Source organism: Eleutherodactylus coqui, chromosome 5, assembly GCF_035609145.1.
Source record: "Eleutherodactylus coqui strain aEleCoq1 chromosome 5, aEleCoq1.hap1, whole genome shotgun sequence".
NCBI lineage: Eukaryota > Metazoa > Chordata > Amphibia > Anura > Eleutherodactylidae > Eleutherodactylus > Eleutherodactylus coqui.
Window position 1 is genome coordinate 259,894,595 of NC_089841.1, and position 144,179 is coordinate 260,038,773.

General features: G+C 45.3%; 1 protein-coding gene across 1 annotated transcript; it reads right to left on the bottom strand.

Moving 5' to 3' along the window:
* Positions 1-19,052: 19,052 nt before the first annotated feature.
* TMEM59L (transmembrane protein 59 like) lies at positions 19,053-96,743 on the bottom strand. The gene is made up of 8 exons (XM_066604601.1): positions 96,523-96,743; positions 61,236-61,341; positions 56,623-56,717; positions 47,698-47,847; positions 47,501-47,609; positions 25,472-25,583; positions 23,126-23,243; positions 19,053-20,524 (listed from the first exon to the last, which is right to left on the bottom strand). The coding sequence occupies exons 1-8, from the start codon at positions 96,685-96,687 to the stop codon at positions 20,363-20,365; spliced, it is 1,017 nt and encodes a 338-aa protein (XP_066460698.1). The 5' UTR covers positions 96,688-96,743; the 3' UTR covers positions 19,053-20,362.
* Between the last annotated feature and the right edge of the window lie 47,436 nt (positions 96,744-144,179).

Sequence of the window (144,179 nt, forward strand, 5' to 3'; positions counted from 1 at the left end):
ATCAGGAAACTGTCAGAGAGTGTGGTGTCTGCCACAGACAACTTGAGGGAGATAGCACTGGAGGAGGTAGGGAACATCGCCGGCCATGACCAGCAGCCATAACACTAATGGATTTAATTTTCTGTTGTGACAGGTGGTGCTAAATTAGAACTTCATAAGGCTGGAATCACATATGCAGATTTTGTGGCAAATTATGGAACTTTGCAGAGGAGCAGATCTAAAAGCAGTGCAAGCATGCAGATTGGTTTCAATAAAAGTATTCTTTATTACTCTATGGTTTAAAAATTTCAAGTTTGTACCACATCGAGAAGTTACATTACAAAAGGGTGCCCCTATTTTTGCGATTAGCATTGAATGATCGAGTTGTAACACCTTTACTTTTCTTATTTAGTACCTAAAGAATGGTCGTGCCAAATGTCAAGTTTGTACGACATTGGGAAGCTAAATTACATAGGGGTGCACTTACTTCTGCACTTAGCATAGAATAATCAAGATATGACTGCTATTTTCCTACCTAGGTCCTAAAGACTGGTCGTGCCAAATTTCACGTTTGTACAACACCTGGAACTTAGAGAATTAGATTTGGTACATCAGACAGGTGTGCACTTACTTTTCATATGTAGGACCTAAAAAATTGTGCCAAATTTCATGTTTGTACAGCACCAGAAAGTTAGACAATTAGATTAGGTACTTTTACATAGGAGTGCCAATACTTTTGTAATTAGCATTGAATAATAGATTTGTGACCCCCTTTACTTTTCCTATTTAGGACCTAAGGAATGATCGTACCAAATTTCTACTTTATACGACACCAGAAAGTCAGAAAATTAGTTTAGGTACATTACATAGGGGTGCACTTTCTTTTGTAACCCCTTTACTTTTACTATTTAGGAACTAAGAAATGGTCGTGCCAAATTTCAAGTTTGTACGACATTGGGAAGTTACATTTCATAGGGGTGCACTTTCTTCTGCACTTAACATTGAATAATCAAGTTGTGACTCCTTTACTTCTCCTATATAGGACCTAAAGAAAGATTGTGCTAAATTTCAAGTTAGAGACTTAGTTTAGGTAAATCACGTAGGGTTGCACTTTCTTTTGTACTTAGCATTTAATAATCAAGTTGTGACCCCTTTATTTTCCTATTTAGGACCTACAGAATTGTGGTGCCTAATTTCACATTTTCACGACATCGGGAAGTTAGAGCATTAGATTAGGTACATTACATAGAGGTGTACTTATTTTCGCAATTAGCATCGAATAATCAAGTTCAGACCCCTTTCCTATTACAACTTAGGAACTAAAGAATAGTTTGCCAAATTTCACGTTCCTACGACACTGGCAAGTTAGAAAATTAAATTAGGTACATTACACGGGTGCACTTACGTTTGCAATTAGCATTAAATAATATGGTTGCCTCCCCTTTACTTTTCCTATTTAGGACCTAAAGAATGGTCGTGCCAAATTTCACGTTTGTACAACACTGAAAAATTAGAGAATTAGATTAGGTACATAACATAGGGGTGCACTTGCTTTTGCACTTAGCTAATGCTAATCAAGTTGTAACCACTTTACTTTTCCTACTTAGGACCTAAATAATGCTCCTGCCAAATTTCAAGTTTGTACGACACTGGGAAGTTACATTACAAAAGGGTGCATTTACTTTTGCACTTAGCATTTAAATAATTGAGTTGTGAACCCATTAATTTTCCTATTTATGAGCTAAAGAATGGTCATGCCAAATTTCAAGTTTGTACGACATTGGGAAGTTACATTATATAGGGGTGTACGTACTTCTGCATTCAGCATTGAATAATCAAGTGATGACCCCTTTTACGTTTGTATGACAGCAGGAAGTTAGAGAATTAGATAAGGTGCCTTACATAGGGGTACACTTACTTTTGCATTTAGTATTGAATAATCAAGTTGTGACTGCTTTGCTATACCTATTTAGGACCTAAGGGAATGGTCTTGCCAAATTTCAAGTTTGTTCGACACCGGGAAGTTAGAGAATTCAATTAGGTACATGGCTCAGGAGTGCACTTACTTTTGTATGTATCGTTGAATAATCAAGTTGTGACAATGCGACGCGTTTCGGCCTCAACAGAGAAGCTGAGAAATGCTTGAGAAAGGCTTCTCTGTTGTGGCCGAAACGCGTCGCACTGAGACAAATAAACTGTTATATCGATCTTTTGCCACATCCGCAATACTATCTGCTGTCTGGGATTCAGGGGTGCCGAGGACAGGGCACCCCTGTGAAGTAAGTTATTTGCCACTATCACCTACACCCTTAATTGCACCGGAGCGCTGGTATTTTTGACCATTTATCTTTATCCATTTACATTCCTTGTATACTGTTTACACCTGGAATTACACCATGACGCTCTTCTGATGGGATGCCTTAACTGACCGGTGTAATGGAATCTGATCACCTAGAGCGATTTGGGGATGTATTAAGGCTTTATGCGATTCTGGATTTGGGTCGTACCGGTACCTCCTAGGGGATACCTGGTCATGATGGGTGAGTCATTTCTTATTCTACCTATAATATATTCACTGTTTCTGGAGCGCTACCTATCATTTATTACATAGGGGTGCACGTACTTCTGTACTCAGCATTGAATAATCAAGTGAAGACCTCTTTAGATTTCCTACTTAAGTCCTAAAGACTGGATGTGCAAAATTTCATGTTTGTACGACATCGGGAAGCTAGAGAATTGGATTAGGCACAATACATAGGTGTGCACTTACTTTGCAATTAATAATCGAGTTGTGACCCGTTTACTTTCCTTACAGAAACTAAAAAATGGTCATGCCAAATTTCAAGATTGTATGACACCAGGAAGTTACAAAACATAGGGGTGCACTTACATTTGCACTTAGCATTGATTAATCAAGTTATGATCCCCTTAGTTTTCTTACTTATGTCCTAAAGACTGGACGTGCCAAATTTCATGTTTGTATGACACCAGGAAGTTACATAACATAGGGGTACACTTACTATTGCACTTAACATTGAATAATTGAAATGTGATCTCTTCACTTTTCCTATTTAGGAACTAAGAAATGGTCATGCCAGTTTTCAAGTTTGTACAACAATGGGAATTTACATTACAAAAGAGTGCACTTACTTTTGCACTCAGCATTAAATAATTAAAGGCCCATTTACAATGGATGATTGTCGCTAAAAAAAATCACTAATCGACAATCGTTTTAGCGATAATCGGTGTGTGTAAATGTGCACCCATCCTCTGCTTTTCGGCTGATCGTTAAAATTAGTCCAACATAAATATCCTCACTCATTTTTATCAGTAGTTCTCCATGGGGAGTGCTGATAGCATTGTTTCCCAGTGGAGAACAAAGGATCTGAGCAGATAATAGCCTCAGGCTATTAGCTAAGTTCCTGGAAGGCTTCATTTGCATACTTAATTGCTATTTAAGTAGCTGAGTAGCTACTTAAATACCAATTAATTTTTATGCAAAATGATCGCTCAAAGCTGTCACTCAAACTGTCATTTGAGCAATTATCTGCTCGTGTAAATGGGCCTTAAAGTTCTGACCCCTTTACTTTTCCTATTTAGAACCTTAAAAAAAAGTTGTGTCAAATTTCAAATTTGTATGACATCGGGAAGTTACATTACAAAAGGGTGCACTTACTTTTTCACTTGACATTGAATTATCAAGTTGTAACACCTTTACTTTTCCTACTTGGGACCTAAAGAATGGTCGTGCCAAATTTCACGTTTCTACGACACTGGGAAGTTAGAGAATTAGATTAGGTACAATACATAGGGGTGCTCTTACTTTTACATATAGCATTGAATAATCAAGTTCATGATCCCTTTACTTTTCCTATTTAGGACCTAAGGAATGGTCGTGACAAATTTCAAGTTTGTATGACACCGGCAAGTTACATTACTTACTTTTGCACTTTACATTAAATAATCAAGTTGTGACCCCTTTACTTTTCTTATTTTAGGACCTAAGAAATAGTCATGCCAAATTTCAATTTTGTAGGACATCAGGAACTTACATTATAAAAGGGTGCACTTACTTTTGCACTTAGCATTGAATAATCAAGTTGTGACCTCTTTACTTTTCCTTTTTAGGACCTACAGAATGGTCGTGACACATTTCAAGTTTGTACGACACCGGCAAGTTACATAACAAAGGGGTGCATTTACTTTTGCTCTTAGCATTGAATAATCAAGTTGTGACTAGAGATGAGCAAGCGTACTTGTCCGAGCTTGATGCTCGTTCGAGTATTAGAGTACTCGAGATGCTCATTACTCGAGGCGAGCACCACGCGATGTTCAAGTCAATTCCATTTCCTTCCCTGAAAGTTTTGCGCCATTTTCTGGCCAATAGAAACACAGGGAAGGCATTACGACTTCCTCCTGTGACGTTCCAGCCCTATCCCACCCCCCTCCAGTGAGTGTCTGGCGAGATTAAGTGACCCCCGAGTATTTAAAGTGGGGCCGCCCGCGGCTTTCCACAGTCACACACTGGGAGAGATCAGGGACAGTGCTGGTGCTGCTATAGGGAAAGTGTTAGTGTAGGATCCTGTGTACAAGAACCCCAACGGTCCTTCTTAGGCCCACATCTGACCATGTGCATTATAGTTGTGGCTGCTGGTAGCTGATTTGCAATTTTATTTATTTTTTTGTATATCGGGCGTGCAGCCCCATTACAGCTATAGCGTTCTCAGGCTGCAGTCTGTACTACATAGCATAGGGGCAGTATTGGTCAGGCAGGGACAGTGGGTAGTGTGGAATTCTGTCTACAAGAACCCCAATGGTCCTTCTTAGGGCTACCTGTGACCGTGTGCATTTTACAGGTTGTCTGATGGGACTTGTAGTCCATCACTATTGCACTTAGGCCTGTTTGCGGCCTTCCTGACTATTTTTTTCTGCCTGGAGTTTGCCTTACTATACTGCTCTCAGCGACAAAGTCTACGCACATAATTCCCAGATTATTTACACCGGCCTGTGTCTGCAGTGAATTAGATACGCACAGCATACGGCCACAGCGACTGATAGAGGGAAAGTGATATACACAGTATATAGCCTGCATTCTTTGACCAAAGAAAACAAAAAGCTCCTTCTTAGGGCTACCACTGACCGTTTAAATTTCACTGGGTGTCTGATGGGAGTTGTAGTCCATCACTATTGCACTTAGGCCTGTTTGAGGCCTTCCTGACTATTTTTTTCTGCCTGGAGTTTGCCTTACTATACCGCTCTCAGCGACAAAGTCTACGCACATAATTCCAAGATTATTTACACCGGCCTGTGTTTGCAGTGAATTAGATACGCACAGCATACGGCCACAGCGACTGATAGAGGGAAAGTGATATACACAGTATATAGCCTGTATTCTTTGACCAAAAAAAACTAAAAGCTCCTCAGTTGGGCTACCTTTGACTGTTTAAATTTCACTGGGTGTCTGATGGGAGTTGTAGTCCATCACTATTGCACATAGGCCTGTTTGCAGTCTTCCTAACTATTTTTTTCTGCCTGGAGTTTGCCTTACTAGACTGCTCTCAGCGACAAAGTCTACGCACATAATTCCAAGATTATTTACACCGGCCTGTGTCTGCAGTGAATTTGACGCTCAGTGTACGGCCAACACAGGTACTTATAGCGGGAAAGTGATATACACAGTATATAGCCTGTCTTCTTTTTCAAAAAAACCTCAAAAAGCTTCTTTGTTGGGCTACCTCTGACCGTCTGCATTTTACTGGGTGCCTGGTGGTAGTTTTGGTGCATCACTATTGCATTGCTAGGCCTGTTTGCAGCCTTTCTTCCATTTTTTTCTGCCTGGAGTTAGCGTTACGATTCCGCTCTCTGCGTGAAAGTGTACGCATATAATTGCATAATTATTTACAGCAGTCTGTGTCTGCTCTATCCGTAATCCACCATGCTGAGGGGTAGGGGTCGAGGATGTGGACGCGGGGGAGGACGCGGAGTTCCAAGTGGGGGTGTGGGCACAGGCCGAGTTCCTGGTCCAGGTGTATCCCAGCCGGCTGCTGCGGGATTAGGAGAGAGGCAAGTTTCTGGGGTCCCCAGCTTCATATCACAATTTATGGGTCCACGTGGTAGACCTTTATTGCAAACAGAGTAGTGTGAGCAGGTCCTGTCGTGGATGGCAGAAAATGCATCCAGCAATATATCGGGCACCCAGTCTTATACGCAGTCCACTGCTGAAACTCTGAATCCTCTGGCTGCTGCTCCTCCTTCCTCACAGGTGTTTGCTGGGACCGAGCCTGGCCAAGGGCCCGCTCACATCCTTTCAACACAGGCTACAGCGGGTCCTGGTCATGGTTTCTTGGCCTTGTAAGGCCACCTCCTCCTCCTGCTTGGGGTAAGGTGATCAGCAATGCTTATCATGCATTTTCTCTCATGGTACCACAGTTATCTGAGAAACTTGTTTGGGCCACAGGAGAGGAGAGTAACTGCATTAGGGTGCCTACCCACTTGTGATTTTTTTTCCTGTTATGTTTTGCGTTTTTTCTCAAGAGCAATTAGTATAGAATGTGTTCTTGTCCATCTGGGTTTTTTTTTCCGTTTCGTGGGGTTTTTTCACATAGGAACTGTCAGTTGCATATGTCTCCTTAATTTTCTCTTAATGCACCCATGATTGTCAATGGAGGGCTGCAAAAAACGCGCAAAAAACGCTGCGGAAAACGCCGAGTTTTTCACGCGCGAAAATCGGCAACGCAAGTGGGTAGGCGCCCTAAATGTTACAAGGGTCTGCCTATACTTCAGCTGCAGAAATGTTACAGGTGTCTGCCTATACATCAGCTGCAGAAATGTTACCGGGGGCTGCCTATACTTCAGCTGCAGAAATGTTACAGGGGTCTGTCTATACTGCTGCTACACAAATGTTACAGGGGTCTGCCTATACTGCTGCTACACAAATGTTACAGGGGTCTGCCTATACTGCTGCTACACAAATGTTACTGGGGTCTGCCTATACTGTTACTACAAAGGCAAAAACGTTGTCAGCAGCACAATGTGAGTACCATATGGTTTGAACAGGTATCCTGCACGCCCACTGGGTTTGGGATCCAAGCCAAGCCGCTCTTTAGTACAAATGTTGATGAAGTAGTGGAAACAGCAGATCAAGGTGCAAAGCAATGAAGTTTCTTTATTTCTTTCCTCCCAGACAGAAAAACACGACGTTTCGACTACAAGAGTCTTTGTCAAGTATGGACAACAAGTGAACAGCATACAAATATATAGTGTGTCTAGTATCACATTAAACCAATCACAGTAGATCACATGATAAAATTCACCTGCATTCATTGATGTCATTATGGCACACACATGCTGCGGAGTTTGTAGCTATGGTGGAGCGTTGTAGCAACCTTTCACTTCCTCTTGTGGCTATGTCGCCATGGAGATGTGTTATGCAAGGCTCCTACTGGCTGGAATTTGTATGAGTCTCCTCCCGTCCACCGTGACATCATCACATCACGTCTGTATAGCATGGTCACATGACTGGAGCGTGCAGCGTCATTGGGCACATATCCTGTTCACGCCCTGCTCCATAGAGCTACTACTAGACATAAATGTCAGTGATTCTTAGTAATCAACATGACGCAATCAAGCCGCGCCAGTGAGACGTGGTCACGTGTCTGAGATGAGCCGCATCATCGGGCGCGTCATAGACGCGCAGCCAAGTCCCACTATGTGATCCTACATAGATAAATCAACATCTATAGTGGACACAAAGACAAGTATATGAGGCATTGCTGCGTGCATAACGCACAAAAAGGAATATGTGTATTATGAATATCATTACTGGCCTATTAACATGACTGTATATGCACGATATGCTATATCTGATTTTTTTACCTGATTATCTCATGCCAATTCATGATGCCCTCCAAATATCTATTCTTTTTTCTGGATATTGATATTTAAAAGTTAAAGAATATGCAATGGTATTTTTCACGTGGAGGCCACACCCCTTGGGGAGGAGCCCACAACTGCGGCTATGACACTGCAACTATACAATATATTCTGATGTATATATGCGGTAGTCTTTTCTGTGCGTTAAAAGTTAAAGAATATGCTATGGTATTTTTCACGTGGAGGCCACACCCTTTGGGGAGGAGCCCACAACTGCGGCTATGACACTGCAACTATACAATATATTCTGATGTATATATGCGGTAGTCTTTTCTGTGCGTTAAAAGTTAAAGAATATGCTATGGTATTTTTCACGTGGAGGCCACACCCCTTGGGGAGGAGCCCACAACTGCAGCTATGACACTGCAACTATACAATATATTCTGATGTATATATGCGGTAGTTTTTTATGTGCGTTAAAAGTTAAAGAATATGCAATGGTATTTTTCATGTGGAGGCCACACCCCTCGGGGAGGAGCCCACACGTGCGGCTATGACACTGCAACTATACAATATATTCTGATGTACAGATATGCGGTATTCTTTTCTGTGCGTTAAAAGTTTAAAAGTTAAAGAATATGCTATGGTATTTTTCATGTGGAGGCCACACCCTTTGGGGAGGAGCCCACACGTGCGGCTATGACACTGCAAGCCGAAGCCCACCTGTATTTTATTTGACGTTAGCTCTTCTGTCCGGGGCACTGCAATGGGATTTATTAATGTACCATCGGTGGCTTCCTGGGACCCACCCCTGCTGTGGGTCCACTCCACACAGACTTCCCATAGGGGAGTTGTACCTGCCTGTGACTATTAATTAAAAAAACCGAGTCTGACTGGGGCATGCAGTGTGGGCCAAAGCCCACCTGTATTTTATCTGACGTTAGCTCAGCTATCCGGGGCACTGCAATGGGATTTATTTATGTACCGTTGGTGGCTTCTTGGGACCCACCCATGCTTTGGGTCCACACAGACTTCCCAGAGCGGAGTTGTACCTGCCTATGACTATGAAAAAAGGCCAGACTGACTAGGGCATGGAGTGTGGGCCGAAGCCAACCTGTACTTTATCTCACGTTAGCTCAGCTATCCGGGGCACAAACTAGAGTAGCAATACAGCGCTAATGAGACGTTCACAGCTATGCTAGCATTGGAGTCCGCAGTATGCCTGCGATTGCTGAGGGTCTGTGCAGAGGCCTATGTCCTGGGTGCAGTGAAAGTCTGCTTCCTGCCTACGATTGCTGAAGCTGTGGGCCAAAGCCTATGTCGTCGGCGCGGTGCAAGTCTGCCATGTTTGGCCGCTCTGATTTATTTATTGCTCATGTCTTGGGTTGCCTAGGACCCACCTATGCTGTTGGTGCACACTTAGTTCTCATCGCGGTGTTTGACCTGTCTGGCACAAAGACACTGACTGACTTGCTTTCCCCTTGCAGTGTCGATTGAGCTATGCGACACCTAGGCAAAATGAATACTGTGTGGGCACATGGATTCCCCATTGCTATGTAACTCATGCCCACGTTTGCAGCTCCTGACGGAGGTGGCACAGGATTGAAATGAAGATCGAACGCCAATTTCTCATCGATTCTCTACAGCATTGTGGGCCATCGCCCCGCCCCTTTTAAAGAGGGTCGCTACCTGGCCCTGCCAACCCTGCAGTGTGTGCCTCCGGTTCCTCCTCATGGCAGACGCACTTATAAATAGACATGAGGGTGGTGTGGCTATGAGGCCAGCGTGTGGCATGAGGGCAGCTGAAGGCTGTGCAGGGACACTTTTATGTGTGCTGCGGACGCAGGGTCGTGCGCGCGCGGGGGGGGGGGGCAGTTGGGCAGCATGTAACTCAGGAGAAGAGGCAGCGGTGTGTCCCGCAGGCAGTGCTTGTGCTTGGTTGGAGGTAGTGTGGTGCTTAGCTAAGGTGTGCCTTGCTAATGAGGGTTTGTCCGAAGTAAAAATTGTTAGGGGGGGGCTCACTCTTGCCGCTATTATGGCTTAATAGTGGGACCTGGGAACCTGAGATGCAGCCCAGCATGTTGCCCCTCACCTGCCCTATCTATATCTGTGTCGTTTCCATCACTTTCGTAGGTTTTGAAGATTTTCACAAATGAAAACCTTAGAGAGCATTGGCGATATACAAAAATGCTTGAGTCGCCCATTGACTTCAATGGGGTTCGTTACTCGAAACGAACCCTCGAGCATCGCGGAAAGCTCGACTCGAGCAACGAGCACCCGAGCATTTTGGTGCTCCCTCATCTCTAGTTGTGACCTAAAGAACTGTTGTGCCTAATGTCTCGTTTGTATGACAGTGGGAATTTAGAGAATTTGATTACGTACATTACATAGGGGTTCACATACTTTTGCAATTAGCATTGAATAATCAAGTTGAGACTCCTTAACTTTTCCTATTTAGCATCTAAAAAATGATCATGCCGAATGTTACGTTTGTGCGTCACCGGGAAGTTAGAGAATTAGATTAGGTGCATTACAACGAGGTGCCAGATCATTTAGCCACTGTATATAAATACAAAGAATCCAAGCTACCTGTTTCAGCAGACTTTCTGTAATTACATAAATGCATTGCCTCCTTTGTTGAAATGGTGATCAGTATTGTTCTCAGTGGGGAAGAGATTAAATAGAGGAGATGAAAGTTTTATTGAACAACTGTAAAATGGTATTATAGTGCCCCCTCTGTACTACAAGGGCAGCTTGCACCTACCCCATAGCCGCCATACTTCTATTCTTATCCATGGAAGTTTTGTTTATTTCCATACCTGCTTGATAAGGAGCAGTATTCTCGCTATATTTTACTTCCGACATGTGTTACACTACCTGATGTTTATGTCCGTCTTCATGACTGGCAATAAATCTATCGGACATACACACCTGTGGACGTGGTTCTGTCATCGTTAAGTGTGCTGATGAGCCTACATGGATTATAGGAGGCTGTGGAGAACCCGATCGTTCAGAACCACCTAGTGAAGGAAGTTGATACAGGCTTTTATTATCACTTCAGTCTACTGTGTTGATTGAGAGATTGTCCCTGACTATCCTGTATTTTCCCCTGTTCACCACCATGCCTCATGGTGACCATTTTTGTGAGACTGGCGTATTCTAAGCTGGATGGGGCCTTCTCCTGCCATAATGATGTCGGCATTATTTTGTGGAAGGTGAATACAGCTTGTAAGTGGGATGACCTGCCCTAAAGTTACATTCACATGGCTGAGAATCTCAAGCGACTTTTGTGAGTTGCAAGACGCTCAAAACACGCATGAATATGAACTCCATTCTTTTGAGCGACCTTTTCCTGCACAGCACTGCAAGGAAATAAAAAAATTGCAGCACGTTTTGTCTTTGGGCGCTTCCTAAAGGCCCATTTAGACCGAACGATTCTCGCTCAAAATTCGCTCCAAGCCGTCTTTTGAGCGAGAATCGTTGGGTCTAAGTGTACGGACATTGTGCAGTTTTCGTTCACGAATCGTTCCTCGCTCAATTCTATTTTTTTTTACTTGAGCGATGAACTCTTATCAGCGGTGCAGGCTGTTATCCTGAAACAGATGCCTGAAAATCGCAATTTCAGCAAAGCAATATGAGGCGTTTTTGAATGAAAAGCGTGCTGGCACGCACTCATCCATGTGAATGCAGCCTAAGCTTTGAGGCAGTGTTACCACATCAGATGAGTCTGGTGCAATTTGTATTCCTTGTCTAGGTTAAAGGGGTTGTCCCGCGCCAAAACGGTTTTTTTTTTTTCAACCCTCCCCCCCCCCCCGTTCGGCGCGAGACAACCCCGATGCAGGGACTTAAAAAAAAAAACGCACAGCGCTTACCTGAATCCCTGCGCTCCGGTGACTTCTTACTTACCGGTTGAAGATGGCCGCCGGGATCTTCTCCCTCGGTGGACCGCAGGGCTTCTGTGCGGTCCATTGCCGATTCCAGCCTCCTGATTGGCTGGAATCGGCACGTGACGGGGCGGAGCTACACGGAGCCAGCATCCTGCACGAGCGGCCCCATTGAGAAAAGAAGAAGACCCGGACTGCGCAAGCGTGTCTAATTTGGCCATTAGACGCCGAAAATTAGGCGGCTCCATGGAAACGAGGACGCTAGCAACGGAGCAGGTAAGTGAAAAACTTCTTATAACTTCTGTATGGCTCATAATTAATGCACAATGTACATTACAAAGTGCATTAATATGGCCATACAGAAGTGTATAGACCCACTTGCTGCCGCGGGACAACCCCTTTAATTTTGGAGCGCTGTTCTGTCTTTGGAGCGTGCTAGATTTATACACATTAGATAATTATTATCAGAGGCCACTGTGAATTATTTTGTGAAAAAATTAAAAAAAGTAGTGAGTGACCTGGCAAACCAGTATCATTTAAAAACTTTTATTGTTTTCTTGACAACATTTGCATAATATATTTAAAACCCGGCAATGCATCCTTTACATACAGCAGTCTTTTAGGATTTACAAGATTATGGCTCTCTAAAGCTTTGGCCCAAAGTTTAAACAAACTCCTTACAGATGAAGAGCAGATAAATGATTGTAGCTGGTTAAAACATGTATCATTACTAAGCAGTTGTACAATATATGCATATAATGTGAATACCACAGAATTACATCAACAACATCCAATTCACTAGGGCAAGAGTTACAAAAGAAAACAATGAAATAAACCTACACAAATAAGATGCCCTTGGATCCTTGATCAATTAAAAATGTACAGTAAGATAAGATTAGACTGTATAGTAGTCTATAAAACTACACACCAAATAAAAGCCAATAGAGGTCAGCCAGAAATGCGATAGGAAGACAGCTGAGCACAAAACAATCACTAATCTGCATAGTGCTGTAATTCAATAGAAAATTAAGTAGCAGAGCAAAGAGTGGAAGTAAAGAAAACCTAAAACTGGACTGCCATAAAAATAACCGCACCGAACCCACCAATCATTTCAGATGTAAAAAATAAGTCTTGTTTTTACCAAAACATGTAAAAACTAACAAGAATTCTGCACATTTGATATTCATACATTCTGCATTTGCAGCTCGGCGTTTAAAAATTTGCTTAGAGGTTTTCTACAAATGTCATTTTTCTTGGTTATCTGATCGGTGAGAGGGAATATCTTGGCTAGTGTTCAGTGACCGGCTGCTCCAGGGAGTGTCCAGAAGGTCATTTGCGAGCCTGTCATTATGCAATAAACTCAAAACAGAAGTCATTAAAAAAAAAGTTCCCTTCCAAATGACAATTCCTGAGAAGATCTGAAATCTTCCCCAAGCCACGTCTTTCCCCAGCAAAAATGTACATCAGATAGGGAATTAAAGGTGTAAAACCTCGATAGTGTTGTATGGAACACAAACAGTATCCACTTTGGGTCTACTTTGCACACATGATACCCAAGAAAATCTTCTAAAAGGGCACTAACCTTTTAAAGGTAATCTGTCACCAAGTTCATGCTGCCCGAACCATGAATATCATGAACCCGGGACACACTATGCCCATGTATGCTTTATCCTGAAACACTTGGAAGGGTGTTCTGACTCATGTGGGCCACTTTTGCCATGGGTTATTTCTGGAGTACAAACTGCCTCAACTAAACCTGCCTCAACCAAACTTGCCTCAACTAAAAATGATACTTTTCTGCATGCCCTCTCTGCACCCTTTGTGCCTCTCCTTGTATCCCATCCATCTCTGTTATATGGGCAGGACTGAAGTCTTAGCCCATACGTGACCTCATTGTAGCAAACAGGGGCTAACAATCCAGCCCTGCTATCACGTTCGCGTACATTCCCGATGCTGGTATTCATTCTGAATATTACCATTAGAATAAATAAAAAGCATAAAATACAGTTCCAAATGCGCCTGCCATCTTTCTTAGGGCAACTCTGCAGCAGGCAGTCAAGCCAAACTCAGAATCTCCCTTACTTCAGAGTCTCACATCTTCCATAGACCACCAGTGGAGCAACAGATCTACTGGAGGTTGTCAGCAATTTCCTCACTTAGTATATATAGATTATGGTGCTCAGGTTTATGGACTTTTCTCAGCAGGTGACCCACGCGTACAGTCAGAAACATGGAAGAGAGGTGTGGTGGAGCTTAGCAGCTATATTGATGGCCCCAGTAATGGCTCAACTAAACTTGAATCTACATTCTGAGTACAACCGAATAGGACCGCTGTAAGGCTACTGAGCATGTCATGGATGTGTCCTATTCAGTGGCATACAATTGGATAGGTGACCAAGCAGGGGGCTACTGTGCATGCAATGTGTACTCCTGAGAAATCATCCAAAATCATAATAAAATCTACGGGAGGATTCCTGGACCTGGGCAGTGGCCGAGACCATGGGAGTCTGCTAATACTAAGGTAGAGACATGGGATCGACATGATAGAAAATGCAAATCAACTAAGAAAACATTGAGTCTTCTCTTAAAATCCTAAAGCAATTAAATAAATCAAAAATTGGTGATAAAAAGTCTAATAGGCATTATAAGTAGAAATGAGTGAACTTACTCGTTTAGGACGTTTTTGCACTTGAGCACCGCTTTTTCCGAGTAACCGACTACTCGGGCGAAAAGATTCGAGGGGCGCCGGGGGTGAGCGGGGTTGCAGAGGGGAGTGGGGGGGGGGGGGAGAGAGAGAGAGCTCCCCCCTGTTCCCCACTGCTACCCCCCACTTCACCACGCCGCCCCCCAAATCTTATCGTCCGAGTAGTCAGTTACTCAGAAAAAGCGGTGCTCAAGTGCAAAAACGCCCTAAACGAGTAAGTTCGCTCATCTCTAATTATAAGGATATCCGTCATAAGTGTTAGTAATGCATAATATACAATGCAGTCACACACCTGTGCATGATTCCTGCATAAAGCAAAGTCTAAACTGGAATTTAGATGCCCATTAAAGACCACCAGGAACAACTTTTCATTCCCCCTTCGCACTTATGGGATAACACCCTGCTTTTGATTCTCAGACAACATAGATATGGCACTGTGTCAGCAGCAAATCAGTTTAGACCTAATACTCCCAATCCTCAAGTTGCCAGAGAAAGCAAAACCATATTGTGTTTCGTCTTTGTCTGCCGCAATCATCTTAAAAATCGAAATGAAAACAACTTAATCAGTGCAGTTAAATAAGAGCTTTCTGATCATTTATCTGCAGTCTGCCATCTGTACAGGACTGATCAGTAATGCATTAAAATAGGTTTCTTTGAGATGCCACAAATTGCTTTGTATGGTTATTACTGAACTAAGCATGAATGTACATTTGACAGGAAAACAGGAGTCAATACATTGCCAGTAAATAGGAAAATATGTGGCGTTGGAAACTGTATAGAAAAAACAGTGTGTGAAATGAACCGATTGGATGGCCCTCTTTACATAGCAGGAGGTAAGAAAAGGTGAGAGTCACAATACACACCTCGTGCGTAAAGGGGTTCTGACATGACAAAAAATTTTTTTTACTTGCCTTGCCTGGCCAGGACCGATCGCCAGGCATGTCCCCTCCATCTGGCATCTTCTTCTTTTGCTTCTTGAAGCAGAGCTGGAGCAGTCAAAATGACCGCTTCCTGCTCTGCTCCGTCCGTCAGCCACTTCCGAGATGAACGGACAGGGCGCCACGTCACAAGCAGTCCTTGCTGAGGGCAGCCCGCCCGTCCTGGCTGAACTCGGAGTTCTGTCCATGCGCAGTGGAGAGGCAGCCCGTCCTGACTCCTGCCAGAGGGCACCTCTCTTCTGCGCATGCGCGCAATCCCTTAGGGGGGCGGCCCATCCTGGCTCGTCTGCGGAAGAAAAAGTCTGCTGGGAGACGACCCCCGCTGCACAACCACAACACAACAAAAAGGTAAGTATTAGGTTTTTATGTTTTAGCAAGCCATAAATCGTGGGTTCCCTGTGTCCATTAGGCAGACCAGGGAACAATGGCATTAAAACATTAAAACCTTTTTCATGCCAGAACCCCTTTATGGCCCCCTGTCCACGGGCGTGGCAATATCTCTCGACAGATCTCTGCCACGGGAGCCACCGCCCGGGGGCAGGAGCCGGCAGACGGATCTTCGCCAGTCAGCCTATCTGACAGATAGGCTGAACGTGGAAAATCGCAGTATTTTGCAGCATGTTGTGAATTGCCGGCCACGAGCGGAGAATCACAATGATTCTCTGCTCGTGGACACGGGGCCCGTGCTTTCCATAGCAATGCTATGGAAAGCTTCAGATGGCGTGATTCGCCGGCGAAATCACGTGCGTGGACAGGGGGGGCCTAAGATAAGGCTGTAAGAAAATGGCCTGTCTTAGCTCAGCCAGAAGAACTCACTGCTTTGTATAATATCTTACTTCTACCCACAAGTTTAATGTTAGTTTGGGGTCTGTTGGTTGCCCTAATGTAAATGGCCTGTTCTTGTGAAACCATCATAAGAGTAGTAATAAACGTTGTCCTACATGTAGATTAAAATACCTTCTGTAAAGTGATAAATGCAGAACAGGCTTTAATTAGTAACTTCCAATTGCAATTCATGTAATTTACAAAGCAGACATGAAAAGCAGACAGATGGTCCAAAGTGATTCATCCTTGGAATTTTAATTGACAAAATTTAACAATGTCACCAGCAGCAATAAGATTGGAACATAAACAGATCCAAAACCACTGTGGCTTTATCCCTAAAAAGTATACTTGGAAATGAGGTAAAGATATTTTTGTGGAAAAGAAAACCCTTCCCCGTCTACAGCAGGAAATCACTGTGATATGAGGTACCCGATACATGGAGAGACCAGGATTATGGGGAGATATTATGACATGGAAATGGTGTGTTTGTAGGGCCAAAATTGGCCAGTCTGGAAATTTTTGTGACTCTATATAGATCTGAAAACCTGGTGATAGGGAAACAATGATCCCTTCTAGGGCGGATTCAGACAAGCATGGTTTTGTCCTCTTATGTGGCCATATCAATCACAGCCATATAACAGGACAAAACGAAACCACTAATTTCAATAGGATTTCAGTGGTTTCATTTTCACTATTGTGATTCTCAACTGTTAATTGTATGGGCGAAAAAAGATCGGACCTACCCTGTGGTAAATACATTGTGCGGGAAAGAACGGGCGGCATTAATCTTCCCGCAGTTATTTTCAAACTCCTGTGTTCGAGTTCAGAGTTTGAAAAGTTGGCTGAGCACTAACTGCCAAAACACTTTGATCATCGGGCATTGCCACCAAATATGGAAGAGCGTCCCCTTCTGGGAGCCACATCTCCAGCAAATGTCCGACTTCCCAGGTTCTACTTTTGCCATAGAGACTGACGTTCTATACCATCTAGTGATGTTTTTGTATGAATTTTCCTTGACGCTCACAAATTTAGAGAAACCATAGGAATTTCTTAGAATTTTGGCAGCCTCTTTGTTAAAGGCTTATCCAAAGAGGATTGTAAAAGCAAGCCCCTGTATAAATGTGAAAACATTAATAAGATAAGTGGAACACCTAAGAACCTCACACCTGAGGAGGTCCTATTATGGAAACCCTCTAAACAATTTAGGCCATCAAATAAATCATTCACTACCACTCTATTATCAGCCGCAATACTACTCATCCCTCTTCACTGGAAGATGAAAAAGATCCCCACAGTAGCACAGTGGAAAGAAAAAGTCTCTTAGTTTCTGCGCTTTGAGGAAATTGAAATGTGGGAAACAGGCTCAATGGACAAGTTCATGTCTTTGGGAACGCCATGGGTTGGTTATAGTCAAGACAAAACAAAGAGCCAAAAAACCACGGCACTCACTAAAACCCCCACGGAGAGAGATTCTTATAGGGAGGGAGACCAGGAAAAGTAGGACATTAAGTGGTCCAAATAAATGCAGAGCCAACTTTGGGGCTATGGACAAATGCCCCTTCAAATTTGTAGAAAAGATAGCTAAGAAGTGGCAGTATAAGATGATGCAGCAAAAAGCTTCTTTACTTAAAGGAACATTTTTATTGTTTCATAGTTAAAAAGGCAACATGGATATCACATCTTGTTTCTTCTGTTATTTGGCTTGAAAAAGACCTTGAGGAGGTCGAAACGTTGCCTTTTTAACTATGAAACAATAAAAAAGTTCCTTTAAGTAAAGAAGCTTTTTGCTACATCATCTTATGCTGCCACTTCTTAGTAAATACAAAACAAACGCAAATGTGATTTACAGTAACTAATAAGTACAAGTACAACTCATGCCTCTCTTGACAATGTGCATTTCAGCATTGCTTAAATGGTAATGGACCTCTTGCAGTTTTCCCCTCACTAACCTTCCCCTGTATCTTTTCCCCATCTGGATTATGAGGCTCTCCATAATTAGAATTGCTTGACGCTACCTAGACATCACCACTGCCACCACCATCTTACATGGATTTTGCTGTCTGAAGGTCATAACATATAGCACAATATATTTGCTTCTTGCTTAGTTTTCAATTAATGTGTAAGAAAAGTATGAGCCCAGGATGAGTAAGCAAAGACCCTTCCGATGCCTTCGAGAGCAACAGTGGTACAACGGAGCTTTTATCAACCATTTCCTCATTTATAGAAGCAACGAAGAAAGAATTCATAACAGAAGAGGTTCTGAGAAGAAGATAGAAATACGTGCCCAGGGTGTCTCCAGCGGATCGTTACTCTGATATTATTCTCTTGTAATATATTGCAGTGAACAAAACAAAATGAATTGCGCTAATAACTGAAGACCAAACCTGTTAAGAAAGTTAGTTCCTTTCTGTCAAACTGAGAAATATTTATCTTTAATGAAGCCTTTCACTATAGTACCAGTTCAGCTATCTTGCAGTATTCTCTATGATATGATTAGAGATGAGCGAGCACGCTCGGTAAGGTCAGTTACCGAGTAACTGCCTTCTCCTCCGAGCGTGCTCGGGGGGGGGGGGGGCAGCCGGGGAGAGTGGAGGGGAGCGGGGGAGAGAGTGAGATCTCTCTCCCCCCCCCGCTACCCCACTCCGACCCCCGCTCGAGTGACTGACCTTACTAAGCGTGCTCGCTCATCTCTAGATATGATATGTTTCCTCCATGCAAGTGAATAGTGGATCTTAATATAAAAGTTTACACTTGAGTCATGTAACTCTTAAGTGAATAATAGCGAGAACAGCATTACTCTTACATACATAGTGCCATGTTACGAATACTAGGACATGCATGTTGCTATCACATGACCATCCTATCAATTTTCGAAGGACAATTATCAGGCAAGATGAGAAGTAGAATTAGGAGTTTCCAGAAATGGTCTGTATGGCATCTTCTTGTGACTGCATCAGTTTTCTGATATGAACTATTCAATACTCCCTCAGATCCAACATGTTACATGCAGGATCCAGCCATGTTTGGTTGGCTGAAGAATAACATTTGTTGTTTACAATTTGGATGGAAATTTGGAGTCTACTTTTCAAGAATCTCTTTCCATGCCCTGTTAAGGCCTATGTAAGTGATAGAGGGGGACGCTACAGAATCGCACTGGAGGCCCCTATAAACTCATTAATTGCAAAGACAAATGCGTAATGCCTACTCTGCAAATGATCAGTTACTAAAATGACAATATCCTATTGCCAGAGGTTTTACTAGTAAGTCCTCTTGCAACCATCTGTGCTGCTGGGAAACTTTTTGCACAAAGGAAATAGAAAAAGGCAATCCACTGAAATTCTTACTGCAATCTAAACAAGCGAGATGCCGATCAATGGAGAATGGACTGTTATATGCAACAAATTCCCAGAATTCTAAGTGTAATAAAATGCTAGAAGCTGCAAAACATCTCATGTTTCAAAGAACAGTGGGAACCATAGCTGTAACCGTAATTTATCAACTTACCTGTATTTTAAGAAAATGTAGGGGCCCCTATATAAAACACATATGCTTTGAACTGCACTGCACTGTAGATTTACCTTCATTAAAAAAAAAAGAAAAGCGTAGCTATAAATAATGATCACTAGATTCATGCAGCGCCATCAGTGTCTTCATAGAGATCCAGAGACACAGGCCAATACACAGGGTCATGAAAGTTGCTAAATATGAAGATGATAGTGTTTGCACGCCAATCTGAGCGGGTCTCTTAGCTGTAACTGACATCTTGATTAATCTATAATTACATCGTCTAACGAACATCTCTAAAGATCTTACATAAGCAGAGCTCTGTAGTCGAGTTGTCCTCATTCATCAGAAGACAAAACCAAGATGTTTTCATAGCATAGTGGTCAAATCAGATCGGTGAAAACCTCTGAAGCTGTTAAAGGAATACGACTGTTACCAAAACCAACAACGCCACCTTTCACTCTCCACAGTAAACACCACAAGATTCGGACCATTTGTGGTGGGTTCTATATCTGTAGATCAGTCATCCTAGATGCTTTGCAACAAAGGGAAGCAAAAGAGTACATTTCATGAAACCAGTATAACGAGACAATTATCCCCTTAATGCTTTGTGGTATACGATCTCCTCAAGCACTAAAGGTGTATAAAAGACCGTTTTAGATCATGGTTTTATCTAGGTCCACTTTAACTGGTAGGGGTCCAGCTTCCTCACTCTCTTCAGTAGGGCAGATGGTAACAGCCACAACGGGAGGCAATGGAAAGGCGTCTGGCTTCTCAATGTCTTCCAGATACTCCTTGTCACCATTTATGCTCAGGGACTATCAGGGAGGAAAGAAATTTTTTCATCAGAAATTATAGATTTACTATAAAATAGTACCATTACAGCAGTAAAAGTCTATTGTACATGTCCACCAGGCTGACCCAGTACCCAATACCCTAAGGGTCCGTTCACACGGGTGTATTTTCTGCCTACATTAAAGGGGTTGTCTCACGCTGAAACGGGGTTTTTTTTTTTTCAATAGGCCCCCCGTTCGGCGCGAGACAAGCCCAATGCATGTGTTAAAAAAAAAAAAAGTTTAGTACTTACCCGAATCCCCGCGCTGCGGCGACTTCTTCCTTACCTTACTAAGATGGCCACCGGGATCTTCACCCACGATGCACCGCGGGTCTTCTCCCATGGTGCACCGTGGGCTCTGTGCGGTCCATTGGCGATTCCAGCCTTCTGATTGGCTGGAATCGGCACACGTGACGGGGCGGAGCTACGAGGACCAGCTCTCCGGCACGAGCGGCCCCATTCAACGCATAGCGCAAGCGCGTCTAAAATCGCCAGAAGACGGCGATTTTAGACGGATCCATGGCGACGGGGACGCTAGCAACGGAACAGGTAAGTGAATAACTTCTGTATGGCTCATAATTAACGCACGATGTATATTACAAAGTGCATTAATATGGCCATACAGAAGTGTATAGACCCACTTGCTTTCATGAGACAACCCCTTTAAGGGTGCCCACCCACTAGCGTTTTTTTACTGCGAAATTCGCAGCGGTTTTTTTTTTCTGCAGGGGTCTTTGGGCTATGGGACATGCAAAGCTAAAATCGCGATCGCGCAAAATCGCGATATCGCGGTAAATCGCGATTTTGCGCGATCGCGATTTTTACATTACAAGTCCCATAGACCCCCTGCAGAAAAAAAAAAACCTGCGAATTTCGCAGTGAAAAACAACGCCAGAGGGTGGGCGCCCTAAGTCAGTATTTTTTACTGACTGAATACAGACAGCACGCGGATCCAGTGAATTAAAATGCTGTATTCAGACGTGCGTTTATTACACAGACTGATGTAGCACATTAAAAAAAAATTGCAGCATGTCCTATTTTGGACTGTATTCACAGACTTAAATCATCTATTAACACTTTCCAATCCACTGTCTGACGTCTGACGACATTTTGATTGAAGGCTGTACAGCTCCGATGTCGGAAGACGTCCGGCAGGGTATTCTTACTGTATATTACTGGTCGCTCTGTGGTTGGGGGCCTCTCCAGCATGTTCCATACCACAGTATGGGCTCTATCCAGCAGATGGCGCTATTGTATAATGGCAGAAAGAGAAAGCCCCCTAGGAAACCCTGAATCAAAAATGGGATTGAAAAGGGTTAAAGTCTATGGGTGCATAAAAAATGCAGTGCATATGCATTAGCATCCTTGTTCACTGTGTTTTTTTGTGCACCCTGTTTTCTGTAGGTCGTGACAAAGCTGACAGAACTTGGGCCTCCTTACATGAAAAACAAGTAATGCACAGATATAACGCACACGTGAAAACTGCAGGTAGCGCGCACACACACATGCAGTAAAAATGCTGCATTTTTTGCAAAATTACATGTGCTTGTGTGAATGAGCCCTTGCAGTCTATCGCCAAAAATTGCCTATGGTTTAATAGAGTTTTCTTGTTAATCATAATGTTAAACTTTTTGGGGGTGTTTCCTTTACAATTTTCAATGTGACAATATTACAGAGATAAACCCTAAAGTTTTGTTGCTCTCTACGAGCTACTGAGGTCACTTCTCAGCACTCATCAGAGGGCAGAAATACAATAAAAAAGGTAACACAGCTGGACATGGGATCCCACCACTGAGACTAGGTGGTGGAAGCAGCTCATGTCCTCTGTGACTGTCCTACTGAGCATGCCCACAACTCTCCTACAAAAGTCAACGGATGAGTCGTTTTCTCACTGAGGTTTTATTATGTTTGTGGCTGCTGTAAAGCAAATCCCTGGAGTGGCTGTTCTCTACTGCACAGAAAACCATAGTTGGCGGCAACTACAGTCTCTGGTGCCATCACAAGGACCAGAGTGGGTCAGCTCCCAATAAGAGCTTCCAGGTTGGAGGCTGTTAATTGGCATCAGACTCGGACACCTCATGCTGCCAGGATGTTGCAGTCGTAGCGTCATAGGATGTCCAGCTGGCATATGCACAGTATAAAGAACGGTTTCATATTTTAGATTGCTAAAAGTGTAAGGCCCCCTGTCCACGGGCGAGGCGGATTATAACACTAGCGATATTCCGCCGCCGGGGAGCAGTGGAGAGAACTGACCGTTCTCTGTGGTGAGCCTATCTGACAGATAGGCTCACCATGGAGAATTGCGGCAAATCGCGGCATGCCACGATTTGAGTTCCCCAAGCGGAGAATCACTATGATTCTCTGTTCGTGGGGGGGGGGGGGGGGGGGCTGTGCTTTCCTTAGCAATGCTATAAAAAGTGTGCACTGCGTTACTTGTGGCCGGATTATTGACAAGATCATCCGTGGACAGGAGCCCTTAAACAGATGAAGGCCTCATTCATAGTTGCATATTGCACCCCTGTTTAGCTGCGTCTAACAGTGTGGCATTTACTAAGCAGTGAAGGTAAAGAGTTCGGTAAAATACCTGAGCCTTTATGTGTTGATCAGGGGCGGTCACCAAGCTGGCACAGCTAAGCCAGAGCATCACCATGATGGACAGGAACAAGCACGCAGCCAGAATCCAACGAGGTAATCCTGAGCGCCTGTAGACAGAGCGTAAGTGTTGTCTAGATTTAGAAGACCACTTCCCTATCAGTCGGGGTGGTGAGACTGAGACACCCATATTATTGGTGCAGAAAGGTGCCTGTAATACTCTAGTCTGACATCAGACCAAGGGCTCCTTCACACGGACATATGTTTCATGACATTGTTTGACATTATTTTGTGAGCCAAAACCAGGAGACAGTCCAAAATTCTAAAAAAAATGCAAATCTTTCCATCATACTTTCTCTCTGTCGGCTCCACTTCTTGTTTTGGCTCACAAAATACTGATGAAAAATACTCCCATGTGAAGGATCCTTAACAGCAGGTTCGCACAAGCATAATTTCATTGCATAATACGCGGTGAATGGTGTCAATGACAGTACATTAATGTTCATTAATCCATTCACACTTGCGTATATTCATTGCGCATAAAACAGAATGCAGTATGTTCTATTCTACTGTGTATTACAGACAATAGAGTCCTATAGTTTTCTATGGACACGTAATAAATGCTATACATATACAATTACATTTCATATGTGCACGTAATAAATGCTATACATATACAATTACATTTCATATGTGCACTGTTTAAATGCAATGGCGCTAAAGACAGATCGGTAAATAAAAAAAAAAAGACGAGTCAGACTGTACATAACAGCGGGTGTGAGATACGTTGTCATGTGCAGTGCAAAATCGCTGCCATACGCAGTAATAGCCTGCTCAACACCGGTTCACACAGCAATAAAACCCTGCGTAATGCATGAAGCCACTGGCATACCATCAGAGGTTTCCAGGATCGCATTGGAGACGGAGCCCCTGCGCTGAGGGGGCTGAGAGGCCGCCCTCCACCATACCCAAATGCACATTCAGTGCATTAACGACTGGTCGCACTGACGGCCACACCGCTCCAATCACGAGGGGGCCAGCAGTGTGTCCAGCCGGAGAGCAAGCTAAAACAGAGCGGAGCAAGATGATGATGTCATCAATGATGACTTATCATCCTGCTGATCCTGCCGCCTGCTGTGCAGCAGCCGTGTCTGCATGCCCTGCTGCTCTCCTCACCCAGAGAAGTTGTCCGAGCCCCAGCGTATGTATGTATCTGTCAGTCTGTCTATTTATCTATCTATTATCCACCTGTCCAGCTCATATCTATCTCTCTATCTATCTCGCTCATATCTCTCTCTCTCATATTGAATGCATGGTACAGTGCTGAGGAGGTGGGTTAAACATGAAAACGCAAAAATAGAACAGGCAGAATGTTTTAGGTATGGGTACAGAGGGTGGGGGGCGGAAACTGAACTCTTGCACTCGGGCCCCTGAGCCTTTAGTTACGCCCCTGCATGCAGCCTCTTACGAATACTCTCGTGAGAGCCCGACATTAAAGAGGATCTTTCAGCTCTCTTGTCTATTTTCATAAACAGTTCTTTTCCATTCTGTTCTCTTATGTAACATTGTTGTTCCTCTGTTATTCCCCATAGATGTTTATCAATATATCTAAAACAAGTTGTTGCCATTAAACTTGTCAAAGGCATGTGTACCTACAAAGTCCAACGCCACCAGCGCTGACAGGGCTATGTAGGGGCGCACCCAACTAGTAACATCCAGTTATCAATGTATTCATCAACTTCTAAGAGGAATAGCACAGGAACAAGCACAGGAAAAGATGCTCCAGTACAGTACATGCTGAACCGGCAGGTCAGGAGGGATGAGATATGTAGTTCCATATGGTTTTATTTCCGATCCTATCTAAGGTTTTTTCAGAATTCAGGTATTTTCCTGTTACTGGACCAAGAGCTCAGATGACAGTTACAGAGAGCTAAATTATTAGATATGTCTGACAAAGCCGTGCAGATAAACTGACTGTTTCCAACAGCAATAAAAGTAGTAAGAGAGCAAAAGTATTTACAAGGTTCTGCAACTTTTTATGCAGATTTAAACTGAAATATTGTTGCTGCCAGAATATCATTTTTATAAATGACTACAAAACAGGAAGTAATTTGTAAGAACAGGGAGTGGTCATACTGGGGCGCTCAATACCCTATGACCCTATCCCTTAAATATCTAGAGGACTATGAGAGAGAGAAATACAGAGAAAGGACATTGATGAAGGGAGGAAGAAAATAGGAAATGGAGGCTGAAAATGGAAGTAAGATAGAAAGGGTGGAAAAAAGAGGGCAGGAAGAAGTGAAAGCCAAGTGATTGCGTGCATTATGTTTCCACTTACTTGGACATGCAGCCCAGAAAATCATGCTCTGACTGTGGGGTCTCCATGTGGGGTAACTTATGTTTTACTTTAGACTCCTTAACAGAACCCTTCTCAATTTTGTCACGCACACCTGTAGAAAGGTAAAAGATTCAGGAAACAAAAGAAATGTAGCAAAGATGCAGCAACTACATCAGAAGAGCACACAACAGTTACATCAGAACACACACACACATATATATATATATAATTTACAGATTAGGGAAAAATCGCCACCTGTAAACTATCCAAAAATCTGAAATATGCCAAAAATGGGAAGGAAAGACTTATTATTATTGTGGATAAAAACATGTAGAAAATAGTGTTGAAATGCTAATAGCTAAAAAACAGCTCTTATCTGTGTATTGAATGTTATCCACTAAGTACCTCTTGTTCCCAAAAGACTAAAATTGATAAAGCTCCCGCAGATGAATGTCTAATTGCTATCCTGTTTGATACCAAGGGAAACTCTACGCAATTTCCCAATGTAATTGATGAGAAAGAAACTTATAAAAACACGTGGATACTTGGCAGTCACAGTTTTTTCCAGGGCAATCATATGGTCTGTTAATACAGCCTTATCATACTCATTATTGACCCTGCTGCTTATAACAGACTACACCCTTACAGTAGATCTGTATGTAGCATCCATTCAGTAACATTATCCTACATGCACCTATTCTGAGGGTAGAGAACTGTCACCAAAGTCCTGATTCACTCCATCAGTATATCCCACTAAGAAGGGCAGAGCAATGGTGGACTATGTGAATCCTAGAATTGTAGAGTTTGAAGGGACCTCCAGGGCCATCGGGTCCAACGCCCTGCTCAATGCAGGATAACTAAGTCATTACCGACAGATGACTATCCAGCCTCTGAAGACTTTCATTAACTCCTTAAAGGGGTTGTCCCGAGGCAGCAAGTGGGTCTATACACTTCTGCATGGCCATAATAATGCACTTTGTAATGTACATTGTGCATTAATTATGAGCCATACAGAAGTTATAAAAAGTTTTATACTTACCTGCTCCGTTGCTGGCGTCCTCGTCTCCATGGTGCCGACTAATTTTCGCCCTCCGATGGCCAAATTAGCCGCGCTTGCGCAGTCCGGGTCTTCTCCTCTTCTCTATGGGGCTCCGTGTAGCTCCGTGTAGCTCCGCCCCGTCACGTGCCGATTCCAGCCAATCAGGAGGCTGGAATCGGCAATGGACCGCACAGAAGCCCTGCGGTCCATGAAGACAGAGGATCCCGGCGGCCATCTTCAGCAGGTGAGTATGAAGACGCCGGACCGCCGGGATTCAGGTAAGCGCTGTGCGGGTGGTTTTTTTAACCCCTGCATCGGGGTTGTCTCGCGCCGAACGGGGGGGGGGGGGGGGGGGTTTAAAAAAAAAAACCCGTTTCGGCGCGGGACATCTCCTTTAAGGACACGGCCTATTTTTGGCTTAAGGATGCAACGATTTTTGGCGGATTTTCTTTTCCATTTTTCAAAAGTCATAACTTTTTTATTTTTCCGTCGATGCAGCCGTATAAGGGCTTATTTTTTGCGTGGCGAACTGTAGTTTTTATCGGCGCCATTTTTGGGTACATAGACTATTATTGTAAAACTTTTATTATTTTTTTTATAGCAGGGAGAGAAAACGCATCAATTCTGCCATAGATTTTTTTTTGCAGCGTTACTCATGCAGCATAAATGACACAATACATTTTTTCTGCAGGTCGGTACGGTTACAACAAACCAAAATTCTTACATTTTTTTTAGGTTTTTCCACTTTTCTGCAATAAAAAACCCTTTTTTTAGAATTTTTTTTTTCTAAATCGCTGCATTCAAAGTCCTGTAACTTTTTTATTTTTCTATGTATGGAGCTCTATGAGGGCTTATTTTTTGCACGACGAGCTGTAGTTTTTATTCAAACCATTTTGGGGTACATACTTTTTTTATCACTTCTTTGCATTTTTAGGGAGGCAAAATTGTAAAAATTAGCATTATGCCTCAGTTTTTTAGTGTTTTTTAAAATGCTTTTTCCCTGCACAGTCAAAAGCATGTGCAGCTTATTGTACGCATTGTTACGGATGCAACAATACCAAATATGTGGGGTTTTAATTTTTTTTTAACCTTTTTTATGCTAATATGAGAAAAAGCATAAAAAAGGGTTTTTTTTTCTTTTTACATTTTTCTTTTCTTTCTTTTGCACAAATTGTGCCCCTCTGGGGCACTTACAGTATAGCACTGATGATCCCTGCGATAAGGCCCACCCCAATGCCCCGCTGCTGGCGGTAAAGAAGAAACACCACATATGGAGGTCTGGTATAGTTCCTCACACGGGGAAATAACTGCGCACTTTATTACAGATTACATGGGGCTTTATACCCTTTGGTCACGTCATATTAAGTTTTTCTCATTTTAGCATTGACTAGAACTTGCATACAGGTATAAAAGCATAAAAAAAACATATGGCAATATATACAGCGAGAAGGGGTTAAAGGAGAACTCACCACCTCCTGTGGCAACCTGTTCCACTCATTGATCACCCTGTCTGACTGTGGCTCAGCAATTACCTCTGCAGCTTCCTTCAGTATGAGACTTGAATTTATATACGTTAGATAAGTGTTCCCTCACCATCTCTCTGCTTATAGATAGCCTGCATTCTTTTATTCCCCCAATAGCACAGGGAAGATCAGCTAATGTTACATTTACTTTCTGAGAGAAAACAGATACGAAATAGGAATTTAAAAGTTAGGCCTTCGAAACATCATTTTTAAGTAATGTGGTCTAATCTTAGGCATCTCATTACACAACAAATACAGTATTAAAATGTAGATCTAAACTAGAGATGAGCGAACGTACTCGTCCGAGCTTGATACTCGTTCGAGTATTAGCGTGTTCGAGATGCTTGTTACTAGAGGCGAGCACCACGCGATGTTCGAGTTACTTTCACTTTCATCTCTGAGACGTTAGCGCGCTTTTTTGGCCAATAGAAAGACAGGGAAGGCATTACAACTTCCCCCTGCGACGTTCAAGCCCTATACCACCCCCCTGCAGTGAGTGGCTGGCGAGATCAGGTGTCACCCGAGTATATAAATCGGCCCCTCCCGCGGCTCGCCACAGATGCATTCTGACAGAGATCAGGGAAAGTTCTGCTGATGCCGGAGCTGCTATAGGGAGAGTGTTAGGATTGATTTTAGGCTTCAAGAACCCCAACGGTCCTTCTTAGGGCCACATCTGACCGTGTGCAGTACTGTTGAGGCTGCTTTTTGCAGTGTTGCACATTTTTTTTTGTATATCGGCCATGCAGAGCATTGCGTCCAGAGCATTGCGTCCTGCAGTAATTTTACATAGTCCAGGGCCAGTAGTGGTGGTGAGGCAGGGACAGTGAAAGACATATCCAGTCTATATAGGCAGTGGGCTTTTCCAAAAAATTTGGGGAAAAAAATCTATTTGGGCTGCCTGTGACCGCCCTGACTGTACTGCGTCTCTGCTGGGGGTAGTTGTCCTAATTCATACGCAGCCAGCTAAGTGTTACAGCAGGCTTGCACAAAATTCTTTCCTGGCTCTGCGTTGCCTCTTACATCACCGCTGTCATCCTGTCCAGAGTGAAACAGTCTGCAGTAATTTTACATAGTCCAGGGCCAGTAGTGGTGGTGAGGCAGGGACAGTGAAAGACATATCCAGTCTATATAGGCAGTGGGCTTTTCCAAAAAAATTTGGGAAAAAAAATCTATTTGGGCTGCCTGTGACCGTCCTGACTGTACTGCGTCTCTGCTGGGGGTAGTTGTCCTAATTCATACTGTGAGGGGTTAATTCAGGTTTATGCCTTTAAATAGAGAATGATAAGTGTATTTCACAGAATACTTATGTGTTTATAATTTGCGTCTTCTTCTGCTAAACGTTTAAGCTTATACGTGTAAGGGCTGACGCTTTAAAAATAGACTACAGAGACTCCATTTTGTCTCTTTGCTTGTCTGCTTAAATACATATATATATCTGTATTAATTTCAACTTTCACTTGAGAAAAATGTTAGATTTCAATTATAATGACCCACCTGGAAATATTAATTGGATAAACACTGGGTTCCTGTCCTGTTCTCATCTCTAAACAATTTTAGTAGAAACTTGCAACAAGCTTACATGAATGTACCTCCCGATTACACCTACACAGAGGAAGACATACTGATAAGAGGCCGAGATGTTTTAAATCAATATATGTGCTTATTAATTTTAATTGTATCTGGCATAAAGCCACTTGCTTCGAAGGACTGTATAAAGATTGAATACATTGTGGATTAAACAGGCATTTCTTTGGTTAACACATACGGTGTGGAGTCCATAGAATTCCTCCAAGTATACTTGCATGATTTAAGACTAATTCGGAAGCAGACAGCATCAGCTGAACGGTCTGGTTTTGACCCCCAACAATACTTGGCGCTCCAACGAGGGGCAGAAGTTAACTCCTTACCTGCAACCGATACCTGACGACCCTGCCTGCCGACCAGCCGGACTAGAGGCCACAGGACCCCAGATCTACAAAACACCAGTGTAAGGTAAGCCCTTGACTTACCACTCTAGCTCTGGGTTCCCCGGACTTCAGTCACGTGTCGACAGACAGTTAGTTGCTGCATGTTTATAGGACACTTCTGCCTGTTATTTACGGTGTTCTTAGTAACCGTGCTAGACGGAAGAACCCTTGTGTGTATATTGCCATGCTGTCTGCTGTGTGCTGTAGAAATTATTGTTTTTTTTTGCCGGACTCATAATGTTAGCTGTAATTTGTAATAAGATTACTAAAAGCCGCCCAGCAAGGCAAGCCGTGGTCCTTCCTCTATCCCCGTAAGTATAGTAGTAATATATTCGTAATATAGATTGTGAATATCCTGCTCGTTGCGGACGTGGCAGAAGGAACTGAAAAGTCCAAAAGTATTTCTGCCAGTTGCGGACTCGCAGAAGATAATAAATATCCTGCCCGTTGCGGACGTGGCAGAAGGGACATTTAAGTCCAAAAGTATTTCTGCCAGTTGCGGACTTGCAGAAGAAGAAATATCCTGCCAATACTTGCTTGGCAGGAGGGCCCTCAAATATCCTGCCCCGTTGCGGACGTAGGCAGAAGGGACTTAAAAGTCCATAGTATCCTGCCAGTTGCGGACTTGGCAGTAGGGACAATAGTGGTAAATCGAGAGGTAAGTCCATAGTTAGAATGGGGTCTCAGACTTTCCTGACACCCATTGAGATAATAAGATTGGGGGAAGGGAAGGACATCTGTAGGCAAGCCTATAAAATGTATAAACAGATAGGTAAAACGGCGGGAACCTTTAACTATGAGGTCTGGCAACAGTATGAGGAAAAGCACATGCAGGAGATCAGAGATGCCGGTCTAGAAAAAGGGAAACCTTACTGGGATTGTCCCAGGTACGGACAACAAAACCCTTTACGAAGACAAATGGCTTTAACTATGTGTAGACGGGAAAAGAATGAAACCATTGAATGTTATTTTGGTAGGCTGGAAACGAAGGCTAGGGACGTGTTCATGCAAGGCATTGGCAGATAAAATAAAAGCATGTACCCCCGACTGGCGACAAGCCGAGCCCAGGGACTTGTATAAAAAGGCAGTAGGGTTTGCTATGGATGAGAAGCACCCTGCAGTGGCGGTTAAATACTATAGCAACCAGGAGGGGAAGGTACAGCTCCAGGACAGACCCAACAGAGGAACACGCAAGTGTTATAATTGCGGCAAGGTAGGCCACCTGGCCAAGAATTGCCCTTATCCCACAGGATCCCGTGACCAGGAGAACGGATCAGGGCGCCACTCCCAGCGACAATGCCGCGTCGCCTGAATCCGTCCCAATGAAGTCCCGGCAATCCCGCCCCAGTATCCCTACCGTGGAAGCAAAGGACAGAGGCACTCAGACCTTTGAGCCTGCTTCCATATGAGGTGAGGAAGTGCCCTTCCTTATAGACACTGGGGCTACAAAACCTGTCTCAAAATTCAAGGGAAATATGAGATCTTAATATCTATGTTTCCACAAATAACCAATATTGTTTGTCTCGTATGTCTTGATGTCATGTAATCTAATCTTTGTTATACGTCTTAGTCTTCTTTGTCCTTTTTTTTATGTGTTTAACTATTCCCCTGCCGTCTGTGTTTGATAGTCTGTGCAGAGAAATATACCTCTTATAATTACTGAGGGTTAATGTTGTTAGAGTCTGAATGTTCTGGCTGCTTTTTAAAAATCTGTTTCATAGAGAGGTAAAATTCAAAGTCATAGAAGAAAGACAGATGTTGAATGAATTACGTGAATTATATGGTTTTAAAAATATATATAGGGATTTTAAGGTATATTTTTGCTTTTTATGTAAATGTCAGTTCTGTGATTGGTTGGACGTGTGCATGATTGCAAAATGTGTGTTCCTTTTTTTTTTTTTTTTTGGACAAACAGAAAAAGTTTGACTGATTCCAGGGGCAGGTGGGAGTGATTGAATGCATTTGTGTGCAAGATGAGGACAGTTGCATCATACGCGTTACGTCCTGTGTGAACTCTTACTAACATTTGAATGAGACTTGACCGCATGAACGGATGAGAGTTAATGACCCGTGTTCAGACTGTAATGAATGTAAAATGTGTGATGTAGGCGCTGTGTGCTGATAATTTGGAAGCCTGCCAACAAACCACAATTATACTGTCTCTGAGAGAATGTTCTGTAGAAGAAACGCGCAAATGGCCATACCTGTACTTACACCTGCTGCCAAACTCCGCACCTTTCTGGGCTTTGTTTCATACTGCCGCCTATGGATCCACTCTGTTTCCTCTCTTATGCAACTACTCATTTCTCACCCTTTTACACTTTATTATTTATTCTTTTCTGTACTGAATTTTCTGGCCATATGACGACAGTCTTGACACAAAAGCACGGAGGACAACCACGGCCACTTGGATTCTACTCCATGAGGCTGGATCCAGTGGCTCGAGGAGCTCCCTCATGTGTTTGTGCGGTGGCAACAGTACAGGCAATTGTTGACAAATCTTCGGAGTTGGTATTGAACTACCCCGAGTGGTCCTCACCCCTCATGACATCCGGAGCATATACACGCAAGTCCAACCCAAGCACTTATTTCTGGCCCGTCAAATCCAGCTACAATGTGCTCTTGTCATTTTTTTTTTAATGTTGCTACTACTTTGAACCCGGCTACTCTTCCAATTAAGTATCCTAGTTCAAAGGGGGGGGGGGGGGGGGGGAGGAGAAGACATAGGTGATCTAGGTATTGCAGGTCAGCTATTTTAAAATTTTTTTTTCTTTCTCTCTTTTTGCAACAAGGTTCTGATCTTTTTGAAATAGAATACCAGCCTGATTGTCTAGCGGTAATCGGTGCAAGGGGTTTCAGGAGTGCCAATTCAGCTGACAGAAACTGAACCGCTTGAGGTAATGTTTAAAGGGTCGCGATGCCTCACGCGCTTCCTTGTGCTGGAAGGTCCTGAAAGCAGATTGGGAACTGACGTGATGGGACCCTTGGGATGTTGTATCAAACTTCACCCGTCCGGTGAGGCTCGTATACACCCCGGGTCTGAAAGTCACCCGACCTTCTGTCGGATGGCAGCAGACCAAGCGACACCTCTCCCTGTCCTCACTCTTACGCACACAGAGGAACAAGCTCTTAGCCTCCTTGGTCCGTCAGTACCCCCTGGCACATGTCCAGGAAGATGCAATTGCAGACACTGTCTCTTCTTTATGTTAACTTAAAGCCCTTAAGGAATGTGTCTTCCCAGCCAATACCCCTTTTGTTCCCCGTTAAAGAGAAAGAGTTTAAAGGGCCAGCCAGACTGTCAGTATTTGTTTGCATTTATTTTCAGAGGAAAGCAGTACTGTTGGACAGTGCTGCCATAAGGGGCACAGAATAGCCCACAACCAGTTTACCAGATGCATGAAGCTGGTATTAGACGCCTGGCCAATTCCCGAGGGCACCGCCCTCTTGTAATATGTTGATGATTTACTTTTTTTTAATGTACTCCTGACCCAAATAGTTACCTCAATGCATCACTAAGCCTTTTGTGTTTCCTCCATCAAGAATAGAAAAGCTGTAAGTTTACTAATGGAAGCCATCATGTTGCCAGAACAGGTGGCCATAATAAAGGTTACTGAAGCCCCTTGTTAACAATGCATATTTTGAGTTGTTTTTTATAGATGGTACCAGGGGTGATTGACGACTCCACACTGGATATGCAGTGGTCACACAACAAGATGTCCTAAAAGCAGAAGCTCTGCCTCCGCATGTCTCAGGACAAGAAGCGGAGCTGAAGGCCCTCACTGAGGCGTGTAGAGTGGTAGAAGGTAAGACGGCAAACATTTACACTGACTCCCGGTATGCATTTGGCATAGCTCATGATTACGGCCCAACATGGAAGGCCAGACAGCTTGTTACCTCAGTAGGACAGCCAATTAAGAATGGTGCAGCGGTGCAGAGTCTCACGGAGGCCCTACTTACTTCTACCTGACAAAGTGGAAAGCTCACACCAATTCCTACACCAGAAAAACAAGAGGCAATGCCATCACAGACCACACAGCAAAGGCAGCGGCCCTCAAGCCATGGAAGAAAAGAAGAATTTAACAATAACTTTGGACTTTGACTAAACTTTGGACTTTGATAAAAAACTATGGACTTTGATATGAACTTGGACTATGATATGCTAAAGACTTTACAGTTATAAGCCAGCAAGGAAGAAAAAGACAAATGGACTAAATATGGGAGAGCAGAAATGGGACGGCGTATGGCGAACAGTCAGCAGAATAGCCTACAGAGGTCCCTGTCCCCCATGATGGCCCAGCTGATGCACGGAAATACACACCTTTCAAAAACAGCAATGATGTCGACACTGAACAAGAATGGGTGACACCTGGGTTCTCTGTAGCTGCTGCATCATTTGTCCAAATTTTGCATGATCTTTGCCGTAAGCAACAGGGCAGAAGTAAATTCGCCACATAACACTTGCCTAGACCACTCTACCCATTTCAGGGATTGCAAATTGACTACATTCAGCTCCCACTTGTTGGGAAGTATGAATATGTGCTTGTTGTTGTTCATTTCTTTTCAGGTCGGAGACCTACCCTGTTACCAAAGTAAATAAGCAGGTAATCACACAGGAGCTCATGAATGAGGTAATCTGCAGAGATGTAGAGCACCTGTGTGACCAACTAACAATAACCCAGAATCTAGTCTTTTTCTCCCATTCCAGACCCAGACAACTTAAAGGGATCTCACTCCCTACAACCTGTAGACTGGGTGGTCGTAAAGAGGCGTGTCCGGAAGTCCCTAGGGCCCAGATTCAAGGGGCCCTATCAAGTCCTGCTGACCACACCTACTTCGGTAAAAGTTGAAGGAACTGTTGCTTGTCTTGGGACTAATGGGACTTTTCACGCCCTACTTTGCCCCCCCCCCCATGAGAAGGACATTTTGTTTATTGATGGACTTTTTGGACTCCTCACTAAGGACATTTTGTTTATTGTTGGACTTTTGGACTTCTCACTCCATGCTTCGCCCTTATGAGAGGGTGCAAAATGACAATACCCAGAACCACTTTGTTAGACACCACCAAATACTGGTAGATGGACTGAACACCTCACAGGTGAAAGACTGTTGGACTTGTACACACACCTGGTGCCACTAGTTTTCCTTTCTTGGCTGTTCCTGTTCCGTCAAAAAAACTGCTTGCATGGACAAATGAAAACTCAGAAACCAGAGATAGCTGGTGGGGTAACACATTTAGTTCTTTGAACCCTGCCAATTGGTTCTCTGGTTTAGGAGGGTGGTTCACGGGAATATTACAAAGTATGCTTCAAGTAGTGATGATTTTGCTCGTCATATATATGTATTGCTTTAAAGTTAATCATGTCTTGTACCACACGTTGTAGTGAAAAGGCTTTTGCTAAACTTTAAACCAAATGGACTTTGGGACCACCACATGACTCTAGGGAATCTGGCAGGAGCCGGCAACACTCGGGTGGAGTACCTAGCATGATGGTGGACCCTATGTCCAAAATGGGGGAATGTGAGGGGCTAATTCAGGTTTATGCCTTTAAATAGAGAATGATAAGTGTATTTCACAGAATACTTATGTGTTTATAATTTGCGTCTTCTTCTGCTAAACGTTTAAGCTTATACGTGTAAGGGCTGACGCTTTAAAAATAGACTACAGAGACTCCATTTTGTCTCTTTGCTTGTCTGCTTAAATACATATATATATATCTGTATTAATTTCAACTTTCACTTGAGAAAAATGTTAGATTTCAATTATAATGACCCACCTGGAAATATTAATTGGATAAACACTGGGTTCCTGTCCTGTTCTCATCTCTAAACAATTTTAGTAGAAACTTGCAACAAGCTTACATGAATGTACCTCCCGATTACACCTACACAGAGGAAGACATACTGATAAGAGGCCGAGATGTTTTAAATCAATATATGTGCTTATTAATTTTAATTGTATCTGGCATAAAGCCACTTGCTTCGAAGGACTGTATAAAGATTGAATACATTGTGGATTAAACAGGCATTTCTTTGGTTAACACATACGGTGTGGAGTCCATAGAATTCCTCCAAGTATACTTGCATGATTTAAGACTAATTCGGAAGCAGACAGCATCAGTTGAACGGTCTCGTTTTGACCCCCAACAATACGCAGCCAGCTAAGTGTTACAGCAGGCTTGCGCAAAATTCTTTCCTGGCTCTGCGTTTCCTCTTATACAGCATGCTGAGGGGTAAGGGTAGGCTTAGAGGACGTGGACGCGGGTGAGGACGCGGAGGCCCAAGTCAGGGTGTGAGCACAGGCCGAGCTCCTGATCCAGGTGTATCGCAGCCGACTGCTGCGGGATTAGGAGAGAGGCACGTTTCTGGCGTCCCCACATTCATCTCACAATTAATGGGTCCATGCGGTAGACCTTTATTAGAAAATGAGCAGTGTGAGCAGGTCCTGTCGTGGATGGCAGAAAGTGCATCCAACAATCTATCGACCACCCAGAGTTCTGCGCCGTCCACTGCTGCAGCTCTGAATCCTCTGGCTGCTGCTCCTCCTTCCTCCCAGCCTCCTCACTCCATTACAATGACACATTCTGAGGAGCAGGCAGACTCCCAGGAACTGTTCTCGGGCCCCTGCCGAGAATGGGCAGCAATGGTTCCGAATCCTCTCCCACTGTAGGAGTTTGTCGTGACCGATGCCCAACCTTTGGAAAGTTCCCGGGGTCCGGGGGATGAGGCTGGGGACTTCCGGCAACTGTCTCAAGAGCTTTCAGTGGGTGAGGAGGACGATGACGAGGAGCGTACAGAGGATTCGGAGGAAGAGCAGCAGGACGATGAGGTGACTGACCCCACCTGGTTTGCTATGCCTACTGAGGACAGGTCTTCAGAGGGGGAGGCAAGGGCAGCAGCAGGGCAGGTTGCAAGAGGCAGTGCGGTGTCCAGGGGTAGAGGCAGGGCCAGACCGAATAATCCACCAACTGTTTCCCAAAGCGCCCCCTAGCGCCATGCCACCCTGCAGAGGCCGAGGTGCTCAAAGATCTGGCAGTTTTTCACTGAGAGTGCAGACGACCGACGAACAGTGGTGTGCAACCTGTGTCGCGCCAAGATCAGCCGGGGAGCCACCACCACCAGCCTCACCACCACCAGCATGCGCAGACATATGATGGCCAAGCACCCCACAAGGTGGGACGAAGGTTGTTCACCGCCTCCGGTTTGCACCACTGCCTCTCCCCCTGTGCCCCAACCTGCCACTGAGATCCAACCCCCCTCTCAGGACACAGGCACTACCGTCTCCTGGCCTGCACCCGCACCCTCACCTCCGCTGTCCTCGGCCCCATCCAGCAATGTCTGTCAGCGCACTGTCCAGCCATCGCTAGCGCAAGTGTTGGAGTGCAAGCGCAAGTACGCCACCATGCACCCGCACGCTCAAGCGTTAAACGTGCACATAGCCAAAATTTATCAGCCTGGAGATGCTGCCGTATAGGGTTGTGGAAACGGAGGCTTTCAAAAGCATGATGGCGGCGGCGGCCCCGCGCTACTCAGTTCCCAGTCGCCACTACTTTTCCCGATGTGCCATCCCAGCCCTGCACGACCACGTCTCCTGCAACATTGTACGCGCCCTCACCAACGCGGTTACTGCCAAGGTCCATTTAACAACGGACACGTGGACAAGCACAGGCGGGCAGGGCCACTATATCTCCCTGACGGCACATTGGGTGAATTTAGTGGAGGCTGGGACAGAGTCAGAGCCTGGGACCGCTCACGTCCTACCCACCCCAAGAATTGCGGGCCCCAGCTCGGTGGTGGTATTTGCGGCGGTGTATGCTTCCTCCACTAAACCACCCTCCTCCTCCTCCTCCGCAACCTCTGTCTCGCAATCAAGATGTGTCAGCAGCAGCACGTCGGCAGCAGTCGGTGTCGCGCGGCGTGGCAGCACAGCGGTGGGCAAGCGTTAGCAGGCCGTGCTGAAACTACTCAGCTTAGGAGATAAGAGGCACAAGGCCCACGAACTGCTGCAGGGTCTGACAGAGCAGACCGACCGCTGGCTTGAGCTGCTGAGCCTCCAACCGGGCATGGTCGTGTGCGACAACGGCCGTAACCTGGTGGCGGCTCTGCAGCTCGGCAGCCTCACGCACGTGCCATGCCTGGCCCACGTCTTTAATTTGGTGGTTCAGCGCTTTCTGGAAAGCTACCCACGCTTGTCAGACCTGCTCGGAAAGGTGCGCCGGCTCTGCGCACATTTCCGCAAGTCCCACACGGACGCTGCCACCCTGCGCACCCTGCAACATCGGTTTCATCTGCCAGTGCACCGACTGCTGTGCGACGTGCCCACACGGTGGAACTCTACGCTCCACATGTTGGCCAGGCTCTATGAGCAGCGTAGAGCTATAGTGGAATACCAACTCCAACATGAGCGGCGCAGTGGGAGTCAGCCTCCTCAATTCTTTACAGAAGAGTGGGCCTGGTTGGCAGACATCTGCCAGGTCCTTGGAAACTTTGAGGAGTCTACCCAGATGGTGAGCGGCGATGCTGCAATCATTAGCGTCACCATTCCTCTGCTATGCCTCTTGAGAAGCTCCCTGCAAAGCATGAAGGCAGACGCTTTGCGCTCGGAAACAGAGGCGGGGGAAGACAGTATGTCGCTGGATAGTCAGAGCACCCTCCTGTCTATATCTCAGCGCGTTGAGGAGGAGGAGCATGAGGAGGATGAGGAGGAAGGGGAACAGACAGCTTGGCCCACTGCTGAGGGTACCTATGCTGCTTGCCTGTCATCCTTTCAGCGTGTATGGCCTGAGGAGGAGGAGGATCCTGAAAGTGATCTTCCTAGTGAGGACAGCCATGTGTTGCGTACAGGTACTCTGGCACACATGGCGGACTTCATGTTAGGATGCCCTTCTCGTGACCCTCGCGTTACACGCATTCTGGCCACAACAGATTACTGGGTGTACACACTGCTCGACCCACGGTATAAGGAGAACTTTTCCACTCTGATACCCGAAGAGGAAAGGGGTTCGAGAGTGATGCTATACCACAGGACCCTGGTGGACAAGTTGATGGTAAAATTCCCATCCGACAGCGCTAGTGGCCGAAGGCGCAGTTCCGAGGGCCAGGTAGCAGGGGAGGCGCGGAGATCAGGCAGCATGTACAGCACAGGCAGGGGAACACTCTCTAAGGCCTTTGACAGCTTTCTGGCTCCCCAGCAAGACTGTGTCACCACTCCCCAGTCAAGGCTGAGTCGGCGGGAGCACTGTAAAAGGATGGTGAGGGAGTACGTAGCCGATCGCACGACCGTCCTCCGTGACCTCTGCCCCCTACAACTACTGGGAGTCGAAACTGGACACGTGGCCTGAACTAGCGCTGTATGCCCTGGAGGTGCTTGCTTGTCCTGCGGCTAGCGTCTTGTCAGAGAGGGTGTTTAGTGCGGCTGGGGGAATCATCACGGATAAGCGTACCCACCTGTCTACCGACAGTGCCGACAGGCTAACACTCATCAAGATGAACAAAGCCTGGATTTCCCCAGACATCTCTTCTCCACCAGCGGACAGCAGCGATACCTAAGCAATACGTAGGCTGCACCCGCGGATGGAAGCATCGTTCTCTATCACCATCAAAAACGGGGACATTTTTGCTTCATCAATCTGTGTATAATATTCCTCCTCCTCCTCCTGCTCCTCCTCCTGAAACCTCACGTAATCACGCCGAACGGGCAATTTTTCTTAGGCCCACAAGGCTCAGTCATATAATTTTTCTAAACAATTTTTATACGTTTCAATGCTCATTAAAGCGTTGAAACTTGCACCTGAACCAATTTTTATTTTAACTGGGCTGCCTCCAGTCCTAGTTACCAATTAAGCCACATTAACCAAAGCGATTAATGGGTTTCACCTGCCATCTTGGTTGGGCATAGGCAATTTTTCTGAGGTACATTAGTACTGTTGGTACACCAATTTTTTGGTGCCCTCGCCTACAGTGTAATCCAATTAATTTTTTGCCCACCTGCATTACAGCTGACGTTACATCAGCTGTGCTGGGCACTGCAATGGGATATATTTATGTACCGCCGGTGGGTTCCAGGGAGCCACCCATGCTGTCGGTCCACACGGAGTTGTAACTAAATGTGTCCACTTCTAAAGAACCCCAGTCTGACTGGGGCATGCAGTGTGGGCCGAAGCCCACCTGCATTAAACATGACATTACCTCAGCTGTGATGGGCAATGCTATGGGATATATTTATGTGCCGCCGGTGGCTTCCTGGCACCCACCCATGCTGTCGGTCCACAGGGACTTCACAATAGGGAGTTGTACCTGCCTGTGTCTATGAATTAAAAAGCCCGGTCAGGTTGGGGCATGCAGTGTGGGCCGAAGCCCACCTGCATTTAATCTGACGTTAGCTCTGCTGTCCAGGGCACTGCAATGGGATACATTTATGTACAGCCGGTGGGTTCCAGGGAGCCACCCATGCTGTGGGTGCACACGGAATTCCCATTGCGGAGTTGCGGATACCCAGTTGTACCTGCCTGTGACTATTTATAAAAAAACGCGGTCTGACTGGGGCATGCAGACACCTTGACAGAATGAATAGTGTGTGGCACATAGGTTCCCCATTGCTATGCCCACGTGTGCAGCTCCTGATGGCGGTGGCACAGCATTATATTTCTCATTGCTTCTGTACAGCATTGTGGGCTATCGCCCCGCCCCTTTTAAAGAGGGTCGCTGCCTAGCCATGCCAACCCTCTGCAGTGTGTGCCTGCGGTTCCTCCTCATGGCAGACGCACTTATAATTAGACATGAGGGTGGTGTGGCATGAGTGCAGCTGAAGGCTGCGCAGGGACACTTTGGTGTGCGCTGTGGACACTGGGTCATGCGGGGGGGGGTTGGGCAGCATGTAACCCAGGAGAAGTGGCAGCGGAGTGTCATGCAGGCAGTGATTGTGCTTTGTTGGAGGTAGTGTGGTGCTTAGCTAAGGTATGCATTGCTAAGGAGGGCTTTTCAGAAGTAAAAATTGTTGGGAGGGGGGGGCCCACTCTTGCCGCTATTGTGGCTTAATAGTGGGACCTGGGAACTTGAGATGCAGCCCAACATGTAGCCCCTCGCCTGCCCTATGCGTTGTCGTGTCGTTCCCATCACTTTCTTGAATTGCCCAGATTTTCACAAATGGAAACCTTAGCGAGCATCGGCGATATACAAAAATGCTCCGGTCGCCCATTGACTTCAATGGGGTTCATTATTCGAAACGAACCCTCGAGCATCGCGAAATTTTCGTCCAGAGTAACGAGCACCCGAGCATTTTGGTGCTCGCTCATCTCTAATCAGTATTTATCAACAGCATGCAGTACAATTTTGAATGCTGGTAGAGACTGGGGTGTCGGTGTGGTTCACCTGTGGGGTGCGGGGAAACCTGCTGGATATGGCATCACTAATAGATTGCAAGCCTGCATGGTGCACTACATGTATCATGTAGTCTGACACCCTGTATGTACTCTTTTGTGCAGGAATAAACACTAAGCAACCTCCTCCTCAATATAAGGAGGTTTTGTGAGTGGCTGTTTCATCAGTGTCCTTAACATGTGTTTTTTGCTCCTCCATTTAGCATTCTGGCTGTCTACATGTTGAAAGGATATACTTTTGTTTGGACAAAAGTATTTGGACACCGTAGAAAATCAGCAAATATGCAAATAATAAGTTTGCCGTACGGTATGCTGGGAAGGGCATAAGTAAAATAAAAAGCTGCTCATTTTGGAATAACTATTCATTTATTGGATTCAGCACTTGTGGGGCCAAATGGATTGACAGGTACGACACGGCCACCCACGCCCATCTTCACAACAATCTCATCTCACAGTCTTGGACGACGAATGGCGAGCTATTCCTGCCCAGACTCACAGAGAACTTGGGGATTGTTTGGCTCGAGGTTGTAATACAAGCAAAAAGAGGGCCGACACGTTACTAAATAAAATAAAGCACTTTTTCTTAAAAACATGCAGTGTCCAAATACTTTTCTCCATAAAGTGAATACTTGTCCTCCTGTATCAGTATATCAGTATATATGGCTGCTTTCTGTGATTTTTCTGATCACAGTAGACATGCGTTACGTATTTGAGATGTGAGTGGTTGTATCACCAAGATGTCAGGTCTGACCTGACCATAATTCACACCACGCCCAGGACGAATGCAAATAAGAGCTGGAAGGAAAGGATTGGGACAGGGGAACGTGTATACATGCTGAACACTTAAAAAAGTGAACTGAAAAAAGGATTTGCGAGTAGACATTCAACAACGACTGACAAACACCAAAACTCTTCCCTAGAATAACTTAGAATTCCATACTAAGGTATTTGAAGGAAGGTTTTCCAATTACACATTTTCATCCATTTTTTAATTATATCATCTTTACAGAAAAGCCCTGATATTATACTTGTCTCCCAATGCATAAACATCACTGAGAACTGTATTGATAAAGTTAACCCCTTAGTGACCAGCCATATGTGTTTTTACGTCCTGGCTGGCTGGGCTTTAATTAATAGGGCCGTAAAGGGGTCAGAAACGCTCTTTTCTCCTTAGGGAGAGCAACTATATACTATAAACTAAGTGAGGAGACTCAAATGGCCACGCACGCTCCTCTGGGTAATATGCAAATAAGGGAGATGGAATAAATCCTCCACAGTGCCACCTATTGAAAGGCAGCATTCCTTCGAGTCAAAGTGGGACTTTTTATACAAGTCTTGTTACAATGACTGGGAATCAAAAGCAAAGCCAGACTCCATGTACATACAGCTGTTTCCGGGTTATTGCCCATACTGTACACTGATGATGGGCAATAACCCGGAAACAGCTGTATGTACATGGAGTCTGGCTTTGCTTTTGATTCCCAGTCATTGTAACAAGACTTGTATAAAAAGTCCCACTTTGACTCGAAGGAATGCTGCCTTTCAATAGGTGGCACTGTGGAGGATTTATTCCATCTCCCTTATTTGCATATTACCCAGAGGAGCGTGCGTGGCCATTTGAGTCTCCTCACTTAGTTTATAGTATATAGTTGCTCTCCCTAAGGAGAAAAGAGCGTTTCTGACCCCTGTCCCAGGCCTCTCACTAGCAAAAGCCAGACTCCTACTGTACACTGATGATGGGCAATAACCCGGAAACAGCTGTATGTACATGGAGTCTGGCTTTGCTTTTGATTCCCAGTCATTGTAACAAGACTTGTATAAAAAGTCCCACTTTGACTCGAAGGAATGCTGCCTTTCAATAGGTGGCACTGTGGAGGATTTATTCCATCTCCCTTATTAGGGCCGTAAAAACACGCTCTCCCTGTGGATTAAATCCGCAGGGGATGTAAGCGTGACAGCTCCCTGCTGTCAGAGGTAGCCGACAGCCTGGAGCTGTCATGAGGGGCCGCGATATACGACCCCTGATCACACGATCGTCATTATCCAATGGATAACAGTGATCGCATAAAAGTAAATAAAATGTCGAAAAAAAGTTAAAGTTTCAACTCCCTTCATGGATTGGATCCATGAGGGGAGCTGAAACTACTCACCTCTGTTCTCCCCGATGTCACACAGTGTTCTAGTTCTTCTAGGACCTGGCGCCGTCTTCTGTGCATGCACGCCAGACGTACAATGTTGGGCGCACACGCAGATGGCTAGGGAGCATGGAATCTCCCTGCTCCCAGCTAGCATGAGCAGCCAAGAGCATGGAGATGTCACCAGGAGCCGCTGTATGTGGTTCCCGGTCACACGATCGCCGTTATCCAATGGATAACGGTGAACATATAAAGTAAATAAAAGTAGAAAAAAAAGTTTAGGTCCCATCTCCCTTCAGGATCATATTCGTGAGGGGAGATGAAATTACATAACTAAGGTCTCCGGATTTATCCGCGAAGCTTACCCCAGCCTCGTTGAGCAGTCCTAGGTCACGTGATAAAAAGGGAGCGATCTACCTTAGGCCGGTCTCACACGGCCGAATAGAAATTGCGGATTCCGCATGCGTTTGATCTGTAGTAATACGTGGATCAATCAAGTGCATTGGATTACACAATTCTGCTCACATTAACGAGTCGGAATCACGTAATCCACTCACAGAAAACAGAATGCAGCATGTTCTATTTTACCGTGGATATCCACAACATAGTGTAGTGACCCAGTACTTAATCCTGGTTCCCTCTATAAATGTCATACATGTATGTCTTATGTTGATGCACTGTGCAAAGCTGTCTTGTCATTTCCAATATGTGTGTTGCACAGCTGTAGCGCTTTAGAGGTTAATGTCTGCAAAAATTCAGAGCCTGCATGTAAATGTATCAGTTATGTCATGTCACGGGGAATGGAAGAAGGTATAAATGTGAGTGGTTGAAAGCGGGAAAGGGTCTTCCATCTACAGAGCCACATGGAGGCACCTTCAGCCTTCCTGTGGTGAAGATGAAAGAGAAGGAGAGATTTCCCATGCTGCTTGTGAGCTGGATGTAAATAGAGTGAGCCCCCCAAGGCCAGTGCAGAGGTACTATCCAATCTTCTAATTTTCCTACGCGACCACCTGAAATCTGGATCACCGTGTAGAGGTACACCCTTTAATTATCACACCCACATGTCTCCAAAGCTGGGTGGAGATACTACAAAAAAAAAAATCACTGTTCACATATGTGTGTCTTTGAGCCTGTAAGAGCCATGTAGAGGTACTAAGTTTCTGGGTCTATTCATTTGCCTGCACTGTGAAGTCTTCAATTGAACTGCCTTGTACTATCTGTTTTCAAGTTTTAAGTAAAGGTTATGCTGGGCTCTAACTGTTCCTAGAGACCCCTGTACTAAGAACTGTCTTTGGCTAAATTTTTTATCCGCCGAGAGTCATATCAGTGTGTGTAGGAACGGTGGCGTCACGCGTGACAACTAATCCCCTTTGGTGGGCATTCCCTATCCTAGCGGTGTCCTAGGTGGCCTGCAGTGATACTCTGGCCTTGGCTGTGTGTGTCTCTCAGGGAAGGAGCCTGGAGAGTGCCGTCGTTACAAGCCAACACTTTACCCTCCCAGCTCCCCACGTTTGTCAGGTGTCTGGGGTTTCCCTATGGGATGCTGCAATAAAGCTCATTGTGCTCTGTGGTCACAGATATACCCACAGCCCATACACAACTACATTGTGTATGGGCTGCGGGTACCCATGTCATTGCTAAGCGACGGCGTAGGAAATACAAACAAAAAAATGCCTCTGATTGGCTCAGCGCAGGGACCAATCTGATTGGTCCCGCTGAGCCAATGAGAGGCAGCAGTCACTCACCCATTCATAAATTCATGAATGGGTGTGTGAGTGAGATCTGCCTCTGATTGGTCAGGCTGTGACCAATAAGAGGCAGCTCATTCAGCAGGCAGGGATTTTAAATCCCCGGTTGCTGAATACTACTCACAGCTGTTCAGAGCAGTTCAGGAGGACTGCCGCTGGCCGCGCTGAACTCCGTCTGCCGGGACCAAGTGAGTATATATTTTTTTCCTATTTTTACACATTTCTGGATGAATTGCAGGGAAGGGCTTATATATTTAAGCCCTTCCCGACAATTCATCCTGCGATCGCTGGCAGCCCATTGCTTTCAATGGAGCCGGCTGTATTGCCGGCTCCATTGAATTCAATGGGCTAACATCGTTCTGCCGGGACAAGGTGAGTATATATTTTTTTTATTTTTACACATTTCTGGATGAATTGCAGGGAAGGGCTTATATATTTAAGCCCTTCCCGACAATTCATCCCGCGATCGCCAGCAGCCCATTGCTTTCAATGGAGCCAGCTGTATTGCCGGCTCCATTGAATTCAATGGGCTAACATCGTTCTTCTCTGCCACAGCTGTTACAGCTGTGGCAGAGGAGAACGATCTTTATGCTGACAGTGTGTGTGGGGGGGGTGTCTCACTCTTGCCACTATTGTGGCTTAATAGTGGGACCTGGGAACTTCAGATGCAGCCCAACATGTAGCCCCTCGCCTGCCCTATCCGTTTCTGTGTCGTTCCCATCACTTTCTTGAATTTTCCAGGTTTTCACAAATGAAAACCTTAGCGAGCATCGGCGATATACAAAAATGCTCGAGTTGCCCATTGACTTCAATGGGGTTCATTACTCGAAACGAACTCTCGAGCATCACTGAAAGTTCGACTCGAGTAACGAGCACTCGAGCATTTTGGTGCTCGCTCATCTCTCATTAAGATGTGCATGTTTTAACTGGGGTCATTTGTTTGGTATCTATCATTCTGATACCTATGAGCCTTTGCAGTCTTGGCTTCGTATAGGAAATCGAAGTGTTCCTCAAAATGTTAATTATCAATGTTAAATTCGTAGGTCTCCTAAATGGTTAAAAAAAAACTAAACTTTTTCCAATGTGCATCCAGAATAAAGTAAACAGATAGAAAAATATATCTCTCAACAAACATTGTACAGTATGTTTGCATATATCAATTTTGGAGTTTTTAATAAATATACACAAATTCTATCAGTCTATTTTTACCACCTAAATGAAGTACAATATGTGTCAAAAACACAATGCCAGAATTACTTGGATATGCAAAACGTTTACAGAGTTATTCTATGCTTAAGTGACACATGTCGGATTTCCAAAACTTGACCTGGTCATTAAGGCGCAAACCGGCTTGGTCACTAATAGGTTAATATCATGGGAAGACTGATGCAATTATTGGAAATTTTAAGAAACATTTGTAAGAAGGTTTCTGTAAATCAATGTTCATATTAACTGTGCATGGAGAAACCTTGGACAAAACTGACTTCAAGAGTCTAGGCTCAAAATTTATTAAAAGTGTGATGAAATATTGGCCTCAGTGCCCCCAAGTTCAGTAGACGTTCACCTGACTACAGTAACTACGTTACACACAGAATGAATAATTGCTCAAAATGAAGAGCGATAAAGCAGTGAATAGCACATTTTATTATTATGAAGCAATACAGCGGATTTTCAGCACACTTGCTCAAAGCAACCATCTGGCTTTGGAAGAAAATTCAATCCCAGGACAGGGATATATTACCTGCAGTTGTTCTTTTCTGCCACCTCACCGATCCACCAGTTTTGGGCCCCGTTTTCGGCCATTCAAGATGACTGCAGCAATTTTCTAAATACCTAATGCACACTGTTGTCTGATTGGCCAGTGCTGATCACGTGAGTAACTCTGGCAGACAGAGAGCAGATACAATGAGTGCATTGGTAGTCTAACACTACTAATGCACTGAGGGGGATTAAGTAGTCTGAAGAATGCACCGGCCTTCCTGGGTGGCCAAAAACAAGACCTGGAACTGGTGGATCGAGGAATGGCAGAGAACAACTGCAGGCAATATTCTCCCCTTCCAGTTCTGCAACAGATTTTTACCAGTAGGTCACTTTAAAGCATAGAGTATAATGTAATTCAGCTTTTATAGCGAACTGATATGTAATTTTATAATAGCATTATTTAAGTATTTAAGTTTACCTAAATATTTGTGAACTATTGAAACATCAACATAAAGTCTAAATAGTCTATTATATCCTTCACCTGTGTGAGGTTTCAGGGTGTTGAATCTTGAGGAAAGCCAAGTCTTATCAGTAACCTCGGACCTTGGAGCTTGAAGTTCCAGGACTGGGTATTCTACTTCTGGCTGTGACTGAAAGACAAGAAAATAGTTAAAGTATCACTTGACAAGCATCATAACAACACATAAACAGGTGTTTGTAGTTGAAGCAGAAGTTTACCTGGAAAACCACAACTTTTCCATCATCAGACTGCAGATAGAAAGTCCAGGTGGATGAGATGAAGCTCTGAGCTGAACTCACAATGTCACTGCAGAAGCCAGAGATCAGGTCAAACATGGAAAATGAAGCCGGGAGTCTGAGATCCAGCATCTACGATTTATGGCAAAATGAAAAACAAACATTAAATAAGAGTCAGTTTGATGGTCTAAAGTTGGCACAACACCAGTGGGAGCATTCACAGCGGAGATATGCTGCTTGTGTCCTGTAGGAAGTAACTCAAGTGTGGACAGGTTGGAGGTGGAGAAGTAGTCCATCCCAAGAGGACTGGAATCCACAGGGAACATAACTGAGTTCAGGGCGGAAAGGAATGACCACAATAAATGTATGATTTATCTAAGAGGTGAGGTACAGAAGACGAGTTACTGCCCCATGTATGCTACCTCATCAAATCTTGTTTTCACCTAAAAGAGGAAAGCCATTTTTTGGATTATTGTTAGTTTCTGTTGAGCTTATTTAACAGTAGAATTGTAGAATGGTGGAGTTGGAAGGGACTTCCAGGGTTATCGGGTCTAACCCCCTGCGCAGTGCAGGATTTACTAAATCATCCCAGACAGATATTTGTCCAGCCTCTGAATACTTCAATTGAAGGAAAACTCCCCATCTCCCGTGGCAGCCTGTTTTACTCATTGATCCCTCTCATTGTCTTATATCTTATCTGTGCCCCCACCCCACCCCTTTCAGTTTCATCCTATTGCTTCTGGTCTTTCCTTGTACAGATGAGAATAAGGCTGATCCCTCTGGACTGTGACAGCCCTTCACAGAGGCGTATCTTGAAGCTTATGGGCCCTGATGCAAAATCTGTAAAAGGGCCCCAAACTATAATGCTTTTTTCATAGTACTGGGCTCCCAATATGGAGAAAAGAGGCCATAGAGTTGCACCCTAAGGCTCCTGGGCCCGGGTGCAACTGCATCCCCTGCATACCCTATAGTTACGGCCCTGGCCCTTCAGATATTTGTAGCCAGCTATTAAGTCTCCTCTCAGCCTTCTCTTCTGCAAGCTAAACATTCCCAGATACTATAACCCACCTCCGTGCAGTCCAAGAAAGTTATTTGATGCTACATCCCCCAATGCACAACTAAAAGACAAGCAATACTAAGTAGTAAAAATGAAAAGGAAAACAATAGAGAAAAAAATTAGTGAAAGAAAACAAACAATTTTTTTTTTAGCTCCAATATTTCAAATTAACAAAAAATGCAATTGTCCAATAAAGGTTCTAGAGTTGCTTTCAGCAAACCAGTAAACAGATTTGAGATGCATGCTACTTTAGACAAATATAGAAGTAAGCCCATAAGTGTATTTGTGCTGTGTATCACAGTACTAGGCCTCGTTTACACAAGCCCGTTTTTTTGCGGCTGAGCCCTGGCAACTGCCGAGAGGTGAGTATAGATTTTTTTTTTTTTACACATTATTGGATTGATTTTCAGGGAAGGGCTTATATTTTAAACCCTTCCCCAAAAATCACTGCAGCGCTTGCCGGCAGCCCATTGATTTTAATGGAGCCAGCTGTATTGCCGGCTCCTTTGAATTCAATAGGAGAACATCGTTCTCCTCTGCCACAGCTGTCACAGCTATGGCAGAGGATCGCAATTGTTACCATACAGTGCGGCGCGGCGCTCCGGCGTCGGCTCCGGCGGCCTGGAGCACTGTGTCGAGGTTGTCCCAGCAGCTGTGGGCGGCGGCATGGGCGTGTCCGCCCGTAGGGTGCCGCCCGCCCTCCTCCGTTCTTCTTATACAGCAGTGGGCGGAGTTGCCTCCTCCCACTCTCCGCCCCTGGGCGGAACCTTGTGGTTAAAAGACGGGCAGTGAGGTGAGCTCACTGCCAGTTATTGGTTCTGCATGCACCTAGCCAGTCTGTTTGCGGTTCTCCTCAGCCAGTCCCTAGTTGTCGGTCAGCTCCCTCTGGTCCCCTATTACTCAGTCTGTTTTTGTTGGTTCTGTTTGCCTCTAATCTAGTCTGGCCCAGTCAGCACTAGTTGCTATCCAGCACCCTGCCAGTTTGCCTGTGAGTCCCATCTCCAGCCTTGTAAGTTTTGTTGGTCTGATTCATCTGCCTCCTCTGTCGGCACTCTGTCCCCCCATTAGGTAGGTTCCTGCTTGTCAGTCGCCAGGTCCCTAGCCAGGGCAGGGACCGCCGTCCAGTTGTCCGCCTGGGGTTAGCCAGGGCCGAGGCAAGTAGGCAGGGATAGTGGGGGTGCGGGAGATCAGGGCACCCCAACTGGCGCTCGGGGGGCAGAGTGCCGTAACATAATAACTGGCCCTTAAAATACTGTTTTTCTTTTCATGGCCGCGATCAGCGCCCTCGCAAACCAGCTGCAAGACCTGGTGCCGGTGATCCGGGATTTGTCAGCTCGCATGGTGGCCCAGGAGCAGTGGGCATTGTCGCAGGAGCAGAATGCCGTTACCAGTCCCGAACCCAAGTGCCCTCTTCCCGAGGTGTTCTCTGGGGAGAGGAACAAGTTTTTTGTTTTTCAACAGGCGTGTCGCCTGTTTTTTTCGGATGCGTCCCCGCTCTTCCGGCTCGGAGGTCCAGAGGGTCGGGCTCATAATGTCCCTGCTGCGGGGCTCTGCCCAGACTTGGGCCTTTTCCATTCCCGAGGGTTCCCCCTCCCTGCATTCGGTGGACTCCTTTTTTCAGGAACTTGGGGGCATCTTCGATGAACCGGACAGAGTGGGGTTGGCGGTTTCTCGGTTGCTGGTGCTGCATCAGGGGTCGCTTTGTGTGGAGGATTATTGCTCCAATTTCAGACGCTATGCGGGTGATACTGCATGGAACGATAGTGCCCTGAAAGACGTTTTTATGCAAGGTCTCTCAGACGCGGTCAAAGAACTGTTGATCTCCCATCCCGTTCCCGGGTCCTTAAAGGAGGCTATGGAGTTAGCAGTGAAGGCAGATAGGAGGCTCAGGGCTGGGAAGCAAGATAGACCGACCCATAGAGTCAGGGAAGTCATTTGTCCTGTTCCCTCCCCGTCCGTACCAGTCTCTGTTCCCGAACCTATGGAACTGGACCTGCTGGACCCCGAGGAGCGACGCCGGATTCGGTTATTACATCATCTCTGTCTCTACTGCGGGAAAGCTGGACATCGGGTGATAACCTGCCCCCGGAGGCCTCAGCGTCCACAGTCTGAATCGGCAGAAAGACTTCCAGTCCTAGGCGATTGCAGGGAGGGTCGCCTAGGACCTCAGGTACGTCCTAGACTTCTGATACCCTGCCAGGTTAGATTCCGGAACTTCTCCCGCCTAGGGCAGGCGTTTATTGATTCCGGAGCAGCTGCTAACCTGATAAGCATGCGTCTCGTTGAGCCCCTGAGGGCTGAATTTGTGGCGCTAAAGACGCCAATTCATTTTGCTAGCATTGATGCTACTCCTCTTGCTTCGGGCTTGGTACGATGGAGGACCCCAGTGTTACAACTCACGGTGGGGGGTCGCCATTCGGAAGGTCTATCGTTCCTGGTAATGGAGAAAATGTCGGTAGACATGATACTAGGGATGCCGTGGCTGGCGTTGCACAACCCCCAATTCGATTGGGCCACTGGGGAGCTAACCCAGTGGGGGCCGTCCTGCCATAGCCATTGCGTTCCCCCTCCTCCCTGCTCAGTCGATACCGCACTCAGTCCCCGAGGTATCACTTACCCTCACACCCCGTCCGCCCGTCCTGCTGCTGATGTCGCCGCCGGTGCGCTGCAGGGGGGACGGAAGAAAGGGGTGGGGTCTCGTATGCAGTTGCATTGTGAGGAGAGTCGGTCGGTATTTGAGCCGTACAGGGTGGGACAGAAGGGGTACCGGTCCTCTGGAAATCGCGAAAGGAGGGGTCGCACGGGGTGCCATAAGTCTTTGTCGAAACCTGTTGTCTCTTCGGTGATGCCCACCTCCGGTCCCCCGCCGCCCACCCTGGTCTGTGATGAAGTTGAACACAAGGCCCAGGAGGTCCTGGATTCTTGCCGGGGTCCAGGAACCGTACAATATTTGGGGGCCCGGAAGAGTTTTTTGGAGTATGATAGCTCAGATGACAGTGATTTTAAAATTGGAGTTGCCGCATATTTTGAAGGCAGCGTCATTGGGAGCGAGGATGGGACAAGAGATAGTGGTGAACCTTCGGGCATTGACTCGGAAGACGACCTGAAACACGACGATATGTCAACGGTTGGTCCCGAAGAAGATGTAGAAAGGAGAGCCCCTGAAGGAAATGGGGCAGCCACAGGCTACCAAAGTCATGGACCTGAGGATCAGTCCATGGTGACCGCTCGGGAGGGTCACATTCTCGGGTTGGTACAGCGTTTTCATAGCCGTTTTTTGGATAAGCCTGGTCGAGTTTCCGGGGGCCCGGAGGTCCCCCGTCAGAGGGGGGGTAATGTTACCATACAGCGCGGCGCGGCGCTCCGGCGTCGGCTCCGGCGGCCTGGAGCACTGTGTCGAGGTTGTCCCAGCAGCTGTGGGCGGCGGCATGGGCGTGTCCGCCCGTAGGGTGCCGCCCGCCCTCCTCCGTTCTTCTTATACAGCAGTGGGCGGAGTTGCCTCCTCCCACTCTCCGCCCCTGGGCGGAACCTTGTGGTTAAAAGACGGGCAGTGAGGTGAGCTCACTGCCAGTTATTGGTTCTACATGCACCTAGCCAGTCTGTCTGCAGTTCTCCTCAGCCAGTCCCTAGTTGTCGGTCAGCTCCCTCTGGTCCCCTATTACTCAGTCTGTTTTTGTTGGTTCTGTTTGCCTCTAATCTAGTCTGGCCCAGTCAGCACTAGTTGCTATCCAGCACCCTGCCAGTTTGCCTGTGAGTCCCATCTCCAGCCTTGTAAGTTTTGTTGGTCTGATTCATCTGCCTCCTCTGTCGGCACTCTGTCCCCCCCATTAGGTAGGTTCCTGCTTGTCAGTCGCCAGGTCCCTAGCCAGGGCAGGGACCGCCGTCCAGTTGTCCGCCTGGGGTTAGCCAGGGCCGAGGCAAGTAGGCAGGGACAGTGGGGGTGCGGGAGATCAGGGCACCCCAACTGGCGCTCGGGGGGCAGAGTGCCGTAACAGCAATCTTCAGTATATGTTCTCAATGGGGTCAGCGCTGCTGCCGCTGGACCCATTGACCACAGGTGAAACCCCTGGATGTCACAGCATCCAGGGGTTTCCCATCCAAGGAATCTACTGCTGCAGCTGTTACAGGGGATAGTGGGCAGGATGGGTAGAAGGTGTCCTCAAACCACTAGTGAGAAATACAACCAGCTACTTGCAAGACACCACGGACCTACTGAACAAACTCTCAACCGTAGATCCCCTCCCCGATGACACCATCCTGACCACCATGGATCTGGAATCCTTATACTCCAATATCCCACACGAACATGGACTGACCGCCTGCCTGGCACACCTTGAGGCCAATGGGGTTGTGGAGGTGTGGATGAGATTTAACCACACAAATAAAGAGAGAAACCAGAATTACCTATGGCGGAACACTTTTCTAGTCAGGGACACAACATAGAACATATGAAAGTTATTATACTTTAAGGCAAATTCTCAAAAATAGAATGAACCTTGGAGGGGGCTTTTTGCATAAGTTGAGAATATGAGAAATCTAGAGCAGAGATAACACGCTGGCCTGGTGACCCCCTAACAGCAATTTAGAGACCATAAAACTTGTACATCCCTTATCAGTGGAGTAATTAAGCATTTACTCGTCTACTCATCTTGTTCTGGTATTTTTTTAAAGTATAAATTAAAGGGGTTGTCCCGCGCCGAAACGGGTTTTTTTTTTCAACCCCCCCCCCGTTCGGCGCGAGACAACCCCGATGCAGGGACGTAAAGAAAGCTTACCGGAGCGCTTACCTTAATCCCCGCGCTCCGGTGACTTCTATACTTACCGGTGAAGATGGCCGCCGGGATCCTCTTCCTCCGTGGACCGCAGCTCTTCTGTGCGGTCCATTGCCGATTCCAGCCTCCTGACGGGGTGGAGCTACACGGAGCCGGCATCCTGCACGAGAGGCTCCATAGAAGAAAGCAGAAGACCCGGACAGCGCAAGCGCGGCTAATTTGGCCATCAGAGGCCGAAAATTAGTCAGCACCATGGAGACGAGGACGCCAGCAACGGAGCAGGTAAGTATAAAACTTTTTATAACTTCTGTATGGCTCATAATTAATGCACAATGTATATTACAAAGTGCATTAATATGGCCATACAGAAGTGTATAGACCCACTTGCTGCCGCGGGACAACCCCTTTAATTAAACCATGTCTGACTTTTTAAATGTATTTACTCCTCTACTCATCCTGTTCTGGTATATTCTTAAGTGCAAATCACACCATGTCTGTGCCTTCTTATATATGTGTGTATATATATATATATATATATATATATATATATATATATATATATATATATATATATATATATATATATATATATATATATATATATACATATACACACACACATACATATATACATACATACACCTCTTCAGATCTATTTCATTTAGCCTGAGAAACGACCCTGAGTAGGCTGGAATGCTCGTTATAAGATCATATATTTTTGTTAGTCATTAAAAGGTATCATATCTACAAGATTATTTGGTTTCTCTTACTGAGAACAGACACATTTTGCTCTCCTGTCTAACACGGTGCTAAATGTTTTCCGTTTTCTCACTACTTTATACTGCGAATATCTTCTCTTCGTCCCTGTCTGATTTTGTTGAATATATTAATATGCACAAATTTTTTTGCATTCACAGTGAGATGTCAGCAAACTGATTTAATATAATTGTATCATCAGCATTTGAAGCTTCCACCACAGAATATTCCAACGCAGTTATCTACAAGCTCCATTAGTATTCGCTGCCTACACAAAGCTGTGATACAGAGTCATTGTTCACAGGGAATGTCAAAGTCTGCATTGTGATTTGTCACTCCTGCTGATAGATGGAGGACTCTCATCCTCCAGTAGTTCTCAATGGTAATCTGCCAACAGAAACCTTTGCCTTCCTATTGCCAGTTGTTAATCATATTGTTTTTGTCTCCTGGTCAATGGCGGCTGCACTCTAAATACAGAATCAGCAGAGTAAGAACAGTGATAGAAATGCCCAGTAAGGTTTAAAAAGGTAAGCTGTCAAGCTGCTCGCTTTCCTTTTTTATGAACGTTCTACTTAGATAATGGGATTTTAAAATTAACCAAAAGTAGCAAAATGAGCAGAAGTAATTACCGGAAACTTACATAACAGCACTGTGCACCCTGTCAGACAATTGTATCCACTTTCATCTGTAGCATTCCAGGTAAACCTTCTATGCTGCTCCAGACATATATATTTTGTACAATGTTCCAACCAACTTACTAAATGCAGAGGTGAGAAGAACATTGTCTACTATAGTCAGTACTACATGTAAATAAGAAAATGCGTCAGCTAGTCACATCATAATGAAGCTTAATGTTTGCAAACAGGTAGAATGCTGATCTATATTTTACAGGCGTTAAAGGGGTCTTCCCACCAAAATGATTTATCACCTTTCCACAGGAATCATTACTATGTGGGCTGTAAAGGGGTATTATTACTGTGTAGGGGCATAAGAGAGGGCGCTATTACTGTAGGCACAAAGGTGCCATTATTTCTTGTGGTGTGGACTATAGTGAAATTATTTGTAGGGCACAAAAGGGGCACTAGTCCTATGGAGAGCCACTGAGAGGGGCCTTGTGGGATAGCGACAGGATGGGGAGAGTATACGGAAAGGAATTGTTGCTGAAAGACGTCTTCATGGCGGTCTAAGGCCAGACAGAGAAAAAAAGGGAAAGTGGATGTCAGTGGCTGATCAGCGGGGGTAACTGCACTGTGTAAAACAGAAATCTGATTCCAGAATATGTTGACTGCATTATTTAGAAGTGTACTCTAGGACTGTTCCACTGTATCGAAGGCCATCCTGTTATATAGGTTATCTTATAGATATGTTGTCTATGATGTATATTTATACATAGAGCAGGCAAAACATATGTCTTGGGACTTGTGCTTCTCAACTTTTAAGACCCTAGCAACACCCTTGGCTTCTAGTGTTGCATCAACGGGCCATTTAACGCTTTAAGGACCAGGCTGTTTTGTACCTTAAGGCCACCTACAAACGGGTGGTTCGGATCCGGCTGCGAGGATTCTCTCTGCAGGACCCGACCCGAGCGCCTGCAGAGAGCAGCGCGTACTCACCTGCGCCCGCGGCTCCGGCTGTTTGATGTGCCGGCTTGCCCAGACCGGAGCCGGCGGCCGGGCAGTGACGTTTCTGTGCGGGGCTAACGCAATCCTATGGCAGCTTCCAAGGGCGAAAATTCCGCGGAAAATCCCGCCACGGAATTTCCGCCTGTCTGCAGGCGGCCTAAGGACTAGATACTTCTTAGGGATTTTACCCATGTGGTAGTTTTACTGCCCTATTTTTTTTCCTTTAGCTACCAAAATTATTTTTGCTGCATTTTTTTTCTGTGACATATAGGGCAATTTTTAAAATATCTTTTTCACTGACTTTTCCCCCCGTTTTTTAGAAGGCTTAACTCCTCGCCATAATTTTACTATCGGCGGGGCTTTAAGCCTAGGACCAAGCGCCATATATTTACCGCGCTAGGTCCTTAATGGGTTAAGAGACCCAGCAATACAGCTGTACGTTCCAAGCAGACCATTTCCAGGAGCTGCGAAGAGTAGTTTCCGGAGAAGGTTGGGGCTTGAACTGAACGTTTGCACAAGGGACCATCAGCCTTTTGCTGTGCCTCTGTACGTCAGTTAGCCCAATTTTCAAATTACTGCCTTCTTTTGCGAATGTTTTTATGAAGATACCACCAGAAACCCCCACACACCCATAATAGACACATTTAGGATATGTGCTGGTCAGAAATTCTATTTTATATTGAGCCATTATTTCTGTTACCTTTTCTTTCTGGCTTTCAACTTCATTGAACTGCTTTCTGCAGCCTGTTGTACAGCCATGTTGTTCATCTGCTTTGGAATAAGCTTCAGCACATGCTACAACAGAAGAATGGATGAGTTATATGAATGCAGGGAGGTTCTTCTGTATACAATCCAAATATTTTAAGGCTACGTATCCTTATATAGACTGATTGATCCTGAACAAGTTGGACCATATAAACAGTTTGTTAGTTATATATTTGTAATAAAGTCAAACAATTGCAGCCTTTTAAATTCATTTACTACATTTCCACATCTTTCAGGCACTACAATATATTTAGATTAATGAAATGATCATTGTTAAATTTTAGACAAATGCATCTCCCACAACTTAAAGTGCCACACCAGCAAAACCCTAACTGACCGATATATATAGGGGAAATAGCCACACAATGAACAAAAACAATTTGACTGGAGTGGCTTTAAAGGGTCACTCTAGTGATTTTTCCCCCATTCATTATGCTGCTATCCCCCCAGTATATATAAGTGGGCTGAAATTCCTGACCTTTTTCTCCTCAGATGATCATGTGATCCCAGTTCTGACCAGCTGAAATTTACTTTGGTATATGCATTCTCAAATTAGTCAGTTTTTGAGATAGCATTACCCATGTGTGATAGACCGTACCACACATGTTCTTCAGGGGGGAGCACAGACACTCCTATCACAGTTACTGATAATGATTAGAGGCTCATGTCACACAGTTATAGTAGAGGAATTACAGTTCTGCCTTCTGGCTGTATATTTATGTGCTGTAGCTTATTTAGAAGAATGTAGACTGATCATCATAGTTCCCTCCCTGTAGGCAGAGATGGTACAGGTTGTAGTTGCTTATGTGACGTTGTGCTGATGAATCATGGCACAAAATAGTGAAAGAGAAAGGAAAATCAAATCTCTGCATCAAGATAGTGCCTGATCGTATCAGACAGGAGGCTGCACTGCATAAAAGTGACCGCAACAAACAGAAGATGTCCAGAGTTTGACAGGCAATCAGGTCACAGTAGGGATGGTTTTAAAAGATTTGCATTCCCCTATCATCTTCTATGATTTCTCCTGCATTATTTGTTAAAGGGCCAGTGCTCTCAGTGCAAATCCTTTTACCATTTATGTAAATGAAAAATAGTTTAGGGTCATTTTTGCTCTCTTTGGCGATCAGTCTCTCTGCCTCCTCCTTTGCAGTTTTTATCTTTCCTTACAAAATTTGTTTTTTTTTTAGAGAGAGAGAAGTATCTCATTTTCCTTGAGGTACTTCAGGATAACATCTCTTAAAAACCTTTCAAACATTTTACCCACAATAGAAGTATGACTTATCGGCCTGTAGTCTTCAGGATCACTTTTTGACCCCATTTTGATTCCATTGACGCTCGATCCAATTACAGCGCTTACTTACACAGCGCTGACGGCGGGGGAATTCAAAGCTGAACAAGGAGATGACAGCGGGAAGAATTCTTAAGCAGCTTGCCGCAACGCCCGAGTGACCATTGCTCCGGGGACACAGATGCCGATTGGGAGGTGAGTATTGCGTTTTGGTTATTTTTACCTCACTTGAGTATAAGCTGAGGGGGGCTTTTTCCCCATAAAAAATGTGCTGAAAAACTCGGCTTATACTTGAGTATATATGGTAATTTATTTTTTACCTTATAGGTTTCTAGGACTTCTTTGCTGCCTTCGTGTTTTAGTATCGTAGTTTAAACACTTTCTTCTTGCGGTTTATTCTCCCCTTTTTATCTTTATTAAGCCCCATTGTTTTTCTCCTATAACTAAGTCTTTTATTGCTGTAAGGCATGGACCGCTCACAGTATGTAATTAGGATGTTTTATACATTTCCCATTTATTGTTTGTACTCTTATTTTTAAGGACATTATCCCAGTTAATAAGGTTAAGAGCATCTCTGAGCTGATGGAACTTGGCCTTCCTAAAGTTTAGTATATTTGTAGCTCCTTTATAAAACTCTCTCTTGAAAAAGGCAAGTTGAAATGTATTATATTATGGTCACTATTTCCCAGGTGCACCCCAGTTATTCTGTCAGGTTTGTTGGTTAAGTCCACAATGGCCGTCCCTCGAGTCAGGTCATGTACAAGGTTTTGGCTTCCCAGTACATATATGGATAGTTAAATCCCCCTTAATAATTACCTCATTGTGATTTGCTGCTTCATGTATTTGCTTCAGTAATAGATATTCGGTGGCTTCTGTTATATTTGGTGTCTATAGAAAACCCCTATAAGGATTTTATTGGTGTTTTTTCCTCCATGTATTCATACCCATAGAGACTCCACATTTTTATCTTCCTCCCATATATCTTCCCGTAATGTTAGCTTTAAACAAGATTTTACATAAAGACAAGCCCCTTACCCTTACTCATTAGAGTGGCCCTTGAATATACAGAATTTATCCACAGAATTTTTATTTGAGCCTTTTACCACCAATGAAGATGCAAACATAATTTCTTCACAGTAAATTAATGTAATTCCTTTTTTCTGACCTGCTCTCATGTCTCTGCCTGTTTTAGGGTGTATGCTTTATTTTATATTTTCTTGGATCAACAGAAATAACTTGAATGGGACACAGCTTTAGTACTGGGTGCGACCACAATATGTACTCCCCAGTGGAGCCGCAACACAGTTATTCTGAAAATTGGAGGCACCACAGTAGTTGGCCCCCGACTCACTAATCAAGTACTCATGGCTTATCCTAAAAACAGACCATTAGTATTACAATTTAAGGAAAATCCTTGACGTCATCTTCAAATACGTTAATTGTCATTAACATCACTTACCTAGGAGTTGTCAAATGGGATGAAACTTTCTCTGTGTGATTGTAACGTTGATATAAGTAAGTGATTCGGAAAAACTAACCCCTTAAAGGGAGGCCTCTAGCTCGGATACAAGATGTGATATGGGCGGACATCGAGGCTCTAAGACCCTATTTTACCGCCTCTAGCTTGGATATAAAATGTGATACGAGCAGGCATGGAGGCTCTAGTATCCTGTTGTACAACCTCTAGCTTGAAAACAAGATGTGATACGGTTGAGCATGGAGGCTCTAGCACCCTGTTGTACCGCCTCTAGCTTGGCTACAAGATGTGATATGGGTAGGCAAAGAGGCACTATTACCCTGTTGTACCGCCTCTAGCTTGGCTACAATATGTGAAAATGGGCAGGAATGGAGGCTCTAGTATCCTGTTGTACTGCCTCTAGCTTGAACACAAGATATGATATGGGTTGTCATGGAGGCTCTAGTACCCTGCTGTGCCACCTCTAGCTTGGATACAAGATGTGATACAGGCAGGTATTGTGGCTCTAGTACCCTGTTGTACTGCCTCTAGCTTGGATACAAGATGTGATACGTATGGGCATGGAGGCACTAGTACTCTGTTGTACCGCCTCTAGCTTGGATACAATATGTGATATGGGGGGAATGGAGGCTCTAGCACCCTGTTGTACCGCCTCTAGCTTGGATACAAGATGTGATATAGATGGAAATGGAGGCTCTAGCACCCTGTTGTATCATCTCTAGCTTGGATACAAAATGTGATATGGACGGCATGAAGGCTGTAGTACCCTGTTGCACTGCCTCTAGCTTGGATACAAGATATGAATCAGGTGAACATGAAGGCTCTGGTACCCTGTTGTACCACCTCTAGTTTGGATAGAAGATGTGATACAAGTGGGCATGAAGGCTACAGTACCCTGTTGTATCTTCTCTAGCTTGAATACAAGATGTGATACGGGTGGGCATGATGCTCTAATACCCTGTTGTACTGTCTCTAGCTTGGATACAAAATGTGATACAAGCAGGCATTCAGGCTCTAGTACTCGGGTATACCACGTCTGCAAATACAAGCAACGGTGGGTGGGCTGTCCAAGGCAGTACATGCAATGGGCACCTTGAGACCCAATGTCCTTTAGCCAAGTACTTGTAAATGGTTTTGACAGACACAGGGGCCTGTAACGATGGCACCACCTGTCCCAAAATGGCGGACAACAAAACATTTGGAACGGCTCATGCTTTTTGGGCACACCTCTCTACTGGTGGCCTATCGAGGATGTTCTGAGCCCTGTCACCTTGTGTGCCCCTATCCACTGGTCACAACACCTAACAGTCTAGTCAGAACAGCCCAGGTAGGGGACAATCCATCGATACGACCCTCCAGACTTCTCACATCACAATAATGTGCCCCCTCTCAGACTCTGGTAACGGGTGAAATCTCTTCTCTGCGTCGTGGAGGCATCTAGTGGTCAACAAGCTCTACACAAGCGGAAGAAGAGGTCACTACACACAAGGAGCCTCCGAGAGTCTTTTATAGGCCAAGGGTGGAACCACTTTTAGGGTCTTGGGTGACAACATCGTTCATCTAATAACACCGCAACTCTCGTCATTTCCATATCTGCCTGAGATGGAACTGCATGCCGAATTTTGCAGCAAATCGACAACTTCTGGGGGCCGGAGTGTTTTTTTTTTTTTTACAAAGAGCACTGGTGGCTCATTAGACTCAATTGCATATTGATGACAGTATTTTAGCACAATTTTTTGACAAATCCAAACACACTACATTGCTTAATATATTTTATCGTTACCTGACTCGCATTCAGCTCTAGTGGTATTGAGGTCAGCAGTGACATCCACAAAGTGGCAGATTGAAAAAAGTCTGCATCCTCTGTAGCAGGCGCCAAGGACATCATCCTGCCGGAAGACAAAGGCAAACAAACACTTGTTTTCACTTAAGTTTATGTGGCCTGATACAATAAAACAAAACAATGTGATCATATTGTACTTTAACAGGATACTTATAGGTGATATTCACAAAAAAATCTGCTCCAGCCAGAAATAATATGGTGCTAAAAGATGACAGTAAAGAATACGGTAATACACAACCCTTTGCACAGCTGTATTGAGATCAGCATAGGACAGAATCCATTATCTCCTTTCCATTTTGCATTGGAACTTTATATGGGATGTCCTATTAAATCCCTTCATTAACAGCATAGAACTTGGCATATTGAGTTCCAATGAGATGGTATCAGTGCCAGACTTGGTTACCCAGAGCCCACTAGTAAAGTTCATTCCGGCGACCCCCTGTTCAGCTAAATGCAAATGTTATCTGATCCCCATTCACAAATTCCTCACAGTTGCATTCTCCATGCACTTCGCATGTGGTCCTGTTGCAATTTAAAGGGGTTGTCTGAGTTGTAGGTTTTTTAGCAAAAAGCCTTTCACATGCTACAAAATAAGTAACAAACATATACTCCCCACTCCCGCTGTGTCCCATGCCACTGCTCTGAGTCTCACCTCTGACGTCACATTTACAAGTTCCCCCAACCAGTTTACAGGACGTCACAGGCACTGCAGCCAATATCCCCTTTAAGTGTATTAAGAATGCAATGGGCAGGAATTGTTAGGCTCTCATTTAACCAGATCCTGTGCTTGGCTTGTGCAGGGCATCAGGACTGTGAGCCAACCTGGCTCAGGGCCTACCATGTGGATTCACCTGTTCCCCTATGGGTCAGATGGCACTGTATTTGTTTCTTGCCGTGTATAGATTTATGGACAATTTGTGTAATCAATGGTTCACGCATCAAACCTCAGTTCATAGAATACTTATTTTGAGGTATAGCGAGCTCTTTGAACCCAGGAGCTTTCTGTCCTGAATGAAGCAGATAATTTTATTGAGCACGGACCACAGAATAAGAGTGGAGCGTGGTTCGGAAAACCAGCAAATAAAGAGGCTTAGGGTTCAGAGTCACTTTTATTATGGGTACAACTACTAGTATAAGGCTTTATCTGTTGGTATGACTGACCTACTGTAACTGCTGTACATTCCAGTGACTTTATGACCACCAAGACTGAAGAATAGATGGCATTTCTTAGGATAAAAGCATATGTACTGTTGTGTAGTTTTGCAGTTGTCCAGCATTGTTTTTCTACTCCTATTAACCCGTTTAGGACCAAGCACTGTAAATTTACAGCGCCTGGTCCCGGGCTTACAGCACCGCCGATAGTAAAATTACGGCGGCGCTTTAAGCCTCCTGGCTCTGCAATCAATCAGAGACAGGAACAGGTTATCAGCTGTTAGTGACAGCTGATAACCCGGAGCAGAAGGCAGGAGGGGTATTTAACCCTTTCTGCCTTCTGCTTCCCCGAGTACACAGCGCTCAATGAGCACTCTATACTAGAAAATGAAAGTACAGTGTTACTTTCACTCCAGGAGCCAGGGGGTCATGTGACCGCCGGAGTTCCCTGCTACAGCAGAGCTGGGGGGTCATACTAGACCCTAGGCAGCTCTGTCAGTGACTAATGTCACTGCAGGGGTTGTTTTCCCCGTAACTGGGGCTCCTATGGATGCCCCAGCTACAGTGGAAAAGTGTCAAATAAAAAAATTTAAAAAAACATGAGAATGTCCCCCAGAGGTCTTACATGACGTCATCGGGGACATATAGTAAAAAACATAATTACATACATCAGTAAGACGAAATTCCAGCATAAAACAACAATACATACATAAGAAAGAAAACAACTCAAAACCGACGCCAACCTAAAATGTCACTATAAGCGCCCTGTAATCCAAAACCATACATATTATATCTCAAAACGTCCAAACCAAAATGAGGAACCCATTCCCATACTTTATTTTAGTGTAAATATACTAATTAAAAAAAATAACTAGAAATGTTTAAAAAATCATTTTTTACCCCCAATAAAACTAAAAAACGGGAAAAAAAAGTCAGTAAAAAAAATATTAATAAAATAGCCCTATATGTCATGGAAAAAAAACATAGCAAAAATAATTTTGATAGCTAAAGGAAAAAAATAGGGCAGTAAAACCGCCACATGGGTAAAATCCCTAAAAAGTGTCTGGTTCTTAAGGTACAAAACAGCCTGGTCCTTAAGGGGTTAAAGCGACCCTCAGATCCTGGAGAAACAAAGATAGCCAAACCGCTTGTCTAACTACCTCATGCACACTGTGTGTTAAGGTATATTCATCATTACACTCTTGGATTACTTTCAGAGTAATCTGTGACATCATAGTGTGAATCGTGATCTGCTGCAGTGCAGAGTGCTCATGCTTCAGGAGATGCAATGATGAACAAATACAGCAGCAGCAACCCAATCGTACATCATGTGACCAGAAGTGTGAAGCAGATGTAACATGTCATTGTGAATTATTTCTCCATTAATAGTTATTTTTTTATATAGTTTTGGCCCCCATGCCTAAAACTATATAGTAATATAGTGTTAAGGTTGTGCATCTAAAACCTGTGGTTCTACAGGCTTCCTTGTGCACACCTTCACAGGTAGGGGTTAATTGAGCTGGTTGGGTGTGGTATTCACCAGCAGCCAATCCCCCTGGTCTGCAGCAGATATATACCAGCAAACACTTAGGAGAGATTGCTGGTCATTTTAGTGCTTTATGTATCACTATTTATCCCACCCTGAGCTGGTGGTTGCATGCTAGTTTGAAATGTCGCTCTCCTCCCCTGAAAACAATCTGGGCATCCGCTGTCCATCCCTCCTTTCTGGGGTGCGTGCATTGTGTAGTGTGTGGTACAGTGACCACACAGAAGCAGGCAATCTGCAGGTTTCTCCCTACCCCTGGGCAGGTGCGGCCCTCAGACGTCTGATGTCTTGTGTGTGTTTCAGATGTTTGACGCATGGTGGCTGACTCTCTATTCCCCTGGAGTGAGGACACTTGGACTGGCTATCGTTACCAGTGGTATGCATGTAAGCTCTGGGTGGAGTCTGTGTTGTATGCACAATCTGTTGTATGTTGGTGTGAACAGGGACTTGTGTTGTATGTCTGTGCAAGTGGCCAGACATGTGGTGCGAGCAGTCCTGTTCTATGTGGTATGTGCTACACTGTATGTTGGTTTGAACAGCAACATATGTTAGGTCTTTGCAAGATGCCAGACATGTGCTTTGTGTGTGTGTGTGTGTGTACAGTGTCTTGTCCTCTGTGTGTAGTGCCTCTGTCCAGCTCCTTGATCAGGGATAGCTAGGTCCTAGAAGAAGACCGTGGGGCCGACCTTATTAGGACGATGTCCCCGCTTTTAGGCAGGGGTTCCCCACTTTCCCTGGTTAGTAAGGGATAGGGGTCTTTCCATCTTAGCCTGGAGAAGTGCAATTGGTTCGTGCAAGTACTCTGTGTTTGCAGGTTTAAATGGACACGTTTGCTTCCATTCTGAGGTGTGGCACTGTTGTGTGCCAAGCGGACCTAACATATAGTATGTTAGGCTGAAAGAAGACAATGTACATCCAGTTCAGCCTGTTTCCACCCCCCACTCCCCCTTGTTGATCCAGAGGAAGGCCAAAAACTCAATGGGCCAGAACCCAATTTAGCCTATTTAGGGGAACAAAATCCTTCCTGACTCCTTAATGGCAGTCAGAATATTCCCTGGATGAACTTTGAAAGTTCCTACCTAACTCCAAGACCCGGATCAACAACCCCGCTCGTTACTTAATGTCTATATCCTATAATAGCATAGAACTCTAGAAAGACATCTAGTCCCCTCTTAAACTCCTCTATCGATTTTGCCATCACCACGTCCTCAGGCAGAGAGTTCCACGGTCTCACTGCTCTTACAGTAAAGAACCCCCTTCTGTGTTGGTGATGAAACCTCCTTTACTCTAGACGTAGAGGATGCGCTCGTTACCTCTTGTCACGGTCCTGGGTATATAGCAAAGATATATCCGGCAGCAAATTGGGTGCAAATTCAGCCCCCAAATGGGTCCACTTTATTTCCTCTACAGACCAGCAGCAACCTTTCAACCCCAATTGCTTGCGAATACACAATATGCAGGCTTTATATAGAATCCCAAACCACTCAATGATACTTCAACCGATAATATTAACCCTTTCCAGTCCAATTTGTATCCTGGTTTTCCTAGGGGGCTTACTCTTTTTCTGCCATTATACAACGGCGCTATATACTGGCTAAAGCCAGTACTGCAAGAGGTGACACATTGGATGGGCTCTGACAACAGAGAGGCTGGCAATATACAGTAAGAGAAGCCCGATGGATATCTACCAACATCTGAGTTGTACAGCCTTAAATCATAATGTCTTCACAGGTCAGACAGTGGATTGGAAAGGGTTAATAACTTTGGACAGAATACATACCACCTACAGGTATGACATAATAAGGTATCTAATTGCCACCATCCCGCTCCACTCCCACGCCTGGTCACCAGCATCTACATGGATCAATTGTGCATGTCCGAGTATGCCAAGATCTCGCTCGAGTAGGATAGCTACTTAATTACATAGCACTGCGCATGCACAAGACACACGCAATTCCCGCGAGTGATATGACATCACACAAGCACTATGGTAACACCGGATGCCCGTCGTTGTATGTGTGTAACACCTAACAGGGCACGATATATATATATACACTACCGTTCAAAAGTTTGGGGTCACATTGAAATGTCCTTATTTTTGAAAGAAAAGCACTGTACTTTTCAATGAAGATAACTTTAAACTAGTCCTAACTTTAAACAAATGCACTCTATACATTGCTAATGTGGTAAATGACTATTCTAGCTGCAAATGCCTGGTTTTTTGTGCAAAATCTACAAAGGTGAATAGAGGCCCATTTCCAGCAACTATCACTCCAGTGTTCTAATGGTACAATGTGTTTGCTCATTGGCTCAGAAGGCTAATTGATGATTAGAAAACCCTTGTGCAATCATGTTCACACATCTGAAAACAGTCTAGCTCGTTACAGAAGCTACAAAACTGACCTTCCTGTGAGCAGATTGAGTTTCTGGAGCATCACATTTGTGGGGTCAATTAAACGCTCAAAATGGCCAGAAAAAGAGAACTTTCATCTGAAACTCGACAGTCTATTCTTGTTCTTAGAAATGAAGGCTATTCCATGCGAGAAATTGCTAAGAAATTGAAGATTTCCTACAACGGTGTGTACTACTCCCTTCAGAGGACAGCACAAACAGGCTCTAACCAGAGTAGAAAAAGAAGTGGGAGGCCGCGTTGCACAACTAAGCAAGAAGATAAGCACATTAGAGTCTCTAGTTTGAGAAACAGACGCCTCACAGGTACCCAACTGGCATCTTCATTAAATAGTACCCGCAAAACACCAGTGTCAACATCTACAGTGAAGAGGCGGCTGCGGGATTTTGGGCTTCAGGGCAGAGTGGCAAAGAAAAAGCCATATCTGAGACTGGCCAATAAAAGAAAAAGATTAAGATGGGCAAAAGAACACAGACATTGGACAGAGGAAGACTGGAAAAAAGTGTTGTGGACGGATGAATCCAAGTTTGAGGTGTTTGGATCACAAAGAAGAACGTTTGTGAGACGCAGAACAAATGAAAAGATGCTGGAAGAATGCCTGACGCCATCTGTTAAGCATGGTGGAGGTAATGTGATGGTCTGGGGTTGCTTTGGTGCTGGTAAGGTGGGAGATTTGTACAGGGTAAAAGGGATTCTGAATAAGGAAGGCTATCACTCCATTTTGCAACGCCATGCCATACCCAGTGGACAGCGCTTGATTGGAACCAATTTCATCCTACAACAGGACAATGACCCTAAACACACCTCCAAATTGTGCAAGAACTATTTACAGCAGAAGCAGGCAGCTGCTATTCTATCGGTAATGGAGTGGCCAGCGCAGTCACCAGATCTGAACCCCATTGAGCTGTTGTGGGAGCAGCTTGACCGTATGGTACGCCAGAAGTGCCCATCCAACCAATCCAACTTGTGGGAGATGCTTCTAGAAGCGTGGGGTGCAATTTCACAAGCTTACCTCAACAAATTAACAGCTAGAATGTCAAAGGTGTGCAATGCTGTAATTGCTGCAAAAGGAGGATTCTTTGACGAAAGCAAAGTTTGATGTAAAAACAATGTTATTTCAAATACAAATCATTATTTCTAACCTTGTCAATGTCTTGACTCTATTTTCTATTCATTTCACAACGCATGGTGGTGAGTAAGTGTGACTTTTCATGGAAAACACAAAATTGTTTGGGTGACCCCAAACTTTTGAACGGTAGTGTATATATATATATATATATATATATATATATGTGTGTGTGTGTATGGCTCCCAACGGCTGTCACCAGTCTACCAGTATTAATCCCCAAGAGGTGATGCATCTTCAAAGAGGCAATATTACCACATAACAATGAGGGCAAATATGTATTGTTGTGGTCACTAACGGTGAAATCCAAGATCAAAGAATCCCAACGAATAAGTTAGCTATACTAGATGGGTGCTCACATTGACCCCTCATATGTTATATGGGTCTGGTATAATCAAAAAGACCACTGTTATAACTATTTAAAGGAGTGATGAATAACCTGCACTATGAGTATATATGTATCATAGAGAAATTATATGTTGGAGCCGCAAAACAGGGTACCCAAATATCTTGATGTATAGAGTTAAAAGAATTCCATCTTTATTGAAGCCACACCAGGGCTTGATGCCGCATATTACTATATAAGAATTTCCATATGTCACGCAATGTACATTATCCTCGCATAACAGATGTCTATCAACCAAAGGTACTTGCTCAAGCAACTGGGTGCAAACAATATAGCTTATTAACATACTCAGCATATTTTGAGAATTATTGAAGATTGAGTGGAACTGATATACTATGCCTAACGATCCGAGAGCAGCTAACTGCTGCTAACATCAGGTTACATCACCTCCACACAAAAATATAAATCAAAGTTTTATTCTTTCTTTTCCAGGCAGATTAGGAATAGTGCCGGACCCCTAAGGCAATTGTCACCATAGCAACTGTCCAATCATTCAAAATCTGTGATAAAAAACATTATAGTTAATAATCAATACACAAAAAAGATAAAAACTGAAAAATAGCAAGACAACTCATTACAAGAATGGAGATCTATTATACTCCAAATTAAGACCATTGGGGGAAAGTATATCCAGATCCAAAATCCACTGGAGTTCTTTTCTTTTAAGAATTCTTCCCTTATCTACCCCTCTGATATTTTTGGGAACATGGTTGATTACCCTAAATTTCAACTGACTAATAGAATGGCCCATGGGTAGAAAGTGTTGTGGAATAGGGAGCTCCTTCTTCTTAGTACGGATGGTACTCTTATGACTAATAGTACGTGACCTTATCTCCATAGTTGTCTCACCCACCTAAAAGAGACCACATGGACAAAAGATCACATAATCAACAAATGATAATCTGCAGGTGTAGCAGTCCCTTAGGTGAAACACCTCTCATATATGTGGATGAGAGAACCTATCGCTCCTTGCTAAGTTATTGCAGCATGAACAGCTCATGCAAAGGAAATTCCCATTCTTCATCCATGTCTGAAATGGCTGTCCACACTGTCTAGGTGGTCTAGAGCAGGATTTCCCAAAGTGTGCTCCACGGAAACCATGGGGCTCCACAAGTGATTGTCAGGAGCTCTGATGGAGGGCCTAGGTCCCGGCCCTACTCACTGCTGTAGCGGTGTCCGGACAACCTGTACTGAGGAAATGAGCATACAGGACCTGTGGTCGGCATAGCAATGCGGATCACATGAGCTGGCCCAAGTCATGTGATCTGTGTTGCTATGCCAACCAGAGGTCCTGCACACTTATTTCCTCAGTACAGACTGTCTGGATAATGCTACAGGGATGAGTAGAGTGGGTACCAATGGCGGATTATAATAGGGGTGATTGGGGTGACCGCCTTGGGCGTGAGACTCCAAAGGAGCCCACGGCCGTCCCAATTACCCCTCTTGTAATCTGCACTGCTAAATCTCTCACTGCATCTGAAGAGCATAGTGGCAATGGGTGACCCTATTACTACTGGGACAGCAATAAGGGACCCTATTACTACTAGGGCCAATATAGGGGATGCTATTACTACTGGGGAAGGCAATGGCAAACCACACCGCAAAAACAGTCTGCTAAGAAAATGTCACAATGTGAGAACACCCTAGGAGTCAGTCATGACTCAGTGCTTGAACCAAGGGACTTTACCTTTTTTTTATTACTACTGGGGCCATGATGGGGGTCACTATTACTACTGGGGCCAACATAAGGTACGCTATTACTACTGGGGCCAATGTAAGGGATGCTATTGCTACTGGGGCCAATGTAAGCAACGCTATTACTACTGGGGCCAATATAGGGGACACTATTACTACTGGGGCCAATATAGGGGACGCTATTACTACTAGGGCCAACAATAAAGGGGTCACTATTACTAGTAGGACTGATATAAGAGACACTATTACTACTTGGGCCACCAATATAGGGGGTCACTATTACTACACAAGGTGGACTTGCTGCGGAATTCACAGTAGTTGTAGCAACAAAGTGGATGAGATTTTGAATATCTCATCCACATGCTGGGAAAAAAATCTGCAAAAAACCAATGCAGATATCGATATGTGGTGAAGGATTTAATTCCGCAGCCTGTTAATTTTAAATATAATGTATATCTAAAGCCCATCCAGTGCTCCAGTGTTCCTCCATGTCTTTTTTACAATGACTGAGGTAAACGTCATATGTCATTATAAGCCACACCCCTAACCCCTCCCTTGACCACACCTTCCATGAGAGTCCATGAGAAATTATTGCTTCAAGAAGGGCTCCACAGCTGAAAAAGTTTGGGATCAACTGGTCTAGAGTATGCTCAAACCAGTCTATCCTTCAAGTTCGGGTTACATCTATACGCCATAAGCGGTGTTGCCCTAAATTCATCAACCTAAAGACAATTCTTGGCCAAAATAGGCCAATATCTCCTCAGGATACCTGCCACTCACCCACTGATAGGCCCATATATAGATACAAAAGGTATCTGCGCCATCTTTGTCATCTTGTAATTTGGTTCAAGTAGGTCAGTACGGGCTGTCAGACGTGCCCTATCCCAAGCTTGGATGGATAGGCTCGTGTCAGAAATCTTTGACACAGCTCTCTTAATCTCAAAACAATAGGTTCATCATTAACAATTCAGTGTACCCTCAAGAGTTGGCTCCAAGGGAGAGACCAAAGCATACTCTGTGCGTGGCAACTGTTAAACAGGGGTATGTTATTTCTATCAGTAAGTTTCCGAAAGATGTCTGTATCAAGGGAAGTCACATTTTTGATGACAAGAATATCCAGGAATTGTATTCTATTATCAGAATGATTCATAGGAAATTTCAACTCTGGGAGGATGTTATTCAATTCCTGATGGAACAAAGACAAATCATCATGCGTACTATTCCGAAGTCGGAACACATCATCAATGTACCTCTACCACGCCAGGACGTTGATCAAGTATGTGAAGGTATGTCCTCTTAATGAAGCCCATGAAGACATTTGCATACTTAAAAAATGCAGGCTATCTCTAAGCCGAGAGCTGGTGAGGGAACACTTAGCTAACTTAAATGAATTAAAGTCCCAAGGTCCAGATGAACTACATCGTAGATACCAAAGGAAGTAGCAGAGGTAATTGCTGAGCAACTCGCCATAATCTTTGAAAATTCCTGGAGAACATGAGAAGTCCTAGAAGATTGGAAAAGGGCAAATGTTCCTATCTTCAAAAAAGGGAAGATCCAGGAAACTACAGGCCTGTGAGCCTGACTTTTATACCAGGAAAGATCTTTAAACAAATTATTAAACAGTATGTTTGCAAGTACTTGGATAAAAATGAAGTAATTAACCAGAGCCAGTATGGGTTTGTAACAAACATGTTATGCCAGACAAATCTAATTTCCTTCTATGACCGAATCACCGACTGGGTTGATCAGGAAAATGCTGTGAATATAGTACATCTTGACTTTAGTAAAGCATTTGACAAACTATCTCATAACTTTCTGATTGAAAAAAATGACCAAATATGGGATGAACAAGGCAATTGTTAGGTAGATTCACAACTGGCTGAGTGATCGTACTCAAAGAGTGGCCACAAATGGTTGCACATCCAAGTGGAAGAATGTATCAAGTGGGGGTACCACAAGGCTCTGTCCTAGGCCCAGTGTTGTTCAACATTTTTATAAATGATTTGGAGGAGGTAATTGATGAGAAACTGATCAAATTTGCAGACGACACAAAGCTAGGAGGGATAGCTAACACTAGGGAACAGAGAAAGTCTTCAAAAACATCTAGAAAAGTTTGAACAGTGGGCGACGACTAACAGAATGGCATTTACCAAGGAGAAATGCAAAGTCCTACATCTGGGCAAGAAAGATGAAGAAAGCACATACAGAATGGGAGGAATAGGGCTAAGCAGCAGCACATATGAAAAAGACTTGGGTATACTAATAGATCATAGACTGAACATGAGTCAACAATGTGATGCAGCAGCCAAAAAGGCAAACACAATTCTGGGATGTATTAAGAGAAGCATAGAGTCTAGATCACGTGAGGTAATTATCCCCCTCTACTCTTAGTATTCCAGATGAGGTCTGACTAACGGTGTCCAGGTCTGAGCACCCCACTTTAAAAAAAGACATAGACAAACTGGAGCAAGTTCAGAGAAGAGTTACCTAGATGATGAGTGGTCTGCAAATCATGTCCTATGAGGAACGGTAAAAGGAAATGGGAATGTTTCGTGTCAGGATGGGCAGGTATCGGGGTCGCCGTGCCCGCACTGCTGACACTGTCGCTCCTGCGGTGGGTGTGCGGCGCAGGGGGACTCTGGCGCTGGTCACCACTCCTGCTCGCGCGGCTCCTATACGCCGCAGGAGTGCTAGGAACGTGGCAGCTGCTGCCCAGTGCCGCGTTCCTGTTGCTATGTCAGCCTGCTGCATCTCCTCTGACCTAGTTTGGTCTGCCAGTGCTGAGGGGGGTTCTCCCAGCACTCTCTGATTATCCTGCTGCTGTCAGGTGCTCCACCCCAATCAGCTGCTGGGGCAGGAGCTCTGATAGCATTTAAACCCCTCAGTTACTTCCTGACACTGCCAGTGTTTGAATAGGCTTCCTGTAACTCACCAGCGTTACCCTGTATTCCGGATTGATAGTTATTTGACCTCGGCTTTTCCCCTGACCTGACTCCGTCTCCTCCTGCCTGTACTGCGTTTTCCGGATTGACTTTTAGTGCTTGACCCTTGGCTTGCTCCTGGACTGGTTTGCTGGTTTCCCTTCTGCTTCGCTCTGGTTGTTTGTTTGTCTGTCTATTCATTCTCTGTTTACAGTGATTGTGGTTTTCCCCATCATTTTCCCTAGCCAGTGTAGGGACCGTCGCGCAATTGCCGCCCTGGGGCTTAGCTCAGTGGGACTAGTAGGCAGGGACAGGGGTTGTGGGCTACGTTGCAGGGAACCCCGACTTCTGCTTTCCCTGATATCCTGACATTTAGCTTGCAAAAAAGAAGGCTGAGAGGCGACTTAATAGCTGTCTACAAATATCAGAAGGGCTGTCACAGTGCAGAGAGATTAGCCCTATTCTCATTTGCAAAAGGAAAGACCAGAAGCAATGGGATGAAACTAAAAGGGAGGAGACACAAATTAGATATTAGAAAAAAACTTTCTGACTGTGAGGGTGATCAATGAGTGGAACAGGTTACCACGGGAGGTGGTGAGTTCTCCTTCAATGGAGGTGTTCAAACAAAGGCTGGACAAATATCTGTCTGGGATGATTTAGTGATCCTGCACTGAGCAGGGGGTTGGACCTGATGACCCTGGAGGCCCCTTCCAACTCTACCATTCTATGATTCTATGTAGGGGCCACATTGGACCCCATTGCAGTCCCCTGGCGTTGTTGGTAAAAAAAACATCACTAAAGACAAAAAAGTTCTTACATAAGATGAACTCAAGCAGTGTCATAATGAACTGGATACACCCATTAGACTATTGTGTAGATATTAGGCGGTTATAAATTGCCTCAAGGCTCCTTGTAGGCAAAATATTTGTATACGGGAAAACTATATCCAATGTAACTAACAAAGTATTTTCAGAGAACGTTATATCCTTCAATTTCATTAGGAAATCACTAGTATCTCTTACATATGATTGTGCTTCCATAGCAAATCTCCTCAACATGCGATCTAAAAAGCAGGAAGGGTTATTAAACAGAGAGCCCCTACCCAAGATGATCGGTCTTCCCGGAGGGTTCTCCAAACTCTTGTGGATCATATGTATGGGGTAACCGGAGAAGTTATGAGAAGGAAATCTGCCAATGCCTGGTTGATTATTCCATTTACCGTAGCATCATCAATGAGCACCGGTATCCAGAACTGCACACAGTATTCCATGGGAGGCCTGACAAGTGCCTTATATAGTGGGAGGATAATGTTCTAGTCCCTCGCCCCTATGCCTCTTTTAATACACACCAAGACTTTATAAGACTTTTTGCAGCAGCTAACTGGCATTGATTGTTCCAGTTAAGTCTACAGTCCACTAGTATTCCGATGTCCTTCTCCATATCACTTTTCCCTAGCAGTGCCCCATTTAGTGTATATTGGTGACATCGGTTTCTCCTGCCCATGTGCATAACCTTACATTTATCAATAATGAACTTCATTTGCTGTTTTCCTAGGTCCTTTTGCAGTTGGATATTGCCCTCCATTGTATTAATTATCTTATATAATTTTGTACCGTCTGTAAATATCGATATTTTACGGTGCAGTTACATAAATAATATGCTCACCCTACCGAATGACCGTCGCTTTGGCACTGCGGCATTTGACAGGCAACATCACCCTAGCTAGAAGGCCTTGTGATGTCCTGTAAACCTGTCACATGGGCTTTGAATATAGAAGCCCTGAGGCACGTTTACAGGACATCATGATAATATTACTTTCTGACCTTCTATTGTCTATAGCAGTCATGTGGATAAACAATGCAGCTGCGATGAAGCAGCGCCCAGCAGGCAATGATTGTTTTTTTTTTTTAACTTTGCTACATCCCGCCACTGCAAAAAAATGATTTTTATTGTAAAAACCACTTTAAAAAATCTGGACTGAACCAAAAAAATGCAGTCTAAATACCTTCTAACGTCAGTCTGTACTCATATCATCAGTCTATACACCTTCTATCACCAGTCTTTACACTCTTCTATCTTCAGTCTATACATGCATCTAAACAATCCTCAGATAGAGAATTGGCCTCCGTGTGGTACATCTGTGCTGCTTCTGCATTCATTTTAATGCTGCACAACTGTCTATGCAGGATAAATGGGATCATGACTGTTGCATGGAGCGTCATCATTATTATGTTCTGCTTTCAACGCAGCTTTTGGATGGAGCACAGCTAGCACACTCCGAGTATGCTCTGTGGAGTGTGCTGCAGTAATGGTGAACAGTCAGAGCACATGATCCAGAGATGATCCTGGCAATGATGAACAGACAGAGTATCTTTTCATTTAGGACTCGTTCACACGGGCGTATGTGTACAACGCTCTGCCGGCAGTGACCATGTACGTGCTGCGATTGGCACTGCACATGCCTGGGAATCTGACGTCACATGAGCAGTGTAATTTTTTTCTTCAAATTCTCCACCCTGTTCAGAGCGGGGAGGCGTATGGACAGGGTTTCATATGTAGCCCATTGAAGGGTTGCCTATTATAGGCGGAGAAATAGAGCATGCAGCGATTTATTTCTCCTGTGTATCGATACGCTGTAAACACATACCGGTGTGAATGGAAGAATGAAAGTCCATTGACTTTCATTGCCTCCATTCACTGCGTGTTACACACGGGAAATACATATGTGTAATAAGCGGTGACAGTACGCCCGTGTGAATGAGCCCTTAGTCAGAGATGTGATTTGGCCATCTTTGTTTCTCCGGGACTGGATGATTACTTTATCCTCCATCAGAATCTATATTGTCGATGCCTTGTGATCAATTAGCTCTACACCTCATGACTATGGAGGCCCATGCAGCACCTTTCATCATCAAATAGCCATTTGAACACACTTGGACATTTTCTCTCTTCTGAGACTATAATACTCTGTTTGCTTGCAAATATTCTTTATTTTGTATGTAAATTTTAAAAAATCTTTAATAAAAATTGATTTGGAAAAAAAAAAGTGATCATCATGTGGCACTACATAGTTACAGTATCAGAACCAAGCTTACTGCGTAGATATGGGGAGCAGAACTAAGCTTACTACAGGGACATAGTATTAAACAAAAGTTTACTACACAGATACCATGATTACTACATACGTATGGTAACAAAGCCAAGCTTACTACATAGATAATGTACCAGAATCAAGGTTATTAGAGAGATATTGTACCAGAACTGAGCTTTCTACTTAGATACAAGACCCATGGCGGCGAACCGAAGGCAGAGCCCTCTCTGCTGACATATGTGCTATCGGATGTTCACCACAATAGTGATTATCTGCCAGGGTGCCGCAGCTCCCTGGCCGGTAATCACGCAGCAGCGCTGATCCCGGTGCACACTCTGATGTCAGTGTGTGCATCGGGGATCCTCTTCCCCTGAGTCCTCTCCTCCTTAGTTCTGCAGGAGAGGAGAAGGGAGGAAACATTCCAGGCTCACACACTGACGTCAGTGTGCAATGGGGATCAGTGCCGAGAAGAGAAGGAGCAGCGCTGACTACAAGGAGGAGGTAAGTACATGGGTTAATATTATTACTGGGACTACTGTGGGATTAATATTACTACTAGGGCTACTATTAGGTTAATATTACTGAAAGGGTTAATATTATTACTGGGGCTACTGTGGGGTTAATATTACTGAAGGATTAATATTATTACTGGTGCTACTGTGCGATTAATATTGCTACAAAGGGGGTTAATACTACTGGGGCACTTGGGGTTAATATTACTAAGGGGCTGCTGTGGGGTTAATATTATTACTGGGGCCACTGTGGGGTTAATATTACTTGGGCCACTGTGGGGTTAATATTACTATTGGGGCTACTGTGGGGGTCACTATTAGTGAGGCCACTGTGGGGGTCACTATTACTACTGGTGTCACTATTACTACTGGGGCCACTGTGGGGGGGCACTATTACTACTGAGACTACTGTGGGGGACACTATTACTACTGGAGTTGATATAGGGAACACTATTACTATTGAGGCCACTTTGGGGGTCACTATTACTGTTAGGGACATTTTGGGGGTCACTATTTCTACTGAGGCCACTCTAGGGAACACTATTACTACTGAGGCCACCGTGGGGAAGACTATCACTACTGAGGCCACTGCAGGGAACACTACTACTACTGAGGCCACTGTAGGGAACACTATTACTACTGAGGCCACTGTAGGGAACACTATTACTACTGAGGCCACTGTAGGGAACACTATTACTACTGAGGCCACTGTGGGGGGGAGCACTATTTCTAGTGAGGCCACTGTGGGGGGACACTACTACTAGTGAGGCCACTGTGGGGGTCACTATTACTAGTGAGGCCAATGTGGAGGGTCACTATGACTACTGGGGCCACTGTGGGGGGGGGGTCACTATTACTACTGAGACTACTGTGGGGGACACTATTACTACTGGAGCTGATATAGGGAACACTATTACTATTGAGGCCACTTTGGGGGTCACTATTACTGTTAGGGACATTTTGGGGGTCACCGTTACTACTAAGGCCACTCTAGGGAACACTATTACTACTGAGGCCACCGTGGGGAAGACTATCACTACCTCCCTGTCTATTTAGCTGCATTCTTCTTCCTGAAGGCTAATGTGTGCTACATCACTAGTGACGTAGCATTCACTGCCTAGTAGGAAGCGCCGGTTGCTATGTTAGGCCAATACCAAGACTGCGCATGAGTGCTTGTCTCGCCGTGAGAGTTCCTATACTAACACCGCGAGACAGCACGCATGCACAGTCTTGGCAATAGCCCGGCATATCATTGGGTGCTTCCGGCTAGACACTGACCTGACGGAAGAAGTAAGAGTTGAGGTGACCCGAGGATTGCAGGAGGCAGGAGAAGATTGGTGAGTAGAAGATGCGGTAAGTAGGCTGCCTGAAGAGGAATAGGTAAGTATTGATTTTTTTTTTTTAAACAACAAGACCCTTTAAACTGCATTTCTGGTCCAATTTGTTGCCGTCCACCTACATATCACAGAAACAAGGGAACCAGTGCACGTCAGGAAATTCGCTCTCAGAAAAGTATAGGAAGGAGATGTAGAAAGCCTTCAGCAGGGCCAACAGGAAGAACAACGAGAAGGTTTACAGTGGCTTTACACATGATTATTGGGAGCATAAGTCTCATGACTATCGCTCCTGTGCATTCATGAATGGAGGCAGAGCGGGCAGGAGATATCTTCCAGCTGCCTCCATTCACTGTGAACAGGCAGTCACTCCAAGATAAGTTACTGCCTGTTTGCACTGAGCAAGTAATTGTTCACTAGGTGCTGACGGAGTGATTTCTTGCTCAGCACACTGCTGGGTCTTGTGTTTCTACCAGGCAGCTATTGATGAAAATATCTCTTCTCTTTTGAGCGATTTTCAGCCCATAGTTAGCCTTGTTAAGCTTCCCTCACAGAGCACTAAGTGGATGCCCAGGTAACAGCTGATGATACAGTATGTATAGCCAATGCCTAATGAATGAAATACATAGACTTCTGTTACATTTTCTGCAAATCCTTATGCTCTATTTATGCAAAAGTGTTTGTGTGATAAACTCTTGAAATGCACCATTATGTTGGTGAATGAATGTTAGTGGGTAAAATACGGTAGCACCAATGAATGGCCCCAGGAACGCCGATTGAAGAGTAATAAATTTGCAACAAAGAAATCCTTCCCATTGACTGCAAGCAGCAGAAGCAATTAGTAAATCTGCATGAGAAGTGGGGCAGCTACTGTCCGAGCGCTCGTGGTTTTGGCAGCGCTTTGTTAATCTTGCACTTGCCGCAAACTGGATTGGAAAATGATGTTCAATTCCCAATCTAAGGGAAAAGCAAAGCCACCACTAAAGGGGCTGCATGCATGTATTGCTGCAAGGAACAGGACTTAAATTCAGATTACACTTTGATGAGAGTAAGGCACTATGGAAGGTTTACCAATAAGAATTTATTCAAGTTAAGCGAATCAAGCATATTGATGAATAATTGTCCTTTTGTATATTATTTTATTTATCTACAAAGGCTAATATCTATATACATAAAGATTGCAAGTTACATAACATCATTAGCTGCACATTATTAGCTAAGAGTTTTATTTGCTTACATGTTACCAGGAACTTCACCGAGAAGTCTACTCATCTGAACCAGCAACGGGGGAAGCCAAAACCGTGCTTGACAACAGGCATGACAGATCCCCATCCCGTCACCAAAGGTTCCCCTCATTTCTAGGGGTTCAACAGATGTGACATCCTCATTCTGTCTCTGAAGCTTCTATACTATCAGAGTTTCCAATTTGACCCAAGAAAATCGGACCTTTTTATTCTAATACAGATGACCGGATGTCCCCATTGCAGTCTTCTAAACAGAAAGGTGCTAGCACATCTCTGTTTGAAGTGGAGATCAAACATATGTTGTATGCATTGTAAACGCACTTAACATAGCCGGACAATTGCTCTGTATAGGCCCTTTTACATGGCTGACAGTCGCTTGGACGACTGCAAAAGCACTGATGTCACCGCTATCTTGTGCAGAGCTTTCAAACTGAAAGTCCTGCCGGCGACTCGTGGGCTTCTTGTCCGCCTATCGCCCAGTGCTTCTCCGTCCTATGGGAAGCGCTGAGCTTGAAGCATTCATAACGGAACGACAAGCCAGCGAGCCAATGAATGCTAACATGGTTTAAGCTGACTGAAGGGTCAACTTAAACAGACGCGAATGACAAGTGAGCAATTTTTTCGCTTCACACTGAACGATAATCATTCGCTTCCATTCGTTTGAACGAATTTTGAGCGATAATCGTTACGTGTAAATGTTGACTCATAAAGGTTGACTCCTCTTTGCCTGTATGCAAACTTATTTACATCTCTTTGTAGACCCAGATATAATCTTAAAAGACCATCATGTTGACTGCACCTTTGTGTCCAAGTAAATCGAATCTGCACATCAAAAGAGGTGACTTCTCTTTTGATAAGCACATACGACTGGTTGGTCATGATTCCGGCACGGGACTTGAGTCTCTCGTACTACTGGAGGGTAGCATTATCAAGGAATAGTGAAGGTCTTGGACACAAGATGGCGGTGGAGTACAGGGGGTTTGAGCAGAATCGTAGTCAGGAGATAGCTGAGGTCTGGTAATACAGGAAGACAATCTAATTTGTAGAGAGGCAGGTATGCTGGGAGGCAGCTTGGTTACAAGCACAATAAACACAGGGATGGGAGGTGCTAGGCCAGTTTATATAGGGTTTGCAATCGGGGAAACAGGGACTGGATAAGAGCTAGGAACAAGGGACAAGAACAAGGGTTAGCAGGGGAGCTTGTCAGAGGGCTGGATAGCTTAGCAGGAAAGGCTTGCTGCTTGTGGCACAATAGGTCCCAGGTTTGAGTTCCGACAGGTTTAGACACAAACTTATTTACTTGGCTCTTAGAACAATGATAATTCAGAAGTCATGTCTGAAGTATTACATACTCAGTATATTCTTGACTGAAGGAACTAAAATGAAATTGAATCTAAATAATCAAAGATTCAGGATTTTCTTGACAATGCATTAGATGTATATCAGCCTACACCATGAAAGAAAGTATCTTATGTTCACTCATATAACCTCTCTTATCCTTGCAGTAAAATCTCCCTCCGTCGGGGGCCGGCTTCATCCAGCGGGCAGTAATCAGCTTTGGGTCCTGATACAATGCTCTCTGAAGTCCCAAAAGACTATGCCCACCAAGCCCATCAACAATATCCAATATACCAGTTCTGGGACTAATTTGCACATTTGCACACCAATAGTCCCCATAGAATTCAGTTGGGGTTGCACAAATGTAGACAAAATACGCTAGGAGATGCGTGAAGCACAGGGAAAAGAACACATCTGGAACTCATTAGACTAATTAGCTATTTTAATTGGTGCATATTTTTTGGCGCACTCAAAAGGAACATGCAAATACAGTAAAGTACGCTGATGCGCAAGCAAAAAAGCATTGTCCGTTCTGCAAAAACACTGCCCTCAGGCACGTGCAAATCCACATGCACTTGTGTGATGGCGGCCTAAGGATAGAGTTTCTGAATAGTTCCAGACAGTGGAATTGCCGGGTGTAGAGGAGAAGATTCTGAGAAGACGCAATACACAGTTTAATGTCTTTGCATACACTGTTGATTTGGGGAAAAAATGCAAATGACAGGTAAATAGAGATGAGCGAGCATGCTCGTTTAAGGCTGCTGCTCGAGCGAGTAGCAGTCTTTTTGAGAACTGTGTACTCGCCCGAGCACCATGTGGGAGGGTGGCGGGAGGGAATGGGGGGGGGGGGGGGGGGGAAGTGAGAGAGATTTTAATAGAGGGAACCAAGGTCTTTTGCGCCAACAGGGAGCAACTAATAGTAGTTCTTTATCCCTGTACCTTTCTCAGAACGAGTGGTATCAGGGGCGGGGGGGGGGGGAGCATAAGCTAGATCCCAGTCCCATGCGAGTGAGAGGGCGTCTGTGCCTACTATCTGAGCCTTAGTGCTCCGAGGGAAGAATATCCAACACTTTTTATTTCTGCTGGAGGCAAACATATCTATTTGTGGTGTTCCCCACTTTGTGGCGAGAGATCTTAACACCTCTGGTTGCAATTCCCATTCTCCAGAGTCCACTTCCTTACTGCTGAGGTAATCTGCAGTCGTGTTTTTGGCTCCTCTTATGGGAAAGGCCGACAGAGATCGGGTTGTTTATTCCACCCAGCATAAGATCTTCCCTGCCAACTGCTGGAGAAGAGAATTTCTGGTGGCGAATGAGTGATACTGCAGTCATATTGGACAATCCCTATATGGTTAGGGACCGATTCCGGACAAAAATAATAAATATTAAAAATTGGAGAAAATAGACAATAATGGGGATAGTAGTCCTTGTACTCCTGCAGTGACATGTGGTGCCTCAGTGCAGATGGTGCAGTTGTGTAAAACACTCCAGGAAGCAGACTTAGATAAAGAAAACAATTTAAAGGTGAACACCCACTTGTGTTTTTCTTGCACATTTTTTTTGCACACGATATCGCTGCGGTTCTGTAACACGATTGTCAACAGGACTTTCCAATGTTAAAAACGCATTGCACAAAAATTGCAAAGCACCAACTTATTATGTGTTTGTAACATTAGAAAGTCCCAGTGACAATCTCGTTAAAAAAACGCAGTGATATCGCAGCATTAAAAAAACGCAAGAGAGAGAGAGAGAGAGAGGGACAGACACTCTATCTCTGTTTCCTCTGAACTAGACTCTCTTAGACGATTTTGTAAAGCTGTTTGCCTCGTTTCTCCCCGGTCTCTTTCTCTGGACTGTCTTCTCTCAGCTATCTCCAGGACTAGACTGGTTAACTCTGCCTACTCTCTACCTTTTATACTCTAAGTCCCCATCAATCCTGAGCTAAGGAAAATCTACATATCCAATCCCTGATCTACCTAGGGGTGACTGACTAGTGAGTGAGCAGCTTAGAGTGTATTCTGCAAACTCATGCAGGGTTAGGTAGCATAGAGACATCTAATAACACAATTAAAGAGATATACACACATTTTACACCTTTAAAGTTATATACACACACAATTACAGCAAGTGGCTATAACAATGCTGTAGGACCCCAACTCTAGGGCACTACAGTTCCGCTCACCTAAAACTTTTCAGCCAGTTCCTGGTCATTTCTCTTGTAATTTGGATAGATTCAGACAAGCATGGTTTTCTACCCGGTGATAACCACAGCTGTATAACGGGACAAAACAAAACCACTGATCTCTATGGGATTTCTGTGGTTTCGTTTTCACCTCCTCTTTTCCCACCACCTAGTTTAACTACATGCGGGAATCATCGGGCAGCACCTGTCTTCCTGCTGTTATTTTCAAACTCCTGCACTCTGGTGCAGACGAGAAGGGATTCCCCTCGTTCAGGCGCAACTGCACTCTATGCCGCCAAGCGTACTTGCGCCTACGGCCATTTGAAAAAGCAGTCTCATGGAATCCATATGAAATTACCTGCATGAGCATCTGCACAAAACTGGAGGCACACAGAGATGCATTATTTACCTGCAGGATTCTGTAGATGTTATATTACTGATGTGATGAGCCCCAAGGCATGCAGAACTGAGGCCTAAGAAAATGCTTGGGGCTGAAGACTTACTGTAAGATACTTTATTCATTATAGAGGCTGAACTACACAATCTATGATATTAGGAAACTAATAAAAAAATTTCAATCTCTGAAACAATAAAATAGCACAAAAAGAAACCGCAAACATGAAAAACTGAGCTGGCAAATAATAGATAGGCAGTTGGAAACTGATACCTGCTGATGCTGTGAAGCCTTAACAAGCACAACATCCCCTGCAATTAAACCATTAATGGAAGTAATGCAATGTAGCATGTTATTCCGAGTGCTTATAATGCATTACCTTTCTTGTTATCTTTTACACTTCTATCTCAGCAGGCTTAAAGCCTAAAGAACAGAATTCAAACAGCATCTCCTGCTGTTCATCCTCATTACTCTACTTGACCACCCAGCGGGAATCTGTTCTTCATCTTCATGTTGAGAGAGAAGGTTCCCAGAGGTCATTAAATAAAAAAAAATTAAAGCATTAAATTAATTAAAGCGTATGTCCTAGTTTCTCTAAATATTTTCCCACTCTCAGACATGCTACAAAGAAAAGGTTGTGAAAAGTGAATCCAACCTAGTTTCGACAAGAAACATCCTCTAGGCTCAACACACTTTTTTTTACACAAAGCGAGTAAATACATGACAATTCATTAAGTTATACATTTTCCTTCATTTAGTACAAAAGGGTCAAACTTCAGTGTACCACAGCCCATCTCAGCCAAAATGATTGTCATTTGCCATTTTGATTGGACTATTGCTCTTCAGGCCTAAACAATTTGGAAAGTCCTGCAAAGTCTGTGTTAGGACTCTTTCACACATAGTTCTTTTGTAGTATTTTTGTAGCATAAAAAGTGACAGTTTAAAAAGTTCTTAAGGCTTTTTTAAAATATGATTTATAGTGGAATTTTTATTTTGTGACATCTTATACAGTTTTTTTTCTGATGTTTTTTGAAGTTCTATAGCAAAAAAGTCCATGCTCAGAGTATGCTGCCTTATGATAAAAACAATGAAAAAAAAGATTTTGTACGGTGTTAGCCAGTACAGCGAAATTTGCAAGCAAGGGAAACCATGTAATTTTGTAGATATGATACCTTTTAATGGTTAACAAAAATACATGATGTTAATGTGAGCTTCCGAACGAATGCAGGGTTCTTCTTCAGGCTTAAATGAAATAGATCCGAAGAGGCATGCATATTTATACACACATACTTCTGACAAGGAACAGAGGCACATGGATGTGATTGGTTTGCTCTTAAAGGAATACTGCAACAGAAACACAAACATTTTTAACTAGACATTGATAAGGGAGTAAAAGTGTTATGGTCCCTAAATTACTGTTGGGGGTGGGGGGATGGGGGGGCGAGGGTTGGGTCAGATGGTCATCCTTGTGTAGAGTATGGTGGAGTTTCTTTGCGGTTTTGCTTAGTACCTCTAGCTGCGGATTGTAGGTCATGTTAGTGAAATGGATATGACTCCATGTTCTATCGTATGCATAGCTATTTTGTAAGCCTGTAGCCATCTTCTGTGTCTCTTTTTACTGTATTCATTTGTTCTTTTTTAAAGGATTTATGGATATTAAATGGTTCTTTAATAAACCTTGAGTAAATCAAGATAGCTACTGTGGCCTTTAGAATGGCCGGCTGGTCAAACTGACATGTTCACATATGTTCATAAACATTCTATGTTTATCTTATTGTTTACATATACTGTTCCAAGAAGTTAATCATGTATAGTCAACTCTGCACGTGCTTGTGTTTGGCTGGCATTTTAGATGTTAAATCCTTTATCTTGTATATATTGTTTATGTTCTTTGACCAATGGTAACAAATGAATTATAATAGATTGGAATTACTGTAATTGAACATGTGACCCTATAAAAGGGTTGCTTGTCACTCAAATAAACAGATTAATCACATCTTCTGCTGTGTGATTTGAGCAGGAGAATAACCTCACCTTACCTCTAAACAATTTAATTTGGACCCCAAATTGCATATCGTATAGCAAATATTGGTTTGCACTAACAGTCACTACTAGAGATACACAATTGTTTCTTTCCTTCTCTGTGTATCGGAGTAGTTGATTCCTGGGTATCCTGGTAGCTCTGGTGATTTGGTCATCAATTGAGGTAGGATGGTAGCCATGATTTTAAAAATGTCCTTTTAAGATGGTATAGATGTTCCTCTCTATCTGTTGGGTTGGAGCAGAACCGATTGTATCTGATGGCCTGGCTGTAAACGGTGGGCTTTGTGATGTGTTTAGGGTGGAAGCTGTCCCATCTGAGGTATGTGGGCCGATCCATCGGTTTTCGGTATAGGGATGTCTGCATTGAGTTGTCTGAAATTTTTATGGTGGTGTCCAAAAAGTTGATTTCGGTATATGAGTAGCCTAATGTTAGGTTTATGGTGGGGTGGAATGCATTGAATCTCTCATGGAATTTTATTAGTTAGTGTTCGGTGTTTGTCCAGATGATTATGATGTCATTAATGTAGCGGAAGTAGGCCAGTGGTTTACTGGAGCAGGAAGGCAGAAAGTCACTCTCCAGTTTTGCCATGAAAAGGTTGGCATATTGCAGTGCCATTTTGCTGCCCATGGTGGTTCCAGTGCGTTGCAGGAATATCTATCTGCCAAAGGAGAAATAATTGTGTTTGAAGATGAATCTTGTGAGTTGTAACACGGATTCAGAGACAACCCCATTGGTCTCAAGATGTGCCTGGAAGGCAGTCAGTCCATCTTCACGTGTGATGTTGGAATGCAAGGATTCCACATCCATGGTGGCGCCATCGGGGAGGTGACCTATGGTTGATAGTTTGTTCAGTAGGTCTGTGGTGTCTTGCAAGAAGCTGGTTGTATTTCTCACCATTGGTTTGAGGACACCTTCTACCCATCCAGAGATTCCTTCAATGATATAATTGGCCTTCCTGGGTTGCCAGCTTTGTGTAGTTTTGGAAGCATGTAGAATGTTACAACCCTGGGGTTCTCCGGTATCAAGTCCAGAAGTTTTGTGGAGCCCACAGACAGGCTTCTGATGACCCTTCTCAATTCCCTCAAATATTTTTGAGTCGGGTCTTGATCCAGTTTGGTCTAGTATCTGGTGTCTGTCTGCTTCTTTCTTGTAGTCTGATGTGTTCATGACGACTATAGCACCAACCTTATCTGCAGGCTTAATGGTAATCTCCTTGTTGCTCTTAAGTGCATAGATAGGCCCTTTGCTGCATATTGATATTGAATGCTTCCCTTTCCTGCTTGTCCAATATAGTAGATTGCACCTCATGTCTAAAGGAGTATATATTTGTCCAAAGTGGGGTTGTGGCCAGAAGGGGGTGTCCAATCAGAGGTCCTCTTGCGTTTGTGTGCTTGAAAGTCCTGTTTCTCTCTTTGTCATGGAAGAACTGTAAAAATAATCCCCCCACAAAAAAAATGGTGTGATTCTGTTATTTTCCAGTTCAACCCACTTAAACATTTGTAAACCTTTTTTTAATATACAATATAATTTTGCATACATGCACTTTTTGAGCATATATTTAATTCTATAATTTTGATATGTTGTATGCCCTCCTTCCGCCTGTCTGCTACACATTGGAGACTCATCTTTATTGTACTGTAACATCTTTTTAATTGTAATGAATAAAATATAGAAAAGTTTTTTTTATGGAAGCTTTGTGTGCTGACCTATTATTTTTGGATTGATTGTGCAGCAGAGCATGTGCTGCTGGTTGTGAGATGCAGCTGTTATTTATTACATTACAACAATACTCGTAAGTTGATAAGTAGAGTTTTTTGGTGTCTGTCTTTGTGACGTGATGTTTTTTCTTTTCTTTTTCTGCATGTGAGGTCTGTGCTAGAGCCAAATTGCCTCGGCATCTCCCTGTCGGGAAGTTGCTGCCTCTACTAGTACCGGAGAGATCCTGGACAGACCTGTCATTGGATTTCATCACTGACTTACCATTTTTTGAGGAAAACATGGTTATCTGATCGCTTCAGCAAGATGTGCCATTTTGTTGCTTTGCCTGGTCTACCTAATGCTAAGAAATTAGCTAAGTGTTGCAGCCGTTCTGAGGTTTCCACCTTGCTTTCAGGCTAGACCAGGGTTTAGCAGCATTCCTACCTCTCCTGGAGCTGAGAGGTGTGGTGGTTGCAAGATTAATGTCAGTCAGCACCTGGTGCTAAGTAGCTCTGCTCCTATTTAAGCAATAATAACTGTTACTCCTGTGCTGGTCAATGATTCACTTCAGTCCTATGTTGGACAGCGTCGGAGTAACACAGAGTGGTGGAAGCTTTTCATTTGAAGCTAAGTTCTTTGCTGTTTGGTTTGGTTTTGCTTCTCCTTTTGTTCTGTGCTAGGGCCCCCAGTGAGGGACTGGTCAGTGGCCCAGGTTCGAGTGCAGGCTCCCACTTATCAGCGCGGTCGGTCTGCCGAGCAGGCAGGGCCCCCTCCCGGGTTAGGGGACGATAGGGAGAGCATTCCCCTTTAGTTTTTGTTTCCTTTTGCACAGTTGTGCCTTTGATTTATGTTATTGAGGTTGCACGTCCAGAGGATGCAACAGATTGACCAGCCCTTACCTACTCAGGGAGATTCTGTGCTGTTACTATGAATCCCCTTGAGATTTTGTCACACCAGCTTGGCACGCTGGCTGCTGAGCTCGCTGAGATAAAACAGTGACAAACTGCGCTGCAGGTTCTCAGCAAGGAACCAAAAATTGAGCTACCTGACTGTTTTTCTGGTGATAGGCAGAAATTCGGATCCTTTCGGGATGCCTGTAAGCTCTACTTTAGACTGCGTCCAGTGTCTTCAGGGGACGACGCCCAGAAGGTGAGCATTGTCATGTCCAGACTGCAGGGGGCGCCACAGGCACGGGCTTTTTCATTACCCCCAACATCTGAGGCCTTGGAGTCTGTGGATGACTTTTTTGCTGCATTGGGTCTAATCTATGACGACCCAGACAAGATATTGGTGGCTGAAGGGAATATCAGACGTTTACGACAGGGAGATTCCTCTGTCGAAGATTATTGTGCTGGGTTTCGACGTTGGGCAGCAGAAACCCAGGGGAATGACCCTGCTTTAAAGAGCCAGTTCCGTTGGGGTCTATCCAATAAAATCAAGAATATACTGGTAGGTTATCCAGTACCCCGCAGTCTTGATGAGGCCATGTCTCTGGCTATCAAAGCTGGGAGACAGATCAGGGAGAAACATCAGGAACTCTCCATAGATTCTGGCTTCTTATCAGCAGATGTGGAGGAGCCCATGCAGTTGGGGTCTCTGGCTGCCAGGGCTAGGAATGGGAACAAAGTACAGTGTAAAGGTCGATGCTTTTCCTGTAACCGCATTGGTCGCATGGCTCAGTGTTGTCCCCGTCATCATTGCCAGTCAGGACTTGATGACCGGGAGATTACTGAGGGGGCCCCTCTAGGCCATCAAATTGCCTGGATATCACCCTCCAGACTGGTGCTTCCTGCTGAGATCCTATCTGATAGTGTGGGCAGCCCCATAAGAGTCCTTCTGGATTGTGGAGCTCGTATTAATTTAATACATCGGGAGACGGTCAGACGTTTAGGCTTAGAGATGAAGGCTCTGGAGTTTCCCATTCCCGTATCCGCCATTGATGCTGCTCCACTATCGCAGCGAAGTCTGAGGTTTTGTGTGCCTAACGTCCGTTTAAAAATTGGGCTGTTCCACAGGGAGATTATAACATTATATGTCATAGAATCCCTCCCTTCGCAAGTAGTCTTGGGGCTGCCTTGGCTACGTCTACACAACCCGGTAGTAGACTGGGAGAAGGGGGACATTGTTGAATGGAGCCCTGGTTGTCTGTCCGGTTGTGTTTCTGTTGATATAGCTTCTACTCAGACAGAAGAGCTGCCAGAGGTCATCGCCGACCTCTCTGAGGGGCTTCCCCCAGTGGGGGCAGACAAATTTCCACCACACAGACAGGGAGATTGTGCTATTAAACTTCTCCCTAACTACGAGTTCCCCAGGAGCCGCATACCCCCTCCTGAGAGACTGACGCTCAAAGCTTATACCCAAGAGGGTTTTAAGATGGATCCTGAGAGGGTTCAGAAATTGAAGAAGTGTGTTGCTACGGCTCCGGCACTGGGGCAGCCGGATTCGTCTGGGCCTATTATGGCCGAGGTCCAGAGAGAGTTACGGCGAGCAGTTCAGCGGAGAAAGCGAGTTGCTAACAGTCACCGCCCAGAGGGGGCGGAATTCCGTGTTGGAGACTTGGTTTGGTTGTCTACCAGAAATATAAAACTCAAACTACCATCTGCTAAATTGGCCCGCGGTTTATCAGTCCATTTAAAATAATTGAGAAGATTAACGCGGTGGCCTTCCGGTTAGAAATTCCCAGGGCGATGAAAATTAACAATGTTTTCCCCAAATCTCTGCTCAAAAGATTCATCAATCCTGGGAATGACCCTCCACCCCCGGCTCCTGTGCTAGCAGATGGGGAGGAGCAGCTGGTAATAAGTCACATTTTGGACTCCCGTCGAGTCAAAAAATTTCACAGATCAAACCCTGGTCGTCCTGATCTTAAGGGTCCTGGGGCCCGTCCTAGAAGGGGAGGTACTGTTGTAGCCGTTCTGAGGTTTCCACCTTGCTTTCAGGCCAGACCAGGGTTTAGCAGCATTCCTACCTCTCCTGGAGCTGAGAGGTGTGGTGGTTGCAAGATTAATGTCAGTCAGCACCTGGTGCTAAGTAGCTCTGCTCCTATTTAAGCAGTGCTGTTACTCCTGTGCTGGTCAATGATTCAGTTCAGTCCTATGTTGGACAGCGTCAGAGCAACACAGAGTGGTGGAAGCTCTTCATTTGAAGCTAAGTTCTTTACTGTTTGGTTTGGTTTTGTTTCTCCTTTTGTTCTGTGCTAGGGCCCCCAGTAAGGGACTGGTCAGTGGCCCAGGTTCGAGTGCAGGCTTGCACTTATCAGCGCAGTCGGTCTGCAGAGCAGGTAGGGCCCCTCCCGGGTTAGGGGACGATAGGGAGAGCATTCCCTTTTAGTTTTTGTTTCCTTTTGCACAGTTGTGCCTTTGATTTATGTTATTGAGGTTGCACGTCCAGAGGACGCAACACTAAGTTGTTCATAGCTCATGTTGTTAGGTTACACGGGGTACCGTCTAATATTCTCTCTGATTGAAGGGTTCAGTTTGTATCTGGGTTCTGTCATTTTGTGCATTGCCAGTTATGTATACTAGTGGGGTGCCACAAGGTTCAGTATTGGGCCCCATTCTGTTCAATATATTTATCAACAACCTGATAGAGGGACTGCACAGCAAAATTTCAATATTTGCAGATGACACAAAATTATACAAAATAATTAATGCAATGGAGGACAATGTGCGGCTACAAACAGACCTAAATAAGCTAGGGGCTTGGGCAGAAAAATGGCAAATGAAGTTCAATTTTGATAAATGTAAGGTTATGCACATGGGCAGCAAGATTGGTTGTTACCAATATTCACTTAATGGGGTACCGCTAGTGAAAAGTGATATGGAAAAAGACCTGGGGGTACTAGTGGACTATAGACTAAACTGGAGTAACCAATGCCAATCAGCTGCTGCAAAGGCAAATAAAGTTTTGGGATGCATTAAAAGAGGTATAGGGGCGAAGGACGAGAACATTATCCTTCCACTATATAAGGCACTTGTCAGGCCTCACATGGAATACTGCGTACAGTTCTGGTCACCGGTGCTCAGGAAAGATGTTATGGTATTGGAGGGGGTTCAAAGAAGGGCAACTAAACTAATACATGGAATGACGGGACTGGAATACCCAGAGAGGCTATCCAAATTGGGACTATTTACTTTAGAAAAAAGAAGGTTAAGAGGTGACCAAATAACCATGTATAATTATAAGTAGGGTCAATACAAGGATCTCTCCCAGGATCTGTTTATACCCAGGACTGCAACGGTAACAAGAGGGCATCCGCTACGTTTAGAGGAAAGCAGGTTTCATCACCAACATAGAAAGGGATTCTTTACTGTTAGAGCAGCTAGACTGTGGAACTCTCTGCCTGAGGACGTAGTGATGGCAAAATCCTTAGAGGAGTTTGAAAGAGGACTAGATGTCTTTCTGGAGAGGAAGGATATTTTAAGCTATAAATCTAAGACTATTCGTTAATCCGGGTATATAGGCAGGTAGGAACTATTAGGGGTTGATCCAGGGAACAGTCTGATTGCCATTAGGGAGTCGGGAAGGAATTTTTTTCCCCAAAAGGGCTATTGGCTTCTGCTCTTGGGGTTTTTTGCCTTCCTCTGGATCAACAAAACAGGAGGCTAGACAGGCTGGACTAGATGGACATTGTCTTCATTCAGCCTTACGAACTATGTTACTATGTTACTATGTATACAGCTGTCTTCTCTCAGGATGGTAAGCGGCCGAAAAAATGGTCAGATGGAGAGGTGTAACCAGAGTCTCAAAAAGAACCTGCGATGCTTTGTTTAGAAGAATCAAGAATGCTGGGCGGGGTATTTACCCCTAGCAGTATTTGCACTGAACAGATCTTCAGAGTGTACAGGCACATCTCTTTTTTTGCAATTATAAGTTCCATACATGTTTTGGTTCATTTGCTAAATTCATGTCGGAGGTGCCTCAAGAGAATGAATTCTCAGCCAGTTTTGAGGCAGTTGTGGAGAAAGTGCAGAGAAATCTTAATAGATCGGTGAGACGCTATAACAAAATGGTGAACAGTCAGTCAGTCAGAGGGCGTTAGTTTTCAGGTGGGTCATTTGGTCTGGTAGTCTACAAGGAACATCAAGCTTAAACAACCATCTTTTAAGCTGAGTCCATGTTTTATTGGTCCTTTTAAGATCACTGAGAGCATTAACCAGGTTTCCTTTAGATTGGAGATTCCTAGATTACTAAAGATCACCGATGTGTTCTACAAGTCTTTACCGAAAAAGATGGTGAATCCCGGACTTTGGTCATCAACTCCTTCGCCAGTGTTTGGGATCTGCAATACGAGGAACTCGCTGCAGTATCTGGTGCATTGGCAAGGGTACGGTCCTGAGGAAAGGATGTGAGTTGCAGCGGTTGAGGTCAACGCACACCACTTAGTTAAAAGATTTCTTAAAAGGAATCCTGGTAAACCAGGCCCTAAGGGTTCAGAGGCACCTCCTCAGAGGGGAGATACTGTCGAGTGTGGTGCTGCACAAGAGCGTGGGGCTCTTGTGCTGCACGGACGTGACAATATGTCATTTAAAAGAAAGGATTTTTTTCTGTAATGCACATGATAATGAGGATTTGCACCCAAAATGGATCCCCCTGTTTTGACCCATGTTCAGAAACATACCCATTGTGGCCCTAATCTTGTCTCTCTATGCACGATGGGGCCCAAACTAAAAGGAGCAGCTGGTGGCTTTGAGAACAGAGATTTTGCTTGAAGGTGTTTTAGGCCCCATAGCACACTTGTAGAGCCCTTGAGCAGCCAAAATGACGGAGGACCCCCACAAATGACCCCATTTTGAAAACTAGACCCCTTAATGAATTAATCTATGGGTGTATGGCGTATTTTGATCCCACAGTTTTTGAATGAATCTAAGCAAAGCAGAAGGAAAAAATTATGATTTTCTTTTTTTTTGGCAATTACGATATTTTAAAAAGTATTTTTTGAACAGCACACATATGAATTAAGACTTGCACCCCAAAATGCATCCCCCTGTTTGTCCTGTGTTCAGAAACATACCCATTGTGGCCCTAATCTTGTGTCCATATGCACAACGGGGCTCAAACCGAAAGGATTATTAAACTTCAACCGTGTTTTAACTTTTACTTAATCGCCATTATCCATTGGATAGCGGCAATCACGTGACTAGGCCCTCAGTCAGTGTTCTAGGCTCTCGGCTGAGGAGAATTTAAATTTCCCGAGCCCTCCCCAGCTTCTGCCCTTGTGTCCGCCATTGTGCAGATGGGTGCATGCACCGAAGTTGGGGAATGGTCCGTGGATAAAGTTCCCATTAAGCAACATCGCTGGAGGCCTTAGGTAAGTAATTTCACTTCCCCTCATGGGTGAGATCTATGAGGGGAGGTAAAATTTTAACTTTTTTTTTACTTTTACGTGATCGCCGTTTTCCATTGCAAAAATCTCGATCACAGGACCCGGGAACACGTACCGCAGCCCCCCGTGAAATCTCCAGACTCTTGGCTACATATGGAAGCCAGGAGCAGGGAGATATTAGCCCCTTCCTACTCTAGGACATATATTTACGTCCTGGAGCTTCGGGGTATATTTGAAGACCTCTCTTCATACAGCACGGGCGTCAGCTGTTTATTACAGCTGACACCCGTGGGCAGTAGCTGCAATCAGCCGTGCGGCCGATTCCAGCTATAAACCCTTAAAAAGCCGCTGTCAATTCTGACAGCAGCACTTAAATCCCCTAAACGATCTTCGGGGGTCCCGTACGCCACCCCCGGGGAGATCGGGGGAGCCATGCAGGTGTCATGGCAGCCGGTGGCCTTCTGAAAGGCCCCAGGGCTGTCTTAGGCGACTGCCTATCAAGCCGTCCCCGTGGGGTGGCTTGATAGGCTGCCTGTTAATTTGCAGTATGACGTAATGCTGTAGCATTACAACATTACATCATACTGCAGGAGTGATCAAAGAAAAGTAAACAAAAGATCAAAAAAGTTTTTTCAATTGCAAAAAAAAGTAAAAGTTAAAATCACCCCTCTTTTGCCATATCTATAATTAAAAGATCTAAATCATAAAATAAAAATAAATATTTAGTATCGCCACATCCATAAAAGTCCGATGTATCAAAGTAGTACATTATTTACCCCGCACGGTGAAGGTCGTCTGAGAAAAAATGAAAGCCAGAAATGTACTTTGTCACCCCAGCTCCCAGAAAAAAAATGTAATAAAAAGCAATCAAAAAGTCTTATATATTTCAAATTGGTACTAACGGAAACTACAGGACATCTCGCAAAAAATGAGCCCTCGCTCAACTACGTCGACGGAAAAATAAAAAAGTTATTGCGTGCACAAGATGACCGCAGAAAATAATTGAAAAAAATGTCTTTGAAAAAAAACCCACAGTAGTACAGTAAAAAAAAAAACTATACAAGTTTGGTATCATAGCAATCGTACTGACCCATAGAATAAAGTTATCATGTCGTTTTTGTTGTTTGTGTGCAGTAGAAACAAGACGCTTTGAAAGATGGCGGAATGTCGTTTTTTTCCCCTTCATTTTACTGCACTTGTAATGTCCTGAAAAACTTTTAAAAAATTCTATGGTACTTTAAAAAGCACCATTGAAAACTACAACTTGTCCTGCAAAAAACAAGCCCTCATACAGCGACGTTGATGGATAAATAAAGGAGTTACGAATTTTTTTAAAGGGGGAGGAAAAACCAAAATGTAAAAAAGAGAAAAAAAAAAAAAAAGATGGCCACGTCATTAAGGGGTTAGAGTACCCTGGCAATTCGCTGCTTTTACACATGCGTCCGCTATTTTGGCGGATAAATCCAGGGGCCTTAGGTACGGAATTTTATCTCCCCTCACGGAATATGATCCGTGAGGGGAGATGAAACTTAAACTTTTTTTCTTTTTTTAAACTTGATTTTTACTTTATATGATCGAGGTTATCCATTCGATAGCAGCAATCACATGACCAGGAACCGCACACAACGGCTCCCGGTGATATGTCTCTGCTCTGGGCTACACATGCTAGGCGGGAGCCAGAGAGATTTTAAATTTCCCAGGCCGCGTGCCCTTCTTTGTAACAGACAACAAAACCTGTAAGGGACAGAAAGGAGAGTATGACTGGAGGTTATAAACTACAGAAGCTTAGTTTATAGTCTGTTACCATTGAGACACATAGCTCTGCATGCAAGCCGTAGACCAACAACCGTGAGAAAGTATGAAAATTGTTAATGAAGACTTAATGTACAGTTGCTTCAGTTATTACTTTGATAAATTGCTGCTATGAAAAAAAATGGTAGCTAAGATGTGTTGTATGTCCTGTACACAGAGACCTGAAAATACTTGCATGAGTTGGCAAAACTGCGTGTAAATGTGACCTGAGTGGGATCTAGGCTGATGTGAATATGCAGCATACAGTAAAGCCACGAGATCTCTATTAGAGGCTCACAGATTATTTGTATCACCATAATGAGTAGAGATGAGCGAACCTACTCGGCCACGCCCCTTTTCCGCCCGAGCGCCACGATTTTCGAGTACTTCCGTACTTGGGCGAAAAGATTCGGGGGGTGCCGTGGGGGAGTGGGGGGTTGCAGCGGGGAGTGGGGGGGGAGAGGGAGAGAGAGGACTCCCCCCTGTTCCCCGCTGCTACTCCCCGCTCCCCCACGCCTCCCCCTGCCCCCCGGCGCCCCCCGAATCTTTTCACCCGAATACAGGAGTACTCGAAAATCGCGGTGCTCGATCGAGTAATTACTCGAAACGAGTATGTTCATTCATCTCTAATAATGAGCAATAATGCGCAAGACAGATTTAACTCACTGTATGAATAAACACTTTGCACCTTGTTGCCAGCATTCTTACCTACCAATACATTAATAAAGCCTTCCAAGTCATTATGTAACAAACCTAAGACATACAGAGAAAATACTGTCAGCAAGTATCTCGGCTTTATCACTGAACCATCTACATGTAAAGGAGGATGATATTCCAAGGCAAAATGACTGCAGAAATACAAGCCATTCTCGTGGCTCAGGACTGCTGTAGCCCCACAGTTATGTACAATGACTGCAGAAGCTAGGAAGTTCTCGTGGACCAGGCCAGACATAGCCAAATAGTCATGCACAGTGGTAGAAGAAACCATGAGGTTCTCAGGGCCCAGGCCAGATGAAACCCCACCGTCATGTACAATGGCTGCAGAAACTATGAGGTTCTCAGGGCCCAAGCCATCTGTAGCCCCATGGTCATGTACAATGGTTGCAGGAACTATGAGGCTCTCATGGCCCAGGCTGGTTGTAGCGCCACAGTCATGTACAACGGCTGCAGAAACCATGCGGTTCTCATGGTCCAGGCCAGATGTAGCCCCATGGTCATTTACAATGGCTGCAGGAACTATGAGGTTCTCTTGGCCCAAGGCAGATGTAGCCCCATGGTTATGTACAGTGGCTGCAGGAACTATGAGGGTGGCTGAAGCCCCACAGTCATGTACAACGGCTGCAGAAACTAGAAGGCTTTCATGCCCTAGGCCATAGTCCTATAGTCATGTACATTGGCTGCAACCACTGCAACCATATGAGAGCTCGTATTCTGTACATTGGTTTCTTTCATAGGATATTGTTTATCCTGAAGTCATTAGTTCTTATCTGCATTACTATAAACTATATAGCTTTATGTCACTCCAAGCATCTTATGTTTATATTGTTATGTAGTCACTCCTATAAAAAAGGTGCTACATCTATCTCCCCCACTGCTGTATAGATACAATGTACTCTACGTACAACTAATATTCCACAGCAGCTGTGACATTCACATGTAGCAGAAATGACAGGCATGTAACAAATGTCTCAACCTGTACGGCAGAGAGGTCGGAAAAGCAGCGCACCTGCTTAGTACATGGAAAACAGTCACGTCAGTGATCACCATCTTAATTATAAATGGCATGGAAATGGTTAAATCTCACTGCATGGGAGGAGGATTTAGAAATGTAGAAAGGATGGATACCAGCAGTATGGATGACTCTTACTGAATACATAAGCACATTTCATTCTCTTTACATAATTCATAAGAGCTGTTATATAATATACTGGATAGAAGGACAGAAAGATATGATATGATATAATATGATATATATATATAGATAGATAGATAGAATGCATGGTGTACCAGCACACTTACTTGTGAGGAGCTCTTGAGCTTGAAGGTGAGCTGACACTGCTGGCTGCAGGAGGTGATATCTCCTAGCTGGGTGTCAAAAGGATCCCCTGCACTGACTGCAGACACTATAACTATGAGTGATAGCAGAAGGCTGAGGTCACAGCTCCAATGTTCGGGGGCTCCCATTCTGCAGGGTTTATATAGGATCCAGGAGCAGATGCTCAGTCAGAGAGATACACAGAGGAACAGTACTGTACAATGTCAGAACTGCTCTGACGTCATTTGTATAGTGCAAAGGACTCTGGGAGAGAGAAGGAGGGGTAGACACTGCTCCAGTGGGCGATGGAGTGAATGCTGTACATGTGTGTATCACTTGTCCTTGTACAAAGCTCTAGTAGTTATATCTGCAGTGTACTCACCATTCAACAGCTAAGAAAAATTACCAGTTACTCCTTGCCTGTTAACCCTTTCCCTGCCAGATGTTCCTGCTGGTCAAGGCATTAGAAACATTTCCAACATTACTATTTAATTTCAGAATTGTACAATTTCTCAGAAGTTCATTGTTTGCTTCTCTACCCCTTTATTTTATGAAAGAGATTGAAATGCAACATCTTTAGTTATAATTATTAGTTATATATATCTACACACAGTAAAATTAATATACCAGAATTCAATGTGACCTGATAGGTATATGATTGTAAGATATTTGGGACTCTTGGACAGACACCACTTATACCTAGCAAAGTCTTGAACATGGAGAAATATTTATTGGATAAATGGTAAAAACTATGGAAACTGCAGTTCAGTGTTTGTAAATGGAAAATAATGCACTGGGGGAGAAGTAATCCTCAGACTCATTTTATCAGATATTCTGTGTTATCCAGGACTTCAGAAGAGAAGGATTTATGGGCTTTGACCTCTGATAGATTCACAAGTAAGAAAGCGAGATGTTCAGCTGTATAGACTTATAACCAGTAGAAAGAGGGAGATTGTGATCCACTGTATAGAGCTCTGGTGAGACCACATCTGGAATATTGTGCTTAGTTCTGGAAACCTCACCTGCAGAAAGAGATTGATGAAAAACAAAAAGTCCAAAGATGGGCTATAAAAATGGTGGAAAACGTATCAGGAAAGACTAAATTGTGTTGATTTGTAGCATGGAGGAGAGAAGAGTGAGAAACATAATGGAAACATTTATATATGTTACAGGAGTAGAGAAGGGAGAGAGGGACATGATGGAAACCTTTATATATGTTACAGTAGGAGAGAAGGGGGAGGAGCACATGATGGAAACCTTTATATATGTTACAGGAGGAGAGAAGGGAGAGGAGGACATGATGGAAGCCTTTATATATGTTACAGGAGGAGAGAAGGGAGAGGAGGACATGATGGAAACCTTTATATATGTTACAGGAGGAGAGAAGAACATCATGGAAACCATTATATATGTTACAGGAGTAGAGAAGGGAGAGGAGGGACATGATGGAAACCTTTATATATGTTACAGAAGGAGAGAAGGGAGAGGAAGGACATGATGGAAACCTTGATATATGTTACAGGAGGAGAGAAGGGAGAGGAGGACAGGATGGAAACCTTTATATATTTTACAGGAGGAGAGAAGGGAGAGGAGGACAGGATGGAAATCTTTATATATTTTACAGGATGGGAGAAGGGAGAGGAGGACATGATGGAAACCTTTATATATGTTACGGGAGGGGGGACATGATGGAAACCCTTATATATGTTACAGGAGGAGAGAAGGGAGAGGAGGGACATGATGGAAACTTTTATATATGTTATCAGAGGAGAGAAGGGAGAGGAGGACATGATGTAAACCTTCATTTATGTTACAAGAGGGGAGAAGGGAGAGGAGGACATGATGTAAACTTTTATATATATATATATATATATATATATATATATATATATATATATATATTACATGAGGAGAGAAGTGGGAGGGGGGACATGATGGAAACCTTTACATATGTTACAAGAGGAGAGAAGGGAGAGGGGGGACATGCTGGAAATCTTTATATATGTTACAGGAGGAGAGAAGGGATAGGAGGGACATGATGGAAACATGTATATATGTTACATGAGGAGAGAAGTAGGAGGGGGCATGGTGGAAACCATAAATAGATAAGAAGCAGCACTGCAGAGAAAAGTTCTCACAATATCATTTTAAAAGTAAAAAATATTAATCTTTGCTGAGACATCCGAATGTAAAAATGACAGAAACGCAGAAAGCAGGCACTGGCCGAAACGTTGTGTACTGCCATTTTTACCTTTGGATGTCTCAATAAAGAGAAGTATTTTTTACTTTTGAAATGATATTGTGGAAACTTTTCTCTGAGGTGCTGCTTTTTTATCTATTTATGGATCACATTATTGGAGTCCATTGAAGTCTGGACCCTTGATTAAGCCTGCACTGCTTTCTACCTTTGCACCACCACTGCTAGTGGTCTTGTTTTGGTGTGCTGCTGTTTCCATTATGGAAATGCATCACAGAAGGGGAAATCAAGAATTAAAAACAATCACATAAAAATGGCTGTTACTTACTGACTGAGGAGTGCATATAGATGCATCCTCCTCTCACCATGCAGGTAGCTGACTACCAAATGGAGGAGCCAATGGCGTCATTAATAGGTTGCTGGTCTGCATGGTGAACTACATATATCAGAATGGTCTGGCACCCTGTATCCACTATGTGTGGGAGTTTACACCAAGCATCCACCCCCCTCATTATCAGGAGGCAGTGTGAGTGGTTGTTATATAGGTGTCCTGCACAGGTGTTATTGTCTTCTCCATTTGGTAGTCAGCTACCTGCATGGTGAGAGGAGGATACATCTATATGCACTCCTCAGTCAGTAAGTAACGGCCATTTTTCTGTGATTGTTCCATTATGGAAACCATCATATATGTTACAAGAGGTTAGAAGGGAGGATGAGGACATGATGGAAACCTTTATATATGTTACAGGAGGAGAGAAGTAGAAGGGTGTCATGATGAAAACGCTTATGTATTACAGGAGTAGAGAAGGGAGGAGGACATGATGGAAACCTTTCTATATCTTACAGGAGGAGAGAAGGAAAAGGGTGTCATGATGGAAACGTTTATATATATATTACTGGAGTAGAGAAGGAAGAGGAGGGACATGATGGAAACGTTTATACATGTTACAAGAGGGGGGAAGTGAGAGGAAGGACATGATGGAAACCTTTATATATGTTAAAGGAGAAGAGAAGGGAGAGGAGGATATGATGGAAACCTTTATACAAGTTACAGGAGGAGAGAAGGGAAAGGAGATATATGATGGAAACTGTCATATATGTTACAGGGGGAAAGAAGGGAAAGGAGGACATGATGGAGACCTATATATATATTACAGAAGAAGAGAAGGGAAAGCAGGACATGATGGAGACCTTTATACACATTACAGGAGGAGAGAAGGGAGAGGGGGCCTTTTTAACATGAGATAAGAGCACTCTGGTGTGTCCCGTTTGTTCGTTTTCCCTTCAATTTCATGCAGCATACATTCCCAAACCATTCTTTGTCTTTTTGCTGAAACTAGGAATTTTGCCACTGGAAATCACCTCCGTTTCTAGTAGCTTTTGCTTCTTGCCACATGTCGGCCATATGCATGCTTTCTACTGAAAGCCAAGTCATTTTTCTTGTTGCTTTTTTGCATGGTATATGTTCATTTGCTGATTCTATTGTAATGCTTTTAATTTCCTACCATAGTTTGTCTAGTTCTTTTTTAAAGGTATTTAACAATTAGGAACGATTCTTTACCTCTACTGCATTAGCAAGATGTACTGAGACAGTAAAACTTTAATGTTGCTGCTGTTTTTCTGCAGTTCCAGAAATGTGGCTTCTTTTGGACAACAATCAGTTGGTGGTCAGAACCGCAGTCTTCGTCTGGGAATGTTTTTCCTCATAGAACTAAACTTTTCCACTTTTGAGGGCACAAAATGTAATCAATGTGATTGCGGTAAACCCCTTTAGGAGACATACAGGTGTACAGGTAACATCAGCAGGTCGGCACTCAGATGTGATGGGATTGCTAATTCGTATGTTTTTAGGAATCCAAATTTGTTAGTTTATGCTTGAGGAAGCTTACAAACCACACACACCATTGGCTGGGATTAGATGTTGTCTGTTTATTTAATTAAACTGCAGAAGTATATATACAAAGACATTTGAAACAAGGCTAAAAGATGCCTCACTGGTATATTACAATTTAATATAATTCATTTATTATCATTGGTCATTAAAAACTCAGCAAGTGTTAGTGACATCTCTCTAGAGTCAGGACTTCTCCCAGGCTGATTTGAACTGTTTCTCATAAGTGTTTATATAAAGTTCTTATCTCTCCATTTAGTGTGTGGAAATTTGAAGTGTGATTAATTTTCTTCAATTTCTGGATCACAGGAAGATCCATGAAAGTGGTAATAGGCACTTATTGCTGCAACATTAATTCTGTGTTGCTTATTCCACAAAAAATATAAGGGAGTAACCCCTTAATTTCCGGATTGTCTATATAATGTAAGAGGGGTGGTTCGAGCTAGACTGTTATACACACAAAGTAGATAAAAGGAAAAATATTCCTCACCACCACGCTCCCCGTACTATTCAGTCTGATCATGGCAAGACTTACAAGACTATACAGCTCCTCCGCCCAGTCTCTAGCGGTAAATAAAAGAGTATATTCTATAGGAAAACAAAGCTGATTTAAAGTGAAATTTTCTTGCCTTTATTGGATTAGTGCCTCACATATCAGAGTAAAATTCGGACGCGTTTGGGTCCAACCAGGACCTTGGTCACCTTGTTGTTACAATAAACTTTACTTCCTTAAACAGCTGATAATTAACTTTTGCCTTCCTGATCCATTTCGTATTAAATGGTCATATTGATCCTTGCCCTCCTGGATGAAAATTATACATTCAACTAGGTCTAAAAACACATGTAATGCATTATAAATAGAGATGAGCGAACGTGCTCGGCCACGCCCCTTTTTCACCCGAATACCGCGATTTTCGAGTACTTCAGTACTCGGGCGAAAAAATTCGGGGGGGCGCCGTGGCGGCGCGGGGGGTTGCAGCGGGGAGTGGGGGGGAGAGGGAGAGAGAGAGGGCTCCCCCCTGTTCCCCGCTGCTACCCCCCACGCCGCCACGCCTCTCCCCGCCCCCCGGCGCACCCGAGTACTTTTCACCCGAGTAGTGAAGTACTCGAAAATCGCGGTATTCGGGCGAAAAAGGGGCGGGGCCGAGCACGTTCGCTCACCTCTAATTATAAATAACTACAGAAAAGCCTAATATTAGAATAGGGGAAATAATTGAATACATTTTTTTTGCTCAATTTATACATCTATTTTTTGTTCATTTTGATAGTTTTATATTCATTCTGTAGTGGTTTAATAACATTGAATTGAGTGCTTGAACATCCGTGAATGGGGGTTATGTATATATATACGGTTTAATCCACTTTGTATTATATAATATTATTGGAACATTACAATTTTTTGAATATTTATGAATAAGATGCATTCATCTATTTATTCAATTGTTTACCCTATTCTAATGTAAAATATGTATATGTAAGAAACAAATATGTAGAACAGAAAAATATATGTATGCAGTTGTAATGGTATATAGTACACCAAAGTAAAAAATAAAGAAAATCTTATTTACTCTCTAACATTTGTATAGATTTGGCTGATGGATATAATTGGAGCCAATCATCTGGGATGCTCTGCTCTTTCCTCAGTTTGTGACTTTCTGTGCTGTTCACCATCTTCTACATAAAATCGTGATAAAAACAGATTTAAATCTAAAAAGTATCTTCTAATAAAAAGGGTGAGAATATGAAGAGGACATATGGTATAATGATATTGGTAAAGTGTCACCCAGCTTTCTGTGTCAACTTGCCATTGACTAGGGGAAAGCTGGGCTGAACTCAATATTTATTCCCCCCTCCCTCACATCGGCAGCAACCTTTGATGCACAACAAAGTGGCAACATGGTGAAAGCCTAGATTACACTCCACCTATAGTGTCAGAACCCATGAATCCTAAATAGTTTTGGCACACTGAAACAACAGTTAATGACATTCTAATGTTTCAGTTGGTATGGGGAGATCATGTACACTGATTTGTCTGTATTTCCACAAAATTATGAAAAAGTCATGAAAGGGTGGTGAATACATGATGTATTGAAACCCACACATTAAGCCTGTCAGCGCTATCTTATTCAGGGGTTCCAGTCATAGGACTCTTCACTCAGTTCTCTTATATGGCACATGGAATGGGTCCTTGTTACGTAGCGTTTATGGATCCACTGTGTCATCCTACAGAGTGGACCCACCTGGCAGGATAGACAGCTGACATCAAGGCAAAGACTGTGCAAATGCAGGGACTTGGGTACAATGGATGAGAACGGGCCTTACCCTGAACTTAGATGGGCTAAGATATCCCTTACCTGGTGATACTTCTGAAAGTGGAGAGGTCCAGGCTGCCTTTTCTATCCTTGACTCCTAGACTTCCCTACCTACCGGGTGAGGATAGGAGTCCAGAGTCAATTGCACCAAGCTGCAGAGATATGGAAGAGTGGACATAAGGTGGGAACCAAAGACAGTCCTGTACAGAGAATAGATAGACAAACAAGAACCCAGCAGCAAAACACACAGAGAGCTGGAAACACCCAAAGCCATAGTATAATCCAGCCAAGAATACACAGAGAATTGCATACAGACAAGATAGCTGCACCAACAGCTCGCATGCAGTCATACAGGGAATGAACAACAACACCAAAGCATTCTGGGAAAGGTCTGGGGAGTTTAATTAGGAAGATGATTGCAGATTCCCACAAGCTGGGTGGAGGAGCCAGACAAAGTAACCCTGTGAATGCTGGAAGAAACAAAAGCAGACTCAGGAGACAGAACGATGCATCTGTGTGCTGGACCTAAGGGCTTATTTAGACGACCGTATATTGGCTCGGTTTTCATGCCGAGCCGATATACCGTGTCCTTGTCTGCAGGGGGAGGAGGATGGAAGAGCCAGGAGCAGGAACTGAGCTCCCACCCCTCTCCGCCCCTCTCCACTATTTGCAATAGGAGGGGGTGAGGTGGGGGCAGAGCTAAGTGACGTCGCTTAGCTCTGCCCCATCCCTCCCATTGCAAATAGTGCCAAGGGGCGGGGAAGGGGCGGAAGCTCAGTTCCTGGTCCTGGCTCTTCCATCCTCCGCCCCCCCTGCAGACAAGGACACCGTATATCGGCTCGGCGTGAAAACCGAGCCGATATACGGTCGTCTGAAATAGCCCTAACAGTCCTAAATTAGAAAACTCAATTGAATTGAACCCATCTCCTGCCTAAAGCACCATAAACTAACTTTTAGCCTTGTTAGGGGACCTGACAGGGAGCCGGGTGATGTACTTTTTATAGTCACCCATTCCCCTGTTTCCGCAGTGCACACCGCTGAATTCCGTGTGATGCAGAAAAATCAGACTCTTTTCATATTGCCGTGCACATGCTCTTCCGTACAAGTCTATGGGAGAGCGGGCACACGGGACTCTGAATAGAGTCAGATTTTCATGCACAGTATGGAACTAAGCGGTGGGCAATGCGAGAACCACAGAGAGCCCGAGTATAAAAAATACATCAGCTGGCCCCCTTCCACCTGCCCTAACAGCAGCATAAGTTAGTTTCTGGTACTTTAGGCGAGTAACTGGTTCCCTCACAGTACTGTTCCGTTGGGTAATATAAACATTGTATTTGTAGCATTTCTGCATCATTTTAAAGTTAACAATTTCTGACTTATTTGGCTAAAGAGTGTTGTAGAAAAAATGAGTGACAACGGCAGGCATCAATGATCAAACAATATATGTGCAAATCACAAAAATGCCTTTTGTCACACTTCCACATGCAACACAAGTATACTGTGAAATTCCAAAATACACAACACATAGTTGTCATCAGGTTGTAGGTAGTATTAACCTCGATTTAGCAGGAAGGTTTTCTGGTGATCCAGCTGACTGAGTCAAACAACTTGAATAGCAACAACAAAGCAGAAGAGTCGGCTCCTTAAAAACACTTATTTTTATCCAGAATAACCATAAAATTACAAATGGTAGGCATGGTGTAACACTATGTCTAAATCATTTTTTTTTGGAAGAAGGGGGGCTTTGGGTGTCACAATCAAGCTTGTGGAATGCACACATATGATTTATATGCATAATGATTGGTCCATAATTGATTTTAAGGGGAGTGCCATGTGAGTTTGTTAGCTGTGATCAAGAAACAAGTGCCTTTTGACACACGTCTGGGTGTAGACATAATGACACACGGTACCAACCATTTGTAGTTTTATAGATATTCTGGAATAAAAGAAGAATAAAACAAGTGTTTTAAGCAGTTGGGTTTTCTCCTTTGTTATACTTTAGAATGATGCGTAAAATCTGCTACGTACAGGACCATATAATGTATCACACTTTCCCCTGTCCATGGTGCTGATATTTAAACATGACTTTGTGTCTGAATCACCGAGAACAAAACCTCGAACTAAATTCTGTAAGCCACCAACACCCCACTGCCAGCTGCTGGATCATACATTTACTAGGTTATGGTTCCTTGCCTCTCACTGAAATATCCATAGATATGCATGTAGATGCTTCAAAGTTTAACTTGACTGTGATAACTTTCTACTTCAAGTTATCTTGATCTTCAGCTATTGAAAAGCTGTTTGTTTCTAGACAGAACAAAAGCAATTGAAAGGGCAAATAAACCGTGGCACAAAAAGTTATCTAAACACATTAGGTCAAGCTTATCTTTATCTATAGCTGTACAAGTTTGCATATAGTACATCCAACAATGACTCTACTTTAGAGATGAGCGAACGTACTCGTCCAAGCTTAATACTCGTTCGAGTATTAGCGTGTTCAAGATGCTCGTTACTAGAGGCGAGCACCACGCGATGTTCGGGTTACTTTCACTTTCATCTCTGAGACGTTAGCGCGCTTTTCTGGCCAATAGAAAGACAGGGAAGGTATTACAACTTCCCCCTGCGACGTTCAAGCCCTATACCACCCCCCTGCAGTGAGTGGCTGGCGAGATCAGGTGTCACCCGAGTATATAAATCGGCCCCTCCCGCGGCTCGCCACAGATGCATTCTGACAGAGATCAGGGAAAGTGCTGCTGGTGCCGGAACTGCTATAGGGAGAGCGTTAGGAGTGATTTTAGGCTTCAAGAACCCCAACGGTCCTTCTTAGGGCCACATCTGACCGTGTGCAGTACTGTTGAGGCTGCTTTTTGCAGTGTTGCACATTTTTTTTTTTTTTTGTATATCGGCCGTGCAGAGCATTGCGTCCAGAGCATTGCGTCCTGCAGTAATTTTACATAGTCCACGGCCAGTAGTGGTGGTGAGGCAGGGACAGTGAAAGACATATCCAGTCTATATACGCAGTGGGCTTTTCCCAAAAAATTTGGGAAAAAAATCTATTTGGGCTGCCTGTGACCGTCCTGACTGTACTGCGTCTCTGCTGGGGGTAGTTGTCCTAATTCATACGCAGCCAGCTAAGTGTTACAGCAGGCTTGCGCAAAATTCTTTCCTGCCTCTGCGTTGCCTCTTACATCACCGCTGTCATCTTGTCCAGAGTGAAACAGCCTCCAACCACAGGCCAATAAGCGGCACATTTAATTACAGCGTTCTGTTTCTGCACTACTGGTAATACAGCATGCTGAGGGGTAGGGGTAGGCCTAGAGGACATGGACGCGGGCGAGGACGCGGAGGCCCAAGTCAGGGTGTGGGCACAGACCGAGCTCCTGATCCAGGTGTATCGCAGCCGACTGCTGCGAGATTAGGAGAGAGGCACGTTTCTGGCGTCCCCACATTCATCTCACAATTAATGGGTCCACGCGGTAGACCTTTATTAGAAAATGAGCAGTGTGAGCAGGTCCTGTCGTGGATGGCAGAAGGTGCATCCAGCAATCTATCGACCACCCAGAATTCTGCGCCGTCCACTGCTGCAACTCTGAATCCTCTGGCTGCTGCTCCTCCTTCCTCCCAGCCTCCTCACTCCATTACAATGACACATTCTGAGGAGCAGGCAGACTCCCAGGAACTGTTCCCTCCCACCGGAGGAGTTTGTTGTGACCGATGCCCAACCTTTGGAAAGTTCCCGGGGGCCGGGGGATGAGGCTGGGGATGTCCGGCAACTGTCTCAAGAGCTTTCAGTGGGTGAGGAGGACGATGACGATGAGACACAGTTGTCTATCACTCAGGTAGCAGTAATTGGAGTAAGTTCGAGGGAGGAGCGCACAGAGGATTCAGAGGAAGAGCAGCAGGACGATAAAGTGACTGACCCCACCTGGTTTGCTACGCGTACTGAGGACAGGTCTTCAGAGGGGGAGGCAAGTGCAGCAGCAGGGCAGGTTGCAAGAGGCAGTGCGGTGGCCAGGGGTAGAGGCAGAGCCAGACCGAATAATCCACTAACTGTTTCCCAAAGCGCCCCCTCGCGCCATGCCACCCTGCAGAGGCCGAGGTGCTCAAAGGTCTGGCAGTTTTTCACTGAGAGTGCAGACGACGGACGAACAGTGGTGTGCAACCTTTGTCGCGCCAAGATCAGCCGGGGAGCCACCACCACCAGCCTCACCACCACCAGCATGCGCAGACATATGATGGCCAAGCACCCCACAAGGTGGGACGAAGGCTGTTCACCACCTCCGGTTTGCACCGCTGCCTCTCCCCCTGTGCCCCAACCTGCCACTGAGATCCAACCCCCCTCTCAGGACACAGGCACTACCGTCTCCTGGCCTGCACCCACACCCTCACCTCCGCTGTGCTCGGCCCCATCCACCAATGTCTCTCAGCGCACCGTCCAGCCGTCGCTAGCGCAAGTGTTGGAGCGCAAGCGCAAGTACGCCGCCACGCACCCGCACGCTCAAGCGTTAAACATGCACATTGCCAAATTTATCAGCCTGGAGATGCTGCCATATAGGGTTGTGGAAACGGAGGCTTTCAAAGGTATGATGGTGGCCGCGGCCCCACGCTACTCAGTTCCCAGTCGCTACTACTTTTCCCGATGTGCCATCCCAGCCCTGCACGACCACGTCTCACGCAACATTGTACTCGCCCTCACCAACGCGGTTAGTGACAAGGTCCACTTAACAACGGACACGTGGACAAGCACAGGCGGGCAGGGCCACTATATCTCCCTGACGGCACATTGGGTGAATTTAGTGGAGGCTGGGACAGAGTCAGAGCCTGGGACCGCTCACGTCCTACCCACCCCCAGAATTGCGGGCCCAAGCTCGGTGGTGGTATCTGCAGCGGTGTATGCTTCCTCCACTAAACCACCCTCCTCCTCCTCCTATGCAACCTCTGTCTCGCAATCAAGATGTGTCAGCAGCAGCACGTCGCCAGCAGTCGGTGTCGCGCGGCGTGGCAGCACAGCGGTGGGCAAGCGTCAGCAGGCCGTGCTGAAACTACTCAGCTTAGGAGATAAGAGGCACACGGCCCACGAACTGCTGCAGGGTCTGACAGAGCAGACCGACCGCTAGCTTGCGCCGCTGAGCCTCCAACCGGGCATGGTCGTGTGTGACAACGGCCGTAACCTGGTGGCGGCTCTGCCGCTCGGCAGCCTCACGCACGTGCCATGCCTGGCCCACATCTTTAGTTAGGTGGTTCAGCGCTTTCTGAAAAGCTACCCACGCTTGTCAGACCTGCTCGGAAAGGTGTGCCGACTCTGCGCACATTTACGCAAGTCCCACATGGACGCTGCCACCCTGCGCACCCTGCAACATCGGTTTCATCTGCCAGTGCACCGACTGCTGTGCGACGTGCCCACATGGTGGAACTCTACGCTCCACATGTTGGTCAGCCTCTATGAGCAGCGTAGAGCTATAGTGGAATACCAACTCCAACATGGGCGGCGCAGTGGGAGTCAGCCTCCTCAATTCTTTACAGAAGAGTGGGCCTGGTTGGCAGACATCTGCCAGGTCCTTCGAAACTTTGAGGAGTCTACCCAGATGGTGAGCGGGGATGCTGCAATCATTAGCGTCACCATTCCTCTGCTATGCCTCTTGAGAAGTTCCCTGCAAAGCATAAAGGCAGACGCTTTGTGCTCGGAAACAGAGGCGGGGGAAGACAGTATGTCGCTGGATAGTCAGAGCACCCTCCTGTCTATATCTCAGCGCGTTGAGGAGGAGGAGGGAGAGGAGGATGAGGAGGAGGGGGAAGAGACAGCTTGGCCCACTGCTGAGGGTACCCCTGCTGCTTGCCTGTCATCCTTTCAGCGTGTATGGCCGGAGGAGGAGGAGGAGGAGGAGGAGGAGGAGGAGGATCCTGAAAGTGATCTTCCTAGTGAGGACAGCCATGTGTTGCATACAGGTACCCTGGCACACATGGCTGACTTCATGTTAGGATGCCTTTCTCCTGACCCTCGTGTTACACACATTCTGGCCACTACGGATTACTGGGTGTACACACTGCTCGACCCACGGTATAAGGAGAACCTTTCCACTCTCATACCCGAAGAGGAAAGGGGTTCGAGAGTGATGCTATACCACAGGACCCTGGCGGACAAACTGATGGTAAAATTCCCATCCGACAGCGCTAGTGGCCGAAGGCACAGTTCCGAGGGCCAGGTAGCAGGGGAGGCACGGAGATCAGGCAGCATGTACAGCACAGGCAGGGGAACACTCTCTAAGGCCTTTGACAGCTTTCTGGCTCCCCAGCAAGACTGTGTCACCGCTCCACAGTCAAGGCTAAGTCGGCGGGAGCACTGTAAAAGGATGGTGGAGTACGTAGCCAATCGCACGACCGTCCTCTGTGACGCCTCTGCCCCCTACAACTACTGGGTGTCGAAGCTGGACACGTGGCCTGAACTCGCGCTGTATGCCCTGGAGGTGCTTGCTTGTCCTGCGGCTAGCGTCTTGTCAGAGAGGGTGTTTAGTGCGGCTGGGGGAATCATCACAGATAAGCGTACCCGCCTGTCAACCGACAGTGCCGACAGGCTTACACTCATCAAGATGAACAAAGCCTGGATTTCCCCAGACTTCTCTTCTCCACCAGCGGACAGCAGCGATTCCTAAACAATACGTAGGCTGCACCCGTGGATGGAAGCATTGTTCTCTATCACCATCAAAAACGTGGACCTTTTAGCTTCATCAATCTGTGTATAATATTCATCCTCCTCCTCCTGCTCCTCCTCCTGAAACCTGACGTAATCACGCCGAACGGGCAATTTTTCTTAGGCCCACAAGGCACAGTCATATAATTTTTGTAAACAATTTTTATACGTTTCAATGCTCATTAAAGCGTTGAAACTTGCACCTGAACCAATTTTTATTTTAACTGTGCTGCCTCCAGGCCTAGTTACAAATTAAGCCACATTAACCAAAGCGATTAATGGGTTTCACCTGCCCTCTTGGTTGGGCATGGGCAATTTTTCTGACGTACATTAGTACTGTTGGTACACCAATTTTTGGGGGCCCTCGCCTACAGTGTAATCCAATTAATTTTTTGCCCACCTGCATTAAAGCTGACGTTACCTCAGCTGTGCTGGGCACTGCAATGGGATATATTTATGTACCGCCCGCGGGTTCCTGGCACCCACCCATGCTGTCTGTCCACACGGAGTTGTAACTGCATGTGTCCACTTCTAAAGAACCCCAGTCCGACTGGGGCATGCAATGTGGGCCGAAGCCCACCTGCATTAAACATGACATTACCTCAGCTGTGATGGGCACTGCAATGGGATATATTTATGTACTGCCGGTGGGTTCCAGGGAGCCACCCATGCTGTGGGTCCACAGGGACTTCACAATAGGGAGTTATACCTGCCTGTGTCTATGAATTAAAAACCCCTGTCAGGTTGGGGCATGCAGTGTGGGCCGAAGCCCACCTGCATTTAATCTGACGTTAGCTCTGCTGTCCAGGGCACTGCAATGGGATACATTTATGTACAGCCGGTGGGTTCCAGGGAGCCACCCATGCTGTGGGTGCACACGGAATTCCCATTGCGGAGTTGTACCTGCCTGTGACTATTTATAAGAAACCGCGGTCTGACTGGGGCATGCAGACACCTTGACAGAATGAATAGTGTGTGGCACATAGGTTCCCCATTGCTATGCCCACGTGTGCAGCTCCTGATGGCGGTGGCACAGGATTATATTTCTCATTGCTTCTGTACAGCATTGTGGGCTATCGCCCTGCCCCTTTTAAAGATGGTCACTGCCTAGCCATGCCAACCCTCTGCAGTGTGTGCCTGCGGTTCCTCCTCATGGCAGACGCACTTATAAATAGACATGAGGGTGGTGTGGCATGAGGGCAGCTGAAGGCTGCGCAGGGACACTTTGGTGTGCGCTGTGGACACTGGGTCGTGCGGGGGGGGGGGAGGGTTGGGCAGCATGTAACCCAGGAGAAGTGGCACGGAGTGTCATGCAGGCAGTGATTGTGCTTTGTTGGAGGTAGTGTGGTGCTTAGCTAAGGTATGCATTGCTAATGAGGGCTTTTCAGAAGGAAAAATTGTTGGGGGGGCACTCTTGCCGCTATTGTGGCCTAATAGTGGGACCTGGGAACTTGAGATGCAGCCCAACATGTAGCCCCTCGCCTGCCCTATCCGTTGCTGTGTCGTTCCCATCACTTTCTTGAATTGCCCAGATTTTCACAAATGGAAACCTTAGCGAGCATCGGCAATATACAAAAATGCTCGGGTCGCCCATTGACTTCAATGGGGTTCGTTACTCTAAATGAACCCTCGAGCATCGCGAAAAGTTCGTCCCGAGTAACGAGCACCCGAGCATTTTGGTGCTCGCTCATCTCTACTCTACTTACATCTTCCTCTGCCATATATCTGGTTACACAAGTAGCAATTGGAATCATATTATGTTAAAGCTTGGAGTTTTATGACTTGTGTTAACAGAGCCTCAGAGAACTCTTCCATTCAGAGCCTTTTACATAGGTGGACAATGCATGAAACTAGTTTTATTACCGATTTGTGGTCTCTATTTCATTGTTTTCCAACTTCAGGCCTCTCAACCCCTCAACAGGTCAGGAGTTCAGGATTACCTCAGTGCTGCACAGGTGAGGTAATTATTTTCGGCGCCTTAGACGTTGCCATAGGTGTTCTTACTTTAGGATATCCTGAAAACATGACATGTTAGGGGGTCATGAAGAAGTTTGGGAAATACTGCTGTATGCAAAAAGATTAGTGGTCACTACTTATGTCTTTCAGTACATCTGCATCTAGGACTTAAAAATACCCTATTTTACAACTGCTGGAGGTGACCTCATATTACATGTACATGATTGTGGCTGATAAACAATCTGCAGCAACAAATGAATAATTATTTTTTGTTACATATCCTCAAGAAGGAGTGGAGATGTGATCGGAGGAGGCCGTGTGAGGAAAATGGAGATCTGGAGCTTACCCGTGCCGAGTGCTGCGCTTACTCCTGCGGTGATGGGAGGCTTTTTCTCCAGGAGTGTGAGGAGCAGATCCTGTTCTTTTGGAGTCAGCTGTGGCGAGTGCATGGTTCCTCCGTTCTTCTATCATACTAGGAAGCACAACTGAGAAACTGAGTACCCAGAGGGATGAATGTGATTGTATATGATATGTGCCCAACAAGTAACGGGAGCACCCCAGTAATTGTTCATTAGATAACTTAGACTGCAGATATTCAGAGTAGAGAGTGACTTCTAGATACAAACTTGTTGAGGGAAGAATCTGCACAGGGGTGTTTACATTGTAATGCCTAAGACTGTTAAAAGAAGAATAAATGTTTTTTGGAAACCTTTGCCTTGACCGTACAAGTAAAAGAAAACCATGTGCCTCTAGTTTAAAAACTCTCTCTTTGACTGTGGACTTTATTATTCGTCTTACATCACTGCGAAGGGGCACTGGCATCACGAGGACAAAACAGGTAATCAAGTTATTCAGTGCGTTTCCCTATTCTCGGATCCTGTGTACGGCTAGGTCGACTGCACCTTGGATTTGTTGGAAAAGATGGTAGAGCCACCTAGTGACATATCCTGAGATTTATCCCAGCCATCTTTAACGGTCATAGGACTGACCCTGCTCACTACATAGTCCATACCCTGTATACTCTCCCTACCACTCCTCGTCCCTCTCACAAGTGAGTGAGGAGCGGCTGTGTATCTGCATGACTACATGGAAGCCATAAATCACTGCTAAAAGGGGCAGCAAATTCTGCTGTCTGCTTCGTAAGATGCTGCTAGACTGGGGAGAATGAATACTGACCTCCCCCAATCCCCCGCAGCTCCTGGTCTGATAATGCCTGATCCCCTGCGGCACTCTCCTGCTGGCAACAGCAATGATGCTCCGCCACAGGGTCATGTGACCATTGCAGCCAATTACCAGCTGTATGTAAGTCAGGATCAGCCAGTAACTACCTGCAGCAGTCATGTGACTTTGTTAAGGAGTTTCATTGTTGGAGCCAGAAGAAGAGTGCCGCAGGGACCAGGCACCACTGGAGGAGCCGCAGAGGATCAAGTGTAGTGAATAAGAGATTTTTTAGGTATTTCTACAGCACTAAGCACACTTCATTTGAATTTTTTCTCCCCAGACTACCCCTTTAAGACTGACATTTCTTACACCAGTTTTATCATTGGAGTGAAAATAACAGCATGCCAAAATCTTGTTCATGACTATTGTTGAACACAAGCGGAAGAAGTAGTCACTGACAGCCTTTTATAGGCCAAGGGGACAACCACTTTTAGGGCCTCTGGTGACAAGACCGTTCATCTAATCACCACAAATCTCATCATTTACATATCTGCCTGAAATGGAACTATATGCCGGGGTCTGCAGCAACATGACAACTTCTGTTTTCGACATAGAGTGTATATCTTGGTATTGACAGGACTGCATGCATGCTGTTGAGTACATACCTCAGCTATGTTACACATTTATAATCTATGTCGTTTTAGTGTGGTGGCACATTTATAAGCCATGAGTGCAGTTTCAATTGGGTCGTTTTACTGCTTTAAGATGTTTGTATTTTATTCAATTATCTTATCATTTCAACTTTTTATTTTTAATTAATTACCAGTTATCAAAACACTTAGAGAACTGGCCTCTTCCATTGTATACTGAGAATTTTTCAATTAAATTTTTTCTCCACAGACTACCCCTTTAAGCTTGCATTCACATGAGCATGTGTGAGCATATATTGGTGCGCACAAAACCGAGCACCCACCTACGTGCACAAACACGCGTGAATGCAGGTCCGCGCAGCATTGCTTTTAATGGGGCCGCCGGCAGCCGCCATTGAACGTAATAGGATCCCGGCAACCCCTGCAGTGATTTTCAGGGAAGGGCTTTAAATATAAGCCCTTTCCTGAAAAATCAATCCTATCTGGTGTAAAAACCAAAAATACTCACCTCTTCGCCGCTGTCAGGGCTCAGGCGCGTCTAGCAACTTGGGTCCCCTCACTGCTCTGAAGCTCTTTCAGATTTAAAATCCCCGCCTGCTAAACGGGCTGTATCTGATTGGCTGAGCGCTCAGCCAATCACAGGCAGCTCTTATTCATTGAATGACAGCTGAGCACTGCCTGTGATTGGTCACAGCGCTCAGCCAATCAAAGGCAAGTGCTTGGCCATTCATTGAATATTTGCACACACCACGGATCTACAGTGCACGCATGTCCTATGTTTTACAGGTGCGCGTGTTTGCATGCCTGTAAAACACGGACATGTGAACACAGCATAGGGAACCAATGGTTCTAATAGATGCGTGGCTTTGTGCGCACAATTGTACGCACATAAACACGCTCGTCGAAATGCACCCTAAGTCTGGCGTTTCTTACAGTAGTTACATCGTTGGAGTAAATTGCAGAAAATTTATTAAGAGGATCCTTCAACACATTTTAATCTATCCTAAAGTCAGAATATGAACTCTGCACCTGCTATGAGAAGGTATAGATTTCTACCAAAATTAGCACCACTTTTTAATATAAATGAATCAGTTTCTCTTTAGACTATGCCTTCTCCCACTGCATCAAGTCACCCCTTTCAATTTTTGGCTAGGATGGTCTAAAAAGTAAAAAAATTTGTGCAGGTTGCAACTTTTTGCACAAACTATGACATTTTGAGACTTTTATGCCAAAATAGAATTAAAATATAAATTACTTTGGGCCAATATTGGGACTTCTGAGGGGGACACCACTGGATAGCAAGAGCGGGTGAGTATAAAAAATACATTACCCGAATCCCTGTCTCGTCCCCTAACAGCACTATAACTTAATTTAGGTTGCTATCAAAACATGACAGGTTCCCTTTAATACCAATATACTACCACTAAATAAAAATCACTGCAAAGATTGATATTATCAATAATTACATTATATGAGGGATAAATAATCCCCACAGACCGTGACCACATAATGCCAGTAGTGTTGCCGAAAATGTAAAAAAAAAAAAACACTATAAAAACCAATATTGTCTCCATACAGTGACCATATATCAGTACATGCCAGCTCTACACAGACCCTAGAAGACTACATAAAAGATTACAGTACCGTCTTAATATCTGGTGATCAGAGGTGACATCCTTACTGACTGGAGTCATTCACTTTCCCTTTTTTTCTCCATCTGGCTCAGATGCCATAATGTTTTGTTCTGGTCACAACAGGTCTGCAGAATTGACACACAGACCTCGTTGACTACTCAATTTTTCAGCCACTTGGCTTTCTTTTCCAAACGCCTACACAATTGTCCCATCCATAGCGCTGCACTCAGTAATAATGCCCCGCATGGTCTCCACTCCATAATATTGACCCTCATAGCCGAAATTAAGTGCTAACAGCCCTCATGGCCTCCATTTAGAACTAATTCCTCACATGGCCTAAATATAGTAATAAAGCCTCTCCTGGCCTCCATTAACCCCTTAGTGACGGCCCCATCGCCTTTTTACGTCCTCACTAAGTGGGCTTTAATCCTAGAGGACGTAAAAACATACATCCTCTTTGGATTAATGCCCTCTTAGCTGAGGACGTGACAGCTCCATGCTGTCGGTGCCCGCAGGTAGCTGACAGCATGGAGCTGTCATCCTGGGCTGCGGGCAGCCCCCCCCCCCCGGAATTGCGATCGGCGCTATCTACTGTAATACGCAGATCAATCGCATTGGATTACACAATTCCGCTCACATTATTGGGTTCGAATTGCGTAATCCACTCGCAGAAAAGAGAACGCAGCAGGTTCTATTTTACTGCGGATATCTGCAACATAGAGCCCATTCTACTCCATGGTCGCGGATATACCCGCAGCCCATACGCAACTACCTTGTGTACGGGCTGTGGGTACCCGTGTCATCGCTAAGCGATGGTGCGGGAAATACAAACAACAAAAAGTGTACTGCGCATGACCGCCTGTGTGAGTAGGCGGTTATGCGCAGTACATTACACGGCCGTACGCAGGGTCACAACCAGGCTCACAGCCGGGCTCACAGACTGGATCCGCTGCGGGCCTCCGCAAGCGGATTCCACATGCGGCCGTGTGAGCCCGGCGTTATTCAGACCGCTACCTGTAATCCGTAATTTGCAAGAAGCCCAGGGAACGTTCACCTTCATGCAGCTCCAGGAGCACCTTGTTGAGCGCCTTCTGTGGGTGACTGCCACTTCGGCAAGATTACGAAGACTCACAGAGCGCCACTTTTTACACCCCATCCCCGCCACTGAGGTAACGAAATACCCCCCAAAAAGCATGAGAGGAGGGGGGATACACGGTTTTATTGCCCCATGTACCCATCCCAACCAGCCTGCGTAATTACCCCTGTCTTCAGAAATACCACAAATTTCACATTATTATTTTTGTCTAAGATTTGGGGAATGCTGAACAGGGCACAGGGGGGGGGGGGGGGATTTTTTTAACATGTCAATTTTTATTCAGTACAAGTAAGCAATGGGGCCTGGAATGTATTCAATTGTGCCCTGCAATCCAACGGGTGTTCCCTCCATTACAGGCCTTGCCATGTGTCCTATAAGTAGATTAGGGCCACAACAGGAATGTTTCTGAACACGGGACAAACGGGGGTATGCATTTTGGGGTGAAAGTCTTCATTTCTATGTACACTATACAAAAAACACCTGTTTTTAAATTGACAAAATTGCCAAAAAAATGAAAATCGTATTTTTTCCTTCTGCTTTGCTTGAATTCATTCAAGTAATGTGGGGTCAAAATATGCAGTACACCCCTAGATGAATTTCAAAATGGGGTCATTTGTGGGAGTTCTCTATCGTTTTGGACGCTCAATGGCTCTACAAGTGGGCAATGGGGCCTGGAATTTATTCTGTTGTACCCCGAAATCCAACAGATGCTCCTTCGATTATAGGCCTAGTCATGTGTCCTTTAAGTAGATTAGGGCCACAATGGGTACGTTTCTGAACACGGGAAAAACAGGGGTATCCATTTTGGGGTGAAAGTCTTCATTCATTTGTGTGCTGTACAAAAAAAAACAGTTTTTAAATTGATACAAATGCCAAAAAAAATGAAAATTGTAATTTTTTCCTACTGCTTTGCTTAGATTTATTAAAAAATTGTAGGGTAAAAATACACAGTACACCACTAGAAGAATTCGTTGAGAGGTCTAGTTTTCAAAATGGAATCATTTGTTGGGGTTCCCTGTCGTTTTGGCCTTTCAAGGACTCTACAAGTGTGCAATGGGGCCTAAATGACCTTCATGCTAAATTTCTGTTCTGAAAGCCACCGGCTGCTCCTTACATTTTGGGCCCCGTTGTGCATCCAGACATAAGATTAGGGCCACAATGGGTATGTCCCTGACATACAGGGGTATCCATTTTGGGCTGCAAGTCTTTATTCATGTGTGTGCTGTACAAAAAAGGCTGGTTTTAAAATGACAGAATTGCAAGAAAACGAAAATCACAATTTTTTCCTTTGGCTTTGCTTTAATTCATTCAAAAACTGTGTGGTTAAAATGGGTAGTACACCCCTAGATAAATTCGTTAAGGGGTCTAGTTTTCAAACGGGGTCATTTGTGGGGGTTCTCTATGGTTTTGGCCACTCAAGAGCTGTACAAGGGTGCTATGGGACCTAAAACGCCGTCAAGCAAAATTTATGTTCTGAAAGACACTGACTACTCCTTTAGTTTTGGGCCCCGTTGTGCACTCAGATATAAGATTAGGGCCACATTGGGTATATTTCTGAACACAGGACAAACAGGGAGATCCATTTTGGGGTATCAATCCTCATTTTCATGGGCACTATAGGAAAAAATATGTCTTTAAAATAACATATTTGAAAACATATGAAATTTTATTTTTTCTCCTCTAAATTGAATTAATTCCTGAAAATAACTGTGGGGTCAAAATACTCATGACACCCCTCAGTGGATACATTAAAGGATGCAGTTTTTAAAATGGGGTCATTTGGGGGGGTATCTATCATTCTGACATGAGCCTTTGCAAACTTGGCTTGGTGCAGGAAAACAAAGTGTTCCTCAAAATGCTGAAAAGTAATGTTTAATTTGTACGTTTTTCAAATGTGCATTCAGAATAAAGTAAACAGATGGAAATATATATCCTATCAAAAATTTGCACAGTATGTTTGCACATATTTGAGATATTACAGTTGAAAATGTGAAAAATATACACAAATTATATCAGTCTATTTTAACCACCTATATGAAGTACAACATGTGGCGAAAAAACAATGTCAGAATCACTTGGATATGCAAAACCTTTACGGAGTTATTCTATGTTGAACGACACATGTCAGATTTTCAAATTTTGGCTCCGTCACTAAGGGGCAAACAGGCTTCGTCACTAAGGGGTTAAGTAAAACTGCACCTTGTGGCCTAAATTAAAAATGTCCTTTACAGGGTAAATTGAATAATGGTGTAAATTAAATAATGCTGCTTGTGATGTAAATGAAATAATGCCTCTCTCGGCCTCCAATTAGTAATAATGCCGCTCATTGCCTAAATTAGATAATGCCCCTAGTGGCATTCAGTTAAGTAGTAATGTTCCTCATTGTCCCCTATTAGTAACAATGCCTGACATTGCCTAAAATAAATAATACCATTCCTTGTGGTCTCCAATTAAGTAGTAATGCCCCTCGTGGGCTCCAATAAATTAATAATGCTTTTTACCATAGAATCCTAGAATAGTAGAGTTGGAAGGGTCTTCTGGGGTCATCTGGTCCAACCCCCTGCTCGATGCAGGATCACTAAATAATCCCAAACAGATCTCTGTCAAGCCTCTTTAGACTTCCATTGAAGGAGAACTCACCAACTCTCGTGGCAACCTGTTCCAGTCATTGATCCCCTCACTTTCTAATATCTAATCTGTGTCTCCTCCCTTTCAGTTTCATCCCATTGCTTCTAGTCTTTCCTTGTGCAGATGAGAATAGGGCTGATCCCTCTGCAGTGTGACAGCCCTTCAGATATCTGTAGACAGCTATCAAGTCTCCTCTCAGCCTTCTTTTTTCCAAGCAAAACATTCCCAGATCCTTTAACTGCTCCTCATAGGACATGATTTGCAGACCGCACACCATCTTGGTAACTCTTCTCTGAACTTGCTTCAGTTTGTCTATGTCTTTTTTAAAGTGGGGTGCCCAGAACTGGACACAGTAGTATTCTAGATGAGGTCTGACTAAGGGAGAGTAGAGGGGATAATGACCTCACATGATCTAGACTCTATGCTTCTCTTAATACATCCCACAATTGTGTTTGCCTTTTTGGCTGCTTCATCACATTGTTCACCCATGTTCAGTCTATGATCTATTAGTATACCTAAGTCTTTTTCACATGTGCTGCTGCTTAGCCCAATTCCTCCCATTCTGTGTGTGCTATTTTCATTTTTCTTGCCCAGATGTAGGACTTTGCATTTCTCCTTGTTAAATACCATTTTGTTAGTCGCTATAGTCAGTCCCCTGTCTCACTTTAACACTGAGGCTGAGGACTGGTCTTAGCGACCATGTGAACATGCGCTTGTCATTTAATGCCCTTTCAGGAAGCTTGTGGGTGAGCAGTGCAGTGTCAATTCAAAAGGCCGGGAGAAGAGTTACAGGTGAGTATAGCTGTTTTATTTATTTTAGCTAACTTCACCAGTTTTTTTTATGATCCATAAAATAAATATTAGGCTTGAGGGGGTTTTCGGGAACACTTACTATTGATCAGCTGATTACTGGGCTCATTGTCAATGCAGACAGTGCTGGAAGCAGATAAAGCTGCAAACACTGTAGTGGCGAGGTTTCAATTCAAAGGGAGTTGTGCCTGCATTGCCAAACTGGGCTGCTGCAATTCAAACAGCACTATGTGCTTCCAGCACTTACTGCACTAATAGTGGGCCTGGTGATCAGCTGATTGATGGAGGTTTTGAGCAGTGGATCCCCACAGCTGGGGAGGGCAGAGATGGCCTTGAAAGCTAAGGGAGCTGAAAATTAGCATATCAGATGACTAGTAGAGGATCAAGCTGATTAAGGAAAAGTACTCTGACATAAGCAGGTTCCTTAACATATATATAGTGTGGTAATGTCCTCCAGGGGAGGGGCGGCAGTGACACACTGGACACCAAAACACTAGATGAAACTCACGGCAGTCTTTATTTTTAAAACACAGCAAACAAGAAAATGTCCTTTAAACTACTGTGCAGGATCCTCAAGTCCATATACCACACAAATGCAGTTTGCACCATCCAAGTGCTCAGAGGGTTTCTCCTCAGGCTGTCAGGCCCTGACTTCCTGGAGCTGCAGTGTTTTATGCTCCAGTAGCATGAGGTCAGGGCCTACAGCTGCACTTCCTGAGGACTAGGGTGAAGCTGTGGACTGGAGCTCCACCCTGTCCAGACTAAAAGCCTAGGAGGGAGATATACTCCATCCACAACTGCACCCTTTGAATGGCTACAACAGTAATAAACGTAATCTATTCGCAAGTACTTTTGCCTAGATTTTAACATCGGTGCTCAACTGAACTATTGGATAATAGGAGTCAGGAAGAGACAGATCCTTTCCAGGTTTAGTAATTAAGACAACCATAGCATCTCTCATTGATTGTGAAAGTATTCATGTATGTAGTGATTAAAGATGAGCAAGCACCAAAATGCTCGGCTGCTTGTTACTTGAGCCGAGCTTTTTGTAATGCTCGAGAGCTCTTATTTAAGTAACGCACTCCATTGAAGTCAATGGGAGCCTTGAGCATATTTCAATGGAGCTGCGGCTGCTGCCAGCTGCTACATTGAAAACAATGGTCTGCCGACACCCCTGAATTGTTTTTCATGGAAGGGCTTTACATATAAGCCCTTCCCTGAAAAACAATAATTTTAGCGTAAAACAATTAAAAAAAAAACGTACCTCTCCGCTGCTGCCGTGTCCCCCATGGGCATGCAGAACACATCTGCTGCATGCAACAGATGTTTCCTTCATCCCTGCTAGTAAAAATAATTCCCTGCTGCTGCACCTGCCACATCTGTGACAGATGCAGCAGAGGAATTCTTCAATTCCCTACCCCAGCTGTCACACATGAGGTAGAGGATCCTGCTGCTGGCTCTCTGTCATTGGATTTCAGGGAACGACATTAGATATAAGCGCTTCCCTGAAAAAACAGTAAAAGTAGTGTAAAAAAACAAAAAAAAATACATACTCACCTACCTGCAGCTGCCGGGGCTCAGCCGCGTCTTCTCTCCACTGTCCCCGGCTCTGTAGTGCTGATCTATCAGCAGGCGGGGATTTAAAATCCCCGCCTGCTGAAAGAGCTGATTGTAATTGGCTGAGGTGCTCAGCCAATCACAGGCAGCTCTTACCGAATGAATGACAGGTGAGAGCTGCCTGTGATTGGCTAAGCGCCTCAGCCAATCACATTCAGCTCTTTCAGCAGGCACGGATTTTAAATCCCCGCCTGCTGATAGATCAGTACTACAGCGCTAGGGCCAGCAGAGAGAAGACACAAGATAGCAGCTGGTTACACAGATATCTCTTTTAGCCAAGGCTGTGGCTACCGAATCCAGTGACCTCCGGCCCATTCATCAAGCCTTTATCTTGACAGAGCTCTGTCCACTCTCCGGATCTCAGCAAAGCAGAATCACACAGGTTCTATTAAGATACATGAACTAGTAGACTACTAACTACTCTGGCAGGTACTGTAGTTTTGGGTTGCTACTACTCACTGTGGCTTGCTAATAGTCGTTGTAAATGTGGTAAGTAGCAAGACTCTGGCTGGAACTTAGTTTTATACAACTCCCTCCCACTTGTGAAGATAAATTACCTTTAGTAATATGGCACATGGGTAATTATTAGAGATGAGCGAACGTACTCGTCCGAGCTTGATATTCGTGCGAATATTAGGGTGTTCGGGATGCTCGTTACTCGTAATGAGTACCACGCGGTGTTCCGGTTACTTTCAGTTTCCTCTCTGAGACGTTAGCGCGCTTTTCTGTCCAATTGAAAGACAGGGAAGGCATTACAACTTCCCCCTGTGACGTTCAAGCCCTATACCACCCCCCTGCTGTGAGTGGCTGGGGAGATCAGGTGTCACCAGAGTATAAAAATCGGCCCCTCCCGCGGCTCGGCTCAGATGCCTTGTGAGTTAGCTGAGGGAAAGTGGTATCGTGCTGGAGCTGCTGTAGGGAGAGCGTTAGCAGTGAGTGTAGGCTTCAAGAACCCCAACGGTCCTTTCTAGGGCCACATCTATCCGTGTGCAGTACTGTCCAGGCTGCTGTTAGCAGTGTTGCATTTTTTTTTTTCTCAAAACCGGCTGTGCAGACCATTGCACCCGGCATTAATACTACAGGGATAGAATTGTGTAGGCAGGGCCAGAAGACATACATTATTCATTGAATAGACGCAGTGTGGCTTTTCCTTTGAAAAACAAGGGAAAAAATTCTATTTCGCCTGCCTCTGACAGTCCTCAGGGCTCTGGGTACGTGTGTGCTGCGTGCAGAACGTTAAAAAAAATCAGACGCAGCCAGCTACGTTTTACTGCAGGCTTGCGCCAATTTTTTTCCTGCATGGGAAATCCCTGATCTGCTGTAGCGAATAACTTTGCATCACTGCAGTTCTCTGACACATTTGCAGGGCCACAACACAGTTATTAAACTTAGTAGTATTCATTGAATACACGCAGTGTGGCTTGTCCTTTGAAAAACAAGGGAAAAAATTCTATTTTGGCTGCAGGCTTGCGCCAATTTTTTTCCTGCATGGGAAATCCCTGATCTGCTGTAGCGAATAACTTTGCATCACTGCAGTTCTCTGACACATTTGCAGGGCCAAAACACAGTTATTAAACTTAGTAGTATTCATTGAATACACGCAATGTGGCTTGTCCTTTGAAAAACAAGGGAAAAAATTCTATTTTGGCTGCAGGCTTGCGCCAATTTTTTTCCTGCATGGGAAATCCCTGATCTGCTGTAGCGAATAACTTTGCATCACTGCAGTTCTCTGACACATTTGCAGGGCCACAACACAGTTATTAAACTTAGTAGTATTCATTGAATACACGCAGTGTGGCTTATCCTTTGAAAAACAAGGGAAAAAATTCTATTTTGGCTGCAGGCTTGCGCCAATTTCTTTCCTGGCTTGGAAATCACTGGTAATACAGCATGCTGAGGGGTAGGGGTAGGCCTAGAGGACGTGGACGCGGCCGAGGACGCGTAGGCCCAAGTGAGGGTGTGGGCACAGGCCGAGCTCCTGATCCAGGTGTGTCGCAGCCGACTGCTGCGCGATTAGGAGAGAGGCACGTTTCTGGCGTCCCCACATTCATCGCCCAATTAATGGGTCCACGCGGGAGACCTTTATTAGAAAATGAGCAGTGTGAGCAGGTCCTGTCGTGGATGGCAGAAAGTGCTTCGAGCAAGTTATCATCCACCCAGAGTTCTGCGCCGTCCAGTGCTGCAAATCCGAATCCTCTGTCTGCTGCTCCTCCTTCCTCCCAGCCTCCTCACTCCACTACAATGACACATGCTCAGGAGCGGGAAGACTCCCAGGAACTGTTCTCGGGCCCCTGCTCAGATTGGGCAGCAGTGGTTCCTCTCCCACCAGAGGAGTTTATCGTCACTGATGCACAACCATTGGAAAGTTCCCGGGGTCCGGGGGATGAGGCTGGGGACTTCCGGCAACTGTCTCAAGACCTTTCAGTGGGTGAGGAGGACGATGACGATGAGACACAGTTGTCTTGCAGTGAGGTAGTAGTAAGGGCAGTAAGTCCGAGGGAGGAGCGCACAGAGGATTCAGAGGAAGAGCAGCAGGACGATGAGGTGACTGACCCCACCTGGTGTGCAATGCCTACTCAGGACAGGTCTTCAGAGGGGGAGGCAAGGGCAGCAGCAGGGCAGGTTGCAAGAGGCAGTGCGGTGGCCAGGGGTGGAGGCAGGGCCAGACCGAATAATCCACCAACTGTTTCCCAAAGCGCCCCCTAGCGCCATGCCACCCTGCAGAGGCCAAGGTGCTCAAAGGTCTGGCAGTTTTTCACAGAGACGCCTGACGACCGACGAACAGTGGTGTGCAACCTTTGTCGCGCCAAGATCAGCCGGGGAGCCACCACCAACAGCCTCACCACCACCAGCATGCGCAGACATATGATGGCCAAGCACCCCACAAGGTGGGACGAAGGCCGTTCACCGCCTCCGGTTTGCACCGCTGCCTCTCCCCCTGTGCCCCAACCTGCCACTGAGATCCAACCCCCCTCTCAGGACACAGGCACTACCGTCTCCTGGCCTGCACCCACACCCTCACCTCCGCTGTCCTCGGCCCCATCCACCAATGTCTCGCACCGCACAGTCCAGCCGTCGCTAGCGCAAGTGTTGGAGCGCAAGCGCAAGTACGCCGCCACGCACCCGCACGCTCAATCGTTAACCGTCCACATAGCCAAATTTATCAGCCTTGAGATGCTGCCATATAGGGTTGTGGAAACAGAGGCTTTCAAAGCTATGTTGGCGGCGGCGGCCCCGCGCTACTCCGTTCCGAGTCGCCACTACTTTTCCCGATGTGCCGTCCCAGCCCTGCACGACCACGTCTCCCGCAACATTGTACGCGCCCTCACCAATGCGGTTAGTGGCAAGGTCCACTTAACTACGGACACGTGGACAAGCACAGGTGGGCAGGGCCACTACATCTCCCTGACGGCACATTGGGTGAATTTAGTGGAGGCTGGGACAGAGTCAGAGCCTGGGACCGCTCACGTCCTACCCACCCCCAGAATTGCGGGCCCCAGCTCGGTGGTGGTATGTTCGGCGGTGTATGCTTCCTCCACTAAAGCACCCTCCTCCTCCTCCTCAACCTCTGTCTCGCAATCTAGATGTGTAAGCAGCAGCAGGACGTCGCCAGCAGTCGGTGTCGCGTGGCATGGCAGCACAGCGGTGGGCAAGCGTCAGCAGGCCGTGCTGAAACTACTCAGCTTAGGAGATAGGAGGCACACGGCCCACGAACTGCTGCAGGGTCTGACAGAGCAGACCGACTGTTGGCTTGCGCCGCTGAGCCTCCAACCGGGCATGGTCGTGTGTGACAACGGCCGTAACCTGGTGGCAGCTCTGCAGCTCGGCAGCCTCACGCACGTGCCATGCCTGGCCCACGTCTTTAATTTGGTGGTTCAGCGCTTTCTGAAAAGCTACCCACGCTTGTCAGACCTGCTCGGAAAGGTGCGCCGGCTCTGCGCACATTTCCACAAGTCCCACACGGACGCTGCCACCCTGCGCACCCTGCAACATCGGTTTAATCTGCCAGTGCACCGACTGCTGTGCGACGTGCCCACACGGTGGAACTCTACGCTCCACATGTTGGCTAGGCTCTATGAGCAGCATAGAGCTATAGTGGAATACCAACTCCAACATGGGCGGCGCAGTGGGAGTCAGCCTCCTCAATTCTTTTCAGAAGAGTGGGCCTGGTTGGCAGACATCTGCCAGGTCCTTCGAAACTTTGAGCAGTCTACCCAGGTGGTGAGCGGCGATGCTGCAATCATTAGCGTCACCATTCCTCTGCTATGCATCTTGAGAAGTTCCCTGCAAACCATAAAGGCAGCCGCTTTGCGCTCGGAAACAGAGTCGGGGGAAGACAGTATGTCGCTTGATAGTCAGAGCACCCTCCTGTCTATATCTCAGCGCGTTCAGGAGGAGGAGGAGGCGCATGAGGAGGATGAGGAGGAGGGGGAAGAGACAGCTTGGCCCACTGCTGACGGTACCCATGCTGCTTGCCTGTCATCATTTCAGCGTGTATGGCCTGAGGAGGAGGAGGAGGAGGAGGAGGAGGATCCTGAAAGTGATCTTCCTAGTGCGGACAGCCATGTGTTGCGTACAGGTACCCTGGCACACATGGCTGACTTCATGTTAGGATGCCTTTCTCGTGACCCTCGCGTTACACGCATTCTGGCCACTACGGATTACTGGGTGTACACACTGCTCGACCCACGCTATAAGGAGAACCTTCCCACTCTCATTCCCGAAGAGGAAAGGGGTTCGAGAGTGTTGCTATACCACAGGACCCTGGCGGACAAGCTGATGGTAAAATTCCCATCCGACAGCGCTAGTGGCAGAAGGCGCAGTTCCGAGGGCCAGGTAGCAGGGGAGGTGCGGAGATCGAGCAGCATGTACAGCCCAGGCAGTGCAACAGTCTTTAAGGGCCTGGACAGCTTTATGGCTCCCCAGCAAGACTGTGTCACCGCTCCCCAGTCAAGGCTGAGTCGGCGGGAGCACTGTAAAAGGATGGTGAGGGAGTACGTAGCCGATCGCACGACCGTCCTCCGTGACGCCTCTGCCACCTACAACTACTGGGTGTCGAAGCTGGACACGTGGCCTGAACTAGCGCTGTATGCCCTGGAGGTGCTTGCTTGTCCTGCGGCTAGCGTCTTGTCGGAGAGGGTGTTTAGTGCGGCTGGGGGAATCATCACAGATAAGCGTACCCGCCTGTCAACCGACAGTGCCGACAGGCTAACACTCATCAAGATGAACAAAGCCTGGATTTCCCCAGACTTCTTTTCTCCACCAGTGGACAGCAGCGATACCTAAGCAATACGTAGGCTGCACCCGCGGATGCAAGCATAGTTCTCTCTCACCATCCAAAACGGGGACATTTCTGCTTCATCAATCTGTGTATAATATTCCTCCTCCTCCTCCTGCTCCTCCTCCTGAAACCTCACGTAATCACGCTGAACGGGCAATTTTTCTTAGGGCCACAAGGCTCACTCATATAATTTTGCTAAAAATTTTTTATACTTTTCAATGCTCTTAAAAGCGTTGGAACTTTAAATTGAACCAATTTTTAGTTAAACTGGGCTGCCTCCAGGCCTAGTTACCACTTAAGCCACATTAACCAAAGCGATTAATGGGTTTCACCTGCCATCTTGGTTGGGCATGGCCAATTTTTACTGAGGTACATTAGTACTGTTGGTACACCAATTTTTTTGGGCCCTCACCTACAGTGTAATCATAGCAATTTCCATGTTCTTCGCCTGCACTCATGGTACAGAAAGGTGTGTGGGGTTGGCCTACACTTTAGCTACATAAATGTAACTTGGGCCTTGGCTATACTGCAGCTACTGAAATGGAACTAAGACTGCGCTCCCACTATACTGCTGCTTCGGAATTGTTCCTGGGGCCTGTGTAGGCTGCTACTATTACTTTAATGGAACTTAGACTATGCTCCTCCTATACTGCTGCTTCGGAATTGTTACTGGGGCCTGTCTTGAGTGCTACTATTACTGAAATGGAACTAATACTGTGCTCCCCCTATAATGCTGCTAGTGATATGTTAGTGGGGCCTGTCCTAATGCTACGGCTGAAATGTTACGAATTCTGGGCTCTGCCTATACCGCTGCTAATGGTATGTCTCTGGGGTGTGGAAACAGAGGCTTCCCAAAGACATGATGGCGGCGAGGCCATTTCCCACCAACGCGGTTACTGTTAAGGTGCATATAACCACGGACACGTGGAGAGGACACGTAGTGCCTCAAAAACATCCCCCTCCTCCTCCAACAATGAAAACATTCTTGGCAAATGCCTTTGCATTGGTTCGTCTGGTGGCAGTCCAAGAATTTCACCTTTACCGACACAACAAGAGAGCCCCCCCACCATCCCCCCGCTACGGCCCACTTAATCCTGGCCACATTCCGAAAACCAACAAAATACAACCGTGCTACTAGGTCCGCAGTCACCACCACATTACCACCAACGCGGTTACTGTTAAGGTACATATTACCAGTCTGACTGGGGCATACAGACACCTTGACAGAATGAATAGTGTGTGGCACATAGGTTCCCCATTGCTATGCCCACGTGTGCAGCTCCTGATGGCGGTGGCACAGGATTGGATTTCTCATTGCTTCTGTACAGCATTGTGGGCTATTGCCCCACCACTTTTAAAGAGGGTCGCTGCCTAGCCGTGCCAACCCTCTGCAGTGTGTGCCTGCAGTTCCTCCTCATGGCAGACGCACTTATAAATAGACATGAGGGTGGTGTGGCATGAGGGCAGCTGAAGGCTGCGCAGGGACAGTTTGGTGTGCGCTGTGGACACTGTGTCGTGCAGGGGGGAGGGGGGTTGGGCAGCATGTAACCCAGGAGAAGTGGCAGCGGAGTGTCATGCAGGCAGTGATTGTGCTTTGTTGTAGCTAGTGTGGTGCTTAGCTAAGGTATGCCATGCTAATGAGGGCTTTTCAGAAGTAAAAGTTGTTGGGAGGGGGGGGCACTCTTGCCGCTATTGTGGCTTAATAGTGGGACCTGTGAACTTGAGATGCAGCCCAACATGTAGCCCCTCGCCTGCCCTATCCGTTTCTGTGTCGTTCCCATCACTTTCTTGAATTGCCTAGATTTTCACACATGAAAACCTTAGCGAGCATCGGCGAAATACAAAAATGCTCGGGTCGCCCATTGACTTCAATGGGGTTCGTTACTCGAAACGAACCCTCGAGCATCGCGATAATTTCGTCCCGAGTAACGAGCACCCGAGCATTTTGGTGCTCGCTCATCTCTAGTAATTATGTTCCTCCTTCATATATCTGCTGACCAAACAAGGTCTGCTACATGAACCACCATCAGGGTATTACAGGAAACTATAGAAGATACGTGCAGCACCCTGTGGTACCACACTAAATAAAACAAAATATATATATACAGTTGCAATAAAAATGATTTGATCCCATTCCGACATTGCAAATTAATATTATTTACTGAATATACAAACTTTCAGCTGTTTGCAAAAAATCAATCAAACAAGAATAATTCTGCTAATGACTTAAGACTAAATAATTCTCTGATGTGGACCTCCCACTCCTGTCTCCAAGATTTTTCCCAAGCTGCACCAATTCTCTGGAATGCGCTACCCAAGACAACGCCCACAGGTTTAAAAGAGCCCTGAACACACATCTTTTTAAGGTGGCCTACCATATTCCCTAATCCAAACTCGTCTCCATCTATCCTGCTTCTGCACTTTCCCTTGGAAACCTGCCCCCTTCTTCCCACTGCATCCTTCCCAGACCCCGTTGCACCTCTTATCTGCTTGTTTACAGACGTGGTTGGTGATGGACTTACACAGTTTTATGTATATATGTATAGTATCCTATGTGTATACCTCTCTATAGTCTGTGAACTCTCGCAAGCAGGGCTCTCACTCCTATTGTTCAAGACTAGCATCAGTTTAATACTGTATGTCATCACTTATTTTGCGTATGTTTTCCCTGATTTTTAAAGCACTGCAGAGTATGTTGGTGCTATATAAATAAAGATTACTTTTATTAAAAACTGAAATCGCTCAACAAAACTAGAACAACAAGTGGTTTCTCCCAATTCAACACAAAATGCCACTTTTAATGGCTACTGTAGTCTCATTATTACCCCCCCCCCCCTTCATGACGAGCCTTTTTAGTACTTGGAGCACCTTTTGCTGTTCTGACCAGCTGCAGACGTGATGCATAGACAGACAGCAGCTTCTGACCCCTTCTTGACGACTCTTACCCTATCCTTCATGGACAATGGGGTCCAGCTCACTAATATTCTTGGGTTTGCATGCTGTGACCATCTTCTTCAAATCCAAACAAATACTTTCTATGAGATTCAAGACACTTGACTGATAGACACTGCTTTTGAATTCAAGCCTTGGTGTACTTCTGAGGTTTGCTTGGCCTTGCTTTCCTGTTGGAAGGTCCAATGATGCCCAAGCTTTGTATTCCTCACAGAAGGCATTTCGTTTTATCCCAGGATTTTATTGATATTTGATTGAATCCATTTGTCCTCCACACGCCGCAGGTTTCTTGTGCCAAAAGAAGCAAAACCACCACGGAGCCACCGCCACCATGCTACACTGTAGGCAGGGGCTTCTCTTCAGCGTATGCTTCTTCCTCCACACCTACTGCTGGTCCAGATTCTGAAAAGTTCCAGTTTAGTTTCATCGCTCCATAGAACAGAAGCCCCAAGCTTCTGTGGTTATTTGGTTTAAGACATATCGCAGACGACTTTCCTTGTGCCTTTGGGTCAGTAGAAGTGAATATCCTGAAGTCCAGACATGAAGACCTGCAGTGTTTTTTCATGCACCTCACCATGCAAATGGAGTCCTCAGTGCTGCCGCCACCAGATCTTGCTGCAGGTCTTCTGTGGTCACGGAAGGGTTTTTGCCCACATGCTTCCTCAGAAATCTGGTGGCAGTGGGTGATAGCGCCCTCTTTCTGCCACATCCAGGTGGTGTAATCGGTGTCCCTTTAACTTTAACCGGTTAATGCTATAGGACGTACAGTTAAGTCGTGGGGGTTCGGGGTTGTATTGAGGGGTTTCGGGGATGAATCTCTCTCTATACAATGCAGATGCCAGCTGTTACAGCTGAAGTCTTCCCACGATAGCTGCAATCAACACTACCGCTGATCCCAGCCGTCAATTCTGACAACAGCATTTAAATGCCCTGATCGGAATTCAGGGGTTTCTTCTGAAAGTCTCCAGAGCTGCCATTACAGATTGCCTATCAAACCATGCATGTGGCGTGTCTTGATAAAGTGCCTGTCAAATCGTGGTATGATCTAAGGAGTGATCAAACCATCGAATGTTCTTGTCACTTGTGGTAGCTCAAGAAAATGTAAAAATCTGTTAAAAAAAAGTTTTATTAGTTATTAGAGATGAGCGAACGTACTCGTCCGAGCTTGATACTCGTTCGAGTATTAGCGTGTTCGAGATGCTCGTTACTAGAGGCGAGCACCACGAGATGTTCGAGTTGCTTTCACTTTCATCGCTGAGACGTTAGCGCGCTTTTCTGGCCAATAGAAAGACAGGAAGGCATTACAACTTCCCCCTGCGACGTTCAAGCCCTATACCACCCCCCTGCAGTGAGTGGCTGGCGAGATCAGGTGTCACCCGAGTATAAAAATCGGCCCCTCCCGCGGCTCGCCACAGATTTGTTCTGACATAGAGGAGGGAAAGTGCTGTTGGTGCCGGAGCTGCTATAGGGAGAGTGTTAGGAGTATTTTTGGCTTCAAGAACCCCAACGGTCCTTCTTAGGGCCACATCTAACCGTGTGCAGTAGTGTGGAGGCTGCTTTTTGCAGTGTTGCACATTTTTTTTTTTGTATATCGGCTGTGCAGAGCATTGCGCCCTGCAGTAATTATACATAGTGCAGGGCCAGTAGTGGTGAGGCAGGAACAGAAGACATATATTGTGAGGCAGGGACAGAAGACATATATTGTGAGGCAGGGGCAGAAGACATATATTGTGAGGCAGGGGCAGAAGACATATATTGTGAGGCAGGGACAGAAGACATATATTGTGAGGCAGGGACAGAAGACATATATTGTGAGGCAGGGACAGAAGACATATATTTATTGAATATAGGCAGTGGGCCTTTGCAAAAACATTTGGGGAAAAAAATCTATTTGGGCTGCCTGTGACTGTCCTCAGTGTACTGGGTCTGTGCTGGGTGTAGTTGTCCTCCTAATTCATACGCAGCCAGCTAAGTGTTACAGCAGGCTTGCGCAAAATTATTTCCTGGCTCTGTGTTGGCTGTTACATCACATTCCAGTCCACAGTGCAACAGTCTGCAGTTATTTTACATACTCCAGGGCCAGTAGTGGTGACGCAGGGACAGAAGACATATACAGTGTATATAGGCAGTGGGCCTTTCCAAAAACATTTGGGGAAAAAAATCTATTTGGGCTGCCTGTGACTGTCCTCAGTGTACTGGGTCTGTGCTGGGTGTAGTTGTCCTCCTAATTCATACGCAGCCAGCTAAGTGTTACAGCAGGCTTGCGCAAAATTATTTCCTGGCTCTGTGTTGGCTGTTGCATCACATTCCAGTCCACAGTGCAACAGTCTGCAGTTATTTTACAGACTCCAGGGCCAGTAGTGGTGACGCAGGGACAGAAGACATATACAGTGTATATAGGCAGTGGGCCTTTCCAAAGACATTTGGGGAAAAAAATCTATTTGGGCTGCCTGTGAGTGTCCTCAGTGTTCTGGGTCTGTGCTGGGTGTAGTTGTCCTCCTAATTCATACGCAGCCAGCTAAGTGTTACAGCAGGCTTGCGCAAAATTATTTCCTGGCGTTCCGTAAGCGAAGTCAGCCTCCAACCACAGGCCAATAAGCGGCACATTTAATTACAGCGTTCTGTTTCTGCATTACTGGTAATACAGCATGCTGAGGGGTAGGGGTAGGCCTAGAGGACGTGGATGCGGGCGAGGACGCGGAGGCCCAAGTCAGGGTGTGGGCACAGGCCGAGCTCCTGATCCAGGTGTATCGCAGCCGACTGCTGCGGGATTAGGAGAGAGGCACGTTTCTGGCATCCCCACATTCATCTCACAATTAATGGGTCCACGCGGTAGACCTTTATTAGAAAATGACCAGTGTGAGCAGGTCCTGTCGTGGATGGCAGAAAGTGCATCCAGCAATCTATCGTCCACCCAGAGTTCTGCGCCGTCCACTGCTGCAACTCTGAATCCTCTGGCTGCTGCTCCTCCTTCCTCCCAGCCTCCTCACTCCATTACAATGACACATTCTGAGGAGCGGGCAGACTCCCAGGAACTGTTCTCGGGCCCCTGCTCAGATTGGGCAACAATGGTTCCTCTCCCACCAGAGGAGTTTATCGTTACTGATGCCCAACCTTTGGAAAGTTCCCGGGGTCCGGGGGATGAGGCTGGGGACTTCCGGCAACTGTCTCAAGACCTTTCAGTGGGTGAGGAGGACGATGACGATGAGACACAGTTGTCTATCAGTGAGGTAGTAGTAAGGGCAGTAAGTCCGAGGGAGGAGCACACAGAGGATTCGGAGGAAGAGCAGCAGGACGATGAGGTGTCTGACCCCACCTGGTTTGCTACGCCTACTGAGGACAGGTCTTCAGAGGGGGAGGCAAGGGCAGCAGCAGGGCAGGTTGCAAGAGGCAGTGCAGTGTCCAGGGGTAGCGGCAGGGCCAGACCGAATAATCCACCAACTGTTTCCCAAAGCGCGCCCTCGCTCCATGCCACCCTGCAGAGGCCGAGGTGCTCAAAGGTCTGGCAGTTTTTCACTGGGAGTGCAGACAACCGACGAACAGTGGTGTGCAACCTTTGTCGCGCCAAGATCAGCCGGGGAGCCACCACCAACAGCCTCACCACCACCAGCACGCGCAGACATATGATGGCCAAGCACCCCACAAGGTGGGACGAAGGCCGTTCACCGCCTCCGGTTTGCACCGCTGCCTCTCCCCCTGTGCCCCAACCTGCCACTGAGATCCAACCCCCCTCTCAGGACACAGGCACTACTGTCTCCTGGCCTGCACCCACACCCTCACCTCCGCTGTGCTCGGCCCCATCCACCAATGTCTCTCAGCGCACCGTCCAGCCGTCGCTAGCGCAAGTGTTGGAGCGCAAGCGCAAGTACGCCGCCACGCACCCGCACGCTCAAGCGTTAAACGTGCACATAGCCAAATTTATCAGCCTGGAGACGCTGCCGTATAGGGTTGTGGAAACGGAGTCTTTCAAAAGTATGATGGCGGCGGCGGCCCCGCGCTACTCAGTTCCCAGTCGCCACTACTTTTCCCGATGTGCTGTCCCAGCCCTGCACGACCACGTCTCCCGCAACATTGTACTCGCCCTCACCAACGCGGTTACTGGCAAGGTCCACTTAACAATGGACACGTTGGCAAGCACAGGCGGGCAGGGCCACTATATCTCCCTGACGGCACATTGGGTGAATTTAGTGGAGGCTGGGACAGAGTCAGAGCCTGGGACCGCTCACGTCCTACCCACCCCCAGAATTGCGGGCCCCAGCTCGGTGGTGGTATCTGCGGCGGTGTATGCTTCCTCCACTAAACCACCCTCCTCCTCCTCCTCCTACGCAACCTCTGTCTCGCAATCAAGATGTGTCAGCAGCAGCACGTCGCCAGCAGTCGATGTCGCGCGGCATGGCAGCACAGCAGTGGGCAAGTGTCAGTAGGCCGTGCTGAAACTACTCAGCTTAGGAGATAAGAGGCACACGGCCCACGAACTGCTGCAGGGTCTGACAGAGCAGACCCACCGCTGGCTTGCGCCACTGAGCCTCCAACCAGGCATGGTCGTGTGTGACAACGGCCGTAACCTGGTGGCGGCTCTGCAGCTCGGCAGCCTCACGCACGTGCCATGCCTGGCCCACGTCTTTAATTTGGTGGTTCAGCGCTTTCTGAAAAGCTACCCACGCTTGTCAGACCTGCTCGGAAAGGTGCGCCGGCTCTGCGCACATTTCCGCATGTCCCACACGGACGCTGCCACCCTGCGCACCCTGCAACATCGGTTTCATCTGCCAGTGCACCGACTGCTGTGCGACGTGCCCACACGGTGGAACTCTACGCTCCACATGTTGGCCAGGCTCTGTGAGCAGCGTAAAGCTATAGTGGAATACCAACATGGGTGGCGCAGTGGGAGTCAGCCTCCTCAATTCTTTACAGAAGAGTGGGCCTGGTTGGCAGACATCTGCCAGGTCCTTGGAAACTTTGAGGAGACTACCCAGATGGTGAGCGGCGATGCTGCTATCATTAGCGTCACCATTCCTCTGCTATGCCTCTTGAGAAGTTCCCTGCAAAGCATAAAGGCAGACGCTTTGCGCTCGGAAACAGAGGCGGGGGAAGACAGTATGTCGCTGGATAGTCAGAGCACCCTCCTGTCTATATCTCAGCGCGTTGAGGAGAAGGAGGAGGAGCATGAGGAGGATGAGGAGGAGGGGGAAGAGACAGCTTGGCCCACTGCTGAGGGTACCCATGCTGCTTGCCTGTCATCCTTTCAGCGTGTATGGCCTGAGGAGGAGGAGGATCCTGAAAGTGGTCTTCCTAGTGAGGACAGCCATGTGTTGCGTACTGGTACCCTGGCACACATGGCTGACTTTATGTTAGGATGCCTTTCTCGTGACCCTCGCGTTACACGCATTCTGGCCACTACGGATTACTGGGTGTACACACTGCTCGACCCACGGTATAAGGAGAACCTTTCCACTCTCATACCCGAAGAGGAAAGGGGTTCGAGAGTGATGCTATACCACAGGACCCTGGCGGACAAACTGATGGTAAAATTCCCATCCGACAGTGCTAGTGGCCGAAGGCACAGTTCCGAGGGCCAGGTAGCAGGGGAGGCGCAGAGATCAGGCAGCATGTACAGCACAGGCAGGGGAACACTCTCTAAGGCCTTTGACAGCTTTCTGGCTCCCCAGCAAGACTGTGTCACCGCTCCCCAGTCAAGGCTGAGTCGGCGGGAGCACTGTAAAAGGATGGGGAGGGAGTATTTAGCCGATCGCACGACCGTCCTCCGTGACGCCTCTGCCTCCTACAACTACTGGGTGTCGAAGCTGGACACGTGGCCTGAACTCGCGCTGTATGCCCTGGAGGTGCTTGCTTGTCCTGCGGCTAGCGTCTTGTAAGAGAGGGTGTTTAGTGCGGCTGGGGGAATCATCACAGATAAGCGTACCCGCCTGTCAACCGACAGTGCCGACAGGCTTACACTCATCAAGATGAACAAAGCCTGGATTTCCCCAGACTTCTCTTCTCCACCAGCGGACAGCAGCGATACCTAAGCAATACGTAGGCTGCACCCGCGGATGGAAGCATCGTTCTCTATCACCATCAAAAACGTGGACCTTTTAGCTTCATCAATCTGTGTATAATATTCATCCTCCTCCTCCTGAAACCTGACATAATCACGCCGAACGGGCAATTTTTCTTAGGCCCACAAGGCTCAGTCATATAATTTTTGTAAACAATTTTTATACGTTTCAATGCTCATTAAAGCGTTGAAACTTTCACCTGAACCAATTTTTATTTTAACTGGGCTGCCTCCAGGCCTAGTAGTTACAAATTAAGCCACATTAACCAAAGCGATTAATGGGTTTCACCTGCCCTCTTGGTTGGGCATGGGCAATTTTTCTGACGTACATTAGTACTGTTGGTACACCAATTTTTTGGGGCCCTCGCCTACAGTGTAATCCAATTAATTTTTTGCCCACCTGCATTTAATCGGACGTTACCTCAGCTGTGATGGGCACTGCAATGGGATACATTTATGTACATCCGGTGGGTTGCAGGGAGCCACCCATGCTGTGGGTGCACACGGAATTCCCATTGCGGAGTTGTACCTGGCTGTGACTATTTATAAAAAACCGCGGTCTGACTGGGGCATGCAGACACCTTGACAGAATCAATAGTGTGTGGCACATAGGTTCCCCATTGCTATGCCCACGTGTGCAGCTCCTGATGGAGGTGGCACAGGATTGGATTTCTCATTGCTTCTGTACAGCATTGTGGGCTATCGCCCTGCCCCTTTTAAAGAGGGTCGCTGCCTAGCCGTGCCAACCCTCTGCAGTGTGTGCCTGCGGGTCCTCCTCATGGCAGACGCACCTATAAATAGACATGAGTGTGGCTTGGCATGAGGGCAGCTGAAGGCTGCGCAGGGACAGTTTGGTGTGCGCTGTGGACACTGGGTCGTGCGGGGAGGGGGGGGGGGTTGGGCAGCATGTAACCCAGGAGAAGTGGCAGCGGAGTGTCATGCAGGCAGTGATTGTGCTTTGTTGGAGGTAGTGTGGTGCTTAGCTAAGGTATGCATTGCTAATGAGGGCTTTTCAGAAGTAAAAGTTGTTGGGAGGGAGGGGGCCCACTCTTGCCGGTATTGTGGCTTAATAGTGGGACCTGGGAACTTGAGATGCAGCCCAACATGTAGCCCCTCGCCTGCCCTATCCGTTTCTGTGTCGTTCCCATCACTTTCTTGAATTGCCCAGATTTTCACAAATGAAAACCTTAGCGAGCATCGGCGATATACAAAAATGCTCGGGTCGCCCATTGACTTCAATGGGGTTCATTACTCGAAACGAACCCTCGAGCATCGCGATAATTTTGTCCCGAGTAACGAGCACCCGAGCATTTTGGTGCTCGCTCATCTCTATTAGTTATTCAAAAAATCAAAAGGTAATAAAAGTTTTAAAAAAAACAAACCTTTCACATACCTTTGTACCATTTACAGTACTTATAGTAAAAAATCTAAATAAAAGACAAACAAAGATTTGGTATTACTATATGCATAGAAGTACTATCCATCAAAGTCACGCATTATTTTTTAATGACAAATCCCCTTTAAGTATACCTGAAGCAGCTAATGAAGCCAATGAATAGTTGCATCAGGTGTGCTTGAGACAACACCTGATCTGCAAATGTGGTGATTTTATTATGAGGGATTCTATTCAGTGGATGAATAATTTTAGGACTGCAGTAGTCAATAAAAGTGGTATTTTGTGTTGAATGTGGGGAAACCACTTGTTATATTAGTTGTGTTGAGCTACTTAAATTGTTTTTGCTACAGTTGAAAGTTTGTAAATTTGACAAATAAACCAAATTCATGATGGGGGTTAAATAATTTTGATTACAACTGTACACAATGTACAAAACAAACATTCTCATTGATATCTAGTGCCCCATCCACCACCATACATAGAAGACTAATGTTATAGAGAATACTCCTGAATGACATATAATAGAATACTCATTACTAGGGTAAACTCAAAAGGCCCTACATTGCTGAGCCACACTATTCTCCACTTAAAGGGCCAATAGCATTAAACTAAAGCATGAGCTATTACTCTTCTTCTAGTGACCCAGGCACGGAAAACAGGCAAAAGCACAATACATTAGGCACTATGCTCACCACGCCTTATCTCCCTTATTCAAATCCTGAGGCATCATCCCACTAATGCAAATATCAACATAGCAACATAAGCAAGTTAAAATTCTTACTGTACACCGTTAATCCAAGGAAGATGACTCCCATCTCTAACAGCTGAAGATCCGGACTGGAGCTAGAGGGAATGACAGGGCCCACTACCAACTACCCACTATTCCATACAATTCTAGACTGAGAAAGATGGCTTATCAAAAGCCTCAGCAAAGTAGTTATGCCAAAGAAACTTGACTTTCCTGGCCCCTTTATATCTCACAGTACTTTCCTGCTATGGGTTTACACTACATACCCTACAAGGCTACAAACACACAGGCAAGTGTGATATGGGACTGTGAAATTTGGCTCGATATTGCGATCTCCAATGTGCAACTTACCCATGGATGTGAGGCATTTTCTGTCAAAAAACCCTCGCATCACTTCAGTAAAGAAGCTTTCAAGTGCGTTAGAGATATCTGCAAGTGTTTCCCATTGTATTCAATGGAAAACATTGCACTCGCATGCACATCACACTCCATGCAAGGTGTTTTACTGTTCCATTGAAAACAATGGGTGATGCATTCCAAAAAACACGAAAATATAGGATATGACGCAATTTTTTCACTCATAAAGTGGCTCATGTATATGAAATCATGCAAAAGAATGGGGTTCATTTCTGTGCAAGATTTGTGTGCCTCGCAACGCACAAATTATGTGCAATTTTCTCAGCCGTGTGTAAGCAAACTGTCTGCTCTCTCCATAAAGCTACATTTATTTGGGAGTGTGATGTGCAATTTTCTCAGGCACGTGTTTCATGCGGGTCAGATGATCCCAAGTGTTTCCCAATGATTTCAATGGGACACATCATATTGCATGAGAGTGCCATGCGGTGTCTTTTAAGCTTCCATTGAAAATAATGGGCGACGCATTCTGAGAGAACACCAAACGATAGAATATGCTACTTTTTCCCCCCCCTCGCAGCATTGGTGGGAGGGAAAGAATAAAATCACTCTTGTGAATATGTGCATTCAAAAGAATGGAGTTCATATCTGTATGAGTTTTGTGCGTCTCACCATGCACGAAACTCGCGTGAGATTCTCGCCCATGCGAATATAGCCTAATGCAAATTTTTGATGTCAGTAATGGAGTCACTTGAGTGTTAAATGAGTTGTACCACAATTAACTTTTATATCCTATCCATAGGGTAATTGATAAAAGTCTGATAAGTGAGTGTCTCACTACTGAGACCCCTATGGATCCCAAGAACAGGGGTCCCATGTCCCCTTCTCCTTCTCACCATGGGCTCACTGCACCCACCTGCAGTGATGTGGAGATTGAATGAAGCAGCAGGTTGTGCAGACCACTCTATTCATTTTAGAGGGGCTGATGGAGATACCTGAGTACAAGCACTCTGTATCTCCAGCATTGAAAATAAATGGAGCAGCTCTGAAAATGTGCGACCACCAGTCATTCAATCTCCTCCCCACTGTGGAGGGTACAATGAGCCCACGGTGAGGAGGGGAGGGGGACAAGGAACCCACGTTCTAGGGATTGTGGGGATCTCAGCAGTGAGACCTCACCGATCAGACTTTTATTACTTATACAATGGATAGGTTAAAAAGTCAATTGTGGTATTGCAGCATCCCAGGTACCGGCCTTTGGACAGGGGAGAACGCAGGGATAACAAGATAGCGGGGTCACGGGTGGCTCTACTGTCTCCTCCCAGTGAAGTCCAAATGCAGCCAGGCCCAGTTACGCGCAGGGGTAAAATCAGCAACCTTGCTGGTAGAAAAGTTTTACTTATCTGTTCACGTGACGCCAGTGCCCCTTCTAAGTAATGAATCCTCAGAACCAAATAAAAGAGTCCACAGCCAATAGATAGTTTTAAACCAGAGGCACAAGGTTTTCCCTTAATGCTCTCAACTTTGATTTTCAAAATACAATGATGCAACAATTTTTTAGTACAATGCTTTTCTTTGGCACACTTTTCTTTATAAGTCCCATAGAACAGAACATCAAAAGGAACATAAAATAGGTCAGCACTTCCCAATAGAAATTTATGGTTGCACGTTAAACCATGGCTGTAGCATACAATAGAAGCAGAAACCAAAAAAAATGGCAACAGCACGCAAAATACATTTACTATCAGAAGTATACATACCTATAATAAATACTCTAACTACATTGAATAATGCAATGTTCTTGGTATATAATTTGATCAGATCATATTGGTCCATCTACCAATGTCCAGGTGACCAACCTTTCATATGGGTCCTTCTGTCTTTCCTATTGGACCATATAAATGGTATCCTACCTTCCCTGTTTTATTTGTAGGTTTAGTTCCAAGAGATGAGCATTCTGAGAGGTAGGTACCCATCTTTCCCAGGTTAAGATTAAACCACCTGGTATTAGTGTTAGGACCCATCTGAAAGCTTGGTCACCTAGACGTTGTAAGGTCTCTGCTCTTCTATTCTGTTTCTGTCCAGCGCTGAGAGGGTTAACCAGATCTCTGCCTCTCAGTTCCCTTGTCGGGTTAATTAGTCATTACTCCCCTTTTTAACCCCTTAGTGATGGAGCATAATTCCCCCCCCCCCCATACTTACAAAAGGGGGTGCATTATGTTACGATCGTGTGGGCAAACTGAGCACGGGGCCCACACGATCGTGACCAAGAGGACTGGGTACGCACACGGGTTTCTGGCAAACTGACCCTGTGCTACGGGGGGAGGAATGGCATGGCCCTACCTAAGCGGGGACATTGCCTCAATAAGGGCAGCCCAGCGCTCTTCGGATCTGGGCCCTAGCTGATCCTAGGAGCCACGCACCAGAACAGGACGCATTCACATGCCACAGGACAGGGACAGAAGAACAGGACACACAGGGCCAGAAAACACAGCATACAGCAGCCAAAATGTAATCACTAGTAACAGATAGGAAGCTGAATATAAATACCAGGTATTAGTTTACATTTTGTACAAAACGTGAAAGCTAGCAGGCCACTTCACGGCTCCTAGTTATACTACTAGTCCCTACACTAACCAGGAGTCCAGCAGAACCGGACACAGTTCACACAGCACGCTGCAACAGGACAGGACACAGATCGCAGGTCACACAGCAAGCTAACACAAAACTGACAGAATATAAGCGAACAAACGGACATGAACCAGCAAGACACAGATCACACAGCAAACTTCAACAGACAAGGATTCACGACTGCTCACTGTGAACGCCAGACAGAGACTGACCAGGAGCTGGGTTTATATGTGAGCACAGACCCAGGAGATTGGCTAGCAGGAAGTACCACACCCAGCCAGCTCAATTAATTAACCCTGTGAGGGCTGTGCTGCTAGGAAGCTTAGAACTACAGATTCCAGCAGCACACGTAACAGTCAGTCTCCCTTCCTGTGCTTTGAGTTCTGTCTATGCCCTCCCAGTTCTGCCTGTACTCCTGTATCTGGGTTGGTTCTGTATTCCTGTCTATAATCCGCCTATCTGAGGAGTCAGCTACTAACCACTCCAGGATTGTCTTCAGCCCTGGTGGGTTGGTCTAGTGGATCTACTAAATCTATAATAAATTAAAAAAACACATAACAGTAATAATAATAATAATTTTTATTTGTATAGCGCCAACTTATTCCCCAGCGCTTGAACAGTATTCAAAGGCGATGGAACCAACTGGTCTCCTCGATGTGGCTATTCTATTTCTGTACTGGGCCTGTTGTAGGCCTTCTGATCTTTCTATGCTGGCATGCTTGCTAGGACTGTATATCTGTCCGTATTGTTACTGGGTCTGTTGTAGGCTTTTTGCCTATACTGGCATGGTTGCCAGTTCTGTATCTGTACTGAGTCTGTTGTAGGCCTTCTGATCTGTCCCTGCTGGCATGGTCGCCAGTTCAGATTTTGTATATCTTTCCGAGTGTCTCTTCAACCTATCAGTTCTCTCTCGGTGCCTAGCACCTCCAGGACCTGCTAGAGGCCACTGCTGGCTCTAGATTGGGTTTCCTGCCTCCAGCTGGACATAGCAACCAAACTCCTTGTACCCTTTGTGACAATCCGTGGACCGCCCTCTAAGGGGATATTTTTTGTTTTGCCAGTTCTGTCTGGTTCTGAGTTTTTGGCAGTTCCGTCTGGTTCTGATCCCTGGGTGTTTGCTCCAGGATTGATGTTTCCAGGGTAAGGAGAGGGCTTAGGAGGTAGGTATTGTAAGGTCTCTGCACTTCCTTTCTGCTTCTGTCCTGCGCTGACAGGGTTAACCAGGCCTCTGCCTCTCAGTTCACCTGTGGGGTTAATTAGGCATTACTTCCCTATTTAAGGTGAGCTGATGCACTTCCTGGTTGTCTTTGAATTGTTGTTTGTCACTTCCTGACAATCAGCCTCACTGGTCATTCTGTCTGTGTCAGCTATGCTCGCCTGCTCTCTGGGTTGTGTTTTGCAGTCTGACTTCTGTTCTGTCTGGGTTCTGTCTTCCTCTCTGCCCGGGGTCTATTTCTGACCTTCTGTTCTATATGAGGCTTCTTGCAAATCTGCATCTGTTCTCACATTTACTTTCTGTCCTGCATCTGTCTGTGTGCCAGCCTCACCTGGTTCAGTGTATTACACCTTTAGGGATAGTTAGGCCCGAGGTTCTAGTACAGGGCCTCCTTTATCGAGGTGGTCGCTCCGCTTATAGGTAGGGTCTGGCCATCTTCCCTACAGCCAACGGTCAGTCTCCCTTCCTGTGTTCTGTCTATGCCCTCCCAGTTCTGTCAGTACTCCTGTATCTGGGTAGGTTCTTTATTTCTGACTATAGTCTGCCTATCTGAGGAGTCAGCTACCAACCACTCCAGGACTGTCTTCAGCCCTGGTGGGTTGGTCTAGTAGATCCACTAAATCCGTTTAAATAAAAAATTATTCCCTAACAGACATAGGTAGCTGGACCAATATGATTTGATCAAATTATATACCAAGAACCTTGCATTTTTAAATACAGAAATACAAAACCAACCCAGATACAGGAGTACAGGCAGAAATGGGAGGGCATAGACAGAACTCAAAGTACAGGAAGGGAGACTGACCCTTGGCTACAGGGAAGATGGCAGGACCCTAACTATAAGCAGAACGATCGCCTTGATAAAGGCAGCCCCACGCTGGAACCTCAGGCATGACTACCCCTGAAGGTGTACTACACGGAACCAGGTGGGGCTGGCACACAGACAGATGCAGGACAGAAAGTAAACGTAAGAACAGATGCAGATTTGCAAGAAGCCTCATACAGAAAATAAGGTCAGAAATAGACCCCGGGCAGAGAGGAAGACAGAACCCAGACAGAACAGGAGTCAGACTGCAAAACACAACCCAGAAAGCAGGCCCTTTAATGACCTTTCCGTACATGGATATTAGGATATGTGCACAACTACGCCGCTCACAGTGGTACATGTTTCATCCCTGCAGTTATGGCCCATTTACATGGGACAATCAGCATTCAGAATCGTTCAAATTCCCGCGGGTCCGCAGAAAGTTAAATGATAATCGTCCTGTGTAAATGCATGCAAAAAAATTAACAACATGCCATTCAGTGTAAACAGCAGGCGGTCACTTCTGAATATCTGTCTGCTAACTGTGAATGGAGGTGGGTGGGGGGATAGCGCTTCCCGGCCGCTCCACCACCATGCTGGTCGCGCTGTATGCCTATGCCAGAGATACCAGCTCCTGTGTAACAGCATCACTGGGACGCGTGTCGGGCATCATTTGCACCACAGCTTGACCCGTGTAAATGGGGCATTGGAAACCATACTTCATGGATCCTGACACATATAACAATGAGGAATTACAGTATCAGCTGCCGAAGACTCATCATTAGTGCTGTCCTCTGTGTCCTGCAGGGAGTAGTCATCATTGTAACATTATGTGAAGCTGTGATAGGATACTATATGTCAGATTTCCTGTACTGACTTGCTGGTGGCTTCCATTCCTGCCTAGTATAAAGGGGATCTCCGCTCCGTTCAGATAAAGGAAACTTTGGGTGTTTGTAGCACTCCATGACTGCAGCAATGAGCTGCTTTTTTTGCCTGGAGTAATACTGCAAGGCAAGGGCTGCACAGCCTCTATTGTAGAATGGAAATCACAAGTCTCTTACAAGATTACATTGTTCTTTTTTGATTTAAAAAAATCTGCATAAATAGGAGACTAATGTTTTTAGAGAATCCTTCTAAATGACATATAATATAATACTCATTACTAGAGTAAACTCAAAAGACCCACATGTTGCTGAGCAACCACTATTCTCCACTTAAAGGGCCAATTGTGTGAGATTCTAGTGCAACAAACCAGACTGCGGCTGGGATGAATAGGTGGTGGTGGTGGTGGTGGGGGGGGGGGGGGGGTAGAGGACATAGTGGCTCCTCTGCTTTCCCTCATCAGCGGAAGGCGGTGTGCAGTTAAAAAATAATAATTTTGTTTAGGGCTCTTTGAGCTACCTGTGGAGTCAGATAGAGTAAGATGATAATTTGTCAAGTTTGTGACACCAGTCTGTATACAGGCCGAGACCTGTGCCAGAGAAAATAATAATACAAATGGAAAAAATAAAATAAAAGGAACTGGTGCTTTTCCCTGGAGTGTAGTGTGGTACCTCAGTGCAG

Excerpts from the sequence above, each read along its gene's own strand:
- TMEM59L (XM_066604601.1), bottom strand. The coding sequence starts at position 96,687 with ATGGGAGCCCCCGAACATTGGAGCTGTGACCTCAGCCTTCTGCTATCA. Across the intron at positions 56,718-61,235 it reads TAGAGCTGAATGCGAGTCAG|CATGTGCTGAAGCTTATTCC; the intron begins GTAACGATAAAA and ends CTTCTGTTGTAG. Across the intron at positions 23,244-25,471 it reads TTTCTGGGCTGCATGTCCAA|GCGCTCAGGATTACCTCGTT; the intron begins GTAAGTGGAAAC and ends CTCTGTCTACAG.